Source organism: Beta vulgaris, chromosome 3 (genome assembly GCF_026745355.1).
Source record: "Beta vulgaris subsp. vulgaris cultivar EL10 chromosome 3, EL10.2, whole genome shotgun sequence".
Lineage (NCBI taxonomy): Eukaryota > Viridiplantae > Streptophyta > Magnoliopsida > Caryophyllales > Amaranthaceae > Beta > Beta vulgaris.
The window spans coordinates 15128117-15272295 of NC_079204.1; the positions used below are offsets into that span (position 1 = coordinate 15128117).

The window sequence follows — 144179 nt, forward strand, 5'->3', positions numbered from 1 at the left end:
CCTTATGTACAATTGAAATCCTAATTTATACCCTATAGCAAAATTTAAAACCACATAGTACAATCAAAGAACACAAGCAGTAAATTGAATTACATTAAAGCTAAAATAAGACATTATCATACCTTGTAATTGATGATTATAGGCTACCCTATCTTGCTGAATTGAAGAGCTTCTTCAACGTTGAAGGAGAAGGAAATTTAAAGAGTGGGGGTTGGTTATTAAGGGGAGGAAAAGATTGAGGGAGGGATTAAAAAAAATTGTTCTAAAAGAATTTCAACAATGTGTGCGTGGTTGAGGTGTAAAACACAACATTTGTGAGTCACTCGCAAGTTTCTACCAAGTCAAAGGCCGGAAATTTGACTTTTTCGCCGGAAATAGTATTTTTGGTACCTTTTAACAAAACTTTAATTTAGGTTGGTGTAACAGCCCGCACTTCCGAGCTGCTAACTAATCACAATTAAGATACACAAAACAGAATCAACACTTAACAAACCTCGAATTTGCATTTATTTACAGCGGAAACTAAACCTATAAAAACGATCCTGGATCTGTGGGTCAGGGGCCCACAATATAACAACTTGAAAATCAAATAACAGATTACGAATACTTTGAAACAAAACATCTAACTTTAACCTCAGCCCACCATTTCATAACATAAAACTCTTCTTCTTGATCAATAATCATATTCCACGACCTCGACATCAACCCTGCAAAATCACTAACAATGAACCCTGCCCCCACCAGGACAGGTTCGAAGAACAAAATCAGAAAAACTGAGTACACACACTGTCCAACCAGAAATTCATTTTAGTGGCTTAAAATATAGTTGTGCGGTTTATTACTCATCAAGTGGAACAATCCATACTTCAAAAATACTTAAAATCAAATAGTTAGAAATGTTTCTATCACGACTCCAGCAACCCTTAACTAGAAAGTCCAATAAAGAGTACTCATACATATACTACAGATAATAAGTTCCTTGCCATAAGGACAATGTTCAACAACAGTTGAAATACATAAGCTCATCCCAAAACCTCATTTTGGTGGCTTAAGACCATTCGTATACAATTCATGCTAGAATTCAGTATGCTTCACAAGTAAGGTACTTGCTTAAAAATTTCAGGATTACTATCCTTGCACAATCATATTAAAGTAAGAATTTTTATCATGAAGATCACCACTTAGATCATTCAAAAACCCTTTGGGTCGATAGCATTTAATTTCATTGGGTAAAGCGAACACGAATAGAGAGGGGTCCTTACACAAGGAGCCGACTGTCTCTAAGCTAATGGAGGTCGTCACCCCACCGTTTAAATATTTATGCTTGCAAGCCTTAACCAGGACATGTCCCATTTTTATTATCTGCTGGACTTCACCCACCCAGCGAGGGTTCGAAAGGAGATCACCCATCCTCCAAGGGTTGTTGTTCATACCGTACCTTATTTGGTATCGGCCTTTACCCACTTGTATCCATAGTTTATTTACATAAATAGTTTAAATGCACATTTATCAATACCACACGTGTTTCAAAGAACACATATTTATCCATGAAGAGGAAAAATAATCACCACTACTATGGTGTTGCTAATCATTGCAAGACTTGGATCTTCTTTTGAAATCTTTTGTTTTACGTCAACAATTTCACATATTAGTTACGTGTAAAGATATAAGGAAATAATCAATTCTTTACTCTTGTAAAAGTCGTATAGGCACTTAGTGTGCTCATTTAAACTTTACCAAAAGGGTTGAGTTAACAAGAACATTTGGAACTTTTGTCAAAATAATTACAGCAAAAATACTGAACTTAAAATGAACATAACTTCCTGCTCGGTACTTCGAATTAGGAATTTCCAAAACTTAACCTCAATAACTTTTGGATCATGACTATACAAAGGAACAATACCTGCTCCATAACACATATTGAGCATCTCGCTCCATAAATGTTGTTTACTTTCCCCATAAAACAATCGCTAAATCATAATGCTTATTTTCCCAATAAACAAAACTTATATCTTTCAAAACTTATTATACTCTTGTTCTTAATTCGTATCGCATACTCAATTCCAAAGTGTATCAACGACTTAAACCTCCGTCCGTAAATTAATATAAAACAAAACAAAGTTGAAATGTAATTAACATATCCAAAATACCTGAACCTCAATAATCTTATAATAACACAACTCGAATTCAAATAATCTCACTTACCTCAAATATTCCTTTCAAGGAAGTAATATACATAAAACGTATTCAAAATCAAATGTCTCTCCGCAGTCGAACTCCATAACATAATCAAAATGTAAAATATGTTTCTCAAAGACTCATAAGATAATTAACTATTATCGAGACCCAATTATAAGCTCGTGCGATTAATCTGTAATATTTTACTTGTAGACTATAAGGTATCCTCTAACATGATTTGGCAATTCCCTTCATCATAATAGTTTTTCTTTGTACCTGGACTTCCGTCTTTAACTTATAGCATCTAAACTATATCATTCCAAAATTCTCATGATATGAATTTTCCCCTTAAAGGTTTTCTTATTCCTACATGAACTTTCATTGCCAGAATATAACCTTATTACATTATCATAAATCACCACAATTACTATGGCAAGTCAAAATATCTCACTCCTTCCAATACTCAACTCGTTGTCCTCATCCTTCTTAAATTTATAATTCACAACCATACGTCCCCATGTATTTGTACTGAAAGCTCATATTAGCCTTAACACCATACGCTTAGTATTGTCATTATATAACTTTAATTACCATGCTCTCTATATCTAGATTTATATTTTTCTTTCCCAATATCCATTTACATAATCTATTTATCTTACTAAGAAAATTATACTTTAAACTTTCTTACTTAATCCAATTCCAGATATGACCTTTCATAACTTAAATACTGTAAGTTACACTTCTCTATTTCATATTCTTTTAAACCACCACCCATATCTTGATCCTTTATTTCTCTAATATGACCTTCACATTTCAGATCTTACTCCTCAATATTTAATATTTCGTCTCAAATACTTATTTTGGTTATAACATCTCTTGGACTCACAAAGCTATTGTAACCACTCTATTAACCCTTAGATTAATGTTGAACTTCCAAAATTCACTTCCAAATAATTAGATATCTAACTTGACTTTTATACATAACATTTTATACTCTTCCCACCTTCCCATTTCCTATTTTTACTTCTCCAATTAGAAAATAAGACTCCTAACTCTTTTGCACTCCTCATTGATACCCATAATAGAAGTTTTCCAAACTCAGTTATCACCTTCCCTCGACTTAGTCAACATAACTCAAATTTAGTGTCTGATACTTCCCAAAACCATCACTCCAGCCCTTTTATATCGATATCACTATTACAAAACTCATTTATTTAACTCTATGTTACAACTTTGAGTGTTTCTCATTCCCTATATGTATATACCTTCCAATATATATTTTATAGTCGTCTGATCTTTAAGAACCATATAATTTTTATATCGACAACTGACCCTTATTGACGTTGGCACTCCAAAACTTACACAATCACCCAACTCCACTTTCAAATAATAACTAACATTCTCAAACATAATATCTTCGATCTACTAATTTGTCCCACAACTACTTTGACATAACTTTCCAATATTACAAAACCCAAATTCCTCAAATAGTCCTTGTTGCTATCCTTCTATGACATAATGTAACCTTTTTTAATCTGAACTTATTCTCCTTATAATAATAGTTCATACTATTGTAGTTCATAGTTTACTACATGTATATTTTCGTACTCAAATAATAGTCCTCCAAAACTCATATTATAGCGTACTCTGAAATTACAACCACAACTCCAAACCCATATCTTCCAACCTCTAATGCATGTATTTCGAAATGGGTAATCAAACATCATAATTGATTTCTTAAAAATTCATACACGAAACTTGAACAAGAATTAATGTTACAAGATGTGATACCGAGGTTCTCAACAACTACAGGTATTATGTTCTTATAAAGTTTATACATTTATAACCATATATAAACGAACTCTTTTCTGAAATCATAATTGAGCTTCATAACCTTATCCATCCCCTAATATATAACTCATGAACTCATAGAATCAAACTTATAACTATTGAAAATATAGTGAAACTCTTATTTAGAACCAAATGTACATGCCTTATTCATATCACAAAACATGGTTCATCAAACAAATTTATACTATTGAGTCTCAAAACAACATAACTTATAGCCAATAGAACTTAACATGCGATTTAGTTCTACCTTTGTCTTAAAACTCATAAACATGTATTTCAGAAACCATATAGTACACAAATCACATTTTTAATACAACATAAGTTTAACTTATGAAAACATATCAAGATCAACTTATATAGTTTATATGATCAATCGAAATATCAATAATATATTTGAAAAGTGGAAGGACATGTGTGTACCTTGAAACAATTCCCAATAACTCAACATTCTGGATACCACTATAGCTCGAACTTCATAATTTATCTCCATATACATACTCCAACAACGACCTCAAAACAATAACAACAATCATTAACCATCCTCACAACAATTTAGATAAACAAATTGAATTACTCATACTTTCTAAGCTCTTCCATGAACTAACCACACAACCTTATATACGACCCATTCTACTAATCCAACTCACAACATCAATTCTATCTCTAATTAACATCATTCTGATTTCAGAGAGTATTATCAAAAACATAATTATAAAAATCAGTTTTTATAAACTTACTTAAGAGGCTTACTTCATATTAGAAGCTTCAATCCAATAAGAAAATAAAATATTCAATATTTAAGTTTAACAACTCTTATCATAACTATATTTGCTAATAAATAACAAAATTGAGAACCAAGTTTGTTTCCAAAATCAAATTATAAAATTCAATTGCACCACACTTGAATTGGAATCAAATGAGATGAGGAATTAAAAAAAAATTAGCTTATACCTTCATATGGAAAGGAATACCAACAATGGCAGCAACAAGGCAACAAGTTAGCAATGACAACATGGGAACGGCAAACAAGCCAACCACGACAGCAGCGCAACACAAGGTACAGCAGCAGTGCTGAACTTGTGTGAGGCGTAACTCCTAGTTCCGAACTCCGAATTGAGCGATTTTTGTGCCCAAATTCATTAGCTCGAGGTGATCTACAACTTTGATTCAGAAACAAAGAGCAAAATTGGATTGCATGTTATAGATAATTGAGGAAACAGATTGTCGGAATAAAAAGAGAGGAGAGAGAAAAGAAGATAGGAACACCAAACTTACAAAGACCATAACTCATAGCTCCGAACTCCAAATCAAGTGATTTTTGTGCCCAAATTCATTAGCTCGAAGTGATCTACAACTTTGATTCAGCAACAAAGAGCAAAATTGGATTGCATGTTGTAGATAATTGGGGCAACAGATTGTCGGAATAAAACAGAGGAGAGAGAAATGGAGGTAGCAACACCAAATTTGCAAAGACCATAACTCATAGCTCCGAACTCCAAATCAAGTGATTTTTGGGTCTAAGTTCAATAACTTTTCGAGATCTACAACTTCGATTCAATAAGTTTGGGCAAATTCCGACTCGAAAATGCAGAAATGGTACATGCACAGTACGGGGTATAAAATCAGAGGAGAGAGAAAATTATTGTTTGGGGTTTTATTTTGGTTTTGGGGTTTTTCCCAATTCTCAACCACTTGAGTTATTAAACTGAAATCTTGAAGAGAATAATTGATCTATAGGAAAAAATACACTTTGGCACTTGATTGAGAAGTCATAAAAAAAAGAGAGAGTGATGCTCTAGCATCTAGAGTAGATGACATGAGTGAGGAGAAATAAATTGTAATTAAAAATGGGTATCCCTTTATTTCAAAGCTTAAAATCGTTAACTCAATATCTTTATTTTATAAAATCCATACTAACTTATTTGTGCTTGGAACTTACTTTAGACGATAAATAATAATTCTCAAAGTAATTTCTTTACTAATATGAACATAGCGAACTTTGACTAAAGCGTGTCTGAAAATATAAGCTATTATACTTATCAAATCTCATTTATAAAGTCGTTATTAAACCTGCTTAAAATATAGGCTATTACAGTTGGTATATCCCCACAAAAAAAAAATAGTGAGGTATATCCCCACAAAATGTCCTATTACCCTGGTATATCCCCGCAAAAAAACTCTTAATACTCCCCTCAAAAAAAATTAATACTGATTTAGTTCTAATTAATTGCAGATGATTGAATATAAATAGTTATCTTATAAGAATTTTACCAGTGAATTTGTAATGCTTCAGAAATACATAACCATAATTGACAGCGGAAGCTTAAGCCTGTGGGTTATGGACTTGTGGCCTACTAATAAAATAATAGCCTAAAATGGCAATGCATTTATACAATTACTCATCATATAACCATATTCGTTTATCCATCATACAAAATATCATAAATGTTAGGAAAGCGTGTTGTAATGTTCGATTAATCCGGAACATATCAGTGAAATAATAATCAACGAGAAAAAGCAATAAAGAAGATAAGCAACATAACACGAGAATTTACGTGGTTCGGTCAAAATATACCTACGTCCACAAGTGGGGGATTCGAGCTTCTTCAATATGATGGAGAAAAACAAAGAGAATATTTACAAGGAGTCCTAAGAATACTAGAGGCTAAAAGTTGTGTGTCAAATAATGACTACCAAGAGGCCATGGTCCTTTTATAACATAAGAAACCCAAACAAACCCTAGAATATACTCCTCACAAAACCCTAGAAGAAATTGCACCTCCTGCGTCAAAATCCCCGTCTCCCGATCGGATCAGGCGACATATCCCCGATGGTTAGGTCATCAAATTCAAACCGACTGATGTCTCGGGCTCGATCGGGAGTTGTAAGCCCGATCATAATTCGCTAAGGGATCCTGATCGGGCGAAATTCCAGTTCAATAATGCTTCGTAAAACAGCCATAACTTTCTCATTTCTCAACGGAATTGGGCATATGACCTGTCATTGGAAATCTCTTTGAACAAGATATCGCCTCCAATTTGAATCACATAAAAACAATTTATTAATTGAGATATATGTGCATTCAAATTCAGTCGTATGCCATTTTTACAAGATTTCAAGTCACAAATAACAAATCTCCACCTTGACTTGAAATCGATCAATCAAGATAACTCCACTTGAACTGAAAACCAAGAAGAAAATGATCACCATAAACATATAACCTCCCCCTTAAAAAAAATTCCATGAGCCTACTCACTTTAGGCAATCAAGAACATACATCTTCTATAAATTGTGTACCGATGCGTCTTTGAACACAAAATAAACTCTGTACGCGAAACCATCACATGGCCTAGATTGCGATTATACAGTCACCAACGCCAAACATGCTTATTCAAATTGACCAAACTCTCTTGAAACACTTTTTCATCTCAACAACAAACTCAAGCAATTAAAGAAATAAATTACAACAATAATTTCTAAATTGCAATTGTACTTAACAAAACACAAAAGTACCAATAAATTTGAGATAAGAAATAGCATAACTAGAACAAAATCTAATGCATAACCAAGAACTATCATTGACTCCATAGCAAAATCCACACGGTTTCTCGTTTCACCAAAAGATCTCAAAGGGCACAAATCATGAAGCAATCGTAGAAATCACAACCCCAAAAACTTGTAACCCTAAAGTGCAAGATCATCATCAAGAACATCATTGGAGATATTAACGGATTGGTCCTCATTGGAGTTTTCCCCCATTTTTCTTCTTTAATTTCCAACACTCAGATTTGATATGACCCTTCACATTACAATAGTTACAGATTTTATCTTTGACATAATTCTTTCCACCATGAGCAACCAAAGCATTAGCTTGAGCAGAATTATTTGATTTATTAACCAACTTATTGTCAATTAAATCTCTCTGAGTTAAGGCATCCTTAACATCCTGCAAACTTAAATCATCTCTACCATACAATAAAGTATCTCAAAAATGCTAATACGAAGGCAGTAATGAACACAACAACCTAATACCATATCCTCATCATCGATCTCAATATTGATGTTTTACAAATACATAATAATAAAGAATAATTCATCTAACTGAGACTCAAGCGGTTTACTTTCTTCTAGACTGAGATCATGAGCTCTAGATTTGAGTAGTAGACGCTTGGTCACGCTCTTTATCATATAAAATGACTCCAACTTCAACCAATATCCTGCAGAAATCGTCTCATTGGCAACCTCTCTCAAAACATCATTAGAGAAACATAATTGAATTGCCGAAAGTGCCTTCAAATCGATCTCCTCTCATAATCATCGGTCATACCCGAAGGCTTTTTGGATGCACCTGCAAGAGCCTTGTGACAACCACTTTAAATCAAGATGGCTTTCATCTTCAATTGCCATAGGCCAAAATTTCCTTGCCTATCGAATTTCTCAATTTCAAATTTCATTGACATAATTGAATTAAACTCGTTCTATAAACACCTAAGATCTTAACAACCAAGCTCTGGATACCAGTTAGTTAGGAAAGGGTGTTGTAGTGTTTAATTACTGCGGAATAAATTAATGAAATGATAATAACAAGAAAAGCAATAAAGAAGATAAAGAAAAAAACACAAGAATTTACGTGGTTCGGTCAAATAGATCGACCTACGTCCCTAGGTGGGGGATTTGAGTTTCTTCACTATGATGGAGAAAAAACAGAGAGAATAATTACAAGGAATCCTAAGAATATTAGAGGCTAAAAGTTGTATGTCAGATAATGACTACCAGGGGGGTCCTTTTATAACATAAGAAACCCTAACAAGCCCTAGAATAAATCGCGCCTTCCGCGTCAAAATCCTCGTCGCCTGATCGGGTCGGGCGACATCCACTCGATCGAAAGGTCATCAAATTCAAACTGGCTGATGTCTCGATCCCGATCAGGCGTTGTAAGCCTGATCGTAGTTCGCTAAGGGCGCCTAATCGTGCGGATGCCGCCCGACTCGATCGGTAGAAATATCAGTTCGACAATGTTTCGTAAAACTGTCATAACTTTCTTGTTTCTCAGCGGAATTGGGCATATGACATGTCGTTAGAAAGATCTTTGAATAAGATATAACCTCCAATTTGGATCACCTCAAAATCATTTATGAATTGAAAGATATGTGCATTCAAAGTTAGTCGTATGTCATTCTCACAAGATTTCAAGTCACAAATAACACTAAACCTCCTAGAATCATACACAGTCTCCTCAATACATATTATTATAATAGTCATACTGTAACTGTTCTTCCATACATAAAACATAAAAAAAAACGTCATGAGTCGAGGCTCAATAGCATACTACCCTAACATCATAAAAGCACTTCATATCATTTTGTTAGCAAACAGGGATGAGAGAAATAGTAAAACAATTTCATAAACATAACCATTAAATCATAATCATAAAATATTACCATCATCATTTATCGTGTTGATCACCATATACCTTTTACTTTGGTAACTTGGCTAGTACAACAGAAAGGGACGTCTCCCAGTAACATATAAAAAGGCAGCAACAACATAGGTGACACTTACGACGCCAAGGGCGGTCACAACATAGGTGACAATTGCGGTGCCCACAGAAAGGCGATCACAAGAAAGGTGACACTTTCGGTGCCCAATCATTTACCAGAAAGGCCGTCACAACAAAGGTGACACTTGCGGTGCCCACGGGATATTGCCAAGAACCATCTTTCACTTAAACTTTATCATGTTTCGTTTCTAGGACGTATCATAATCACATTACATACTACTATACTAGTAACCGTAATCATGAAGCGTAATCTTAATCATAACGTAATCATCATCATTTTCATACATCAAAGTCGTCATACTTCATAACTAGCATTAAATGAATGTCCTTTACATATATAACCAAACATTTCATATCCCGCACACCATATAAAAATAGCATAAATACTTCGTAAAAGCATCATATATAACACAGTTGGAAGGGGAGTGTGGGTGCTAGTAGTAGACATTACCTGGATTCTTGCTTAGCAACTTTGATAACCGGGGAAAGACTAATTATATCCTCCTTTTCAATCTAGTCAAGAATAGTGATATTAATATATGCTTCATTACTTAGCTTCTGAGCGTAAATATAGTTAGAGCTTATTATAGTCATAAGGTGTGTCATACCGTCATTGTCTTGCTTATAATGTCATACTTGTTACTTTAAGTCATGAGAAGGTCCATTTATAGCCATTATTATCTAAGTTGTTATCAACTTATTAAAGTAACTCTTTAACTACTAAATGAAGCAACCTTTATTTCTATTTTTAGAATCATAGAACAATTATAATTACAATTCATATCAACATATAACCATTTCATAAGTACATTGCTATGTTTATAAACTATTATGTGAGTCCATAATTAATACCAATTAATCAGTTATTATTAATTAAATAAACTAAATAATTCTATTGCTAAAGTAGAATCATTAACATTACCATAATATTATTTAGTAACATTATACTAATAAGCAAATTAATTCAACATTATAAGTGAATAAGAGCATTAGTGAATCAATATTATTATATTTACAACTTACACTCAAATTATATAATTAGCCTAGTTTATTAGAATTCTTTAATGAATTAATCCATAAATCTATTTAAGTTTATAAGATTAACAAAGAGTATATATCATTAAATCATAACATTTTATAATGCAAATAACATTAACAAGTGAGATAATTTAGTTTATAGATTATTGGTCCATAGATTTATTAACAACATATTGTCAGGAGTCAACATGAAAGATTCATATAGTTTAAGTGATAAGGTTTAATATTAAAAGTTGATTTATTAGTAACTAGCAAGCAATTAGTCCAACATCATGAATAAACCCACACATCATTTCATTTTAGCCCAAAACCTAGCTTTTGTTCTAATAGAATTCTGTAAGACCCGAACTCATTTAACTAACATAAGTATTATTTGGGCTTGAATACAAAGAATAAAAATCAAAAAATGAGAAACGTTTATACCTCTGTATAACGTCCCATAATTTTATGAATTTTATAAATATACTTTAATGTATACTTATATATATTTTAGTATTTAAATAATTTATTTCTTGAAAGGTTGACTATTTGAAAGTCAAAGGAATTAATTAATGATTTAAATAAGTCAAATATTTTATTTAGTTATACTTTGAAATATATTTAAATAGCTTAAAACACATTTTGGTTTAGCAAAAAAGATTTTAAATTGGGTTAGACGAACCCAACTACTCAAATCAGCAACTATTAAATATTATTTTAGTCCAAACACCCTTTTTCTATGCCCAAAAAGGAGGAAACTATATAAACCTCCAAAACCCCAAAATTTTCCCACACACTTTATTTTCTCTCTCTTTCCTCCTCTTTCTTTCGGCCCTAACTCCTACCTCTCTTTCCTTCGACTCTCCTCCTCCCCGTTCGTCGGACCACCGCAGGCTGAACTGCCAACAGCAGCCAACGCTGCTCGTTCCCCTCGTGTCGCGCGTCCTTTCTCCTCTTCTTCTTTGGTTATTTTCTTCCTTCTCAAGTTATATTTAATTCAAAGTTTATATATTTAACAATTATTTTAATATATTTATATTTAAAGTTATAGTTTGATGATTTAAATATAAATCTAAGATTATGTAGTGTATATAATGAAGTAATTCAATTTTAGCTTTAGTGATTATGTTTAAATTAAGATTTTAAGTATCAAAGCATATATTTTTAGGGTTTTATAAGTTGAAAAATCATAGTAGTATAGTATAGTTTATGAAATTGAGTATTCTTATGATTTTAACTATGTTTGAATAGGTTTAAAAAGGATTTTATTATATTATAAGTTGCTGGAAATTTTGTAAGGAAGTCTATGATGGAGTTTTTATAATCAAAGTATGAGTTTTTAAGGTTCTTAACAACTAGTATGGTGATACTATATTAGGAGGTTTTAATAATTAAGTTTTAATGTTGAGAAATGTTTTTAATCACTTTTAAAGAGGATTTAAAGTATTTTAATATAGTTGATGGAGTATTGATTTGTGGTTATATTGGTTATTTTAGGCGGAGAATTCTCTTTAGGCGACTTTTAAACTTGTGAAAGTGGCATCTCGATTTGTCTACACAAGGTACGTACATATCTATGTGTTGGTTGGATTAGTATTGCATGTCCTAATTACACTAGTAGAATAATTGCTTATTGCTGCGGTGATATTGCTGCGGTTTTACCCATACGCAACAATATATCACGTAAAAAAACATAAAATATAAAATAAAGATATTGTTGCGGTTTCTACCTAAAACCGCAGCAATATGGTATCAACAGAAATTTTAAAAAAAAAAAATTGACTATTTGACCGAAATATTGCTGCGGTTTTTGTAAAGAACCGCAGCAATATATTAAAATAATATTTTAATATATTGCTGCGGTTCTTGTCAGAAACCGCAGCAATATCATTTAAAAAAAATATAAAAGACAACAATTAGGGTTTTTTTCCTCTCCCTCTCTCAAACCCACACAGCTCTCTTCTCAGCTCTCTTCTCTCAAACTCACGCAGCTCTCTTCTCTCTCTCTCAGCCTCTCAACCTTCTCTCTCTCTCTTCCCTCTCATTTCTCTTCTCTCTCTCTTCTCTCTCATCTCTCTTCTCACTTCTCTCTTCTTGGCTTTCTGGAGATTGTTCTTCGCACACCACCTACGACGTGCGCCACACCGCGAAGATCGCCGTCGCCGGTTTCTTTCTGGAGCCTCCGACGAAATCACAACCTCACACCCTCACACCGCGAAGATCGTTGTCGCCGCTTTCTTTCTAAGTAACAAGTCACAACCTCACAAGTCACACCGACGAAGCCGACGCGACCAGTGTGTTCGACGAAGCCTCCGACGAGTTCCTTCGGTTTTTTTTCGTTTTTGCTTTTTATTTCCTTTTTTCGTTTTTTTTTTTCATTTTTTAGATTTGTTGGTAGATTTTTTTAGATCTGATTTTCTTTTCATTTTTCTCGTCTTTCACCAAGCCGGCGCCATCGCCGTCGACCATACCGGCGTCGTCGTTGTTGTTGTTGTTGCTATGGAAAAATTACAGATCTTTTATTTAGATCTAATTTCGTATTTCATTGTTGTGGTCAGATTTTTTTAGTATTTCTGTATTTTTTTTAATTCCTCTTTTATTTATGTTATTGTTATGTAATTTTACATAATCGCTTGTTGTTGTTATGTAGCAGAAATTTTATGTTAGTTTATATAATTTTATAGTTTGTTTTTTCATGTTTTAGTTATTTTTTTTGGATTACAAGTTATCTACTCATTTGTTGTTGAGTATAAGATGTTATTTTATCTTGGATTAATGGCTTAGTTTTAATATTTCAAATTTGATTACAAAATACAAAAAAAAAAAAAATTTACTGTACTATGACCTATTGCTGCGGTTTTGGTCAAAAACCGCAGCAATATGCCTATTTTTTATTATTAACTACAACATATTGTTGCGGTTTTACCTAGATACCGCAGCAATATGCTTTGGACATCTGATATAAAATATATATATTGCTGCTGTTTTACTCAAAAACCGCAGCAATATGTTCAAATATTGCTGCGATTTAAAACCGCAACAATATATTAATTACCTATTGCTGCCCCTTTATTTGCTGCGCGGCCAAAATCGCCGTAATAGGCCACTTTTTGACCGCAGCAATAAGCATTTATTATAAGGATGAGATTTATGTAGTATATATCATGTATAGGGAACTAATTTTAGTTCATATGTGACTTATATTCAATTGGATTTCCATGTTTTATGCCTTTGTAGAAGCATGTTGATTTTGATGATTATATTTTGGTTGTATAGAATACTGATGCAAACATATGAGATTTGGAAACTTTATTTTATTAATTCACATGAATAATTAATATTTATGGTTGTATTGGATCATGATTGAATCATGTTGTTTTCTTTGGATTAATTAATTATTTTATGAGGACTGATGGTCTTATTTGATAGGTTGATTATTACACCTATGAAAGGTTGGTTGGTTGTTGACTTGGTTCAACAAATAAAGGAAGGTTATGGATTTAGTTTTGGAATTGATTTTGGATTGTTAAATTGATGATCACGCTATCTAATCCTAAGAAAAAAAATGGAATTCTATGATTTTTTGATGATTATTATTATTTGTCCTACTTGTGAGTCATAACAAGTAAATAAATTATTAATCATGCATGTAAAATGAAACATGTATAGCAATAGCTTTAGACTTGTCCACGTCTGAAGTGTTGGACAAGTATGAGTTGGAGTATATGGTTGTAGCCCATGGCTTTTCTTGGGAACGGATTAATCACTGTGTATTCTTATTTTAAAGGTTCCTCAATATCGTAGGTCAGAGGAGTACGGAGTCGCGCCCGTACTTCGTCTTCTAGATTGAATACTGTTTTTGGTTTAGACAACTTATTCTATTGACTATTTCATCTAATTAATTAACTTATTAGTTGTGTAGTTTAGTTCAGTAAAAGTAGTCTGCGATGTTATTATATTATTATTTATTCCTGCTTAATATTTATTAATATCATATTAGGTTTATTTATCTATTTACTATGTAATACTCAATTTTGTTGATTACGTGCTTTGTGTGTATATGTTGATCATGGCTATGCCTTATTGATCCAGTGATGACCCAATTGGTGAGAAGTCTCTCAGGATCAATAGAGCATCGTCGTTTATAGGTTTGAAGGTGGTGCATCACGGGTTCGGAGATATGGAGAACTTGTGTTGACGTTCCATTTTACAATTGACTTTATATTTTCCATAGTTGACTTTGACTATTGTGGTTGACTTTTACACTTGAAGTTGACTTTTGACTTTATGCTGGTTTGACTTTTGGAATTGACTTTTTGGTTGACTAACTTTCATTTTCAAAGTTTATTTATTATTATTTCAGTTGTAAAATTCTGAATAAGTCAGATTTATATTGAAAATAGAGGATTGTCTGGGTATTACACTTGTTACTTGAGCAAGAGAGAAACTCACGACAACGAAGGGTGAACAGAGCTCCAGCAGTGGCGGAGGAACAACGACAGCAGTGCATTACCGCAGAAGGCTGACGGTGTTCGTTGGTGGAGCAGCCAACAAGGGTGGCAGGGCTCGACTAGCTCTGGCGAGGCTGGGTAGTGGCGCGAGCACTGACGTTCTTAGACATCAGGTCGGTGGCGACATTGGCGGCGTTCGTCAGGTCTTGGTGCAGCAGCGTGGCCCAGCAGCTAGCAGAACGAAACTAAGGAAGCACAAAGAATTGCGTCGTGGTGGAACTGCGGAGTTCATCGTGGGTTTATGGCTGTCGAGACTGGTGGGCGCATATGGTGGTGGCACTGTGGTGATGCTAAGAAGAGGGGAAGAAAAATTGTGTGTTTTGTTGTGATGCTGCTATGAATTCCATGGCTATTTCTAGAAGAAATTAGGGGAACAAAATGGAGGTGGGATGATGGTGATTGGGAACAAAATTCTGCATCTATACTAATATATTAAAAAGCGTGCGTAAACCTCTGATGCACGGACACTTCAGTTTGGTAGACGTTTTGCGTGTCAAAAACGTTTTGCGTGTCAAAACACAAGAAAACGTTTTTGACACTCATGGACACCCTATCTAATATTTCTCCTTCTGCTGGCCGGCTGCAAGCCTGCAACTATTGTCATCAACTATACAGTTCATCTTGTACTATAGTCTATACTGAATCAATGTATTTATATGCTACTATTCCATATCCATTATATATATTAGTAATTCAAAAGGTCTAAGACAATTGAAATTTGATTAGAATATAAAGCTAAAGCAGTACAAATAAAATGTAGATTATTAAGTAACTAGAATTACTAATGGAGATTGTTTAAAGTTTTCCCAAAACGTTTCCCCGACGTTTCCTCACTTTTAGAATTCGCGTTTCCCCGTGTCCCCGTCCCTAGGGAGTTTTAGTTCATGTGATCCATGTACAATGGAAAAAATTAGAAATTGCATAGTATAGGTTTTGATCCCGTGACCTCAAGTTCATGTACTAAAGTTTTAACCACTAGATCAAGTTGTATTTAGTGATATCATATCAAAGTACAATATCTATAAATGAAAATTTTCTTACCCGGGGCATAGCCCGGGCCTAATAACTAGTTGTAGACTTAAAAGGTTGTGTGTTGGCATTTTGGGGGCTGAGAGAAAGCTAATGGAAATTTGGCATGTTTGCCACGAGAGAGGAAGGACTAAGGAGTAAGGTCAAGTTTTTGATTTTAATAATATTTTCCTCATTTTCCTTTTATTTAATAAATCATAAAATTATCCATTGTTAACTTAATTCGCATATCCCACACTAATGCGAATATCCCGCTCAAAGTCTGGTTAATTGATTGGTTTAATTACTTTAGGAATGAGGATAGAATAGAGGGTACAAGACTCCCAATTTTTATCGCAACATTATGGGGTATATGGTATACGAGGAATGACAAAGTTTTCAAACTAATTCCCACCAATTTAGAAGAAGCCTTGAGTCAACATACCAGATACCACGTTCCTTCACCAAGATATGCAAGGCCAACACTCCTCTACTCGGGACCTCCTCTACCCCTTGATTATGTGGTCGTGAACCTAGGTATTCACAAGCGCGGCACATCATATATCAATATTATCATTGATGGCTCATGGGCAGTGGGAGACTCATTACACAACTTGGATAGCAACGGCGCATGACCAAAAAGTTAGCGTAGGGAGAGGAAAATGTATTCATGCACAATCGACCCTCGCTACTGAAGCGCAAGCGTGCCTCCAAGCTATTCAATGCACCATGGGGCAAGGATATAACAACATTTTCATTTCACACCGGCTCACAATTTCTAGTTCACTGCCTACGAGCCATTCAACTATAGAAATTCTCTATCCACTGGACAATATTAGATATTCGAACGTTTGCTACCACATCGCACTGGTGTTGCATCACTAAAGTTGCGTGAAAACAAGATGGACAAACACATGATCTTGCAACCTTTGTTCGCACCAATCGTATCCCTTTCTTCAACATTTAGTATTTTTCGTTTTTCTGATGTCAAAAAAAAATATATGGCATTATTATGCATTTGCATGAATCCTAAATTTTGTTGATTCTTGTGATGCATTATTATGTTTGTTTATAAATCTATTAACATGAATTCCATTATATGCATGTATGATTGAATTCTAGATTTTTTGTCAAAACACCTCCCGTGCAATTTGTTTCCGTGAATATTTGTAAATCTGAAATTTGTTTAGTTTCGTACATATAATGAAATTCTTAACCTTTTTTTAAAAAATTCAATTGTTTATTATATGTATCTGCATGATACTTACGTTTTCACACAAACTAGTAATTTAAAATCTAATATACAAACCTCAAACATTAACCTGGAAGAGTTAGGAGATTGCTACCTTAGAAACTATTAGTATACTCCTTTCGTTTCTTTTTAGTTAACTCACTTTACTTTCATGAAGAATCAAGGAAAAAACACAAAAGTAATAAAATATGAGAGATAAACTGAAAACAATGGAAAGAAACTAAAAGGTGGATTAAAATGTTAAAAAGTGGATGACATAGGTGGAAAAAGAGGAAAAAACAAAAAGGCAACGATGTATACATTTTTTTTTTTCAAAAAAAACAGACCAAAAAGAAAAGTGTGTAGATTAAAAAGAAACGAAAGGATTATCATCTAACCATAAGAAAGAAGCAAAGAAACATTATCTTTTTCGAAAGGACATTAATTGAATTTTTTTTTTATATAATTGTATTAAAAGAATAGGAGTACAAACTACAAATTGATGAAAACAAAACTGTGCTATCAAATTATTTGCCGTCCTGATAAACTGACTTGTAGATGAAACTCTTAGAGCCACGTCATCTGTGATCCATCTGTGTACACCTCGAATGTCTTCAAATCATCAACTATTACAAGAACAAATTTACAACAATCAGAATAGGATGAAGCCATCAAAAAATAACACATGAACCCCTACATGAAAATATTGCTAAGAACATCAATCATTTACACAGCAACAGACAACAATATCAAAGTCTATATCCCAAAGGAAGGGGTCGCCGCCTCGCCGGTGTTAATCAAGCGTATATTTCGGATCATCGACCACATAGCAACAACATAAACAGGAAAAATACAGTGGTGCATTAACTAGGTCAAATATTAACCCAACAGGAGACCTTAACAGAAGGTACTATTAGATGTTGCTCGTTACCATGAACCTTACAGGTGGAGAACTTTTGATAAACTACAAGGCTCGAGACAAATACATCTTGGTAGTCAGTGGATGAACCAGACAAAGAAAGCTTAACACTTGGATGAGAGGAGAGCAAATGTGAAACTGAAGAAAAGAGGAAAGGAAATAGAAACAAAGAATCTAAGAAAAGGAGGTGATGGATGGGGTTATGCTAGTTGATCTGAAGGGATGAACAAGCTCAACTATAGAACAAAATTATGATATTGATATTAAACACTTGCAGACGACTCTGCCATTTTCTAACAAGTTCCAACCTGTACACCTCATGCTTGGAAGACAGGCTTGTAACCAGCAAATTCTAAAGAATGCAGATCTTAACACATATTATACAGAAACACTACATATTATCACCAGATCACCCATAAATTCAGAATATACCATGAATAAAACTTCCATCCAGAACCTGACCTCTTACTTCGTTATGCTTAATACTTATTTCAAAAAACATTACTCTTAGCAAAGTGATATTCAGAAAAAGGAGTGACATCCTGGCACAAACAGCTAGCAATAAACAAGAGAAATCAGACTCGCCATGCTATATAATATTATCAGATCTCCATGGTCCTATTTTTCGATTTTAAGCCACAGATTCACAAGTTTTTGATTGTTTTCAATGATCCTGATAACAAGAGCTTCGAAATCAATGACCATATCAAGATTGCAGAGAACACTGAGGATGATTTTCAACGGACAAGACTGTCGCAGGCAACTGGGAGAGAAGTCGCCAATCAGAAATTAATTCGAAGTAAACAGAATCCTATCTGACACCCTGAATCATGACTGCCATCAATACTTCAATAGTAATCAAATTCACATAGAAAACTAGGTAATACCAGAAAGTCACGCTTCAATTGACCACAAATACACATTTCATGAAAGCATCAAATACAATAGACCAGCCAATTGTTCGCAGCTTTCCTATCTTATACCACTGATCACATAAGAGTATGATTGAAGAAAACAGATAGGAATATGATTTGTCAAGTTAATGTACACTTCAGATCTTTTTAATGTTGACTTTTCATAGCTAATCAAGTGGTAGAAAGAACACAGCAAAAGGAAGAAAAACTAAACGATAACAACAAAAGGTAGCTTTTGAGAAAAAAACAAAACGCCTCCTCTCTCCTTTTTCTCTCTTCTCTCTCCTCTCTCACAAAACCCTAATTTTCAACCTAGGGGATACCACCACCCCTTTTGGGCGGTGGTAAGCCCCTTTTCTCGTTTTATTACTAGCTTTTTAGGTTTATGTTTCTAATAAATCCGAGTCTCTCTCTAATGGAGAGTTTTTCTACCCATATATTGGGTTTTATCTCTCTCCATGTGAGATTTTAGAGAATTTGTTTTTGGGTTTTTGTGTATTTCAAGACGTTGATTTGTTGATCGAAATTTGTGCGGAGTTGCGACAAATGTCAAGACTTCGTTTACAATCACTTGAATTGAATCCGGTTCTACTTCAAAACTACAAAAAAATGGACAGACCCCCTTGCAGAAGGCTGCATCAGACAGCAATGTGAAAGACAAGGGTTTTCAGAAGTGTTAGATCTATTCAACGATCGTGGTTTTATCATATTAGAATTGTATTTATTTCATTTGATATGTATTTGTTTAGTTTTGAATTTTATTGTAGATGTCGTATGATTTTGAATCAATGAATTAATGTTAATTTCAAAAAAAAAAAAAAAAAAACGATAACAACAATGTTTTAGATACAAAATTCACCTCCCACCTTTTGAGAGATAACTGCCTCTTGTATGGATCATTCAATAGCAATCCTGCTTAAAGTAACTTTTAATTGTCTCTTCACACAATATTATATTAACAGGTAACACCTACAACCCTACAAACAAGAACACCGCATTCCATGCACAGAGATAACAGAAAATAGTGTATACTGCAATACAACATGTATCCCATTGATAGGCAGATGCTCCAGCTGAACAAAATTGCATAAGATACCAGATATCTGGTAAGTAAAGGAAACAGATAGACGTCCTCACCAACAGGCCTATGAGATCAATAATTAGCCGATCTTAGCCTCATGTTCATTAATCCATTATAGAAAACTGGGTTACAGACAATTATCATGAGATTGTAGCATTTGCTAGAAGTACAGCTATCCATAATAGTTTTGAGCCACACATATTTAAGATATGACCTTATAAAAAGTTATGAATCCTTAAATGGGAGCAGAAGATAGGAAGAAAGATCACTTACCTCATCAGAGAGAAGGCATTTGTTGCACTAAACACCACAGGATGAGCCATTAGATGATACAAAGACCTCAAATTATAGAAGAAAAGAATCACAAAAAGATCTACAAGCAGCAAGGATTCAAATGTGATGGCTCAGCCTTCCTAGGTGATTGCTCATCATCAAGTTAATTAGTCTTTCTGAGGTGACGGATCGTTGTATTTTATCATCTGTTTCAGAAAGGAACCAATTGTTAAAGACAATTTGTGTGCGTGTGTACAAGTATGAGAAAGTACAAGAAGAGAAGCAGAAGAATTTGTCATAGATAAGAGCCCGTTTGGGTTTGGATTGAAGAGAAAGTAAAGCAATTAAATGAATTTTCCATCTCTAATTTTATAAATTACATGAGATTTTATAGGATCATAGGAGAGGAAAGAAAGTGATGGAAAAAGCTCATAAATTTTCCACTTTCCTCCCAAAAACAGAGGAATGAAAGCAACAGAGGAATGAAAGCAAAAAAAAAAAAAAAAAAAAAAAAAAAACTATCATATTCTAGCCCATATTTTTCTTAATTTCCTTTTCTATTAGCCAGTCAAACATTGGATTCCACAAGACAGTAAGCCACCATCTAGTCAGCAGTGCTGACTTGGTGAATACGTGTGAATTGAAGGGGAAGTAGTTCCGCTTCATGAAGAAGCTGTAATGTTCAAAGTCTCACAAGACTACAATCTTGAGGTATCACTTCCTGAAGAGCTCATGAGCTGAGAGAACAACAGCTTAAGGGTGCTTCCCATGCACTCAGGTGTAACTCAGTTGTAGAATAAAATTCCAGAATTAAACAATTCTAGGGTGATCGATGCAGATGAATGTCTAGGAACTACTGGAAATGAACCAGGAAGCTGTTTCATCAATTTACTAATTGGACTTGAATGAACCTCGAGACATGTAAAAAAGCTTCCTAAACTTCTTGGGTGTTGGCGTAATTTGCGATTGTAAGTTTTTTTATTTTAAGGGGATTGAAGTATTGAACTTAACTTACTTGGCTTGGCTAGTTGACGAGGGGATTGAAGTATTGAACTTAACTTACTTGGCTTGGCTAGTTGACGTGCTTTTGGCCTCCTTACTCCTAAATCAACTAGGTAAAAATGCTGACATGCAGTCAGTTCTGCTAAATTAGAAGTACAGATCCCTTGCAACTTATGAGACAGTTGTTGGCGCAGTAATTTAAGTTTAAACACTCAAGACTAACAGAATTGAGAAAACACCTTGTAGAAATATTTTTTCCGGAGCTTGATCGCTGTCCGTATGCATCTTTTGACTCTTATCTTCAGCACATTATCATTAAATATCTGCCAAGTTATGAATAGCCATGGTCTTATATCAATATCAATTTAATTTTCACGGACTTCAAATAAATATAGTAATGAAAACACATGAACTGAGCACACTGTGAAACTAAAAATCTTGAAAGATAATCAGCAAGGTAAGAACTCCCTCATCCAACCTGCCCCCAAAATGAAGACAACGTCAAATTGTCGTCAAAACATAATGTAGTCCTGAAGATTCCAAGAAAACACAAGTCCTTATAGAGATAGTAATGGTGAATAAGTGGTGATTCAACTACGACGCCAGACATTTTGATCAGATATTCTGCAAAGATCTTTCCAAGGTAATAAAGAATAGTCCAACTAAGTAGTGCAAACTAATTCTTAAGACAGAAAACAAAATTCACAAGCCAATATTGAAATATGGTGCCATTAGTTACAAACTTACAATAAATCATAGTCTTTGAACACAAACAAAAGAATAAACAGCTGAGTCATTGATACTCTAGCACAATTTAGTTGAGCAAACATAAGAGTACCAAAACTTGCTTAAGCAGGGCAATTTTCAATGTATATTTATAAAACCTCCACAAAGGACAAAAAAGAAAGCAATAACAATTCATTCGAAGAACCAATGATAATATTAAGGTGATCCCTGTCTATAATGATATAACCTTGTGCTTCATTTTTTCCCAAAATGCTTCATTTTTTCCCAAAATCAACAGCTTGTCTGTCTTTTACTTCAACCTTTCTTTGAAAAATAAGTAAGAATGTCCTAAGTTCACCTTCACTTGCATATACATAGCCAGATCTATAAAGAATAAAACTCCCCCATATCATGAATTCAGAGCTTCCACACAAAAAATTTGGAAGCTAAACTTGCGAACTTTTACCTATTTGAAAAGATTACACCTAGATATATATTGACTTCGTACTACTTACAAAATTCTAATAGAAAAGATCAAAAAAAGGGAAAAAACTCCCTTTGGAAGTAATCTTCATTCAACTTAGCGAGGATCAAGTTTTAGCTGCTCAATAAAGCAAAATATTCTAATTCAAGAGTAAAATAATCAGACTATAGAAGTATAGATACTCACGTAATAGTGAACAATAACGAATCCAAGAGTTGAGACTTAACATGTAACATGCATGAACATTATCTTGCAAAAACTACATAACAGAAGAAAAGGCAGGCAAGATCAACCTTGATCAAATCATCAATTGAATGGGTTACTTTGATGATCTTGTGCCGGTTCAAGATCAAAATTGCTGCCACACAAAACACAGGTAGGTCATCTTCCCTGTTTCTTGTTGCTGAGAACGCTGTGCGTACATTTGTGCGATCATTCTTAGACCATAAGGTCTTAGTTAAGCCACAAAATGAATGATTAGCCGTTAATGACTTCATCACAGCCTCATCAGAGTTGGCATGTTCAATATTTGAATTTTTTGTTTGTGAGCCACCCTTTGAACTGCTCTCGTCTGTCCCCTTCCTTTCCTCTCCAGTTTCAGTGCCCACATCATTTGGGAGTTGTAACACCAATGGTTCAAGACAATTTTGTCCCGTATTCCAAGCAAGGGATTCATCAAAGTCAGCAGCCCACATCATCTGCATTCATGGCATTTTAAAATGACAAGGAAACATGTAACTTACACCTAAGTTTCTAGCTTCAGGACAACAGAGTGAAATATATGTGCGCTTAAGATTTCACTAAAAAAAATCACTATAATGGGATGCTTGATAATTAAATTAAAGAAAAAAAGTTCGCACCAAGATACATCCAACTCCATAAAAAGTAAATTGCACAGCTCTAACTGCAGAGTGAATTCTTATTAAGCCAAACTAAAGCATCTATTGCTATGCTAGACCATATATAGAAAGGTCTATCCTCCGTCGTTCTGCTTATATTTACTTCTATTTCTTTTTCAAACTTTACCAGAAATTTGAAATGGAAAGGACGTATGTGTAGACATACAGGTGGTCCTCAGAAACAGAAATAATATCTTATTCATATAAGCCTAATTGACGAGACTTTCCTTGGAACCTCTTCCCTTGTAATTAATATACAACTTCAAATACTAACTCCTATTCCATAATTCTTCCTAAGATGTCTGAGACACGGGTCCCAAAAAGCTCATTCTTTGGTTGCAAGTGCATAAGACAAATCCCTTTCTTATATGACTGCAGAAGACAGCCCAAGCCTAACTCTTTTAATTCCTGTCAATGACAAATCATAGAATACTAGCAGCGGACATCGATGAAGATGTATAAGCATTGATACTGTTGCAGATGCCCAGATATATAATAACTCTTGAAAAAAACCATACAACCATGGCAGTCAACATACAGATAGTAGATTAGCCATAATCATCAATTACAAGTTAACATTTATATTCAAGATCAATCACCAACTGCAGAAGGATGCACAATGTCGGTGGTGAGGTCAATGAACCCCCCTCCCCCCCTAAATTTCGAGCTTCTTGTTGAAACTTTTCTAATAACACTTGAAATTTTAGAACAACTTTCTTATATAATTGACCACTTGAACGGTTGAACCCAATATAAATATATTAAAATCATTTTTGCCCCCACAAAATGTTTGTTCTGGATCTGCCATTGACTGCATACTTGAGGTCATCTTATTAAACCTAAAGAACTCATCAAGGCGCAAAGAGCGATGTGGATCAACTGAAAGCACAGATTTCTATAATGGCCACTGCCTATCAAATTTACTCTCATATTACAAGGAGAATATAAACTTAAAAGATGGCAGATTCATGAATTTACATATCGAGTCTCCTGTAACTAATCAAATACATGGATATAACAATTTCTGTACTAAGTCAGGAGTTTAAGAGAGCAAACCTCCCACATACAAAGGGCTTCACTAAATGATAATTCTCTCCGAAAAAGTACGAGAAGCATCCGAAAGGCAAAGTGAAGGCTTTCAGCACCTATCTGAGACAAGTGTGAAAACATTTCTCTGTCAGTCAATTTTAAGATATGCCAGAGAGTTTGCAGCTGCTTCATTACTCCAGTTTGTCCTTCCATTCGAAAATTTTCTCTCTGAAAACATGCAGCAAACAGAACTTAGACATATGATATGCCAATAGATAAGCCAAAAGAGAGAGTAAAGACTAGAAGTCAGACCGTTCTTCGGAGAAGCATCTCGAAACACCAAAATGCATCCGCATCATTCTCGAAAAGAACCACAAATGGAGACAGTAAGTCACTCATTCCTGAACCGAAGATAAACATCAAACACGTCAAACTTTTAAAATCTAAGAAAAAAAATGCATTTATAACTGTTGCTTAAATTTCTCAACCAAAGGTCTTAAAAATGAGTATCAGCAAATATATAATCAAGGAAAACCCATAACCTTGGCAATATCCTGTCTCAGGATCAACCCATGCATAAACAGCAAGAATATCTGACATCCTGGCCAAATTTTTTGGATCCTCATAGAACTCGAGATGACTGTCAGTTCTAACCACATCAACCACTGGCAACGAATATGCTCCATTGGTTAATTAAAAAGTAAAAAGAAAGAGCACTTCAAGAAACAGATGAAAAGAAAGCTTTTCATTACCTATCCGATGCAGAGTCCAGAGCCATTCAGATACCTTATCTTCACTAGGTTCACCTCCTTGGAAATGGCTTGAATACAATTCTGCAGTTTCTGGCACATCAGATATTCTCAATTTGCTCAGTACTTTATTTTTGTACTTTTGTATATCATGTCGCAACACTTGTCCATGAGGTCTATCACAGTGGCCATCAGCCATCTCAATTTCGGAACTGATAGAATGTCGAACACTATCAGATTGTGAACCATTTGATTCATTAACTAATTCATCATTATTATCAATCTGAAAACTGTGCATGCTCTCTTTGCCAACTCTGAGTTTGCATTGATCAGAATTCCCATCAACATGTGATTCACTTTCATTACTCTTCTCAAATAAATCCGTAACAGGCAAGGCAGGAAAATCATAATAATCGTCAACTGGATATTGAGTTTCATGTGCTTGCTTCCTAGGTCCCAAGGAACTGCAGTTGAATTTCACAGGACTAGGCATAAGACAAGATGAGTCGTAAGCGGCGCTATCAATGCTTTCTCTCACACTGACAATGTCAGAAGAATCACTAGAGCTTTCCCTTTGGCATGTATATGTTGTATCTGTACAGTTATTATTCCTATCACAGTAATCGTTAAGTTTGTTAGTATCATCTCCGGAAGCTTGTCTCCCTTCAGATTTCGCTTCTCTTCTCACATCATCTTTAGAATATGCCCTCACATCCATAATTTTTGAACCCACAACATAAGCAAGTGAGCCTGTTCCTATGCTTGAATGCATCTTTTGACATTGTCTCACGAGTTCCTCATATCTCTCCCTACATGACAGATGACATTAACCACAGCAGGCCAAGAATTAATTTTTCCTATGATATAAGAGAGTTGATAGCAATTAAAGTGTGACCGATTAAACTTCTAAATAATTCCTGAAATCTGGATATTGGTCATAACATATCTTTCACTTTTCCTTCCAAAAAATTGGAAGAAAAAATTTCGTCATTATATGATAAACTAAGAGAGCGGCAATTTTCACTCTATTCGACGCATATATCATGGATATTCCTATTAAGTTCCACCAGGCCACCACATATACCAATTGCAGTGACATTTTCTTCAGAGACTATTCATGGCTTGATAAGCAGTAAACACACACTATATCTCCGGATAACCATATAACCAATTAATACATCACAAAAACCAAACGCTTCGACACTATATGACATGTACATAAGATTATCAAACAGCTATCTTGGGCTTGAAGAGCAAAACTGGATCTGAAAGAAGCATTTCAGAGTATACAATATACAACAACCTAGAAGTATGTGTTTATCTAGAAACCAGACCAAAACTATATCGCAATAGGTTATTGGATCATCTACTCTTACTCAAGTTTTGCACCCACAGATCTGCATGAGTCAAGCAATACAAGGATAAAGTGGTGTTTATGAAAGTACTTCCAATAGGTTCATTTCTTGATCTAAGTTCTGAGGATAGGTCCTAAAACAGAATTCAAGAAGCTAATAGCCAGGCTAAAAGTTTAACTTGAACAAAGCAAATAAATCCTACAAGCTTATTTGCTTCTTTAGGAGCTTGGGAAAAAAATTGCTCTTATAAAATAGAGGACAAGGGAGTAAACAACTATGATTAATGGAATAAGGATGACTAAAATATCAAATATTGTGCCAGTATGCCAACAAACCGGCAAGAGCGATTTGAGAAGCTTCTTCACACAAGATACAACAAGTGGGCAGAACAATCTGATTTTTACCTGAAACAAGTGCTTTGCTCACAGTAAGAGAAGCATCTTGAGATCTCGTTTCTTAGACAGAAGATTTTCGTGGTTACACAACGAAATAACTATCCTTATCCCCGAAGGACACCAATATTATGATCAGCCATATATGCCTAGCATACACTCGTCTTATCCTGGCCCAAAAGCTCCAGGCCCTAGGATTGGATCATTGGCTTATTAATAGGGTATCAACTATCAAGTTAACAGCAGCATAAAACAAAATTGACAACCATCATTATCTCATCTGTAAGTTGCAAGTATTATTTACTCCAGACAAACAAAAGGTTACCCGGAACGGAGGAGGGTGTACCACATACTAAGAAAAGATTTTCCACATCATAGATAGACCTACTCAGCGAGTCGGGGCCAGGGCAGGCGAGCGGGCTTGATAAAACATAATAGTGGGTCAAGAGTCATCTGATATGCTGACCTGCCCAACACAGCTTTTTTTTCCTTGTAAATCTCAAAACATCAAAATCATGTTTGATGACGAGAATGTGTGCTGGCCACAGATTCTTCAATTACATCAAAATATACAAGTATCAGTAGAAGAATTCAAGGAGAGAGAAAGATAGACATTCCCGAAGAATATAAATATCAATCAAAGAATCATGATCATTATCCTCCTCATCTTCATAATCGTATTCATCATCGCATGTCCTCTTCTTCATCATCATCCTTTCTCCAAATGCGTTGATGACCCTAGCGTTACGATGGGTTTGGATGACTAGCTATATACGATGACGGTTCAAGAGAGAAGGTAAGAGAGAAAAATACAAGGAGAAAGTAAATAATTCAAAGGAAGACGAGACAGTGATGAAAATGGATTGTAAAGATTGTACACCTATGAGTTTTCAGCTTGAGTTGAAATTTTGATGCATTTTAGATGGTTAGGTTAAGGGAGAGAGATACACTGAAGGGATGGCCACGAAAAATACATATATGGCTGACCCTTCAAAGCCTCGCCCCAACACAAAAAGGGCCTGTCCCATTTACAAGGTGTTCCATGTCTAACTTTGGTTCTTACCGGGCCGCATCAGGGTTACTAACGAGGCTCCACCCCATTAAACAGCTTTAGATAGCTCGTTATCCACACAAACACACACAGCACACAATATAAATTGGATATATTTACTAAATCAAAACATATTCCGAAACATCCTGGATTGTACTTAAAAGACTATGCACTCCCACAGAATAATGCGGAAGTAATCAATCAGAAGAAATAACACATACTAGTAAAGGTGAAAAGGTGCGAACCTTCTGGCTGCTCTCACCAGTTTACGGTAGTCACTGGTACTACTCAATGCATAACAACCAAGAAGAAATTCCCATACTTCTGGCCTTATAGATGGATCCACACCCTACAATGAAAGCCAATATGGTTAACCATTTTGGAACTTAATGTCCTAAACAATAACAAAAGATAAGAACATTATGAGTACAGTAACGTGTATGAGGTGAGTGTACAAAAAGCTCGCATGAGACCCACACTTAGCAACACAACTCGGTGAAAAATTAGTGACAAATGACCCTTAGCATAAGTTATAACTATTGTCAAACATTTCTTCCACTTTATAATGTTTGACTTTCCTTTGTGACAAACCCATGACCTTCGAGAGGAATTTTCCCCTAGATTTCTTTATCAAAAAATTCAGACGCACAAACAAATTACTCCCTCTGCCCTTTATAACCTAGTTTATTAAGCTAATTTTTCATTGTTTATTCATGCCCCCCAATTTATTTACTTTTTGTGGACCATAGACCATTAATTACTCAATTAAAATTTATCTTATTATGTTCAAACGAGTTTGAACCCAAATAGCTCAAAATCTGGATCCACCACTGCTAAGAAGCCTGCACATAAGACTTCGCTAAGTGCCATGAAAGAGCAGTAAATTCAACAGTAGATATACGTAAAACAAATTTAACTTTGTTTTCAAGGAAAGAGCTCATAGAGCTAGTTACAGAACCTCAAACTCTCACAAGAAACAAATACACAATCATAATCTAATGTGCAGAATTGGAGCAAAAAATCTTCTATTTTACAAATATAGATCTGTTGATGTTTATGATTTCTTGTAAAAACTAAGTATGTCTCCATTAAAAAAAGGTCTGATTTATGATTTTGAATTATTAACAATAAACTGAATAAAAAAAAAGGGAGAATGTGTATCACATACTAAGTCTGTCCCAGTAAGACTATCCCAAATGACAAAACAAGTATCTAATGAGAAAAGTCAGAGAGAAATAAGAATGACTCTAATCTTCTTAAATCTTTTGTCCACCTCTTTCTAGGTCAGTCCTTCAACGTAGTCCCCTTCCAAAAATTAATGTCCAAAACTTAGCAAAATTCCTAAGTTGCCCCTAATTGACAGATGAGTCCACATAAATTTAGAGCTTCCATTCACTTAAGTACTAGTAAGAGTATATTTCAAATTTAATGATTATTGATTATATCGCAATGCAAATCATATATTGATGTGTCCCACTTAAAAGCAAGACATTCCATTAAGAAAAAAATCTTGAGGATGGCAGGAATGTTGGGATTTGCACCTTAAATGCAGAAAATGTGAAGCAGACCAAACCAGAAAGTAGAACAGTCATCAGACGAATTAAAGAAGAGGGAGTATAAATATGAAACAATTTCCATAACTATAGAATGCCAATACAGTCATTGCCATACTAAATGGAAGTCAACCTAAATATGGACAAGTTCGGCAGCAATAAAACCCACCCCTAAGATCATCGACTTCAGCGCTTTCTGAAAGCCTAAAACCTTCCCATCACTATCAAATACTCCCTGCCACTTTTCTGGCTTAAGCATTTTGTTTACCTGCAATGTCAGAGAAACAGAAAGAGTGTACACTGTCATTCTTCAGTTAAAAAAAAAAGTATCAAAACATCAACCAGCAAGGAATCCGCAATTTCAGGAGAGCAAAAAGATATCCATTTACTAGTTACTACCTCCGTCCTTTATTAGTTTACCCACTTTGACTTACAACACTATTCATCTTTATTACTTTGACCGTCATTTGTACTTTATATGTAAGGAAAATATAATAATGTGTGATATTGTTTGATTCGTCTCAATATATAGTTTTGGAATATTAAATTTTTATAATTTTTACAAATACATAATGAGAGATATTATTACTCAAAGTTTTACATCGATAAATGTGAAAAGTCAAAAGGGGTAAACTAATAAAGGACGGAGGGAGTATATTCCTATACTACAGTAATATACACAATTCTCCTTTTGGAAATAGCATTTAAAATCTCTCCCCTATATTTAAGGAGCACGTGAGACACTCGGAGTATGACACGCACAACTGTATGCTACTATAGCAGGTGAAACTATACATGTCATAGGCTTGCTTGTCATTTATTTACTTCTTCAAGATGAAATTGATAAAAGAAAAAATATTAACAAACTCTAGGAACAAGGTTAATGATCTACTATAATCTACATTGAATTATACATACCCATCTCCACTTTAAGATAGAAATATGATACGATCATGCAACGCACTTTATATGGAGTTTAAAATATACATGAGACGCTAACTTCCGTTGTTCTTCCTTCATTCTTTCTCTTCTTTTCCATGGTGAATGCTATACTAAACATGTAAAAACATGCACGTAGTCTTCCGCATAAGAATAGACATCAAACCACACCAAAAACAACAATAACAACATCCTAGTATGAGTCCTACTCCTACCAATGGTGAGGTCCATGAATGTCTAGATGTATGCAGCCATAGCCCTACCCTAAAATAGGGGAGTGGTTGTCCCGATAGAAGACTAGAAGTCCAAATAGCAAGAGATGACAAACATAGAATCCAACCTTTTTGAATATTTTATAAGGAAATAGCTGGAAAAGCCTTAAAGGCATGTGACCAGAGAAAAATTACTATATAATGATATTAACCTAGAAATTTAACAGTAATAGATTATGTCAAACATCTTCAACAATAAAGTCCATAACATACTCATAGAAGCAGAATGCCACATAAAAGCTGTAAAGAAAACAGAACCACACAGAAAAGAAATCATAAAGAAGTAAAAACCTTATAGCAAAATGAAATTTATGGGAGGAATATATGCAGCGCTGTAATTTACATTTTATGAGAAAAAATTGCCATAAAAACTAGCAAATCGGTTAATAATTCTCTAACAAGGACACGAATGCTTTGAAATGCCATGGCATGGTAACATAGATCTGATTCCAGAACATCCCATAGGCAGCAGCATCATGGGAAGTTGGGAAAATGCTGATGGAAAGGCATGGAAGCTCGGTTTTGAAAAAAAGGGGTACATAGCTTAACAAGATTCACAAGTTACTTTAAAGTCAACCTCTCTGGTGCATGATTTTAATTTAAAGGTTTCATTGCGCTTAAAGGGGAACAAACAATACTCCATGCGTGATAATTAGAGATAAAAATGGTCAAAGTTTACATTAGCAAGCATAGTACTCAAACTGTATAGCTTTGAAGGAAATAGAGGTAGTAACTCTTAAAAGTGCCTTACAGCTACCACAACCTTGATAGGCGATTGATGAAGACACGGGTCCCCGATGTCGCAAACCATAGAACCCATTCTCTGAAGATTTGAACCTGGCTTTCCACAACCCCATTGCTTGTCAAAATCAACAGACATTACCTAATTTACACTCTCACCTCCTCTCCACCTACAAGTTAACAAGATTACACAGATACAACTCAATCAGATAAATTAGCAACACAACTGTCACTACAAATATATTATCATGAAAAAAGGTGACCATAAAATCTGAAAAATATAGCCAAATATAGACATCTGATGCCAACTATACAATTCCAACCAAAATTAATCTTAGAAACAAACACAAGTTTTGGTAACTCTTCTTTAATCAAACTAAACTCAACCAAAATAGAGAATTACACACAAAAAAATCATTAATACCCAACACAATCAACTCTGTTAATCATCAAATTATGAAGTTGTTATCAAAACAGTCAAAAATTAACAGTTTATCTATAAATTACCCTCAATTCTACCCAATTTCTTAAAAAAATCCCATTTTATTATAAATCAGATAAAAACAAAGATAACCCAGAAAAAAAAATGACACAAAAAGTTGGATTTTGGGTTTTAGAAGAACAACATTGCACATTACAGTTTTTTGACCAGATCATGTGAATCAATCTAAATAAGAAATTATAAGGAAAAATTAAATAAGATTGAGAAAAGAGAAGAATGTAGGAGAAGAGAAATGACCTGAGAAGAGAGGGCGAAAATTGAGAGGAGAGTTGTGAGGAAAATCGGAGATCGGTTGACGAACTCAGTCTCCATCTACACCTACACCCACACCCTTCTCTCTTTCTCTCTCCTAACACCTGAAATTTTTTATTTTTTTAATGTCTTATTATTATTTTGAAGGGAAATTTATTTGTTAAATTGTGATATGTAGTATGAAATGGTTGACAAAAGAGGAATGTTCATGTTTTGTGAATAATGGTAGATCATGTAGTTTAGCTTAGCCTAGGGGGTTTAGGTGTTTTAGCTTGTTTTGGCAAATGCAAATTTAAATTTAACACGAAATTGGTAGATGAGTTAATAGGGGTATATTTTCTTTGATATGAGAAATTTGACTTTGTATTATTGTATAGTACTATATAGTAGTAATGTATTTGTGTGGTTGTATCATGAATTGCGTAATGGAGTAATTAGCATTATTATGAGGTGTTAATTTGAAATTAATGTTGGAAATAGATTTAATTTGTGTAATTGCATGATTCATAATAAGTTTACTTTTTTTTAGTTGTTTTGGGTTAATTTTTATGAACTTTGATGATTGATGTATTATTTGAGATCGTCAACTTAATATGGAAGAATATTATATGGGAATTCACTATTCTCGAACTCCAATAAATGGTAGACAATATTATAAACCTATTATACTGTGTTTTTTTTATTAAAGTGTTGTCTTTCTACATTTTGGGCTATTAGGATTGAGGTCCTCCCTTAGATCAAAGAAGAGGGTGGATTTGTTCAACATAGTCTAATTATAGGATCATAAGATACCATATAGTGTCTTTCAAAAAAAAAAAAAAAGATACCATATAGTGGAGAACATAAGATGGTTTAACCAATTAAAGGCTTTAACTTGTTAGTCAAGGTTTTGCCTCATGATTTAAAGGTCGTGAAAATAAACTCTATTAGGGGGTCTTTAACCAACAGGTTGGTTGGTCTTTGTTAGTCTTTGAGTTTTTGTCATTCTCTCTCATTTCCTCCTTCTTACACCTCACATCCCACGAAACTCCCACCAACTCATCTGTTTTTCCTCACAATCGATGGGTTATTTAGTCTTACTTGATTTTAGATTCTCTCTCCTACTTTTATTATACCCCACTATATACTTTCTCCTACAATGTGTATTTTTATAGTGAAAGTATTGGGTCAGACCGTCTGACGTATTGTTTACTGTCAGACGGGTTGAGCCCAATACATCTTCTCTCTGCTTCACTTTTTAGGTCACATTCTTTCTCCTCTTTCTTCTTCTTCTCTGGATTTTCATATAATCCTTCAAATCTGCCATAATCAATCTTCAAGGATTTGTTCAATCATTCATCGGCGACGACGACGACGACGACGACAAAAATGGAAGTTCATGTGGATGATGAAGAGGACGATAAAATTGTAATAGAAAGAGAGCATATGTTTGATAAAGTGGTGACACCAAGTGACGTAGGGAAGTTGATTGGTAATACCAAAGCAGCATGCGGAGAAGTATTTTCCTTTGGATTCGAGTAATAATGAGAAAGGTTTGCTTCTTAATTTTGAAGATCGGACAGGGAAGCCATGGAGGTTTCGATATTCGTATTTAACATTTGTTTTGCAATCCTCACTAGAAGAATATTCAACATCTGTTTTGCAATCCTCACTACAACCATAATCAAAAACTAGCTAAGAGGAATGAAGAAGAAGGAGAAAGTGAGAGAAAGCAGAGGTTAGTGTTTTGTTTTTCAGTTGGACGTTGTTTTGTTTCAGTTGGACTTTGTTTTCTTTCAGTTGGACTTTGTGTTCTTTCAGTTGGACTTTGTTTTCTTTCAGTTGGACTTTGTTTTCTTTCAGTTGGACTAACTGAAACAAAATGAAGACTACCTGAAGAAAAATGAAGACTATCTGAAAAAGAATAAAGACCAACTGAAACCCAAGTAAGTCTAACTGAAGCACAAAAACCAACTGAAAAAAAAGAAGACTAACTGAAAAAAAAAAAAGACTAACTGAAACAAAATGAAGACTACCTGAAAAAAAATGAAGACTACCTGAAAAAGAATAAAGACCAACTGAAACCCAAGTAAGTCTAACTGAAGCACAAAAACCAACTGAAAAAAAAGAAGACTAACTGAAAAAAAAAAAGACTAACTGAAACAAAATGAAGACTACCTGAAAAAAAATGAAGACTACCTGAAAAAGATAACTGAAACCCAAGTAAGTCTAACTGAAGCACAAAAACCAACTGAAAAACAAAGAAGACTAACTGAAAAACAAAGAAGACTAACTGAAAACAAAATGAAGACTACCTGAAAAAATATGAAGACTACCTAAAAAAAATGAAGACTACCTAAAAAAAATGAAGACTACCTGAAAAAAAATTGGAACCACCTGAAAGTCGTCCGACCAAGATTATGGTCGGACGAGTCCGACACAATACATTCTCATTTTTATATGCAGTAAATGATTTAAATTAATAAAAGCTAATTAGATTACGTTAAACTAAATTACATCAAAAGCTAATTAGCTTACGTCAAATTAAATTAGCGTATGCTAATTAGCTTATATTAAATTAAATTTTGAGGATTTTGTGGGTGGTATACTGGTTTGATTATTTTAGGAGTATGAATAATTAGGATTATAAGTAATTTTAGGTAGGAGAGAGTAATTAAAAAAAAAAATAGGTTGGGAAGAAGTGTAGTAAAATATAAATTATTGCAATTTTTTTTAAAAAAATTATTAGTTTATTTTCTTGTATTAACGTTACAATTTTTTATAACGTTGAAATATAGAACTTTAAAATCAGCACAAATATTGCTGAAGAAGCATGGTAAAATCTGCACCAAAATCCACGTGGAAGCTCGCTACTTGGTGTTTAGTGGGTCACTGACATCAAAAGTAGCTTTGGGCCAACTACTTTAATGAAGCAGCTGGAGTGCATCGTTTTGTGCTCACCTTGCTTCTCTCTTTCTCCATTTTGTTCAATGCCCAGCATTTTACATGTTTAAAATATAAAAAAAAATCAATTATCCAGCTTCCTTTACCACGCGAGGAAAAACTATTGGTCCGGCAAAATTGACCCATACCCGTTGACCCGACCCGAAACCCATCTTTCACCTGAAAATAACGACCCGAGCATGACTCGAAACCCGAAATAACCCGACCCGAATTAAAATAGATCTGAATATGACCCGAACCCGAATCTACCCAAACCCGAATCTGCCCGCGCACGGAATTGACCCGATATTGATGAACACAACCCAAACCCGACCCAAAAAGTTGTCATATTAGTTAATTTTTAAACAAATTTAAGGAAAATATTGTCATGAAATATTATATATAATTTTGCCATTGTCCACTAATTATTTAGTTTGTTTTCATTACTCTTATATGTGTTTTATTTATTTGTGAGATTGAAAACCCGATCTAACTCGACCCGATCTAACTCGACCTGTTGTAACCCGACCCGCTCACCCGACATGACCCGAAATCTCATGGACCCGATATTAACACGTACCCGAACAAAAAGTTGACCTGATTATGGCCCGACTTGTTTGACCCGTTTGTCACGTCTTACCCCAAGGGCCAATTTCCCCAATAGCAAAACCAAGTAAAGTTAGCTTTACTATTTTCCAAACCAACTAAAAACCCACCCATTGTACATGCTCTTAGGATGAGAGTTTCCTTGGAGCATCTACAATGTCATGATTTAGTTGGTATTAAAATAGGAAGACCAAGCTTTAAATAGTTTGGAAAAATTGACAAGAAAAATCCAAACTATGACCGTTCCACTCAAAATAATCTCAACTACGAGTTATTCGAGAATAATCCAAACTATTGGGAGTACTTTTTCAAAGTAATCCAAACTTTTAATCATATATAATATTAAAGCAAGAAAAAATTGTCCTACGTGGCAAGACCTCAACCTTCCTCTATTCTCCTTCACCCTCAACTTTTCGACTTAATGCTTGCTTATGCCACGTGGCATTGCTGAAAATAATTTTAACAATAATCAATTAATTCCTCCAATTGTGTAACAATGAAGGAAATAATATCAACTACAATAACTAAAGGAATCAATCAACCAATTATCAATTAAGGAAACAAATCAAATATTATCTTTTTTTTTAAAACGAAAATCATATACTCCCTCCGTTTAGTTTTAATCTACTCACTTTCCTTTTTAGACCGTTTCAATTTAATCTACACACTTTCACTTTATCTATTTTAAGTAACTTGTCCCATCCAACCCTTTTCTCTTTCTCCACCCAAATAGGGCTCCTCCATTCATTTTAACCCAAATTACCCCCACCTACCAACCACTTTACAGCCACATAATTCCTCTTAATTACCCACTCCTTTTAATTACCCACCCACTTTACAGCTATATTCCTCATTCTCTCTCTTCCCCTCCATTCATTTACACCTAAAGGCTAACGTGTCTCACTCCTCTATTTCACTCTTCATCAATACAACCCCCCATTCTCTCTCTTCCCCTCCATTCATTTACTTTCTCTCTCTTTTCTAGATCTCTGGTTAAATTTAATCTCTTTTTCTGTTGGTTTTTCTTCATCCCACAAAATTAAATATTGTGTCTCTGTTGGTTTATCTTGTGAAACGAAAATTTAGGGTTTTTTTTCAAGCAAAATTCTACTGAATTCTCAGTGTTGAATTGTGGATTTAAGTCTTAATTCTGGATTTTTTTTTTCGAATTATGGAGCGATCTTCCATATTCAAGCGAAAATGGAGGGGCAAGTTTTGTAGATCTAAGTTATCTACTCCTGCTTCATTTGAAATGTCGAAGGAAAATGATTATTCAGAATCTTTTGCACCTGATACGGAGGATCCGTATGATTCTGGTCCATATTTTGCTCCTGATTCAGAGGATTCTTATGATCTTTGTGAAATCATCGCTCCTACTCAGAGTATTAAGGAACCTGAACATTCAAGTAAAAAAAAGCGCAAAAGAAACAGATTAGACGAAGATGAACTGCGAGAGGAAGTGAATTTCTCATCCATGTCTGCAAAAGAGTTTATTTTTCAACTCTTAAAAATCAGAATTCCTCGTCTGAAACGACGTCATATGAGCTAAGTTTTATGTTTATTTTTTTTATGAGCTAAGTTTTATGTTTATTTTTTTATTTCAGTTGCCTTGCATAGTTGCATGTGGTGTTGTGTGTGGATTATGTGGTTATATGCCTCGCATGTGTTGGTGGCTTGCATCTTCAGTTGTGTATGGATTATGTGGTGCTCTTTTTGGTAAAAAAGATATCAGTTGTGTATGGATTATGTAGTGATTTATTGGTAAAAAAGATATCGGTTGGCTTACATCTTACTATGGGTGGATGAATTATCAGTTGGCTTGCATGTGTTAATGTGGAAAAAGAAAATATAAAACACCCTAAGTATTGTTCCATCTTCTCTGTACACACTGATTTCATCAATTCCATGTTAAAACATGAATTATTCAATTATCTTAAGTTTAGGTTATCTGCCTCTTAAAGTATGAGTATATTCACTTGGTTCAGGTGTTTTGTTTAAGAGAGATGGATTAAGGGTGTTCGGGTCTGATTAGATTCATCATCAATTCCATGTTTTAGAAGATGATGATAAGTGAACTACAAAAAGGGAATGAAAAAAAACAGAAGTGAGATGTACTTAATGTGTTACAGGTTTTTTCGTTGAATTACAGTGTCCCCACTCCCCTTAATTTTTTTGTTAATAAAGTTGCCCACATGGGCTGGTTATTTCTCTTTCTTACTTTTTGGTTTTCTCTTTCCTACTTTTTACACTTCTCTCTCCTCCTTTTCCCCTTGCTGTCAGCAAACAATGCCTTTATCTTGGTTCTCCCCCAAAGCACACTGTGTAGATTAAAACTAAACGGAGGGAGTACTTTTTCAAAGTAATCCAAACTTTTAATCATATATAATATTAAAGCAAGAAAAAATTGTCCTACGTGGCAAGACCTCAACCTTCCTCTATTCTCCTTCACCCTCAACTTTTCGACTTAATGCTTGCTTATGCCACGTGGCATTGCTAAAATAATTTTAACAATAATCAATTAATTCCTCCAATTGTGTAACAATGAAGGAAATAATATCAACTACAATAACTAAAGGAATCAATCAACCAATTATCAATTAAGGAAACAAATCAAATATTATCTTTTTTTTTAAAACGAAAATCATATATTATCTTAGCGGTCATTCTTATTATTTTCACAAAAACCAGTTATGGAATTATTTTCAAGCTAAATACCAATTTTGAGGAGAGAGAAAATATACAATGAAAAAGATGACGAATTGATATAACAACTTTAAGTTTTTCACTAATACAAGATACTCAAAAAGTCAAAATATGAAATTTCAAATATAAAACAAATATTAGCTAAGTACAAGCCAATGGTGCGTTGGTATAACAACTTTAAGTTTTTCATCACACCTATCAAACTTATATAATATAATTAATTTAAAAATTACCTAATTTCAAGCCAATGGGTACATTGGTCTAATAAGTTTTTTTTTAATATTATTCACTTTTGGTAATGAATACCACAACATTATCATGAGATGCTAGCCCCTTCAAGAAAATATGCAAATGTAATAATAATAGTAATGCAAGTTTATTTTATTACCAAACAAGAAATAAAAAGATGATTTTGTTGAAAAAAAATATCACACACCATGATTATGACTAGAGATTACGTATAACAAAAACAATAATAACTCAAATATTCAATTTTTAGTCCCAAAGTGGTTTAGGTAAGCTAATATGATAATCATAAAAAAATCATATCCATGACCAATACATACTAAAAGTATTTTTTAAAAAAAACAAAGTTAAAGTGAGAGAGGTAAAATAAGAGTTCATCTATATATATGTTCAAGAAATTGAATTAGGTAAAAAAAAATGAAAACCAATATATAAGCATCTGTCTACTTTAACTAATTTTGACATAACTATGATAATAAAGTTTGGAAAATTTAGATAAGATTAAACAAATTTAGATATAATAATTAAGTGTTTTTCAGACAACTTAAGGGAGAATTAAGAAAATGTCAGACAAGATAAGTTGTTTAAAGATAAAAATGGATATTTTTCTCACTACTAAAAAGTTAAGGTCAAGAGTACATTAAAACATTAATCTATGGCAATTCTCTCTCCAATTTATTGGATATATATTAATATATTATTCTATTATTGCGACTAAGAAGGTTGACAACCTTAGGCTTAGGGACTAGGGTCACTCAAATATTTTTCCACATTCTTACATTCAAATGAAACAAACGATATAAGTACATACACTTATGAACTTACGCTTGATACTAATATCATTTTTAAAGAAAATTCACACACTTTGAATTTGGCCCATTCTATAAAAATTATAAAATAAAAGAGTAGGAGAGAGAGTGAAAACATGACACATGTGCTTAAATTATAAAATAAAGCTTTCTTTAATTTTTATAATAGTTTGCGAATTATTTTGCAAGTTTTATGAAATATCCCAAAAAAAATATGTTGCGTGTATTAAGAAACTAAGAATAGTAATTATTTTTCTTCAATATAATCCAATATTCTTTAACTAATTATTCTTGCAAAAAAAAAAACTAATATAACTGTTCATAAATTTAACATCCTAAACTCAAATTATATATGAAAGTATGAGTGAATCATGAAGTAGTTGACATTATAGGATATCAATAATTATTTCTTATATGCATGATTAAATATAGTTTCCTTGCTAAAATAGATATTTCTCACTTATTCATCATTAAAGTTAAGCAGCGCCATGATTTTCTTATATAATTAATATTGTATAATACTCATTCAGTTAGATGAAATGGGGAATGATGTAAGAAAATATATCATCAAAATTGTGGTCATTTTAGGGAACTACAAGTAAAATAATTATCTTATAATTTTATATAAAAGTAATGTTACAATTTTTAAACCATAAATCGTGTGGACGATATTAGACTGGAAAGAGAGATATCTAATGAGCATTGCGACACTAATTTAGAAGGTGAATCAACAAGATGAGTTAATTGTCAAGCTTATATGTAAAAAAAAGGGGGATTTATAAGTATTCAAGTTTAATTGGTTTATAATAGAGTGAAACTGTTTTGAAAAGATCAAATAAAGTTATTGAATTGGAAAAGTTTTAATTTATTTAACTTTTTTTGGTTTTTTTTTTTCTTTGATGTAGAAGATAATATTCAAATGTACATCTTATAAAGAACCTATAAAACACACATATATTATACAAGTAGTGCGTATTTATATTTGTTTACATTTTCTAAATTAGTCTTAATGAATATTAAAACTTTAGTTCGCTTAATATATTCGAAAATTGGTTTTAGGAAGAAATTAATGAATAAGGGTTAATTGTGGACCATTGAAGTCATTGAGGTAGTCTTTGGGAGGTGAAAAGTAAATTGAGAAACCCTGTATTATACTCATTCCGTCAGATGGAATGGGAAATAAGGTATGATACAATATATCATCGAAATTGTGATCTTTCAAGTAGCAACGGGGAATAAGGTATTTAGGAAAAAAGTAGAGTGGGGAAACCCTGTATAATACTCATTCCACCAGATGAAATGGGGAATAAAGTATGATACAATATATCATCGAAATTGTGGTCATTTTAGGTAGCAACGTGGAATAAGGTATTTATACCCCGTATGGTACTCATTCCGTCAGATGGAACAAATTTCCTCTGAGGTTTCAAAAAAGGCAATTTTAGTTGGTCGTGTGTCAAAAGTCAAGGACAACCCCTATCGCATGGTGGGTTTGTATCTCCCGATACCAGTTCTCAGTCATGGCCAATTTTATGTAGCCATTTCTCAGTCATTGGTAAAAATTGCCTAATAGTACTCCTATATCAGAAAGATAATGGGAAGTCTAATACTTTAAGGCCATTTCGAGGAAAAAATGAAGATGTAATGTAGAGAGAGTTTCTGAGACGATTGACCCCCCCACTGGTTACTGGGATGAAAACCAAGTTCGTGCAAATTTTCTCCCTGTTGAGGCGGTTGAGATCCTTAACCTTTACCATCTCAACCCTTAGATGATGGCTTTCTATGGGGCTACACCAAAATTGGTATGTTCTACTAAATAAGACCATCACTTTATTAATTTTTTTAAGAATTCCCATACAGTTGTTGGCGATTCTATTGTATCGAAAGTGTGGAAGAAAATCTGGAATTCCAATCTTCCTCCTAAGGTGTTGTTGGCTTTACTTATGATGATATAATTGCTTCGACATATTATACTTCCTCCGTTCTTTTTCTACTGCAGCAATTGGGTTTTCACGCTTGCCAATGCTCAATTTTTACTATTAATATCTTTATTTATTATTTAGTAAAATTATACACATTTGATATTTTGAAAGTATATATCAAGACGAATCTAACAATACCCCACATGACTATATTTGTCTTTACATAAAAATAACAATATATAGTGAAGGGTATGATAGTGCATGAATAGTGTAAAAATCTCATTGTTATATTAGACTACGAACAGATGAAGTAGCTTCCTAAAACATTTTGTTTTGCTCTAAAAAGAAGTCTTCCAAAATATAGAATATCATGTATCTGTTAAACAACTTTATAATTAATATAAATGTGTATTTCTCTTAAACACAAAGTTTTTGATCAAGTAGACGTAAATAATCGTTTATATGTTTTCAATGTAGCAGATATATAAACATTTTTATTGTATTAAAGTTCCCGTGCATTATGCACGGGTCCAAAACCTAGTTATCCTATATATAATAGACCAAAAAGGATAATTAAAAGGAAGAAAAATAAAAGTTTGGATTATTTTGGGAAGGTACCCCAAATAGTTTGGATTATTCCAGAATAACCCAAAGTTGGGATTATTTTGAGCGGAACGGTCATAGTTGGGATTATTTCTGTCAATTTTTCCAAATAGTTTTACCATTGTGAAAACCTAATCTAACTTTCAGGTAGTCTGGATTGCAAGACCAACAACACCTCGGATGGCGTGCGTCGTGCGATATGCAAATCACTAGGTGGCACTTGTCACGCAAAACTGAGCAATTTTTTTTTAAAAAAATTGATGTCTAATGTCAAACGGCACAATTGAAGGGTAAAAAGGATGAGAATATATCTGCAGAGGCCATAGTTCAAGAGTTTCGTGATGAACCTGTTCCACAACCAAACCAAAATGACTTGGTCAATGAAGTTGGGGACGACGTGGACATTGAGGGCATGATTCAAGCGTTATATGATGATGAACCTGTACCAATTATGACCCGACCCGTTTGACCCGTTTGCCAAGGGCCAATTTTCCCAATAGAAAAACCAAGTAAAGCTAGCTTTAATATTTTCCAAACCAACTAAAAACCCACCCATTGTACATGCTCTTAGGATGAGATTTTCCTTGGAGCATCTACAATGGCATGATTTTAGTTGGTATTAAGATAGGAAGCCCAAGTTTTTAATAGTTTGGAAAAATTGACAAGAAAAATCCAAACTACGACCGTCGTTCCACTCAAAATAATCCCAATTATGAGTTATTCGAGAATAATCCAAACTATTGGGAGTACTTTTTCAAAATAATCCAAACTTTTAATTATCCTATATATAATAGACCAAAAAGGATCATTAAAGGAAGAAAAATAAAAGTTTGGATTATTTTGGGAAGGTACCCCAAATAGTTTGGATTATTCCAGAATAACCCAAAGTTGGGTTTATTTTGAGCGGAACGGTCATAGTTGAGATTATTTCTGTCAATTTTTCCAAATAGTTTTGCCATTGTGAAAACCTAGTCTAACTTTGAGGTAGTCTGGATTGCAAGACCAACAACACCTCGGATGGCGTGCGTCGTGCAATATGCAAATCACTAGGTGGCACGTGTCACGCAAAACTGAGCAATTTTTTTTAAAAAAATTGATGTCTAATGTCAAACGGCACAATTGAAGGGTAAAAAGGATGAGAATATATCTGCAGAGGCCATAGTTCAAGAGTTTCGTGATGAACCTGTTCCACAACCAAACCAAAATGAATTGGTGAATGAAGTTGGGTTAGTCTTACTTGGTTTTATATTCTCTCTCCTATTTTTATTATACCCCACTATATACTTTCTCCTACAATGTGTATTTTTATATGCAGTAAATGATTTAAATTAATAAAAGCTAATTAGATTACGTTAAATTAAATTACATTAAAAACTAATTAGCTAATTAGCTTACGTCAGATTAAATTAGCATATGCTAATTAGCTTATATTAAATTAAATTTTGAGGATTTTATGGGTGGTTTACTGGTTTGGATTATTTTAGGAGTATGAATAATTAGGATTATAAGTAATTTTAGGTAGGAGAGAGTAATTAGAAAAAAAAAATAGGTTGGGAAGAAGTGTAGTAAAATATATGAAATTATTGAAATTTTTTTAAAAAAAATATTAGTTGATTTTCTTGTATTAACGTTACAATTTTTTGTAACATTGAAATATAGAAGTTTAAAATCAGCACAAATATTGCTGAAGAAGCATGGTAAATTTGCACCCAAATCCACGTGGAAGCTCGCTACTTGGTGTTTAGTGGGTCACTGACATCAAAAGTAGCTTTGGGCCAGCTACTTTAATGAAGCAGCTGGAGTGCAGCGTTTTGTGCTCACCTTGCTTCTCTCTTTCTCCATTTTGTTCAATGCCTAGCATTTTACTCCCTCTGTTTTTTTTTATCATTCTCACTTTTCTGTGCGCGTCTTCCAATGCACGTTTTAAAATTCAAATATCTTTCATTATATATTAGTAAAAATTATGACGATTGAATATTAATAAAGTACTAATTGAGACGAATCAAACAAGATCCCACATGACTATGTTTTTTCTTATAAATTGAGAGCATTTGCGAAGATTCTCTCTAATCATGAATAGTGTCAAGATTCCAAGTGAGAAAGATAAAAAAAAAAACAGATTAAGTACATGTTTAAAATATAAAAAAAAAAATCAATTGTCCAGCTTCCTTTACCACGCAGGGAAAAACTATTGGTCCTTTGCACTCCATCCGAGGTGTGTACGGTCTGGAAATCCAGACCAACCAACCCCAAGGGCCAATTTCCCCAATAGCAAAACCAAGTAAAGCTAACTTTACTATTTTTCAAACCAACTAAAAACCCACCCATTGTACATGTTCTTAGGATGAAATTTTTCTTGGAGCATCTACAATAGCATGATTTTAGTTGGTATTTAAATAGGAAGACCAAGCTTTAAATAGTTTTACCATTGTGAAAACCTAGTCTAACTTTGGGGTAGTCTAGATTGTCAAACCAACAACACCTCGGATGACGTGCGTTGTGCGATATGCAAATCACTAGGTGGCACGTGTCACGCAAAACGAGCAGTTTTTTTTTAAAAAAAAATTGATGTCTAATGTCAAACGGCACAATTGAAGGCCAAAAAGAAAGAGAATATATGTGCAACCACGCGTTTTGCTTCTTTGAGTTGATAAAAAAAGGAAGGGGATGTCAGTCATTACTATCACACAAATAAAATAGATCCGCGTGGCTCTTATTTGTTGCAGCTAATTGCAGATTTTTTTTTCCTCTTTCATTTACAATGGTTATTTTAAAGGCAAATTTTTGCAAAGGTAATAAAACAATTAGTTTATAATTTAACCAAAAAAATTGCAGCAACAACTCTAAAATATTTTCACCTATAAATTAAGCACAAATTTGATATATTTTACCACACTTCTTCCCAACCTGTTTTTTCTTCCTAATTTAACCACAAAAAAAAAAATACAACAACAGCTATAAAATATTTTTACTTATAAATTAAGCATAAATTTGATATATTTTAGCATACTTCTTCCCAATTCGTTTTTCTTCCTAATCACTTTCTCCAACCCAAATTTAGTTGTATTCTTTTTACGTGATTTAATTAGCATAATTTAATTTAATTACCATATATTATTTTAATATATTTTAATTAGCATAATGACTTATTAAAAAACGTTAGTTAAATTAAATAACAAATTATTAAATTGAGAATTTGATTCTAATAATCCAACCTTTTGGTCGTTCGCTTAAATTAATTCTACCTTTTAATTAATTTTTAATAATCCAACCGTTTAGCACGATCCGCTCATATTGAGCCGTGACCTGTTGAAACATGTTGTTGACCATTGGAATAGGTTAATTGAACACGGGTCCTGTTCTAATTCGTTCTAATCTAATTAATCAATTTTAATTAAAATATTTAAAATAAATAATCATCAATCGCACCACATCACCCCCACCCAACAACACCCCTACCCCCCACCACTGCCAGCACTCCCACCCCACCCCCACCCCCACCCCCACCACTGCCACCATTGCCACCCCGTGCCAACAACCCCATTTTGCCCCCTTCTTTAGGTTTGTAAATCATAGACTATTATTGTAGAACAACTCAAATTCACCAAAACAACTTTAATTTTTGATCAAACCTTAATATTTCCATCACAAAATAACAAAACTTAATCCAACTATAGTATTCATATTGGAATTTATACAAAAAATTCATTCAACATTTCAACCAAATAAATAGAGGTGTGAGAAGAAGGAAAGGTAGCAGCTGAGGTAGAACCGATCGAGAAGAGAAAGTTAAGAGGAGGAGTAATATCGGCTGCCATAATTACCGATGATGTCGAACAATAACACTGCCAGTTTCAGGCAGCAACATCAACAACAACAGTCATGTCACCCATCGACCCATTAGATGCGTGACTAAACTCGAGGAAGGAGTCGAAGTCCAAGCGCGATCAGGGGTGGGGGATGGACATTGGTCGCAGGGGGTTGGAAAAATTGTTCGTAGAGGTGGGAATTAGGGTCGCACGATCGCATGGGTAGAGGATGAGCGTCACAACCTTTCAGGCAGAGGGGGGGTGGTGCTCACATGGGGTGGCATCGTGCTTGCAGGGGGTGGAGGAGTGGTTAGGCGTTGGTGAGCGGTGAGAGGTGGTGAATGGGAGGAAGAAAGTGAGGGAGGTAAGAGAAAGATTAGATTAGGAAATAGAAAAATAGGAAAACAAAAACAAATGAAAATAAAAATAAAAATTAAAAAAATTAATTTTACGGCTCAATATGAGCGGATCTTGCTCAAAGGTCGGATTAATGAAAATAATCAAAAGGTGAGATTAATTTGTGCGAACGGCCGAAAGGTTGGATTATTATAATTAATTTTTCCTTATTAAAATGCATAAATATAAATGCATATATCACTAATTAAAATATGAATACAAATTATCTAGTACGGTCCATATAGAAATAATTAAAATTGGTAGGAAATAGATTATATGATGGGCTATAGCAAAAGTAATAGAAACAAAATAGAAAAAACCAATTAAAGCTAGCCCACGCATTGTGAGAAAAAAAAAAGAAGATAAGTTGGGGGAATTTAGTGGAATGTGAAGTGTAGGAAGGAGGAGAGGAGAGGAGAGAGAAAGGAAAAATGGTAAGACCAACTAAAGCTAGCCAAGCCATTGCTTATGTTATTATCATCCCCTCACTTTCAATGAGTCTGATATGTAAGGCTAGCTATTAAATCGCGAGAGGTGTAATAAGATCCTTCTTCTTACCTACCAAAACAATATAATGGGAAAAAGGAGGGTGGATCGAAATGGTAAAGTTGGATTATAGGATCGTATAATCTATATTTTATTATCAATGACTAGATACATATGTAAAATTATTATTTTTGGCCCCCTCTAAAATATATATCTGGTTCCTCCATTGGGTAGAACAAGTTCTAAGCCCAATCCATTTGCTTCTACCCTCCCAGGCCCAACTTCACAGATAGGCTCAAAAGCAAACCCCACTAAAATCAAAGGGCAGGAAAAACTGAACCCAAAAAAACAGCACCAAACCCAACCAAGGAAAAGACAAACTTCTAAGTCCACCCCAACTAAACAACATGTCACACAAACCCAGCCCACGGAAGAACCTACTAACTCCCAAGGCACCACCTTCACCGAGCCCAATGAAACCCAACCAACCAACTCATTGCACCCAAACCCAACCTAGCCCACATAAACCTAGCCCATACAAACCACCCAAACCCAGCCCACATAAACCCAGCTTACTCAACCCACCTAAACCACATAATCACATCAAAACCCTAGAAATAGAAGAGTCCAAAAGGCAACAGCTAATAGGGAGGTACCTTCCAACCATCACAAAGACAACAACACAGACAACCCTCCCCTCGCCAAACTGTAGAAGAAGAAGCAAGGGTGATGAAGATAATGTGCATGAGGAGGGTTTTTTTCCTGATTTAGATGATGATGTTGAAGAAGAGAGTTATCTGCACAGGGCTTACAGGAATGGGAAGTTGTTCACTGACAATCATTTGGTCAGATAGAGCTACATCAATGACATCTGTTCTTGGACAAGGAACATATGGTGCAAGTAGTTAGGGACTTCTCTGTATAGGTAGGGGGTTGATTGGGTGAGGTTGAAGGTTGATGCAAAGAGGTACACTGTGATCTGTGCAAATGAAGATTGTGGTTGGAGACTGCATGCCTCTGCCTTGCCTAATAACTAACATGGGCTATTAAGTCTCTAAGTGAGCCTCATTTTTGTCATAGACTTGAACATAACCCAATGGCTGGTGTTAAGTGGCTTACGGGGAAAATAGTGGATCGGGTGAGGGCTAATTTTGAAGTTTCATGTCAGTCACTTGTTGATTTGGTGTTGGAGAAATTTGGGGTAATTGTGCACAAGTCTACTATGTATAAGGCTAGGACTGAAGTTGTTAAACAAATTCAAGAAACACATGACGAATCTTATGATCAGTTGCCCCATTATGTATGTATCATTAAGGAGAAAAACCCTAATGTCTTTGCCTTCATCAGTTGGATTAATGAAGGACCTGCTACTCCACTAACATTCAAGAGGATTTATGTTAGTTTTGATGCTATGTTCATGGGTTTATGAAAGGGTGTAGACCACTAATTAACATTGATGGTTGCCATTTGAAAGGGAGCTTCAATAGTTGCTTACTATCTGCAATAGCCCTAGATGAAAATCGACAGATATTTCCATTAGCATATTCAGTGGTTTGTAAGGAGAGTTCAGATAATTGGTACTACTTCTTTAGGAGTTTAAGGCTAACCTTGGCAACAGCAGACAAGGATAATTAGACGTTTATGAGTGACAAAATGAAGGTACTGCACTTTCCATTAATTTCCTAAGAGTTTTTTCAACTTCTTTGCTTGTTTACAATATCCTAATCTGTTGCTCAATTAATCAGGGGGTTGAAGCTTCATTGAAAGCAATACTTTTGTAATTAAGTGACTGGTCCCCACCCATTGACAATATTTTATGATGCAGGGAAAGTATAGTGGACCATATTTTGAGGCCTTCTGGCAAGCTACTGATGCCTACAATAGATGGGTCTCTAACAGGGTAATGACGAAGATCAAGAAGCGTGATGTTGAAGCTTATGAGTATCTTATGAAAATATCATTGAATGTGTGGGCCAAACACAAATTTGACACCACCCTTTGCTTTGATGATAATACCAACAACTTCACATAATCATTTAATACCACCTTGGGCCTTGATAGAGTTAGACCTATCATGGGATTGCTAGAAGGTATGACTACCTAACTTTTACTTTTTTTTATATATTTTTTTGCTTTCAGCCTTGAACTAACACCCATTATTTGCCTTGTATTGCAACCATTAGAAGAAGTTGCATGGTTAGAATAGCAACAAGGCATGCATTGTAACACCACGAATCACTAGTAGAAAAACGTTGATTTGCATCGGACCTGGGACCCCTATTTGCGTCGGACTTGGGTCCTACGGCACAGGTCTCGACGCAGATGACTTATTAACGATCTGCGTCGTATGCAGAAACGACGCATATATTTTAGCTATTTGTGTCGCACGTTGTATACGGTGCGACGCAAATTGCTCTTCACAGTCCACAAACTACACACTACAAGCGGAATTTGCGTCGCACATTGCACAGAGTGCGACGCAAATCAGGTAATTTTATTATAAAAAAAATAGAACCTGCGTCGCACAGTATTGAGTGTGCGACCCAAATTGGTAATTTTATTTTAGAAAGAATACACGAATGGATGCATTAATCTGAATCATGAATACAAGAAATACAAGAACAAAAGGATGCATTAATCTGAATCAGGTAATATTATTACAAAAAAATACACGCACGATAATTTTACATACAAACAAGAAATACAAGAACAAAACCATGAATGCATTAATCTGAATCGAAACAACGAAAGAAGTACAAGAATGAAATGAGCGAGGAACGCAAATTTGAATAGAAATTACAAGAAAACACAGGAAATGAGTCTGTTTTCTACTAGTGCTCGTTGCTCTGTTTCGTGAGCTACCAAACCGCATCTGTTCGTGGCTGTTGTCGCTACTGTTGTTGTGGGCGTTGCTGCTGCCGCTCTGTTTCAATCTTCCTCCTCATGCTGCTTGTGTTTTTTAAACAAAAAAAACGAAAAAAATGAAAAATGAAAAAGAAACGAAAGGTCATCAGTAGAAAGTTTTAATTTTTAGATCTAAAAATGAAAAAATGAATTTTCAGATCTGAAAATTAAAATCGAAAATCGTAAACAAATCAGCAAACGAATGGCGATTTCTATTATAAAACCCTAAAAAAATCGTACCTGTGTAGTCGCCGAAAAAAAAGCCAAATCGAGTAGTTGGAATCAATTTCTTCAATGGCGATTTCGAGTGTTTACCAAAAAAATCGAGTAGTTGTGCTCCATTATTATTTACCTTGGTTGTGTTCTTCAATAGCGATTTTAATGGCGCCGTCATCTTGTTGGGAGAGAGAGAGAATTGCGTGTGAGAATCTCAATGGTGATTTTGGGGTTTAGAGGAGAGGAGGAGAGACGCTGAGTTGAGAGAGAGAGAGAGAGAGAGACGAGAGGGAGAGGCGCTGAGTTGAGAGAGAGAGAGAGAGAGGCGCTGCGTTGAGAGGGAGAGAGAGAGGCGCTGAGTTCATGAGAGAAGAGAAGGAGGCGCTGAGACAGTGGGAATGTGAGGGAGAGTTTAAAAATTTTAGGGTTAGGGGCCCAAGTAATTTGCGTCGGATGGGCCTAGAGGTCCGACGCGATTTAGTCTTTTGCAACACATCTTAAAGACGTGCGACGCATATTGGTCTCCGTTTCTCCACACTACAACGCAATAATATGCGTTGCACCACAGCAACATGCGACGCACAAAGACAATATGCGTCGCACACACAGAGGGTGCGACGCAGATTGCTCGTATACCTGATATGTTTGTTGATGTTTGCGTCGTACACTGTGTTGCGTGCGACGCAAATAGGGTTTTTGCGTCATTTCCGTTTCAGTGCGACGCACATCAGGGGATGCAAATCGTCGTTTTTCTACTAGTGAATTTTCGCTAATAATTTCTTCAATTTATTTTCCTTTAATTATTATTTTCCGTTAAAATTAGAATATTTTACTCCTTAAAAATATTATATCTTATACTATTTGTTTTCTAACTTTTTAAAATGTTATATCTATATAATTTATTTTATTAGAATTATATATTTTATAGTATTTAAATTTGTGCGTTTGAGCTACATTTTTCACCTTATCGATTATTGTCGCGTTTTGACGGTTTATGTAACGAAAAGTGGGCTGACAACCCTTGATGTTGAGGTGGTCGAAATTCAATGGAAAAGAAGAGGAGCTGAAGAGTTTAATTTGATTTTTGTAACATTTGTAACTCCCTTATATTATGAATCTTTTTGTAACCCCCTCTTCTTTACTCCCTTTTGACCCACCTTTGGAGCTGATTCTAAACAGCCAGAAACTTTGACTTCATCCGTCCATTGAAGGAAAAAAAAAGGAAGAAGAGAGAAATCATACCTTATTCTTCACACAAAACCCTTCATTCTTCCTTCATTTTCTTGCACTAAAATATATGTCCTTCTCCATTCTTAATCCTAAGTTGCTAAGTACGATTTTGAGTTGCTAGGAGGCAAGCTTTCAAAGCACGTTCCCGCGCAAGAGGAAGAACGGTAGTTGGTTGGCACTTGGAGTCACACCTCCAGTTGGCCCAGGTAACTAATGGTGTTCCTAGAGCGAATAGTATTTCTATAGGAACTATGATTGTTTTTAATAGTTAAGTGGGTTAGTATCATGCTAGGAGTTTGGGTAGGAAAAATTATGTGCTTAAGTGTGTAGTTTTCTTGCCAAATTCATGATATTCTTGTTTGATAATCATAATTATAATCAGGACCGTCTCATAAAATTAGGGGTCCTGTGCTAAAATAAAATTATAAAGATTAAATATTTTGGTAAATAGAAGGAGCCAGAAGAGTTATAAATGAGCCTTTTTGAAGAATAGGAAAAGAAGAAGAAAACCACCAAATAGAAATTAATCTCTTTATATTTATAATTAGATTTAGTTTTTTTTTTCTTTGGACGGACAACTAGCATAATTGGACTCTTATTTTTCGGGGGCTCTGTGCAGTTGCTCACCCTGCACATGGCCTTAGCCACCTCTGATTATAACTACCTTGTTTTTTTTTTTTGCTATGCTCATATTTGTATAGTTCTATTTTCATGATTAACAGGAGTTATGATGTTTGTATAACCTTGTTTCTAAGCCTGTTTTACGTGAAGTATATAACTGTATAAGGTGTGTTAAAGGTAGATCGTTGTGAGTTATGTTGGTGAAGTTCAGAAGTCTTTGTAGTTGGCGTTGGAGCTCACTATTGTTGGTGCTAAGTAATTGTTGTCTCTTGTTATTAGTGGGTTGTTGTTTTATCTTTTGCTCTTCCTTATTTGCTTGCTAGTTTTGAGATGATGTTTTTTTTTGTTTTGTTTTGTTTCATCAGTGATATAGTATCATGAGTGTAATGCTTGGTAGGGCAGGTGGATGGCAAAAATCATGTGTTTGTGATGTGTTTAAATAAATTTCTAGTTTTACTATTAAATGATTTCATGATTTTCTTAGTAGTAATTTCATGATCATTTTTTTATTGTCGCCGCTTCCTATGGCTAGCTTCTTACGTGTTGTTCTTTGTGAGCTATGTGAGGATATTATTATGTATGATCAGGTGGTGCTCATGTTCGATGCTTTAGTATCCATGTTATGTACTTGAGTTTATATCTATATTTTTTTTTTTTTTTTTTTTTTTTTTGATAAGGAAAAGAGACTTAGGAAGACCCCTTAATCAGGAGGCCACCCTAAAACATCCTTGCGGACGCACATGGAAAGATCAAAATCATAAGGCGGGTAGAAAAGCTGCAGACCATCCAAACCATGACCCCTGCTAGCCAAAAGATCCGCAACTTTGTTAGCTTCCCTAAAGCAATGATGTACCTGAAAGGACCCAAACAAGGGGAGATTAGTCCTAATATCAAGCACAATATTATTAATTTCCCAAGGAATTTTCCATATTTTTCTTATAGCGTTAATGACAGCTAAATTATCACCCTCGATAATCAAGTTAGATATATTAAGGGATAAAGCTGCCGAGATACCCTCCTTTAGGGCCCAAGCCTCAGCTTGAAGAACCGAAGCACTATAACCAAGGGACTTAGACCCTGCAAGCATTACCTCACCACCAGCATTCCTAATAACAAAACCCAGAGCTGTTGAATTGGAAGAAAGCTTAGAACCGACAAAGTTTAACTTAAAGAAATTCTGGGGAGGGGGGGACCAGAAAGAATCAGGGCCAGTCCTAGCAGAACGCCTTCTATCCATGGGGCAGTGGGAAATAGAAGGGGAAGGGTGCCGAGTGTCCGAAGTGAGAGCTTTGGACCAATCCAAAAAAATTTTAGCAATAATGGCACTTGCTTTACGAGATGAAACCACCTCATTATTAAAAATAAGCTTATTCCTGAAAAACCAAATAAACCACCACACAAAGGAGAATTTAGCCACTTCACTTTTACAAGATAAAGACAGACAAGCTTCTAAAGCAGAACGAAAGGAAGACAAATCAATGGACGCTAGACAAATATGAGGCACAGGCCAATCAAAGGAAGCTTTAAGATGGGAAAAGACATCTAACGTGAAAGGACACGCAAAACAAAGATGACCAATAGATTCACTGGCATTTGAACAGAAAACACACTGCTGGGGAAGGAAAACATGACTTCTCTCAAGTCTGACTTTTGTCGGGAGACCATCATTACAAGCCTTCCACAGGAAATTTTTAATTTTTGGAGGAATAATAAGATTCCAAATCCATTTATACTCGACATTGTCCATCTTAGTACTGATCAGACCTTGAGCCAACAGGGCTCCACTTTTAACAGAATATTCACCATCCGCAGTAAGACCCCAAACCAAGGCATCCTGTTGGGGAGAAGAAGGCAAATAAATAGAGGAAATATGGGAAACTATATTAGGGGGAACCAAAGACAACAGTAGTTGAGTATTCCAGTTGCCATTGGCTGTTAAGCAGTCTTTAACCAGGAAATTAGCAGTCTCTGGAGTTGGGGTAATAATAGAGTCCAAAGGGTATTGGAAAGCCCAATTGTCTGACCAAAATCTAACACAAGAACCATCACCAATCTGCCATCGTAAATGAGTTTATATCTATATGACTATATGTTTGATTAAGTTAGTTTTAGTATTATAAATGTGGTTATGTTATATTTGGCATGTATGATGAACTATTATGGCTATGGTTATGGCTATGGTTATGCTTACATAGTGATTTAGTTTTCTTTTCAAAGTGGTTGGGGTAAATTGTGTTTTCGAGATAATAATAATAATATTATTATTATTTGAGAAGAATGTTATTTTGAATTGAAATTCTTGGGTTGAGATCCTAGATTTCTACTGATTTGGTGTAAGGCCTTAAGAGCGTCCGTGTAATTTGATGATTGAGTATTATTTTATTATTATTGTTTGAGAGCAAGATTATCAGGAGGGACGTAATCCCGAGGTGAAGAACATGCAAACCATAGGGCGTAATCCTAGGTATACCTTGGTTTTGTTGTCGTCCGAGAGGTCGGTGGGGACGTAATCCTACACCGCATCGGGAGTATGGCCATTCTTAGACACAGGTAGTAGGGAACGTAACCCATAGGCTCTCTGGAGGTTGTCTGACATTACCATAGGAAGTGGGTTGTCCACTAGCGTTCAACTCTCTCTCTCAAACTAATTATATTTTTTTTTATTACTTTAAACTTTGATGGTTTATGGTATTGATACTTGAGTTAAGATATACTTCCTCCATTTCTAAATAAGTGCAACATTTGCATAGTGTTTACTATTCACAGTTTAAACTTTAATTAGCTTTGGTGATTTACATTATAGGAAAAACATAGTCATGTGTGATCTTGTTAGATTCGTCTGAATGTGAATTTTTTTAATATCAACTTTTTATAATTTTTACTTATTGATAATTGAAGATAGTAATGATTAAAATAATGCATTGGCAAACGTGAAAACAAGAAGTGTTGCACTTATTTAGAAACGGAGGAAGTATAAGTTATTTATCCATGTTGTTTATTTTGTTAGCTTTACTCTATTTATATTAAGCATGTTGTTTTGTCTTTGTTTGAGTGTTATATTTGATTATTTGGAGTGTGCTATTGAGATGTTTTTGTATAACTTGATTATTAAGGCTTTTATAACTCTTATACGGATCCTAATTGGGCTGGGAGAGCTGTTAGTTACTCCCCACTGATTGTGGATGTTGTTGTTATATTTTGTAGGTAAAGATGAAGAGTATCCCTTTTTGGTTGTGGGTTGTGAGATAAAGACTTATTAGGCTCAAGACATCTTTTTATTTCTTATTTTTGTTAGTTTGGGTTCATGAGCTTGTTTTGCCTCCTTTTGGATTCTTTTGTTTTAAATTGATTTGGAATTTGAATTTCAAGTTTGATTAGTAATTTAGTATATTATGAACGATAGAGTGACATATCCGTCTTGACGATATTTCCGCTATCGTCTTTTCTTTAATAAAATCTCAACATCTTTTCTATTTTGTCTTATCAAAGGACGGAGTGTTACAGGCAACATATGAAGATTGGTTAGGACATGAACTAACACCCTATGCCAAGGAGCACTAAGGAAAACCTCAAAGGATTCTAGAGGCTGCTAGTTGCATATGTCTAGCAAAGGAAAGTGGGAGGTTGTTGAGGGCAAGACATCATTCCCTTTGGATATGAATGTCATCTCTTGTATGTGTGGAAGGTGGCAAATGAAAGGGATACCTTGCAATAGGGGTGAGCAGAAATTTCGAGTACCCAGACCCGATCCCGGCATGGACTTGTTGGGTCCAGACCCGATCCCGGCATGGACTCGTCGGGTCCAGACCCGATCCATCTGGGTCCAATCCAAAAAATGGACCCGATTGCCTCCGGTTCCAATTCTGGTTAGAATTTTGTCGGACTCGGTACCCGTGGGTACCCGGTTTGACCGGTTCCGGCTCTATGTACCCAATTGGAGCGGGTCTGGGTCCGGGTACCCGATACTTAGAATTAGTTTTTATTTCATATACTCGTATAAAATTAGTAATAGGATAATAGTTGTTAAGTAAAAAGTTAGTACTTAGTAGGCCTTTAGGCCCATTTAATTTTTTATAGCTCAATTGCCCCATCTTAGTATGTTGTTAAACTTACAACTGGTACCCAGTTCTGGAACTGGTACCCACCGGTTCCGAGTCCAAAAATTCAGGACCCCGTTGGACCAATTTCAATTCCAGTTTTTAATACCCACTGCGCCCGGGTCTGGATCCGGGACTATGAAATTCTACCGGGTACCCGATTGTACTCACCCCTACCTTGCAAGCATGCTCGTAGGGTTTTAACAGCAACATGCTCAATCTTTCTCCATTTGTCTCCCATTACTACACATCCGCCATGTACAAGACAACTTATCAGTTGAATATTGCACCCATGCCTAATCCCTCCCAATGGGTACCTATAGAAGTCCCTATTATTGCACCACCTAGGGTGAAAAGGATTGTTGGCAGACCACCTAGAAATAGAAAGAGGCAGCTTGATGAGCAAAGGAAGGGGAAGAGTTCTGTCACCATCAGGTGTACAAAGTGCAATGAGCTTGGACATAACAAGAGGAGTTGCATGGGAGGCTTGACTGCAGCTCAGGAGAGAGCAGTAGGTCGTGGAATAAAGAGGAAGAGTGCAGGTGTGGAGGAGGGTGTCTCCACACAACCTACTACTGAGAGTGAAGGCGGCAACAAAAGAAAGGGAAGAAAACCCAAGAAGGCAAAGTAAACAATTGCAAGCTCTTCACAACCAACTTAATCTTCTGTTTTGGTCCTTTCATTAGAAAATTAAGGCGTTTTTTGGATGATGAAACATGTAATTAACAACTTTGGGCAGTTTTTTGGATTACTTGTGATGTGTATTTAATAGTATTTATCAAATTAGGGCATTTTTTTTGGATACAAACAATGTTATCTAATTAATAGTATCAATTGAAGGCACTTTGTGAAGATATAACATTGAAAAATTTGCACAAAATTGCAAGATAAAGATTGTTCTTTTATTCATTTCATTGATAGCAAGAATACATACATCTTAATCTATTACATCTGAATCAAACAAACAACCCCACCCAAGTGAAAACAGCAGTCCTGCATCTTAATTAACACACTAATAATCACAATAAACAACCCCCAACCCATTAACCTAATGAAAAAAGTCATCTCATCAATCTTCTTCTGAAATCATACAAGGTCTTCATGACTTTGTCTTCACCACATTCACCCAATCCCCCCCCCCCCCAATTTTGTTAAACCCCCTTTAAATACTTTTGGTGTCACCAAAAACAGTGGTTGTCACAATGTACACACTTGCAGTATAATTTGTAATGGTTGACTCTGAATTCAGAATCGCGAAGTTCCATCTTCTTCCTGCACTTGTTGTATCTTCTTGCTTCATACACAAGATAATCTACAATTTCACCAACAATTTCAGAAGAGGACGACATTTTAGGGTTCTTAATTTTTTCTGGAACAGAGCAAAGAAGAGAGAGGAAGAGAGAATTGGGAAAATTAACATTAGATTAGGTTTAAATTGGTTGAAGATGGAGAACAAACCTATTTGAGCACTATCTATACAAATATATTAAAAGGTGTGCGAAAACAAGAACCTGTGCCACGTGGCGCTCTCTCTAGGGAGTTTTAGTTCATGTAATTCATGTACAATAAAAAAATATAGAAATTGCATAGTATATAATTTGATCTCAAGATTTCAAGTACATATACTAAAGTTCTTTTTTCGAAAGGACATATACTAAAGTTCTAACCACTAGGTTAAGTTGTATTTAGTGTTATTATCATAAATTATTATATTAATAAATGAAATTTTTTCTTGCCCGGGCTATAAGTTGTATTTAGTGTTATTATCATAAATTATTATATTAATAAATGAAATTTTTTCTTACATGGAGCATAGTCTGGGCCGAATAACTAGTTTAAAAACCTAAAATGATTATATCGCACCTTTAATGCAAACCACTTAACGTTTGTTAACCTGCCAACTCAAACATAAACCTCAAGAATATTTGAGGAATCTTCAGATGTGAAAAGTAATTTGAAAATTATATCAATATCAGGACTACCGAGGAAATTTCCCTAATCTCTATTATATAAGCCAAGGGAGGAGGTGTTGTGTCCTCTTTTGAAGTGACTAAAATACCCTTAATAATCTAATTAATGGAATGAAAAAAATTACAAAAATAAATCATTTAAAAATTCTCATTCCAACTTGCCATTTAAAACAAGTTTAAAATGGTATATGCATCAAATACTTCAATCAAAAATTAAATGGACAAAATATTTATACCTCATAAAAAAAGATGGCATACATAAAGTGCACATGAAAAGTCTGAACATTCACATCCTTTGATATTCTTTAATTCAGTTAAACCAACTCATTATTTTTGTTTTTTCAGTTCAATATTCATTCACAAAAAATTAATGTTAACAATCACTCACAACCTTTTTATTTTTTTACATTAGCGAATTAATATATCTAAATTCATCTAACTGTTGAATTTTTCACATTTAAGTTTAATCATAAATAAAGTACGAATGAAGTATCTAATGGAATAACAAATTTTGAAATTAACGCACGCATCGCGTGCATATGAAGGCTAGTTTATTTTAATAGCAGGTGTGGTCTAATTTTGACGCGTATCTTCACCAGTGACAACGTAAATTAATTTGAAACATAATTTTGACGGTCTTTATTACTCATATTCGCAGCCATATCAATCATTATTGCCTCCTTTCAGAAAAGAAAAAAAATTCATTATAATAAAAGTATGAATGATATGATGCAGAAGTAGCTGCTATTTTTTTTCTCTCTCTCTCTCTCTTTCTCTTTCTCTTTCTCGGCGCCTTCTCTGCAATCATCTAGGGAGTCGCGAATGTCGACGACACCCCAACAAGGAGGTATATTTCCTTTCTCTCAATCTCAAATTATCAATTAATCAATTCTAGGGATTTCACGAATGATTTCCGATTGATTTCTAATTGCCTGTATAAAAGTTAATACAATTGTTTGGATAATCTAGGGTTTTTTCGTGTTTATCTTGTTTTTTGCTTGAATTGAGCTTCGTATTGAGGAATTCTGCCCATCTTTGATTACATAAGTTGATTAATTTAGCTATTTAATATGGTTTCGGCTATGCTCTTTTTCCTTTTTTTTTTCCAAATATTAGTGGTTTTGGTAGTAGGATTGAAAACTTAGTATGTTAAATATCCCCGTCGGTGTTGAATTTGAAGGTGAAGAAAAGAGGGGGAAAAAAGAAATTGAATAAACCATGAATTATGCGGCATAAATATGTAGGTGTGAATGGATTTGGGGCTTTTACAAAGATTTGGAGCACCGTGTGCTGATATGGGAATTTAATCAATGGAGATGATCATGTGAACACGTTCTTATCGTCAAGGTTGCGGGTTGACTCTTGGAGTGAGTGATTGACCATTAAATTATCTGCCAAACTGCCTGTTCATGGAGGATGGGTAGGGATTGATAGAATTATGGGAAGAGTTTTTTTCGAGTTGAAGTATTTTCACTGATGAGGCATACATTATTTTCTTTGTGCAGCTAGTGGTCCTCCACCGAAACCTTGGGAAAGATCTGGATCTTCATCTGGTCCAGCACCATTTAGACCCCCTTCATCTGGTGCCACAAGTGATGTTGTGGAAGCTTCTGGGACCGCGAAACCTGGAGAGATTGTGTCCACTTCCAATCGAAATACTGCTGTTAACGTAAATGCTGCTGGCAGACCTCTCCCGACAAGACCTTGGGAGAACAATTACGGAACCAGTACTTATGGAGGTAGTTCTTCTGTTTGTTTTTTTTTTTATTTGGGTTGGGGGGGGGGTGGTTTCTGGTTTGCTGATGCTTATTTATCAGAGGAACAGCTTTTTTAGCATTGGATTGTTGATGTTTCTTTGCTACTATGGACTTATCTGAAATTGATCTTCGCAGGAGTGAATTCTGGCTTGGGATATAACTCTGGATATGGATCAGGGATGTATAATTCATTTGGTGGTGGCTACGGTGGGATGAGCGGGGGTACGTATGGTAGTAGCATGTACAGAGGGGGATTAGGAGGGGGATTGGGAGGGGGATATGGCGGTGGAATGTATGGAGGTGGAATGTATGGAGGGGGAATGTATGGAGGGGGAATGGGAGGAACCATGGGTGGCTATGGAATGGGCATGGGTGGTCCTCTTGGACCTCAGGATCCCAATAATCCTCCGCCATCTCCGCCTGGATTTTGGATCTCTTTTCTTCGTGTGGTAAGTATAAACTCTATTATCTTAACATCTTTGTCATTCCGATCCTGTTCCTTAGCATGTAATTTGTAGGATTCTTGATGATTGAAGGCCAAGTTATACAGCTTGTATTAGAGACTTAGTCTTTTGGTTATAATAATGTGGTTAAATGGTGAAGATATGTCATTCATGGAAGCCATTTAGGTTTTATCTGTTTGTTAAGTTACTCTAGTTTTTGTTTCTCCTTCTCTATTGTCTGATGTGTGGATACAGGCCCAAGAGGAAGCTGCGATGTTTAAATTATGGCGTAAACAAAGAATTTTACTACCTTTGAAATGTTACAGTTTTAAATTATATCATCCTGTTGCCTTGTTGGCTGCACTGCTGAAACTTGTGGCAATTTGGTGAGATTTAAATGATGGAAAGATTGATAGACTTGAAATATTTTATACCTTTTCGGGCTGATTAGGACTTGGGATTTGGTGGTCTGAACAACTTGGGGAAAATAGAGCACGCAATGATTGTGAAAGTTCTTTGGCATTAAATGCAAGTTAGTCCGGAATTAGGGTTGGCTGTTCTCAATGAATGCTTTATTCATATAAAGGTTTGTCAATAGGAGTTCCGGTTACAATTATACTCATATACCATGCTCATGAATGATGGTGAGGTCAAAATCCAAATTTGAGCAGTCAGTCAGTCACTGTCAAAGTTTTCTTGTGTGTTTTTCTGTTCGTGCTTGTAAAGTATATTTTTTTGTCTCCTTATTCTGGTTTCTTTGCCCCCTTTGTTGTCTCATTGTTGCGTAAATCACTGTCACAAATCCTCATATATGGTTCGCTGGTTCCTCATGAACAAATCAGCTAGAACTTGCTTCTCTCTCTTGCTTAAATCAGTGGGAATCACCAACCTATGCTGACAAAGCTGTCCACAATCAACTTGTGACCAATCATGATTCATGATATATTTTTCTGGTCCACATACTGCAATACACCATTCATATCCTTAAAAATACTGTCTCGAACGAATTTAAAGTGAACCCAAGACATTTCTACCATCTACAATATTTAAACAATATTAGGTAAATCTTTGGTGGATTGGTCTAAATTGTTACTTTATGCAATATCAATCCATAGTAAAGGATTTACTTCAAATAATGTAGAAATAAGTCAAATAACTTAAACTAAATTAATTCTTATGTAAAGATGGAATTTTTGTACTCAATACAAATAACACAGAGTTAAAAAATAAAATGTCTTGTCTGCCCATTTTTAAGCTTCCAGTAAAGTTAGATCTTCCCTTCTCAAAGCAAGCTACCTTCTCTATTGTAGTTTTTCATCAAACAAGGAAAATTCTCTATTGTCTGATTTGCCAGTGGATTGTCAGGTGTTTTCAATAGCTGCACTTGCCCAAAATTGTACGAGTTGATTTGTGCACCTCTTTATTGTTGGTTGCAATTTTGTTCATGGTTGAAATAAGGAGATGAAAGAAATAGGATATGGGTGTGTTGTTAGGTGGGATGGGTTAATTGGGTTATTTGATTCTATATCTTCTTCTTTTTCTCCTTTAACAAAAGGAATCTGAAAAAAAAGAGTGAACTTCACCATCTAGAAATAAATTAAGTCCATTGTATGGAACAAGTGCCTAATGAAAATTATTGGTGTTCATTTCAATGGTTGGGATTATTAGTGTTTGATGGCCCATAGTTGGCTTTCTTCCCTTTTCTGTAATATGTTTGTAGATGGCGTGGCGGTATGGGTAATCCGTGAACCTCATGAATAAGCTTATTTTTGGTTCCGTTGTGTGTTCCATAGGATGGATCCTCGATAAGATTTTTGTTAAAAGTAGTAATAAGAAGTACGAACACTGGCGGATGCAGAGGGGCCATTGGGGGTACTGCAGTAACCCCGAAGTAAAGGAAATTTTTTCGAAAATTAAAACCTAAGAAAGAAGCTGGAACTGGGAGAAAGAAAACATGCTCATCTCCTTAGTAATTGCAAGCTGGAACTAGGAGAAAGAAGAGAGAGAAAGAAGAGTTGGGTCTTTTCACCCCTTTTAGGGGGTTTACATGTCATGTAGATGTAGGAAAAGCAAATAAATTTATCTTGTTTAATGATGTCTTAGCTCATCATCACCCACAAAAGCAAAAGGATAGAATTAAAATCCGGTTAGATCATCAAATCCCTAATACTCTCTTGGTTATTAATTTGACTTCAAATGGACTATTTATTATTGGTTATTAATTTGATTTCAAATGAACTATTTATCAGACAATAATTAGCTTATTTGTTTATTGGGTATAGAAAATGACACATGGATAAAAAAAGAAAAGGACAACAAACCCGATCTTCGACAATTTGTGTAATTTTACTTATTTTTTTTCATATTTTGAGATTTATGACGTTAAATATTGAACAATGTTTTGGATTGTAATATTTATGACGTCTAATATCGAGACCAAGGTTTATTTAAGTAATCACAGTGCCCCCCTCCTGGATCTGCCACTGAGTACGAAGTAATGTTACCTATATTAATGCTTAGTATCATGGTATGTATCTTTCAACTTTTACATGTTCCTTGGAAAACTGTTACCACTTACCAGTTACCACACATTTTCCACTTCATGCATGAACTATGATGTGTTATGAGGCTGGACATATCCACCCTGTTAACTTGCATATGGTTTATTTTCTTGTACTTATGTTTGTATTCTAGTTGGATACTTCCTGTGTGTGTGTGTGTGAGCAATGAGCATAACATGCCTGTAATTATGAGAAACATAGTAATAGTTTTGTACTAAAAAGTATAGAAGTTATGCACTTGTAATACTACCTCCGTTTCTTAATAAGTGCAACACTTTCCTTATTTGGAATAGTAACTATAAGTGCAACCAAGCTCAAAATGGTAAAAAGAAGTTAAAGCGAGAGTGGACCACAATTTTTTTGTTTGATCACTTGAATTACTCTACTTTATTGTGGTCCCAATTTTCTCTCTCTACATTCTTGGTATTGTCCCACGTTCTCTATGTTGCACTTATTAAGAAACGGAGGAAGTATTTCTTTCCCAAAGATTACTAGAGTCAAATAACTTCAATTTTTTTCCCTGGGTTGCTGGACTGGCTTTTCAATAACCTTCACAAATCACATCCTCAGAAGCATTCACTAATGCTCAAGTTGTCAAGTCTTTGATCCATGTGTCGGCCATACTTTTTGTGCTTGTGATTGTTGCTTAGAATGTATCTTTGTTTGTGATGCTGTGCTCTAATACCCCCTAATTTAGGGGTGTTCTTTTCGGATAATCTGATCCGATTTGAAATTTCGTATACCGAAAATTTCAAATTAGGTGAAATGTGATCTGAAAACAATCTGATATCCGGATCGGGTAATCGGATACCCGATCTGTTTTTTCTTTAATTTTCATTCCTCTCTAAACCAACTTTTGTAGCCACTTTTCCCATTATTTAGTTCTCCATTTTTTATGCCAACAAAACTTCAAACAAAAAACCCTTAATTTTCCCACTACAACCGGAACATATATCAACAAAAACAAACGGAAACCCAAACCTAATACCAAGGATGAAAATTGTGAGGAAGATGGTGATGTAGCAGGGAAAGTTCCAATCCAAAGGTTAATGTTGTGAATTTATAATTTAATATCTAATTGGTGGTTCTTATGGTGACGGGTGGCGCGGCTGGTAGTGGCCGGTGACTGGTGCTTGACAAGAGGAAGAATGAAGAGGGCTTCGAAGAGGCTGGTGGTGGTGCGCAACAATTGCAAAGAGGGCTGGTGGTGGCACGCGAAGAGGAAGGACTGGTGGTGGCCGACTCGACGTCGCCATGAAGATTCTAGCTCAGATTGGAGAAGAGGAAGGGCAGAGAGGGCAGGGGATGGGGACTGCAAGTCTGCAACTAGGGTTTGGACTTTGGACGTTTGGTTGAGATTTTAGCCCTAGGTTTTTTTTCAAAAAGTTCCAGATATTTCTTTGAAAAAATCTGGTGTATCAAAAAATTCTGATATTCGGATATCTGAAGTAATCTTTTTATCCGTATCCAATCCGATTTTTTTGGATGTTCGATCTGAATATTCCGAAATTTAAAAAATCGTATTGGATATCAGAATTTCCGCATTGGATCCACCAGATCGAATTGGATTTTTTAACATCCCTACCTGTATGTTACTTAGACTTGGCTACAAGTGTCCACTCAGATTGGGGGTGTGGGTATCAGACTCGCGCATTTTGTACAAAATGTCAAACTTTCTCCCAAGACAACACGACATGAGTCCATCATGGGTACATGAGGAAATTAGAAGAGTTGGAGTAACATAGTTTACATGTAGTGTCATGTAACATCTAGGCTCTATGGGATTGCCAATTATTTTTAATTATATGCTTTTTGTGTGACAAGAAGACGGTCCAAGTTCAGTTACAGGAGCTCATAAATTGACATAGTGGACTCTTTGGTTGCTTTTCATATGGGGTAGGGCAACAAACCATTTACGTACAATTAGAGGTTGACAGTCTGATAGTGAACCCTCAATCATAGTGAGATTATTTTGCAGTTTATTATTCGCTGCTTTCTCCTTTTCCAGCATCATGTAGAGTTCCCTGTCATCGACAGAAAGACATAGTTGGAGTTTTCTATCTTTCCGTGATCGCTGCAGGGCTCAATACAATGCCTTGAGGCATTAGGAGTGCTTGCCTTGAAGCCCGATTATTCTCTCTTCCTCCTGTATCTGTCATGTTAGTTTCTTCCACTGTGTAGCATAGTCCGGCTATCTTCTTTCCCACTTACCATCCTGAAAATAACATGTTAATTGAAACAAATTTGAATACCAACCAGTTAGGAAGGCATCCTGAGTAGGTATATGTTCACTGTCATTGTTGAAACAATGAAACCTGGTGGGTCGACATCATTATTCATTACTCCTTATTACATGGGCACCTTTTCCATGTCTCTCTATCTCTCTCCTATCACATGGGTCTCCTAATATACCATGCACCCCCTCATGTTGCAACCGAAAAAGGAAGATATAGATGCTTGGTTGAAAGTTGGAACTCTTTGCTTTTAAGAAATGAGATCCAATTGCTAATCCTTTTGCTTATGTGCATTATTTCATCCGATCCGCAACTGATGGCACCTTTTTGTATGTGGTTGGTGAAAACACTTTTTCTGATGACACAATCTCAGTCAGATGCTGGAATGTGCATCAGTGCATGTATAGAGGATATGATGCTTTTTCTATGAGCAATGCTGATACAAATTTTGTAAAGGATGTGGAGGAAGGGTGACCTGCTGTTGAAGCTTCATATGATTTCAAGTTCTCCTTCTTTGTGTAAATTTTTCGTTGTCATCATTACGTGTGCTTACTTTATACACCTCAAAATTCACGTGCCGAAGAATAGCAAATCTTGTGAAGTTTATCTGAAATTTGAATTACACAAGTATTTAAAGACATTTCTTTCAGTTAAGCAGTATAATTATCATTTTACTTTGTGCAAAAAGCATAAACGTGATGCTATTTGATTTTGTGTGCTTTAGTATTTGTATTTGTTGCACTTGGCCAATGAAACATTGGCGGCAAAATGCTCTAACAATGAGAATTTTCATATGCTGTTACTGATTATCTTTATTTCTATGTACATCTCACTAGATGGAAGGAGTGGTAAATTTTTTCGGGCGGATATCACTTCTTGTGGATCAGAACACACAGGCTGTTCATTTTTTCATGTCTGCATTGTTACAGGTATCCATCTTATTTTAATGCTTGAACCTTTGTTCTTATCATGATCTTCCTTGTTATTATTACATGAGTAAAGTTTGATGCATTTGACATAATGGACCAAAATTTAAAGAGGAAAGAATATCTATTTTATTGGTATATGTTTACATGATTAAGTGCTCAAATTTGGTCTGTCATGTACATGTCTACACCTACCATACTAATAATCTAGTGTTTTGTCTATTCGAGTAGGGAGAAACTTTTTACTTCACCCGAAAAATAAAGGGTAGTGGCAAGAATAACGGATCAGTACATATTTTTCTGGTGTATAGAGAGCCACATAAGGCAGTAATATAGGCAGGATTTGATTCGAGGTCTTGGAGTATCATCCCCACAAGACTTTTTACCAACTAGGCTATCTAAATTTAGAGTTGGAATTCTGGAAGTTCGGTGCCTTATTGCACTCCTTTCTGTCTCTTAACTCGAAAAGTGCTTTGACTTTGTGAGCGCACTATCATATTTCTGACTGTTGAAGTTATCCTTTCCCTGTTATTCCCCATACTACTAGAACTAAGTAGAATTTTGCATCAAAATCTTAATGATCAAGTCAATCTTATGATTCTGCTGCATATGATTTTTTTTTCTTTATCTTTTTTATTAATGAGGCATAACACTGTCTGATGCAGCTCTTTGATCGAGGAGGTATGTTATATGGTGAATTGGCTAGATTTGTCTTTAGAATATTGGGGTTAGGAAGAAAGTCCAAGAAGATTGCCCCTACAGGCCCAAATGGCCTTCCATTGCCGCAGAACGACCAAAAGTTTTTAGAGGGACCGAAAGCTGCGCCTGCTGGTGCTTGGGATAATGTATGGGGAAATGATGCAAGCAGATAATTCAACTATTTTTGTGCACTGTGATCGCAAGCTGAACTCTGCAGGACGCTAGGGGGTAAAAAGAACCCCTCTCCTATGGTTAGTGAAGGGAATTTGAGTCAAGTTTCGGAGCCGTTCTTTCTGCAAATCTGTACGTTATGTATCATAGTTTGTATTTTTAAAAATATAATTTCTATGTGATATGATGTATTGCTGATTGCACAGAACCAAATGTTCTGGAACTGCTATATGTTACAAATTGGATCGCACTGTTATACCATGGTGCTCATTATCAAGCGTGGTTTGATGTATAAAGTTGTGTTCTTGGTATAAAATAAAATAATGTTCCTGAATAATCAGAACTCAGAAGCCTCCCTTTAACATGTCTTTTTACCTTTTAATTACGCTAATATGTTTGATTGATTCTAGACTGAATTACTAGTGTATTTTACTCACTACCTTTTATATCAACTAAGCTCCTGTTGACATTTCGAACTTACCGACCATAATGTTCTGAAAGCATATAATTACAAAATAAGAAAATTATAGAGTAAGATAACATAGGATCCTAATTTACCGACCATAATGTTGTTACACCTTGATATAGCTGTTCTATTATATCCATTAAGAGGATCAAGTTGTTTCACTTTATATAGCAAAAAAGTTACTTTATCGTTACTTTTTGAGTGATTCTTTCTACAGATCTTTTCAGCTCCCCAAACAGATTTGCATTGATATTCAAAATTACATAATGATTGTTTCCGTCAAAAGCAAAAAGAAGATAAAAATAAAAAGAATTGCGCTTATAGTTCTTTCTACCTCTTTTTTTTTTTTTTTAACATGTTATACTTTTGAAAATTGCTTTAGGATTAAGTAAAAATAAGGGTGGGGGATCAGAGTGAATGGGCACCACTAGTAAGCAACCACCACCAAATGGTTCACCAGTGACTAGTGAGACATCGCTGTGATCATTGCAACCAATTAACACCACCAATCCAACACTGTACACCATCAATTCGACCACCACAACCAATTAACACCACCGCACCCCCCCCCTTCCCTGGCTGAACGCGCACCAAGCTTGACTAGCTTAACTCACCCATCTACACACTCGAGTCATCAAGCTTGACGATTTAGGATCTGCTGAAGACGCAACCCAGATTTTTGCCCAAATTTATCGCCCAAATTTCAAACTACACGGGAATCGAAGGGGGTGGGGGGATGGGATGCTGGATTCGAAGGGGGTGGGGAAGGGGTTGTGGGGTTCAAAGGGGATGGGGGTATGGGCCGGGGGTGGTGAGAGGGAGGGTTTGCGTGGGCAAGGGTGGGGGAAGGGGGTTGTTGCAGTGGTGGGGAGGGGGTTGTGGGGGTAGGAGAAGGGGGTTGGGTTGTAAAAATGGTAAGAAGAATTCCTCTGGGCTGCCCTGGCACAAGGCCCCCACTCAGAGGCCCATTACAAGTCAGACACACCCTTCCCCCTTTTAAATCCCAAGCAAATGCTTGATTTAGGAATTGAATCCTAAATCTTGCTAGGGAAGATGAGAAAGCCTAACACTAGAGTCAACTCCAATGTCAATTTTAATGGAGACGTATAATATACTTAAAAGATTAGAAAGACCATAACTCTAATTATTTTTGCAAAGTTGGTAAGAAATCATTTTGCCCATTTTCTACGAAGTTGATGGCCCAGCTACAGTGGTTTTTTTTTGTACTTGTATTTCTACTTTATTATGTGAAAGCATCCCATTCAAGAGCGTTTGATTCTTATAGGAACAATTTTATCATATACCAGAATTAGTTTTTGCTCATTACTCATTTGAAACCTCCAAATGTGTGAAATTTACGTAATAGGAAGAGCTCCAAATGAACAAAAACAAATTAAGTATATGTCATGCACATGGTACATCCGAATCTACAATAAATGTATCCGAAAGTACAATTAGGTCATATTTTTTTGCACATTGCTCATTTAAAACCTCCAAATGTTCATGAAATTGCACAATAAGGGCTCCAAATTTTATTTTTATATTGATAAGATGAATGACCCTACTAAGTTGACATCTCACACAGGTATAACCAATTAGGTTTGTAGGTCGAACTCCTTAGAGAGGGAGGGGAAGATGTAAGGAAAACTTCACCTCAAAAAGACCCTAGTGGAATTTGATCCCATGAAATTAAAATCATGAAGCCAAATTTTTACCATTAGGCCAAACCTTGCTTGGTAAAAAAAAAGCTCCAAATAAACAAAAAATAACCTTAGATATATAATATGCACATGATAGGTCTAAATGTACAATAAATTCACTCGAAAGTAAAATTATTAAAATTTGATACAATTAGGTCCTATTAAGGTGACAATCCAGAAAAATAAAGTTGACAAGTCTAATCATCACTCAAGAGTTGATTTTTTAAATTAGTTCAAGTTAATTCAAAGTTTGATCAATTTCACATCTATTAATGACTAAAATTTTACGCAAAACCATTCATATGGATATGAGTACTAATTATAATGTAGGTCAAAATTAAATCATCTCACATTGGGTACAAATCAATCAATATAAAAGTTGTACACGTCATTTTTCCAAGTCTAGTGCTCATCAACAATCATCCTATATGAAGGTGAGCCCCAATGTTAAAGGGCACAAAGTGGGACACTTCTACTACCTTTGTCCTCGATCAAAAAAAGAATTCCTCAAATTTCACATTTGCTAGTAGTACTCCTTCCGTTTTTATTTATTTACTACATTTTTCAAAAAGAGTTGCTTTTTTTTATTTGCTACATTTCCTTATTAGGAAACTTAGCCCACCAAAAAGTAATACTCCCCCATCCCAAAAAAAAGTTTTCATTTCTATTTTGGGAGTCAAATTTTAAAAATTTTGACCAAATATTCTTACTAATGTATACAAAAAAAACATATTCATGAGGAGTCTTGTTAGATTCGTCTCAATGTGTAAATTCGTCATATCAACTTTTTATATTTTTTACTAAAAAGAAATAGAAGATATCGTAGGTCAAAGTTACGTCTTGAAAACTGTACAAAATGAAATGAAAACTATATTTTGGAACAGGAGTAGTATTATATTTGTTTCCCCTCTTCTTCCACCAAAAAATACTACTCTTTTCCCTTTTTCCATCCTACTTAATGCTAAAAGGGTCAAAAAGTACATAAAAAAAAAAAAAAGGACATCTCTTAAATTCTTGTGTAAACCAAAATGTAGCAAATATATAAAAACGGAGGGAGTAGTTGCTATGTCACAGTCACAGTCACAATCACAATCATGTGTAATTTTACATAACCCACGACTAGAAAAGTAGCATCCCAACCACCTAAGAAAAGATCAAATTTGTGATTGAAATGAAGGCCAATTCACTTTCTGATTGAATTCTTTAAGGACACTTTGTCCCTCTAAAACATTCTTCTCACACCCTTACCAGCTAATAGCTTGTTGGTGCTCTTTTTCTTTTTCATTCCATTATTAATTCTCTCATCTCACCTACTGCAAACTAGACAAGTCTAACCACAGCTGGTCAAAGGGCCCTAAATTATAATCATACACAAGATAAAAGCATAACCCACAAAAAAAGAAGAAAACAACAGCTACTACTATACATGAAGAAGTATTCTCTAACAATATACATGAAATCCTACCCACAAACTACATTTCACAGATGCCTCTCAACCACACCCAACTCAGTCTACACTCCTTCCCTTCCTTCCGTGACAAAATATACTCAGTACAAAATTGCACTGACTACAAAAACTCGAAAAATGGGTATAATGAGTTCCCATCCACCGCGAAGATACCCTGCAAAGTTAACAGTAGCACACGCATGTCAGCCGATGGCTTGCAAAGTCTAAGGGTGTGTTCTATCTGCGGATTGAACACATTGGAACTTCTGTTATTTAATCTGAACTTACATATAAACTTGATAAAATTAAACCAAGTTGACCTGAACACTACCTAACTGAGAAGATACTCTGAATAAAAAAAATATTGAATGGCTTTGTTCTGATTACCCACCCAACTCAGTCTTCATTCCCATCACCCAAAAAGAACTAGATCAGGCATAGAAGAGGAGGTGGGGGGAGGTTCCACGATAACTCAGAAAATGCCAGGCAGCAATGGGTTCAAGATGGGTAGCACATAAGCAACAAATGGGAGCCACAATTGAACTTGAGACAAAGAAACAAGACGAGGTATCTATGCAGATCATATTTCAAAAGTTCCAGGAAATTATGGACTTCTTCTACAAAAAAAACTATTTTATTTTATTCCAGATCTAAATTTAAGTCCACAGAACAGTAATATATGCAGTTTGGTTAAATTGAGGCTTCAACAAGTGAAAACACATTATTTCCCAGTCCCAGTAATTATGTATGATATATCGACTTGTTCCATTTAATATAGTTGGATAATCCCAAACCTATGGCTAAAAACTACACATGACTAATTCACTACTCATTAAAACGAAAGGCTTAACAAGATTAAACCCCAAGATCTGATCAATAACGCTCAACCAAAATCATTGCAGTTTTGCATGAGCCTATAATTGTACTCCAACCGCCTCATATCCATTAGCTTTTTCAAAATGTATACTTCACTAATATATATAACGAACATTATCCCACTTGATAGATTTTTAGCAATGCAAAATTTCAAATTATAAACAAAATGTAATATTTTAGATGAAAAGCGTGTCACTGGAGATAAATGGTCCAAGATGTGTCTCGAAGACAATGGAAAAGCAAATGGCTAAAGTATTGTAAGGCGGAGAAAGTGTACTGCAGTATGCAATTACATAGGATTACATAATTGCACGAAGTTATTAGTTGCAGTGCTCTTTGGATGAGTATATAGTTTGGTTTTGTTTCACTGATTGGTAGAGCTACACAAAGCAAAACTTTGAGCATCTTACGTATATGCACGTCATCAAAGAATTCATGTCATCAATCATCATTCTGTGTAAGCCCATAATTTTCATGCTGGAACTTGCACAAGACATTCCATATACAGCCTTTTGCAACTTTTATGGCAAGAACAGATCAATTAAGTTATGTATATTCTCCAAAAGACACTTCAGGTTTGTACTTCCTCTTAGACAAGGGTACAACCAGCAAGCCGATTTAACAGACAAAATAGTATTTATTAGTTTAGTAGGGCCTTGAACATAACTTGTAAGGTTGGTCTAGTAACCAGCAAAACAAGAAAAGAAAATGTTACACAGTAAGATGCAGTATAAATGATACTATAGACATACCATGATTTCCTGAATTCTTTGACGTTGGTAGCGCAGGTAATGACATTTCTGCATAGGCAGGATAAATTAAATTAGGTGAAGGTTTTCATTGTTACACACTAGTTGCCAGCGCAAGAGGGGTATTCACAAGACACGAGACAGGGACTTTAAGAAATGTGGACATCTAATGTTAGATCCACAATTTCCAGATTATACATCCCAAATTATCCTGAAATGATAAGGTATAATTTAATTTGCCTCTTCAAATTCATGACTCAGGCCAAGTAGATGATTTTGTGAAAATCACAATATTCATGTCATTATGGCAAGTTTTGGCTGAAATTTTGGTAGATCCTTTGCCCAGATACCCTTTGATAACCACTGAAGAAAATATGAACACAAATCTCACACCAGAAAGCAAGGAGGGAGGTAAGAACTATGACAATAATCGTTCTTCACCCATATTCAGGTTAACAAATAAAATTACAAACAAAAATAGATCTAGAAGGAACTTTTGTCTCAGTTACCTGGAGCGCACAAGGAAAAGGATGACATAGAAGATGATGAAGGCCAGGGAGCTCCAATATTGTCATTTAAGTCACAGGTGAAACTATAACCTGTTGCATTGTCAAACACCACATCTGCTGGCTGACTTCGAAGTAGACAACCTGCATTGATCAGAACGATGAGATTCAGGCATATAATATGCTCATTAACCATTAAGGAACCCCAAAAAAAAAAGAGGCTATGCTAAAGCAAAAAAGAACAGCTTTCTAAACAAGAAAAGAATGCTTAAGGTTAAATGATCCATATATCAGCCAATGAAAGTTCATTGAGAAAGTTCATAGGCGCCTTATTTATTAATCATTACAGCACACAGAGCTCAAAGAGACAGATGTACACACCTTGCTGTCCATATGCTGTCACTGTGTCCCAGAAAGGATTCATGCGGGGAACAAACAGAAAGTCAGAATGATGATACAGAAACAACAAAATTACATAAACCAAGAAATACTTCTCTTTGTACCTTGGAGAGAAAAATCTTTTAAATCCACATCACAAAGTTCATAAAGATCTGTCATAACACCAGCTTTCTGTAACATTGATGCAAATATGGTTGAACAAATTATTGCTTGCTTATTTGTGATCAACATTTGCTTCTGAATGCCACCAATATAGCTATTTAATGAGCTACAGCAAGAGGGACTTGGAGCAGCTGTGTTACGGCATTGCTTAACTAGCTCTGATGGATGTCTGAACTCCAGCGGACAAACTGCAAATAGAGATTACTAATTAGCAAGTGGGCAACATTATAACAGTGATTATTTATAGACGATGAATAATCAATCCCACAAGAAGATATGGCTCTGGAAGGAACTATACCCCTTTAAGTCGACAAATTAAGATCATTATATTCAAATATCTAAAGTCCAAACTAGAAATAATGATCTTGCAGACCAGCAAAATTGCTCATAATTATCCATTAAGTTTATAGCATGGAATCCAAATGAATATATGTTTCCATCCAAATCTGCTGCCAGTTGGACAGCAGACATCATTAAAAATCTCATTTTCAATCTATTGCATCTGCAAGTACCAGAAAGACTTGTGCATCTATAGCTCTATAGCGACATTGGGAAGAGCTAAACCACAGCGGACATGGTACGGTTTGCTATTCTAAATTAACACACGGAGAGAATAAGAACGTTATCTAATAGTATCTGCAAAAACTAAATAGCTGATACAGCTGATGATTCATATCAATAGGTTACACGAGGTTATCTTGTTAATCTTGTGAACTGAGATCATATAGCACAAGCAATATCAGAGATGCTATATAATAGACAGATGGACTAGCAGCTTTATCACAATGATTCATCTTTCAGCCAACATAACGTTATAAGTTGTCCTATGTCAAGCAAGCAAGCTGCAAGCTGTAAGCAGATGCTTGGAATCCTAACAAAATATAGTTGAAACATGAACAAGGAGGGAAAATGGGATGAAAGAAGCATTCAGAAGTGCAATTATTTATCTGCAAACATCACTATGTTAGTTCTTATCCCTACCAAGCAGAATGTAAAATTCCCAACTACGGGAATTGATCGCTAGCTCATCACTCGGGTAATACCAATCCTTGTCTTCACTCCTTTAAATATGAGAGAGCTGCAGCAGATGGATCTTCCTAACACAAAACAGGTTCAGGACAGCACCTTCAGTCCCCTAGACAACTAGACCTGTAATCCCTTTGACTCATCAATTAATATGATCTTATCTTTCAAAACCGTAAATCATAGTCCATGTTTCGTAACAAAGCTCTTAACCATGTAACCTTGTGCACTAATCTCGCTCATTCCTCATGTCTGTAACCTTCCACCTTCTTCTTAATCCTCAAGTATGTGATGTTGCATATTCATCTTGCTCTGTCTCAACTCTCAAGAATTAACCTTACAGATTCTTCTTGCTCAGTCCTCAGATATGTGATGTTCTGTGTTCATCTTGCTCATTCTCAAGTATTAACCTTCCACATTCTACTTGCCCAATCCTCAAGCATGCAACCTTCCACATTCATGGTGCTCAGTGCTTATGTATCTCAAGCTTAAAATTCAAACTTTCACAATGACAACAATGTTCAGCAAAAAAAAAATTAACAGTACTAATGACTAAAATTTTACCCAATGAAGGCTGATATGCAAAACATGTACAAAAGAGTAGGCCAGACTAATATACAGACAAGAGAACAGGTAGAAGCCAAGTAAAATCCCAAAGGACAGCCATGAAGAAATTTTGCTCAGGAGTACCTTGATGAAAAGCTATGAAAACAACAAAAGGAGACCCATTCACCCATCTAGTTAAAGCACATTATAGCCAATATGAGCAAAACAACGCATCAAGCAGTTTGCAGATACTCCAGTTAAGGCTTCGGAATAAGCTTAATGAGTCACTAATACAAGCACCAAACTTTGTACCTTTGTTGACTTTACAGCTAGATAATATCCTGAATGCAGTATTTGCAGCATCTGCTGGCAGCTTCCTTGAAAGCCATGAAAAGACAACCCCTTTACAATCATTCAGTGTGTCGATATTTATAGCCCCACCTATATCTTTGCCATCACCAGCTGTTAGTTGTCCTGAAAGCTGAAGAGCAGCATCTGCGATTGCAGACTGACAAACAGGTCTGCAGCACTCCTTTAGAAGGTCAACAGTACTACAGGAATCTAACAACAGACTCGTGTTCACAACTTTTTCAAATGAACCTACATCTTTCACAGGACAGGATCCCCCAGTAATATTTGATGGTTTGACAGAACAGAGTTGTGGTATTGAACTATTTGCCCCTTTGCTGGCAAGAATGCTAATGATATCTGAAAAACAATCATCGGCAACGGCATCTTGAAAAACTAATCTATCAGAAATTGTGCTGTGGTATCCCCGGAAAATATGAAGCAGGCTAGCAAATTGTGGACAACATATAACATTTCCAACAAAAGAGGCCAAAGGTTGAGAACAGTCTAGAGCAGTTCTCTCAATGACATCTGATATGGCAGAGAAGTTTACAGGACATTTCCCAGTTAATAATGGCTTGTATATCATTGGAAATCTAGGATACAGTGGAGGAGCAGAATCATTCGGGACTGGATAATGTGGAATAACAGAAGGCGAGATCTGGATAGGTTCAAACAGCCCTGTATCCGGTGACTTAGAAAGTTGATGATAAGAAGGAAGATGATATTGTTCAGCTAGCACTTTCAAATACACCACATCTTCGAAAGTGGAGAACCAAATAGTAAATAAGAGAAACCTCTGGCACAATGTACCTGCAACCACAAAAAAAATAAAAATTGCACTGATTAACTAATGAATGTCTGAGTTGGAGCAAGATGGCTACAAATTTGGGAACATTAATACACAACGCTATGACAAAATAAGAGACAAAGAGACATGCATACTTAGGCCTACAAATAATAAATGCAAAATGTGGCAACTTAACGACACCAATTAAACCTGCTGGAATCAGGAACACAACCAGCAGCTAGCGAACATTGTCTCACAAACTCATCTAGTGTTTTCACATAGGAACCCAGACTTTCAACTTCAAATTAACATTACAATAGCCATCTTAGATAATTGGTCTCCAAAACTGTCTTACAAACTCATCAAGCACCAAATACTTAAAGCGAGCCATTAACTACAGGCTACAACAATTATAGAAAGATAAACAAGAAGACTATGAAGCTGAGGTAAACACTTATATCATCAGTACCAAGTTAGAAACTATTCACTTCAGTAGATTGAATGGAAGCAAATGTATCATGAACAACACCGGATAAAGACAAAACAACTACAGCACAATTGTGAAATCACTTTACCCTTTAGTCGACCCACCGTCCTTCTACAGTCCATGGTGCCACTAACCATTAGGCAACATCGAGATTCTCAAGAAGTCACCTCAAGACACGATTGTCAGCCGTCCAATGACTACACCAAGCCATAAAACAAAGCCTGTCCAAAGTAGAACAATAAGGTTTTCCTTTGCCACAAAAACAAAATCCAAATTACACAAGAACTCAAATTATCCGTACTTGGCTGCTCAATTATCAATCAAGAAATCAACTTCCAAAGAGACTGCCAACAACAAATCTGACATGAACTTGGCAAAAAAAAAAATTATAAATCAAATTTATACTTCTACCAAAAAACAAAAAATCACTACTTCAGCTCAAGAATCCAGTGAATAGATTTACAAAAACTGAAAAATTCGACCATTTTCCCAAAATTAACGATTTAATTCAACTAACTAACGAAAGAAAAAACAAATCTAATTCAAATCTTACATATTCCAAACTGCCTAAGCTCTTATCTCTTCAACAACAAAAACAGACAATGAAAAAATCATAAAAACCCAGAAAAAATCATCACTTGGGAAGCATCCAAGTAACTAAAAAAGTTCTAAAAATAAATAAATAAACTGCAAAATTATATAGAACATAGAGAAACATACCTCAAACAAGTAAAGGTAACAAACCCAGAAAAAGGGGATAATAAATGTGTATGATGATATTTGACGGCTGATTCCACAAGATTCCTCTGTCAATGTAACTTTTTTTTTCTTTTTTGTAAAGGGGAATTCTTTAATTTTAGGGTTTTAAGCAAATCAAAGAAAACAATGAAAACACCCAGAAAATAAAAAATGCCCAATATGATTCCTTGAATTTGTAAGCAACCCAAAGTTTAAATTTTGACAAAACCCAGAAGTGGAAATTTAAAAGATTAATTGCAAGATGAACCCTAGAAAAAAAACACAATAATAATTGGCGGGTAAGAGAGAGAAAGTATATATTTTTCCAGTAATAGAGTAGATGAGTACTCTATGTTGCAGGAAAAGACAGTGACTTTTTCTCTCACTAGAGAAAGATTGAGGAGAGAGAAAGGTAACTTTCCTCTTTTAGAGAAGGGTATGTGTAGAAATGCAAGTGCCCAAAATATTTGCTCTATACTATAAGCTTTATTTAGTAGGGCAAAGTTTTGATTTTAGTTGTGTTTTTCTGGGTTTTTGGAGGTTGGATTTGTTGTTAAAGAGAAGTGGTAATGAAGATGTATGAAGTGAACCATTGGATTCTGGCAAATGTTGTCTAAATTTTACTGCTTGTGGGGCCCTTTCATAGAAATATAATTTGCTGTCTTTACCAGCGTGTTACATCATGTGATGTTGGATTATTATACTTCTAAACTGCTTTTTGCCCGGCCATTCTTCATGCTAATTTGGATATATATAAATGTCAATTAATGGTTGAGTGTAGTATTCTGACTGTTTTTAATTAATTGCAACATTGGTTATGAACTCTCTTTTATTTATTGTGTCTAGGGTTATGTTTTGGATTATCCGATAGTAATTCAAAAATGAAGACAGAAAAATAAAAAATATGATAGTTAAGACGTAATTTTGATTCCAATGTTGTGACTAATTTGATAGTGATTGAGTAAATATTCTACATTAGTCTTTATTGTTTTTGAATGTGAATATTTAGTGTTCTTCTATTATTATTTTTTTGATGTGAAATCCATAAGAATCAAATCTAATCAAATTAGTGCTTTTTTAATATGCTGAGGAAAGACATTGTGCAAACTTTAACTTTCACATTTTCTTGGGTCTAAAGGCTAGAGCAGGTCAAGTGCTTGAGAGTAGGGGGAGGATAAGGGGAATTCTAACTCCCAAACACTATATTTGGCAAGATTTGAACCCAAAAGCTCAATAATCTAAAGTAATAATCTTGTCAAATGATCGAGTACTATTTGCTTCATCCACGTTATTATAATTATAGCTTTTTGCAATATTTCATGCGATGCTTCCAGATGCATGGTTTCAAACATCTAATATCTTTTATTATTAATAAGTAATAATTATAAAAACTTGATATTATAAAAATATACGTTGAGGCGAATATAATTAACAAGATAATCAAAGCATAATATGTGAATAGGAAATAATATATATAAATGGTACAACTATTTCTAAATGAAGAAAGTATATAGATATAATTGAATTATCATACTTAATTAAATAAGTGTTATTTCGTATTTCTTTCTAGCTTCATTTTTTATTAGGCTTTAATAAAAAAAATCTAACTCTATTTGTAATGGAATTACAACTTTTACCCTAACAAATAGTAGTATATCTACAATCCATCATTGAGAACTTCTTTTCACGAAAGAAAAAGAAAGACTTTTCAATCTCACTCCATGTGTTTCTATTAAATCTTCCTCCTATTTATATTAGGAAGCTTCCATTGTTTTGATTGGAATATTTTCTTGTATGACCTATACTCCATCCGTTTCCTAAAGATCTTCCCACTTATTGTTCCTACAGATACCAAGGAAAATCAAGTTGTGTGGGCATGGTGTGAGAAAAGTAGGAAAGAGAAAGGGGTTAAGAGAAATAAACAAATAAAAAGGGGTTAAAGTAGGAGAGAGAAAGGGAGTAAAATTGAATTAATAATGTAATGGTGGACCATATGATAGTGACATGAGAGGGTAAATAGGGAAATTTGTTTTGCCAAATAAGGAATAAAGCAAAAGAGGGAAGATCTTTTGGAAACACCCTTAAACGGAAAGAGGGAAGATCTTTAGGAAACGGAGGGAGTACACTTCTATTTTTTTTTTGGTCGGTGGTCTAAAGTAGACTGTGAGGTTGGTGACTTATCCCCTACTTTTTCTTCTTCTCCTTTTCTGAAGAATAATCCCCCTCGACTTCTCGAGCGGGTACCAATCTCATTTGGTCCCCCCTCCTCTCAACTTTTGCAAGCTAAAATTTGATGGTTCTAAACTTAGTAATAATGCTTCCTTAGGCTTTGTGATTAGAAATAGTGATGGAGAAGTTCTTTTAGCTGGTGCTAAGTTTTTGGATTCTCATATTTCTTTTATTCAAGCTAAGGCTTGGACTGTTAGTGAAGGCATTAATGGAGCCTCTTTCCTTAACATCTCCCATCTCATTGTTGAAGCCGATAATTTAGGGGTCATCAATTCTATGAAGAATGCTTGGCGTATTCCGTGAGATATATCTAATATTGTTAAAGATGCAGGTGTGGAGGCTCTCTGGTTCCATGTGTGCGAGTTTTGTCACTGCTTTCGCAAAGCTAACAAGGTTACTGATTTCATGGCTAGGAAGCCGCATGACTACCCTTCCCTGTTTCCTCCTGATTGTATGGATTTCTCCCTTATCATCCAAAAGGATATTTTAGATTGCCCCCCGTACTAGGGTTTTAGTTTAAGCTTGTTCTCTTTATCCAAAAAGAAATCTATTTTAATTTTCGGAGCTTTTTCATGTCCTTATAATTAATGAACTCAACTGGTTAATAATATAATTAAATCATTGGGCCATAAATATGGATTTGGTTATTTTACAAGTACTTTAAGGCTTTTTCCTAAGTCATCCTTCATTTGGTTGATTTTGGCGATGCTATAGTTGAAGCGTCAAAATGCCATGGAGGGAACTAGGGGGGACATATTAGGCGTCTCTATGTGAATACTAAATATGAGTCGCACCCATCATAAGGAGAAAAAGAGTCCAGTTTATAAGACTAAGGAAGTTTCGCCTTAAAAACATATGGCAATAAGGAAACTGGCCCTAAGCCTTATAAAGTGAACTCATTTATCTTTTTCTATCAATGTGGAACACTCACGTGTATTGTAAGCTATACATTATCGCAAATTAGATCCTACACTGAGGTGTAGGATGAGCATCCTACACCTTGCCCATGTGGCTGGCTTTTGGCAGTATTTTTGAAAGTGGGGCAGCTCTTTCTCTCTCATCACTTGAAATAATTTTTTTAATGTACAAATGCATATGGTTTGGTGTACAATAATATATGAGAATACATTTGAGGATTTTCAGTGATCAAAACAATGACCATCAGTGTACATTGTGATTTTATTGAATTTCGGTATGAGACTGTAATTGTACATTGAATTTCATTAGTGAACAAACATCAAACACACCAGTGTACAAAGATTGCAAATTACTCACTTGATATCAACTTCAGGAATTGGGTTACTTTCAGCTAAGGAGCTGTCATTGTACATTTTAATTTTGTTAATGAACAACCACGAAGCCAAGAATGTACAAGGAGGTTGAGTGTGGAAAAGAGAGAAGTGGTGAACAGTATATGAGGGGAAATGATGGCGGTTGGCATCAAATTAGTTATTAAATGGTGAACAGTAACTGTCAAATAAGTTACTTTTTGAATTTTCGACATGTACACTGGATGTAATGGGAATGTACATTAGCTGTCAAATCAATTACTTTTTTGCATGTTGAATGGTGCGTTTCATTCTTCTTGCCTTGCGTTTTGGAGTTGGTGTAGGATGCTTATCCTACACCTTGGTCCAGGATCTACTAATTGATACATTATAGCTTAAACATTGCCTCTCACATGTGAGATGTTTTTTTTGACGTGGCTCATAGTAAATTACCGGTCCCAGTTGTGGGCTTGACTCTAATGCCATGTTAGAGAACCAACTCCAACCAAAAAACTTAAGTTGATGTTTAGAGTATTAGGAATAATTTTATATTCTATCAAATCAAAATCGTGTATTGACAAACATAAAAGTCAAAATTATGCAATTAATAAAATACAGAGAAGTGTATTTTGTCGAAGTTATGTGTTGAATTTTGCTATAAGACAGACTATAACCTGTATAGAATTATTCCTCATTCTAACAAGTTAAGCATTTCAAATTATAAGATCTGGATCCAATATTATGAAACATATGAAATAAAATATTTGACAATTTAAAAAGAAAATCTAAAACAATTGATTCAATCATAAACTTTCATAAATCCAACAAAATTTTTTACAATGGCTACGCCTACAATGAACTATTAGTTATATAATTTAAACTATTTATTTTTGATCTTAGATCCACACTATTCATTAAGTTTGCTTTTATAATAAACTTGTTTAAATTTATATATGAAAAATTGTACATATATACATTGGCTTTATAATCCATAAATCTTTGTTAATAGTGATAAGAAAAGAACAATAATACTCCAAAAGGAAGAAGATAACTAAGGAACCGACCTTCAATGACATTTTGTTTTCATTTTTTTTTGTTGATACTAGCCTTTTATCCATTTTTCTATGTTTTCCGCAGGACCTTCACCCGGAAGACAGAATCAAAGGTAGACAACAGTCAGTTGTTAAAATATTATTACAAATCAAATTTCTTACTTCAGTTACCTTAAGAGGCTCATTTAGGCCTCTAATGTTCCAAGTACAGATAGCCATCATGGAACTGGAGGGATAAGGGTCCCGCCCCTATTATTTTCATAAGGATCGAACCATGGGAACGAATCTACAGGGATATCACCTTCTTTGGCCAGATTTTCCAATTCACAATTACAGTTCCCTCCGCCCTTACGCCTAAGAAATAACTTCTTTTAGGTGGAAAAGCTACATTTCTTTCCAACAACATCCCTTCGTATTGTCACAACTGTGATATAATATGTCTATACCTTACTCGGTTCAACCTTTTCTTTCATTCATCAATAGGGCTCTACTTGCTTACTTTTCCGAGTCGGGCAAGGGAATTGGAAGTTCCATAATGTTGTTTGTGGATTTTTATTAAGGTCTAATTAAATTAATGGGGAAGAATAGTCTATGAAAAATAAAGAGTTAAATATTTCAGTAGGTATAGTGGCTAAGGGTGTGCAAAGGGTAGCGTTGAATCGGATCGGAACGGACCGAGGATTCCGGTCCACTGAAAATCAGGATTTCGGATTTTTGGTCCGATCCAAACCTAGAAAATTCCGGTCCGGACCGGTGGACCTGAATTTATGTTTTTTTTAGTAAAAAAATAATTTAAAGGTTAAAAAAGAATTCAAAGTTATAAAGTTTAAAAGGTAAAAACCGACTCTTTATTAACTTTAAGATTATTGTTGTTAGAATTAATAAAATTTAATGTATCTATTTTATAAATATGTATAAATTTAAATAAAAAAGATTTTTTTAAATGCAGATTCCTCCAAAGAAAATTCAAATTTCGGTTCACCGGTATTCATCCCTAGCTACAATTTTATTGTAGCCATTGAACGATCATACTTCATAAATCTACCATATTACTTTATAGGTATTAACTTATAGTCATATATAGTCATATATTTAAAATTGTGAATTGTCCGAGCCCAAAAACTAATTTCGACACTAAAATCTGATAGATTTTTATGAGAGGGTGGCAAAATTGAAAATGGCTAATACTTTAACAGGCAAAAATAACATAAAAAGCCATAAATAGAAGAAAGGCACATGAAGATGGTCGTTACTTGTTACAGAGAAGTGTAACAATGAGGAACACTGCCAACAACATCAACAACGACCCAGCTGATCCTGATGATGATGCCATTGCCAACAAAGACCCTGTTGCCACTCTCGATTCTCGCTTCAACCAAACCCTCAAAAGTGTTCAAGGGTACTTTTTTCTCCTTATTCCTATCTTCTTCTTCTTCTTCCATCTCTAAGATTAAGTTAAAGTTTACAATACCCATCTGTTTAAGAGATTTGATCTCCTTCCATAATCACCTAATTTTTCAATATTTGCATAAATTTTGAGTATTTTATTAGATAATTTGATGGACCATTTGTGAAATGTTCTCAGATCTTTCTGATTATGTTACTTTTTAGAAAAATTCTTGATTTATTAGAAATTTCGTTGAGAATCAACTGCAGCTTTATTATAGTTTTAATGTGATTGTTTCCCATTGTTAATCAAATCTTTCATAGATGAAGCATCATTTATTGCCTTATTGGGACTATCTAAAAGAGAGTGTATAATGTCAAAGTTCTTAACTTTTGATCTTAACGGTTTATGTTCAGAGTTTAAGTAATTGTATAGGTAGGATTAATCAATTGGATTTCTGGGTTTCTCCCAGAAATCCACATTTGTGATGTTTCATAATCCAAAATGTTTAATTAGAATCCATCATACTATGCCTCGTGAAATTTGAGTTGCTCAATCTTGAAAGTTTTTTCTTTTGAACATTGAATGTGAGGAAGAATTGAACTAGCTTGCATATGGGTCATCTTCAGCTACACAGATAGTTAGTCCAAATAATTGATGTTTTATATTGATCCTCTAGGAGATAGCTCCTTCATCTTGTCGAAAAATTAAAATGGTGTTATAGTTATGATGTAGGTTTCTCCATTCTCAATTGAAATGTACATTGATAATATGTTTGCAGAGTGATAGCGAGGTCAAATATGACTGATATGTTTTATTTGCATTAAGATGCATATCCCTACTTGATTGAAACTCAGACTTCATTTCTGTTTGCAAAATAGTACTATGCTGGTATAGTACTTTGCCTTATACTGCTATTTGTTTTGCCCTAGAACTGGAATGATGAGGCTCGCTACGTTTAACTTTAGTATATAAAGACATAGTGTAGAAAGTAAGATTTTTCAAATATTTCTACTGCTTTCATGCTGTGCTTTGTCTCTTACTTCTATATGTTTTGAAAAAAATAGGATGCTCAAAGGACGCAGTTTTCCTGGTAAAGTTTTGCTGAGCCGTCGAACAGAACCTTTTGATACCTCTAGCATACATGGATCTCCTCGAGAATACACTAGGAGTTTCTCTCAGAATGATGCTGGACCAAGTGAAAAGGAAGATAACTCTGTAGAGGCAAGATGAACGGGACTTTTTAATTTCTTCTATTTGTTTCTGGTTTATGGTGTTATTGAACAAATTTTCCAACTTTGGATTCTGGATGCAGGAACGGTCTCCAAGCACAGATGATAGTGTCTCCAATGCTTCTCTAAGTAAGTCAAAATCTTCAGTACCTCCCATCAGTACTTCCAGAGAGTCTCAGAAGACTCTGTTAAGTGCAAGAGCTACAGATTCAGCAAGGGTCATGAAGTTCAAGAAGGAACTTTCGGCTCCAACAGTTACTTTAGGTACTAGAATTTGTACTTGTGTGTTCATGCTAGTTTGTCAGCTTATACCGGACAAAGTACACAGCTGTATACATTATTTAGATATGCACCTCAAAGCGGTTATCCTTTGACATAATGTTTAACTCCCCATATAGACGGTGTCATTCAAGTCCTCGTCTGGATAGGATGCTGTCTAGGATTGTAGACACAACTTCATGTTTTTACTGTTGGAGGGAGTGTCTATAATAAACGGTCTCTGCACGGGTTCCCTCTGAAACAGCCCAGATGTATAGGGCTACATATGCAGTATTTCTGCTTCTGGTTACATCAATTAATTGCTTTGAGAAAAAGTGAATACATTGTTAAATACCTTAGTTTTGAGTTTGTTGGGTTATACGTGATTCATTATGCTCTTGTTACCTCATTGTAGGCTAATGTTTTGTCAAGGTAGAAAATATTATTACGAGTTGAATGATGTCTGTCTGCTCCTCCTTATCTCACTGAGGATTTTTTTTACTCTTGTTGCTTGACATTGTGGTCATTGTTACTTTAAAGACTTAGTAGTCATTTAATCGTCTTATTATGCGTTGCCTTCTTTAGATAATGTTTTTGTGTCTAATGAAAGCTCTTTTTTGACTCGAATTTTTATTTTTGTTTATGGAGGCTACTTTATGATGCAGCTCCACCTAGCTGCTTATATATACTCTGAGTTTAGTAACGGGCTGTAATATGTAATTAGTACAATTTAGAAAATGTACTTTTGGAGGGATATATGACTTTCATTCTGCTGGATATCATCTTTGCATAAATCAAACATACCGTCTTTCGAAATTCACACATTTTAGATGGATGATATGGGAGATACTGCTTAGCATGGTTCAGGTCATTGATGTTCTGAATTTGTTTGGTGAGGGATCGATTGTTATGATATGGTGATATCTGAATATGAAGTAGAGTATATTAAGTAATAATTTGGGTGCTGCATGTTTCTTAGTTTACCTGAAATACGAATGCCTCACTACAATTTTGTGCATTTCCTTGTGTTTCCATCTATGATCTGTTTATTGTATTAACTTCTGCATTAAGGAACACTTCATAGCTCTTTGTTGCGGTACTCAGTTGGTATTTCAAGTATACATGTGAAGTATTAACTCGTAAAGTTTTCATCTAAAAATCTGTTCCCATCCTGCAGAAAAACTACGGGAGCTAGCTTGGAGTGGTGTGCCATCTGAAATGCGCCCTGTTGTCTGGAGACTTCTTCTGGTAAGATAATACTTGTAAGATTCTGTGTTTGTGGCTCATATCTTCACATGTATGCCCCACAATATTTTTCTTCTTACCAGCTTTTAGTAATGACAAAATAGTGAAGTTTTATGTTTGCATAAAGATCACATGGAGTGACTGTTTTACTGTTCATCTGGGTGTGGGTAAAGCTGGTGGATACACTGGGTACTTTGAAGAGCTGGGTTGTAAGTTGGAATACTTGCTGGGTTTTCCTGTAAGAAAAAAGCTCTCTCTGAGGACAAGAAATAGCAATAGTTATCTTTGCTTCATTTGTATAAATGTTTTTCATAGTTTTATTTTCTTCATTGACAAATGGACATGTTTATGCTCCCTGGTTGCCAACAGAGCCTTTATGTGTGTTTTTTTGTTCACCCTTTGTAAGTCCATTTGGAGCTTAACTGCTTAAGTATCAATAAATATAAGAGAAACAGTTATTAACTTTTATCTGGGCTCTCTGCCTAGTCATTGTGTGTCAATGCTATTATCCGTATCGCTGTACGGCGTATACTGACTTGCAAGCCAAATACACACAATCCAATTTCTGTGATGGGTAATGGGGTATGGCACATCAGAACTTCGACTGAAGTATTTACTAGTTTCTTACTGGAGGTAGATTTCAATTAACTTACACTGTGACATAAGTGACATTTAAGAAACTTTTTTTAAAAAAATCCTTGCATGTGACAAGCATTCAAAACTATTCAATGCCATTGTGTGCTCGATTGTAGTGAACCATGCTTTTGATGCTATCTATGACATCATGCATACTTTATGTATTTATAGGCTTTCTGAAGTAGCAGATATAATCTAATGACTTGATTTTGTTTAAGGGGCAAGTGCTTAGCTGCATTCCTGAAATCTGATATCTTTACTCTTAGGTTTCTGCCTAACTGCATATTTATTTAGTTGCAGAGTGAAGTATTTTTATTGTTTATAAGTTTGAACATGAACTGACAACAGGGATATGCACCACCTAATTCAGATAGAAGGGAAGGAGTTTTGAGAAGGAAGCGGATTGAGTATCTTGATTGTGTGGCACAGTATTACGACATTCCTGATACTGAACGTTCTGATGATGAAATCAACATGCTTCGCCAGGTGTGTTATGCTAAAGAAGTAGTCTGTGTTTCATTTCATGTGCTTGCTGGAATCAGAGTTATTATGATTTCTTATGGCCTCTCTTTGTTTACTTAATAGATTGCAGTTGACTGTCCCAGAACTGTACCTGATGTAACTTTCTTTCAGCAACCTGCTGTCCAGAAATCCTTAGAGCGGATACTCTACACATGGTCTGTAGTAATTTCTGTTTTTGCTATATCATCTATTTACTTAGCAAGGTCGTCCATTGAGTCTACAGCTTTGCAATATATTCTGTCTATGTGACCAGTTTTAAGGGGAGACTACATTAGTGTTAGATTTATTTCTGACTTGTTTATACAGATATCATTAAATACTAAAAACTCATCATCAATCTGCGTTACTGTTCTTGGTTGCCACTTGCCACTATGTTTTTTAATGAATATTTTTCTGTATTCTTATGCTCATTTCAGTTTGTTATTTTGTGTCACCAGGGCCATCCGGCATCCTGCTAGTGGATATGTACAAGGAATAAACGATCTTGTGACACCATTTCTGGTTGTATTCTTGTCCGAACACTTGGAAGGAAGCATTGATACTTGGTCAAGTTTGGATCTCTCTGAGGATAAAATTACTAACGTCGAGGCTGATTGCTATTGGTGCCTCTCGAAATTGCTTGATGGTATGCAAGACCATTACACATTTGCGCAACCAGGAATCCAGAGACTTGTTTTTAAATTGAGAGAATTGGTTCGGAGGATTGATGGTATGTCCTAGGTGTTGACCCCTCTATTATTGTACCATATTTGTCTTTCTCGTTATAATGATATAAAAGTTTGGCTTTGCATCTTCAAGTTAGTAAATTTGTCGTCTGAGGCCATTAGCCACTATAAAATAGTGGTTTCCGTGTTAATGCGGTATATGGTGGTTGGCAAAGTAGAGTTTATGGTTGAAGTTATAACCCTTTTGGTAGGCGGTAATAAATGCCGATAATAGTAGTGTTGTTTGGTAAAAAAAAAACTAACCTTTATGTTCACAATAATGAGAGTTACTCCCCAAACTTTCTGCATAAATTTGTATTATCATCCATTACCACTTTAGACATGGTATTGATTGGAATGGAATTTTGTGAAAAAAAAAAACTACATGTTTGGGGATGAGATATCATTAGTAAGGTATATGTAGAGGATCTTCCTTGCGAGCTACATATGCTTTCATTGCCATTACCATTACCATCATGTAGTATTACCTACCAAATGGGAGGTTAGTGTTAGGGGTAGTATCTACCAAAGGCTAATGGAAATAACTTTCTGACGTTAGACCTAAGAGGAAGTGTTATTTTTATGTTGTGCTCATTCACTAATTTAACTGACCCCCCCCCCCCCCTCTCTCCCAACCTTTTTGACATACCACCAAGGCACCAACAGCTAACAGCTGACCAATAAGGGAAGAGCTAAGTTCGGGAATATGTACCTTAATGATTTAAGCAATTACTTATGCATTTTTTAAGATTTGCATTTTCATATTGGTATTCGACTGATTAATGCAGGCACAAGATTTTGTTCCCATGTTTTTATAATATTTTGATCTGTTGTCTGCAACCTCAATGTTCAAAGGTCTTATGAGGTCTCTTTGAGTTTCTGTTGGGAAGATCTGCACAAAAAGGAAACTAGGATAACAAGGGGCCTGTTTTCCATGGATATTGTTAACCTTGTTCTTTTGCTTGATATCATTGTTGCTAATTCTTGGTCAAAAGGTGAATGGAAGTCTTTCATAAAAATTTCTGTGGTTTTCATCTGGTAATATCAGTTGTGTTACAGAGCATGTTTCACCAGTTTTTGGTTTTTCCTTCGTGGAGGGGGCTGACTTGTGAGGGAACGCTTTTATGTAAAGTGGGCATTGTTCGAGTTCTAGCACTAGTAGAACATTCATTAATATTTCATATCTCTCTCCATATTCCAAATTTTGTCTGATTCAGTTTTGTACTTTGATAAATATCGAACCAGAACCTGTTTCAAGACATATGGAGGAGCACGGTCTTGAGTTCCTTCAGTTTGCATTTCGGTGGTTCAATTGTCTTCTAATACGGGAGGTTCGTTTGTTATACTCTGCATTTACTTATACTTTCTTTTCTTCAACACAAATGCTTCCTGGTAAACAAATAAAAACATAACCATACAGCTGCACACTTACAACCTAACAAGTAAATCAACCTCCTCAAATTTATAATCTTAACCTTGACAATGTCCTAATTTTCTAGTGTCAATGTGTGGAATGCTCATCCTGTTAGATCCCATGCCCTTGTTTTTTTTTTTTTTTTTTTTTTTTGTGAACTAAACAGAATCCTTATCTTGCTAGATCCCGTTCACCCTTGTGACCCGCCTTTGGGATACATATCTTGCGGAAGGTGATGCACTGCCCGATTTTCTTGTGTATATAACAGCCAGTTTTCTTTTGACTGTAAGTTGGCTTTCTTATTATCTTCCTAACTTTATTAATATATTGGTTTAATCTATTATACATGCATAGAGTATGACACAGACTCTTGTCTCTTGAATGTTGTCCATGTACCTTGCAGTGGTCGGATAAGATCCACAAGCTTGATTTTCAGGAGATGGTCATGTTCCTTCAGCACCTCCCAACTCTAAATTGGGCAGATCAAGAATTGGAGATGGTGCTTTCAAGAGCATATATGTGGCATACTATGTTCAACAGTTCTCCGAGCCACTTAGCTAGCTAGTAAATGCTGCAAAAAAGTTTCTTTTAACATGTTTAGTCTTGTATGTTCCGTAATGTATTCGTCTAGTATTAAGTCTCTTATCGTTTCACTGTTGATAATGTTGCCTTGTACCATTTGTGTTGATTACTTGGTTCTTCATGACATAAAGAGTCAAATAGGGTTTTGTATTGGCTGCAGTCGTAATATGTTGTAACCGAAACATTTTTCATAAATTCGCGGTGCTTCGCTTTTTCAGTATTTGTAAAAGTAGTAATTCAATGGCAGTTGAGAGTTTGATATGTGCAATACAAAGGAGAGCAGGCGCTTCACTAATGTTATTATCCCTTAGCCGACTTCTCTTAGTTTAGTTTTTCTTTTTTTGACATCGAAGGATATATACAAGAATTGAAAATCTATGAATTTAAAACTTAAATTCAAAGAACACTTAACATGCTAACCCTTAACCAACATTCACCTAATGTATCCTACACCATTGTGCTAACAGGAGCGCCTGCCTTACCTGTGCACGGGAAACCTTCAGAACCTGGCATGTAGTGAAAGAGCTAGCTAGATCCCTAATTTGTGTAATAGTCTAGCGGACGGAGATATCCCTATTATTTTCCGAGCATAGAAGATGGACTAAGGTAGTAGAGTTTGTGAGGATCACAACCTCCCTGTGACCTACAACACTAGCCCATGTGATCACTTTAAGGCAAGCGATAGACTTTGCAACAAGTTCCGAAGAGGCATAGCAAAAATGGCCTTGCTGTCTTTGGCTTGTATCTGTTTGTGAGCTAGTCACCCAGGTTATGCCACTTGAAGTTTTAACCTTAGTTTAGTTCTTGTGATGTTCATTAGTGGTTGTTTGCTTGAAAATTGATATTAAGAAGTTTATTGTGAAACAAAAGGAAATAGAAAGATTTTATCTGAGAGCAAAGTTTTATCTGATAATTCTTATGCGTTTATCCATTGCATATGGGTACTTATAATACCTAACTCTAAAAAATTCAGGTGCATACTGCATAGGGGAATAACTCAACAGGATTAATTATATTTTAATTCTCTATTTTTAATGGGTAGTCTACCTAGTGGGTAGATGTAGCAATCTCCGGAAAAAAACTTTATCTACTCACTAGGTAAGCTACCCACTAGAGATAAACATTAATAATTACTGGAGTCCAACTCAACACAATTAATTATATTTTAATTTTATATGTTTAATGTAGTCTACTCAATAGGTAGATATAACAATCTACATAAAATAGGTGGTGAAAAAATCAACTAACCATTAATGCTTGTACATGTGTTTCACATGCATGACATTCACTTTTTAACTCTTAACAAAGTTATATTTCTAAGAGAATTATTTTTTCATGTAGTATTTCCTAAATTTTTGATTAAAAAAGATTTTACTTCCAATAGGTAAGTAATTCTTTTTTTTTTTTGCTAAGAAGTGAAACTTCCTAGGAATTGAAATTTTCTTATATTTCAGTCTACCAATTAAATCAACATTCTTCCACTTCTAAAAATTTCTATTTTCATCCATGTTTGCTATTAGAGGAAACTACCTCAAAGTTACTTTGGTAAGAATAAAGCTACTTCCTTGAAAGAACAATTTAGGTCTTGGTTTCTCACTGGTGAAAATGTAGAAAAAACCATATACATAAAGTTTCATATATCTAAATGTGAAATAGGAAAGTTACAAGATCCACCTCAAAGTGAAGTTACATAAATGTCCTACAAACTGATGTTTTAAGCATTTAGATATCTACATCGAACGATTAAGATATTTAGCCATTCTCGACATCGAGCAATCTGTATGTCTGGAACAATGTAGAAACATGAACAAACAAGCCACTTTCGTCGAGCTGAAGTTAAAAGGGATACAAAATTACAGCTGAAAAAAAATCATATGCCAATGGGCTCTCTTGCATATTTCCTTTCTACTTCTTCAAGGAACTTTTCAGGTTCATCCACATATTCTTCAAAGTCTCTCTTCACCGAGGCTGCAAGTTCTTCTTCTCCAGCCTTCTCCAGATTTCTTACCATAATCATTAACGTTAACTTATCTGGCGTACAACCAGAAGCTTTCATCTCGTTGTAGGTTTCCATTGCTTTTCCTACCTTATCAACTTGAAAATAAACACCAATCAATTCAGTATATGCTCGTACATCAGGTTGTAAACCCTCTTTCTTCAGTTCATCAAAAAGCTCTTCAGCCTTGTCAATCAGCTTGTTCTTTCCCAGCAGTAGAATCATGTCGTAGTATAGGGACACATTTGGTGAATACCACGACTCCTTTTTCACAAAATCGAACACCTAGAGCCCTGAATTAATTTCAGATGAGATACACAACAGCAAATTGTAGAAATTTTAACATAAGTACACTGAGGATGCGGATTGAATAATAACGATGATGTGCTTCATTCGATTATGAAAGAGATGCAAAAGGGTAGGAACATGAAATTGATACAGAAAGGAAAAAAGGATGGTCATCAAATGCCAGTTCGCAAATATCTTCATTCTCCTAACGAAGATATGCTATGGATTTGATGTGCAACCATCACATTGATGATCGCCCACATCACCATGTTTCTCCCCAATAATAAACTATAGAACATTGTAAAAGCAAAGAGCTTACACAATGATGAAGACAGTAATGAATTACATTATCTCAAACTCACCATGAGGCAAACTACATCTCAAATGGACATCCTTTACTGTTTCCTAAATATAACAGAACGAACCAACTGATAACAAACTTAAAGCATCCACAGAGTAGTTCTTATAAATGCAAACTTTGAATATGGGATCTAAAGATGAGATAAGACATATTGAACGAGTGATGCATCCTTCCCTCAGAAAAGCTAACTCACTCATTCCTATGCACTACAATAAAGTGTCTACCATACACCAATTCTCTAAGTATGCAACAGAGCAGGAGCATGAAATTAACATAGAACGATGGATAGGGGCAATCATCGTGCTAATTCTAAAAGTATATTCTTTCAGCTAGTTAAGATATGCTATATTGCTATCCATTTCATGTTCATCACATGGATAATCGCCAACAACACCAAGTTTTGGTCGCCAAATAAAACCAACACGACTTTGTTAAAGCAAAGAATTTACACAATGATGAAGACTGTTGTATGGGTATAACCCAAGTGTATTAGCGGCCACACCAGAAGCATCCGCGAGCACGGTAGAGGACGCGAGCACATTAAAGCTATCTACAGCTTCACCAAAGTCAGTTCAACCCCTATGGCCGGTAACGTTGGCAGACGCCTAACAGGACAAAAGCAGGGGAATCTTCCCACCTGTCAAGTGCGTCACAGCCCTACACGTGTTGAAGGATTACATGCCTTGTCAGAGGAATATTACTTCTATAAATACCCCTCTAGTACTATTCTGCAGGTACATTCTCTCTCATACTGGAAATAGCTTATCTCTCTCTCTAGTTTCTCTCTCTAAATCCCAGTGGGACCATTACTGACTTGAGTATCGGGGGGGTTTCCTCGGAACCACCTCGAGGGCAGGTTACGTTTGCGTGTTGTGCAGCTACCCAGTAAGGACGTCACCTCATACCTTTAGCGGACTCTACTGAGGACGTTAACCGTTTCTATACCGGAACAATTGTAATGACTGAGAGTATCTCAAACTCGAACATAAAGCAAACTCAATCTCAAATGGACATTCTTCAATAGAATGTTCTTCATTTTGTAGGTTCTTCAATAGAATCTCAAAGCAAATTCAATCATGAAAATTCATGGTTTAACTTTTGTCTAATAGAAGCACTATAAGTAGCTGTATAATACTCCCTCCGTTTCTTTCTAATTTACTCACTTGATTATGGTAGAGAACCAAGGAAGAAGTCAAAAAATGAAAGAGAAACTGAAAATTGTGAGATAGAAACTTCAAAAGGTAGAGATAGAAATGATAAGGTGGATTATTATATGAAAAAGTGGAGCACAAGGTTGAAAAAAAGAAGAGAAAGTAGATACAACATATTATCAAAAATAGATCAAGCAATATCGTGTAGATTATAAAGATTCAAATAAAAAGTAAAGTGTATAGATTAAAAACAAATTAGTTCTTTATTTTACTATTGTTTTCAGCTAGTTCAACATTACCACTTAATTCTAATACAAAATCATTACACCATAAGAGAGAAACCCACATAGATAACAATTGAAAGCACAAACACCCACATCTTAGTAAATTGTAAAATCAAAATTCTCACATAAAGCAGACCAATTTAACTACCAAATTAATCACTAGTTTTAATAACATTATTTCCAACAAAATAACAAGAACATAACCAATCAACTACAATACAACAAGTCAATTCAACCTACTCAACAAATAAACCTAAAAATTAAAACTTCAACTAGAGAAAAAAAAGAGAAAAGGATGACCTTAAGAGCTAAATCCAACTCATTTTGTCTCTGAAGTTCAGTCAAAGTATCCAACAAATCAGCCTTCAAAAGGCGTGCAATTTTAGTGTCAAAAACTTGCTGTAATTTGGCGGGAGATTTGGCAAGTTTAAGAGACTGAACTGCTTGAATTGCTTCAGTTGACAAAAAACTTGACCTCCACAAAGGTTTTTTAGGTCCCATTTTTCTGAGCCCACAAGTTATAGTTGTTGTTCTTCGTCTAAAAGTAGAGGAACCCATATGTAAAATTACAGGATAGAGTGTGTGGTTGTGAATTGAAGTTTGTTTTTGAGGGATTTGAGAGATGCCCAGTTGGGTGAGTTGGAGTTTGAGACTGCACATTTCATTGACTGTGTCTGTGAGTGAAGAATGAAGACTGAGGAAGGAGAGGTGCGAAAGTGAAGAGATGAGATGGAAATATTTTTGGTAGTTTTTCGGGGGCTGGTGAAAGTTGTAAACGATTTGTGAAAATAACTAAAATAGATGAAACATTTCTATCAAAAAGATGTCAAATTTATTTATTTTAGAGCGGAGGATAATATATATAGAATCATAAATATAAAAAACTTTGGAATATCTATATTTATTAATTTTCTATTAAGAAAATCAAGCCCCTGGTTTGTCAACAGTATGGACAATGTATGCAAATTGTCGAGAGGTGGATACTAAAGAGATGAGAGAGGACAAGTGGGAAAACTGGGGCAATGGTTATTGTGACAAACTTAGTTGTGTACGAGTATTTCATGGAAAATAATCACTTATGCAATACGTAGTACTATTTTTTTAAATTGCGTTTAGCATTAGAGGTAAGAGCCAAAAAACACCAAAGAGGTGGTCGAGAGAGCTCTTCAAAGAGGTACAACAAAGAGTCATTCAAAGCCAAACACCATACAAAAGAAAAGAAAACCAACCTTAAATTAAAAAACTTACAATCATGTCAAAAAATCTAAACTCCTAGATGCTCCTTGTTTGGCCAAATGATGAATTATCGAGTTTCCGTCCCTTCCACGATATACGATTGAAAATTTAGGCCAACTCCTCGTGGTACCTTTGATAAAGTTCATTTCAAAATCAAGGTTCGATGGGCCTCCATTATTGTTACTGCACCATTCACACGATATTAGTGGAGTTGGATTACACCAACACACAATAACAAAGAACCTAATATCAGAGACATTTTAATTGCTTTGAAGATAGCAAAAACTTCAGCCTCATTGATTTCTTTGAAAAGTATCGGACAAGAGAGCATACCCATATATAAAAGTGCCTTCTCGAATTCTAAGGACCCTTTCCTACACCCACTTTCTTCTCCTCCAACTATAATGATGCATTTGTGTTCTATTTCAATGAACCATATGTAGGAGTAGGACACAATGTCTCAGCTCATTATTCTTTCTACTCACTTAAGATTTTTTTTCCCATTTTAGAATGTCAAATACCACCCCAATCTGAGAAGAACTAAATCATGTATATCGTAGCCCCCCCTAAAAATTCTCTTACTTCTTTCAATAATGACCAAATTATCACTAACAAAGAAGAAAACTATACCTTCTTAAAGTTTACCCCTTGCACCATATTACGCCACATCAGATACAATTCCTTAACCGAGTTTGGTTGAACCTCTTTTTCACCCCAACAACTCTAACCACCGATACAAGATACTCCACGCAAAGTCACAATGCAGTAGAAGGTGATCACAAGACTCCATCAACTTGGAGCACATAACACATGTTCCTTGAGAATTTTGCAGAACCTATTCTTATTGATCAATCTTTTATATTATGAGTAGAAGGCAACCACGAAAAGAACTCGATCATACAGGGGACTAAACCTTTTTCATAGACCCTTGAGGATCCTTTAAGGGTGTGTTCTCTTCACCTAAACTTATTGATCTGAACTGAACTTATTAGACCTGATTGGACCTAAATGAACCTTATTGGACCTGATTGAAACTTATCGACCTGATTGAAATTTATTAGACCTTATTGGACCTGATATGAAACTTATTACATATGAGTGGAAAATCATAAAAATTTGATATTATTAGTGTACTCATTGAGACACTCAAATAAGACACCACATGAATATATTTTTTTTTCCTTTTATATTGAATTTTTTTTAAAAGATTATATGTAATTCTAAATATTATCAAAATTTCAAGTAAAAATATCAACAAATATCGACGAGAGTACTTTTTTTCATATATTTTAAGATAATACTCCCCGTCCCATAATATAATGCTTGTTTATTTTTTACACGGTATCCAAGACGTAACTTTGACCTTTAATATCTTTAACTCCATAATAATAAAATAAAATATAAAAAGTTGATATTATGAAACTACACAATGAGACGAATCTAAAAAAGATTTCACATGAATATGTTTTTTTATATATACAAATGAAAATATTCGGTCAAAAATTTTAAAGTTTGACTCACCAAAAATGAAGTACACAGTAGACACTATATTATGAGACGGAATGAACTGACGTTGGTGAGCCAACTCATTGATCCGATTTCTCACGAATGGCGCTATGATGTTGTTGATGAATATTTCAATGAGCGGGGTGGGAAATGTATCCTTGGTATTCCTGATGTGTTGACTTGGGCCTTAACAAAAGATGGAAAGTACTCGGTTAAAACGGCCTATATGCTTGGCAAAGGGTGCAATCTCGACAACTTTCACACCGCCTGGGTCGAAATATGGAAACTTGAGGTGAGTCCTAAGGTACGCCATTTTTTGTGGAAACTCTGCACTAATATCTTACCTACTTGAGCTTTGTTGGTCCAACGCCACCTCCTTGAATCTGCGGATTTCCCTTGGGGCTGTGGTGAACAAGAAACAGCCCACCATGCCATATTTAAATGTCCACGCTTCGAGAAGATTTGGGTGGACAGTGGCTGTGAAAGCCTACGTGATGACAGTGGGTGTGCCACGATGTGTGAGTTAATCGAGAAATGGAAACAAATGGATGTCAAGATGAAGGTGAAGGGAGTTTTTTAATGTGGTGCATTTGGGGTGAAAGGAATAACAGAATTTTCAATGATAAATTTACTCCAAACCGGGTATTGTTGAATTGAACTGAAAGACTTGTAGAAGAGTTTGGGAAATATTCTGTAGCTATCTATCGTCGGCAAGTCTCGGTACTCCCTAGTCCTCGGGTTTGGCGTCCTCCTCCACAAGCTTGTTGGAAAATAAATGTTGACGCGTCGCTGGAAGTGGAAGGATGGGTTGGGCTTGGTGTTATAGCTCGGGATCATCTTGGTGGTGTTCGCTTTGCTGCTTTTCGCCGGGTCTGAGCCTACTGGACCCCAGAAATTATTGAAGCCAAAGCCATTGATATGGGTGTGCGACTTGGGAGAAGGTTTGGGCTCGAGAATGTGGTGGTGGAATCAGATTGCCTCAATGTCATCGCTAGACTGCAAAAGACATCCCTCTACCTTTCTGATCTGGATAATGTGTTGTTCTCTATTTTCTCTTCTAGCTCTCATTTTCTTCCTTAGTTTGGTCTCATGTGAAGAGAGAAGGCAATTATGTAGCTCATCATTTAGCTAAGCTAGTTCCTTTTGGAGTTGAACAAATCTGGGAGAACCATGCTCCTCGTGAGGTGGCTCCTTATATTCTTATGGACGATTTGTCCCATGATTAATCTAGCTTATGCTTTTCCCCTAAAAAAAAAAATATATATTATGAGACGGAGAGACCGAAAGAGCATTACATTTATAATCAAATATACTATCAACTAATCTATACGACTATACAAATATATTAAAAGGCGTGCGAAAACAAGAAACTGTGCCACGTGGCACTCTCCCTAAGGAATTCTAGTTCATGTAATCCATGTACAATAAAAAAATTAATAAATTGCATAGTATAGAATTTGATCTCGAGACCTCAAGTACATATACTAAAATTTTAATCACTAGGTTAAGTTGTATTTAGTTTTGTTATCCTAAAATATTATATTAATAAATGAAATTTTTTCTTACTCAGGGCATAGGCGCATAGCCCATTAGCTCGAGCCTAATAATTAGTTGTAGAATGTAACCACTGCATCGTTTATACTTTATACCGGCCAAAGGCTATGAACCGGACATTTCCCGGACCCACCATTTATCCTATCCATCCAAACTCCAAAGCAGTAGTAAACTAGTAACTAGTAAACATCCTGTACAACACAGAAGAGAGTAAGAGACTCTTGAGTCAAAAATGGGGATATCACCATCAAAACGAGTACGCCACCATTTCCGCACCACCCCAGAATTCACCTCATCCTGCAACACCATCTTCTCCGATCTCCAATCTCTAACTCAACAAACTTCCCACAACAACATCTTCGCCTACCAACTCTCCGACGCTTCCATCCGCCTCCACACCTCCCTCCTAAATTCTCTCTCCTCCCCTATCCTCAAAACGTGGTGTCCTTCACCTCCCTCACGCGCGCAAGTCGACGGCGCGTACCGATCACTTCGAAAGAGTTTTTCGGCGGAAGGAACGCTGAGTTCCGACGAGTTTCGAGAGTTTGCTGTAGTTTTGTTCGCCGATGCTGTTGTTTCGAATGCGTCGAGAATTGTGGCGAGTAGGGTTTGTGTTGGAGTTGCGGGGATTGGTGGAGTTGGAATGGTGGCCAGAGTTGGGGGTGGTTTGATTGGATCTGTTATTGGTGTTTATGCTCTTGGGGTTGCTACTTCTGTTTATGTTAGCTTGGGTTAGGTTAGAGTATCATTTCCAATATTTCTTCAATAATGTTTATTTTTGTGCTAATTATAATGTGTATATTTCTGTAACTAATTTTATTTTTGAACAATTGTATATTTAGCTTTTATCACAAATTCATAATGGTATATTTAGTGACATTGTATTGCTCGTTAATTTTTGTCTATTGTTTTCAGTATATGAACTTTTAATTAAGCATAAACTTTTAGTAGTTGGAAATAGGTATTGGTTGCATAGGAATTTTTTATCATACATCGAGTGTACTATGCAAAGCTCGTTTTTGTTCATTGCTTATTCGTAACCTCCAAATAAACAATATAATAGGTAAATTCTAAATGAACAAATGAGCAAAAAATAGTTTAGATGTACCACGTCCACGTGTATGGTACACGCGGGTGTATATCATATGACATTTAAAGTAAGAAATCAAGATTCAAGACCTCTTATTCAAACTAGATGGGGTGACAAGTAACGGTCCAAGCTCCAATAGTTCTACATACCAAAAGATCACTTATCTTAGCTATTCAGGATAAGCAGTGCAATTGTGAATTTTCCAGAAAAAACAAAGATACATTTTCACAGGAAGAGAATCCTCAGGAATATCATTTCCAGAACCACCAAAATATCCTTCATCACATCAGATTAGGCCTCGTTTGGTTCACATGGGAAGTAATTTCCCATGGGAATTTACATTTCATGGGAAATTATTTCCCTTGTTAATTTCCTAGGAATTAGACAAAATTGTTTGGTTGACACCATAGGAAATTGCATTTCCTAGGAAATTACTCACCAAGGGGGGGCTTGGTGAGTGATTTCCCATGTTTCATGGGAAATTCTATTTCCCTTGGAATTTGTATTTCCTATGCTTCTCCCATTTCCCTCCAACCAAACACAACACCCATAATGCATTTCCTAGGAATTTCTATTTCCAAGGGAAATAACTTCCAACCAAACAACACCTCAGAAACTAAACACACTCAGCCACTCCAATTAAGAAGGAAAATATCAGGAAGGACACAATTACAGAGGTTAAACTTGTGTATCCCTGGGGAATATTATACATCCTTGATACAACTCTATCCTCATAAGATATTCTGAAGCTAGAACAAGTTAGGACAAATCAGCTCCAATTATAGCACGCGCAGAAAAAATTTCCGGAAATACAGATCATAGGCAGACCAAAAAATTTCAGCATTTCTACAGATGCAAAAAGTGACAAGAATTCACATTCTATAATGGAAATATGCACAGCCAATTCAATAATAAGCTGAATTTATACAATTGCGGATATGTAACAAGAGGAATAATTAATTTGAAGTAAAAAAGAGCTATCAACTCTGTTGGCTCCCCACTTCCAGGTGCGGAAATAGGTAGAACAGGAAGAATAAGTAGGTGAGTTCATGAGCTATGCAGTTATTATTCGTCTATCTCCAGACCTGGTATGTACTCCAAGCTCACGTCAAAGACAACGGGACTACTTGGGGCAACACGAGGCCTTCCTGGAGCTGAGGTCAGCCCTTTTGGAAATGCCAACTGCTCAACAGAAGTAAAAACAAAGGAATGAGTTTTCGTACATCAATGCACCAATTGCAGCTAAGATTATAAGATTATGAGCCAGAAATGACCAGTTTCAGGGCTTAGTTATTGCTTTTTTATATAAAAAAAAAGACAGGAATAGGTAAGCTGGACTTGGGCCGAGCCTCATTATTATTAACATATGAATGGTGAGTAGATAAGCCACCAATACCACAAAATATCTGAACCAGGCGGGAAAAAAAGAGAAAAGTGTAGTAAAATGCTCACCGATCCTGGAATGTAAAGTCGCCGTTTACCACCAGCTTTCATACTAAGGAGTCCTTCATCAAGTCCCTTAATGACCTATTTTAGCAGTTGATTGAAACTAATTGTTAGATCAGTAGCATCATGATGAAAGGAGGTTGACTACTCCAATATTTAAGCTGAAAAACAGAACTAACAGAATTGATTTATCCAAAATTGGAATTTCACTCACTCATACAGACTTGCTTTTGTTCAGTATCCTAACACAATTATCAAATACTACCTATGGAATTGCCATTGCATAAATTTGGAATCATCTGAAGAATATCAGGTATTTACCTGGCCAGAGCCAACTCGAAAGATGTAAAGCTGTTTCTTCTCAAGTGAGCTGCAGCAACAGCAACAGGTTTGGCAGTGAAAATCTTGTACACAGTGCTTTAAAGCTAGAAGGAAGAAGTAACAGAAAAATTCCTAAAGAGATGTGCAGTACCAGAAGTACTCATTCAACTTATTAATAGGCCAGCACATAAGTTGGCAAAAAGGCATTATCACTTATTCTATTATCTGATGCTATGTGACAGGCCAGCATATAAGTTGGTGTTTTAGAAAGGAGCATGAGATAATCGTTCAACTATAAGATGAATGTACAATCAATGAAGATGAATCAACCAAAATGGGAATGATACCACTTAATTAACAGGGTTTAATAACATTTGTCATTACCTGTCAAAAATCTGTCCAGAAGGAACCATTGCAACATAGTTTGCAGCAACCTGCGATCAAACAGGCCATATGAAACTACCAAGAATAGGTCTGTAAAAGCAAATTCATATCACCTGTGAATAGCTTGGTGTAAGGATTTTCAAAGATATTTCACTCTAATCTCACACCGAATGTTCGTCATGTTGGCTTAAAATGATGTAGATTACGTAGGGATATATATCTGCTAAATGCACAAATTTATGCTCAAATAATTTTATTTATTAATTGTTGGACTAAAATCTTCGCAGGTAAAAAAAAAAGATGAGAGAAATATCTTACTCTCTTCTTAACTTGTCTGATCAAGCATTTATGTATACCTGAAAGCCAATTGGTGGACTTGGACCTTCACCGACCTTGATGTCTTTGTACTGCAACCCAGATTCAGTGGTCACCATGGGTACCTTCAACAATAGAGGAAACTCTGAACCACTTCAAGAAATATAAAGGAATGTCTATAGCAAAATCTTCTTTTAAATGTAAATTAAACCTTGCCCTAACAGGCTCACCCCCCCCCCCCCAAAAAAAAAAAAAGAAGGGGAGATGATCTAAGTTATGTCAGTCCAGCAGATAGATTATCAGCTAGATCAAGAACACACTTAAATAAAAACGTCATTGTATCTCATATATACTCTCTTGTCTTGCTCCAAAACCTTGTGGCTTTAGTATCAACATCAGAACATACGATCCAACAGGAACAGAGCTCTAAAACTTGGGAAGTCCAAACGGCCATACCCCTTTGTAACCACTTCAATGTTAGAGCATAACAATATCAATTGCAAGATTACATGAAGTAGGAAATTTTATTGCTTCACTATCCAATCTCAATCCAATCATTGAATGTGTATCTGAGCTCTGAAACTTCTTAATATAAAAAAGCATGCAACTGAGTGACCAACACTCCATGATGCTCTCTTGCTCAGATTCAAGCATGTAGATGATCATAATGATCCTAACATCTCTTTATGGATATTGTGTTCTAAATAATCCCAGAAGGGAATGGCTCATGGAGAAAATAGTTCTGCAAGACACTTCAACTTAGGAGGATACAAGAAAATAGGGAATGTTGTTTTTAAGGCTTCATTTACTCCAAATGAGTCTTTCACAAGTAAGTTGGCGAATTCTTTAATGGATTGGCTTCATCAAGTCAGAATGACATTTGCAGTGTAAGAGGCTCATCCATCCCCACACGGATAATGGATTCCATATACTTGTAGGCTTATAACACACATGGAAAGTGGCTGCTGTAATAGCCACAGCCCCACAGGTATGATTCAGGTGGTAAGGATTCACAACCATTTCTACTAACTATGATGGTTATCCGGAATTTGGGACATACGATGTGAGGGTAAAAGTAAATTCAATAATGCTATTGGGTACCTAGAGCCGCAGTTCAAACTTTGTTGCTATTGTTATCTAAGAGCAATCAAGTAATCAAGTTACTTAATATGGGTCACTTTTAGGTAAGTTCATGACTTCATACAAGGGTAAAATTCCATTATGGTGTTTGCAACTAGCAAGCACTTGCTGATGTATAGTGGTCCGTGGAAAGAGTTGGCTTTGAGCAGTGTATGTCCTGAGATCTCAAGACATCAGAATACAACAATTTTTTTTTATCATGCATACTTTACATGATTCATGAAGTCTCAAGCGTCCTTAATGTTTAGGATTCATCCATGTTATTTGGGCAAGCAATATTAAGTAATCAAGTTATCTAAGAGCAATCAAGTAATCAAGTGAAATGATGATGACAAATTCTTGTTGAAAAGAAAGAACAAGACATCAACAAGGACTATGCTTGGTTAAGAGTTAAGACTTCACGTAGCTGATGACAAATTCTACCAGACTACTGCTGTCAAAAATTCAGGATTGCATTCATAATGCATCAAGTGAAATGATGATGTTACATCGTTCATCAACTGGGTGCTCAATGACACCAACAATATATGCATGAACAGATATCTTCCATATAGCTACAACATATGTCAACGTGAGCAGACAATCAAATCTTCAAAATTTTATTAGAATGGGCAAGCAATCTCACCTACATTTTCAAGCTCCTTCTCACATGCATCATCACATATTCTAGGCTTTTCTTCTGGAGGCAAGCCTGCAGCACTAGTCTCTTGAGAGTCTATACTGAGACAAGAAAGTCCAAGAAGCAGCCCCATAACATTCCTGCGCTTAAATAGATTCAATCTTGGGCCTTCAATATATGACAATTCAGGAGCATGTCTCATATTTGAACATCGAATAATAAGCCTTTGTGCATTTTGTTTCGCCTTATTATGAAGATTCGTTGAAACACTTAAAGCTGAAAAACAGTACAAATAAGTGAGAATAGCTGTTTTTTCAAACAAAAGCACATGAATTTTTCAAGCTGGTTAAACAACCCCCCCCCCCCCCCCCCCTCCCTGAAAAAGGTAAAATTTTAACCCACAAGCTTCCACACTTTTTCAAAGCAGATTCAACTAGAAAAATGGCCAGTTCCTACTATGCTATAAACACTATAGTGCTTATAACAGTATTTGGTAGTATATAATCTGAAAAAAATAGTATACAGAAACCACATATAATTAACAATTACAAGCTATATCAAGACCAAAATATTTAGGATTTCAATATACCACTTTTCCATTTAATATACCACTTTCTTGAAATAGTATACAGCTCATTTTGTTGTTATCACCAATATTTGCCCATGTTTCCTATGAACTGGGCAAAACTAGCTTCAATTAGCAGAATGCAGTTGATTAGATTTAATTATACGCACATAGAAGATCAATAGCTATAGCAATCCAAATTATTCGAGATGAGAGGATGACCAATGTTAATGAACAATGAATTTAGCTAGTTCCAAAATGGTCTTCGATAATGTGAATCGGAAGCCTAGTAATCTCAGCATTATATCTAGATAGAGGAACCGTATATGCAGCTCTATGGGCTTACAATAAGAATTAAATACATTTCGTTAAATGATACTTCATATTATTCAGGGGTAACAATCATTTCCCTAAATGAACTTCATCTTACTTTAGGAATTTACGACATAATCATGCCTGATGCCCCCATTGGTGTTAATTTGAACTGAAATAATAAGAAAATGGGCAAATGGGTATTGTAAGTTTGTAATCCCTATTCCCTAACCCCCTTTCCTCTTCTTGTAAGTGATTCTAAAGGATCAAAAACCATAAAAATAACAAAAAAACCTGAATCTAATTACTGCAGGAAAAATGTTGGTCATGTTCCAAATTTGCATAGCACCTTAATTGCATGGTTCAAATCAAAAACAGCATTTAATTTTAAACTAATGAAGAGCAAGAATTAACATAGTAAATGAGGAAATGGGAGGTTTTACATGACATACTGAATAAAAAAGCGAATTAAACAGCACCAATTAATGTCATCCACAATGCTAAAATCTACATATGGGATTCCATATACCCACATCCAAAAGGGAAATGAAAAATCAAAAGAAAAGAAAAAAGATGGTAATTTGACAGTCATTTACACAAATTAATGAAGAAAGAAGAAGGGTGGTGGAGAGAGAAGGGTTTACCGAGAGGTGAAAGTAGTGAGGAAGCAGCCATTGTTGTCATGGTTCAAGCTTCTGTAAGGTAATCCTTTGTAGTTGTATCTGTAATTGGATAATGCTTCTTTAGTCTTGACTCTTCAGGTTGAGAAAGACGTAATTACCCAAAGCCTTGTTAGTGGCTTAGTGCGGTCGAGACTCGAGTTTTTTCGCCAGATATTGTCAAAAGGCGTTTTAATTTCCTATACTAGAATTTTTTGCACGCGATGCGTGCTTGAATTTGTTTCGAAACGGAAGCTCGATTTTCTTTGGTATAAGAGTCAAAATTTGAACATTAGACATACGAAGTATAATTATTTTTAGTTGCAAAATTTGATTGGTTTAGTTTATGTCACTTAAATCTCTCACCATTCTTTTTGTTTTTTTTTACTTTTCAAAGTTAAATTCTATGAACAAAATAGAAATTTTATTGAATTTATTTATTATTTCTAATATTATAATTTTTTAGTTGATTTTTGAATTAAGTACAACACTTGATAAATCGTAAAGAAAGTGGACACTTTGATTTCAAGTCAATTTTTTCATATGTTGTAGTTTGTAAGTGAATTTTTAAGTTTTTGTAAAGTTTCCTCATTTAGTGATTTGCATAACGTAAATTATGTAATTTTATGATTTTAGTTGACTTGTGAGTGATTGTTATAATTATATTATTGGTATTTTTGCTTGAAGCCCCTTTGATTTGTAAGTGAATTTGTAATTTAGAATGGAAAGGGGGTAACATAGTCTCTTCATTCGGGGACACCATAGATCCCCCTTCCCTTATATAATAGAGATATGTTGTAGTTTAATTCTTGAATGATATTTTACATAAACCTTTTTACCTTGATAATTAATCGCTATTATATAATAGCAAAAGATAGGTCCAAATATACGTAAAAGTTTCATCATATATAGAAAACACTTAAAAAAGTAAATAATTTTTTTCCTTGTCTTACTTTTAAATTCTGATTTCACTACAAATACACCTCTATTTTTTTATCATGACCCACCATTAATTGTGAATGGTTCTTGAGAATAATGATACTATGTAAGTAAATTTTTGTAAATGTTTTTGTATGTATTGACGTTCTAGGTTATTAGTTTTAGTTTGTATGTTTATTTTAAGTTTTAATAAAGTTTCCTGAATATTTGAGTGATTTGCGTAATTTTTATAACGTGATTTTCTCGATTGTATGAGTGATTTGTAAAGTTTCTTCTTTTAAGTGATTTGTGAGTGAGTGTTGTAAATTAATTTTCGATAGTTTTCTTTGAGTGCCGATTTTGATTTTCACATTCCTTTCGTAATTTAGAAAGGGAAGGGGGGTAAAATAGGCATTTCAAAAGAGGACACCATTGCTCCCCCTTCCCTTATATATATACTAATCTTTTGTGCACGCGATGCGTGCGATGATATTTTTAAGCCTAATTATTACTAAGTAGTTATGTTGGTTAGGAGATTGCTCTTTTATGACAAACTTGCATTCTTGTGTCATCTCTTTGAGCAAGATATCGGAAAATACAGATTTGTGTTTATAGGTAATTTTTGTGAGTATGTAATTGTGAATTGTTATTGAGAACAATGATTTGTAAGTGAATTTTGTGAATGTTTTTGTATGTATTGACGTCCTAGTATATTAGTTTTAGTTTGTAAGTTAATTTTTAGTTTTTGTAATGTTTCCTGATCATTTGAGTGATTTGCGTGATTTTTACAACGTGATTTTCTCAATTCTATGAGTGATTTGTAAAGTTTCCTCGTATAAGTGATTTTTGAGTGATTGTTGAAAATTGATTTCCGTTGGCTTGTTTGAATCCCCATTTTGGTATTGAGATTCCTTTTGTAATTTAGAAAGGGAAGGGGGTAAAATAGTCAGTTCAAAAGAGGACATCATAGCTCCCCCCTTCCCTTATGTAATAGAGATATGCCGAAGTTAAAATTGATTTCCTACCCATACCATTCACATATGACAGTACTAGTTATATATGCACGCGATGCGTGCGTCATCAATCTTATGTAGGTATATATAAATTGACATGTTTTTTTTTTATCTAAAATTATTTTGATAGTGATGTAAATTATTGAGGTTCTTTTATAAATGTTATTATCTTTTTAAATTAAAAGTGAATGATTTTTAACCTAGTTTAATACCGTCATTGTAAAATTTGGTCGATGATTTAATAATTTTCTTTTCAGCGACTTTAGTATATTTCTTTAACAATTATAGATGTTAATAAAACATATTGTTTGAACTTTGTAAATATGAAATATTATGTTATCACGATATGTTGCTAACTTTTTTTGGTTAAAGATTCTAATTGATTTCGTGAATTGATTGTGTCAATCTAGTTTGCCAAGTTATTAATGGTATTGCATATTCCATTTTTTGACCTACTCATATGGCAAGTTTCATTGATTCTCATTTTTTAATTTTTTATAAAAAGAAAAATATTATTTTAAATTATTAAAGAGTATTTTAGTCACTTCAAAAGAGGACACCACACCTCCTCCCTTGGCTTATATAATAAAGATAGTTGGAATTAATTTCCTACATACCATCCACGTAAGACAATATGTTATAATTTTTCTTTAATTTTTGGCAAAAACAAACCGCTAATAGTGTAAGCGGTTAATGATAAAACAAACTGCTACTTAAAGTAACGGTCAACAAGAGGAAACATATATGTACAAATTTCTAAAACTGGTGTAGCAGTTCCTATTGGTGACCTGTTGACACTACAAAAAATTGCTTATATAGCAACGGAAAAAAATATGTTGAGAAATTTAGTGAACGAAAATAATATGTTTCTAATGAGAAATGGAAACTTAGCAATGGAAAATAATATGTTTCTAATTAGAAACGAAAATTTTAGGGTCCCTTGCTAAAATAATTATAGTTGTTGCTATATGCAGTTGTTCAGTTATGGTAGCTATATAACTGCTATCTTGAGTAGCGATTTATGTGAGCCACACACCTAGTGATAAAAATACTACTATATCTCCTCATGATCATACAATATCATCAACTCCCAGTTAATTATGTCTATATTATCTTTTGTAATATTTTGTAATCTTCTACTACTTTTAGCTAGTATCTTCTTAGTATCAGTGTATTCTTTGTATATATACTATTGCTCTACTTAGATCCTAGCTCTAGCTTTATGTTGTATAAATAGCTTTGACCTTAGTGAATAATATCAAGCATTGTCTTATACTTTACATGGTATCCTGAGCAAAAGATCCATCTTTTTTTCCCCCACTAGCTATCCTATCTTCCCCATGGCAGGAGCCGAAAACCACATACCCAATGCCCATGAACCTTCCAAACCATTTATTCTCCTCAACTTTAACAACTGTATTAAACTCACTCCTCTCAACCATCTCTCATGAAAAACCCAAATTCATTCCATACTATTTGGTTATGACCTTTTAAAATATGTTGATGGCACCTACAAAGCCCCACCCGAAACCGTGACCACCGACTCTACCACTACTCCCAACCCCGCCTATCTTAGTTGGCAACGTCAAGACAAACTCATTATAGGTGCTCTTGTTGGCACTCTATCTCCCACCATTGCCCCTCTTATCATCCAAGCCACTACCTCTCATGAAGCTTGGACCACTTTAGCCACTACTTATGCCAACCCTTCCCGAGGTCATCTTCTTCCAATCAAAAATCGTCTTGACTCCATCACCAAAACTACTCAAAGTATGGAGGAATACATGTAAGCTATCAAGGTTTGTATTTCCCAACTTATTCTTATGGGCAAACCTATGGATCATGAGGACATCATTGCCAAAATTCTCAAAGGACTCGATCAAGACTCCTACAAACCCATCATTGACGCTGTTCGTGCTCGTGACACTCCTATCACTTTTGAAGCCCTCCATGAACATCTCATTAACCATGAATTTGAACTCTCTCGCACCACCACTCCTCCCACCTTTCCGGCAACCTTCCATGCAGCTCACCCGCCCCACACTTTCTCGTCACCACTTCACACCTCTCCACCCACGGCTCTTCTCCCTCGCCTACCACAACACCGTGCGCCCATCCAACCCCTTCAAAGGACGATGCCAATGGTGTCGCTACATTGGTCATGTTGTTTCCCAATGTCCCTCCTTCAAACAACTCTTTCCTCACATTGTCTTCCCCTCTCGCACACCACCTTCTCTCTCCACCACCAAACCCAACTCCACCTACTCAAGCAAACACCGCCAGTGCCTCTCACTCCGCATCTCCTTCATGGCTTATGGACAGTGGCGCCACCCACCACATCACCAATGATGTCAATAACCTTTCCCTCCATGCTCCATATGATGGATGTGATGACCTTATAATAGGAGATGGCTCCTCACTTCCCATCTCTAACATTGGTTCATTCTCTCTCTCTCTCTTCCCTCTCATACTTTTAAGTTTACTAATGTCCTTCATATTCCTTCTATAACTCGTAATATTTTATCTACTTCTCAATTTTGCAAAGATAATAATGCTTACGTTGTTTTCTTACACTCCTCTTTCTGTGTTAAGGACATCTCAACGAACCACACTCTCCTCCACGACACTCTTAAGGATGGCATCTATGAATGGCGCCCTCCTCCGTCTCTCTACACTACCATTGTAACACCATCCTTCCATTGGCATCATCGGCTTGGTCATCCCTCACTCAATGTTCTTAAAACCATTAGTAGTCAATTTTCTTTACCTATGTCTTCACTTTCTAGTTCTCCTTGTAATGCTTGCAATATTAATAAAAGTCACAAACTCCCCTTCTCCCAATCCTCTCTCACTACCACCGCCCCTCTAGAACTCGTTTTCTCGGATGTTTGGACTGCTCCCATTCTCTCTTATGATCACTATAAATACTATGTTATTTTCGTTGACCATTATACCAAATATGGTTCTACCCCCTTAAACGCAAATCCGACACCGCTTCGACCTTTCATCGCTTCCGTACCCTTGTTGATTTTTTTTCAATAAACCCATTCTACAACTTTACTCTAATAATGGTGGTGAATACCTCAAACTTACTCCCAATTTACTTAACAATGGCATCTCTCATCTCACATCTCCCCCTCACACTCCTGAACATAATGGCTATGTCGAACGTCGTCAACACCGTCACATAGCCGAAATCGGGCTTACTCTTCTCTCACACGCTCATCTCCCTCTCTCTTTTGGGCCCCATGCCTTCACCACGGCCACTTATCTCATCAACCACCTTCCTACTCCCACTCTTCAAAACAAATCCCCTTATCAACTCCTCTTCAATACCGACCCTAACTATACCAAATTACGGAGCTTTGGTTGTTTATGCTACCCTTGGCTTCGTCCCTACACCTTTCACAAAATGGAACCTCGCTCCACACCGTGTATTTTTGTTGGTTACTCCTCCACCAAAAGTGCCTACTTAGACCCCTCCACTCTTAAAATCTATACTTCCCGTCATGTTAAATTTATGAAACTCAATTCCCTTTTCACCATCTTTGCTCGACTTCCTCCTCTCCTACTGACATTACTGCCGACCAATGGTGTACTCTCACTCTCTCTCTCGTCTCCCCCCAACAACCCCTCCCCACACCATCTCCTGCCACACACCCACCCCCCCCCCCAATAGTCCCCTTCCTACCTCTTCTGCCTCCTCACATACCTCCTCCCCCACTTGTGTTTCTCCTACTTCCTCTATTACCTATACCACTACCGCAAACTCTACTCCCTCACCTCCACCTCCACCCCTCCTCCCACACGTACCATAACCACGCGTCTCACCAATAACATAACCAAACCCAAACCCAACCCCAAATACGCTCATCTCACTACTCTCACCCCTCCCCCTCTTACTCTCACCACGGCCAAACAAGCTCTCAAACACCCGCAATGGGCTGCAACTATGCTCGCCGAATATACGGCCCTCATTAAAAATGATACTTGGACTCTCGTCCCCTCTCATCCCTCTTACAACATTGTTGGTTGTAAGTGGGTTTTTCGCCTCAAATACAATTCTGATGGCTCTCTTAAACAACACAAAGCTCGCCTAGTTTCCAAAGGTTTCCATCAACGCCCTGGCATCGGCTACTCTGAAACTTTCAGTCCCGTCATTCGTCCTACCATAGTTCGCCTCATCTTATCTCTTGCCATTAGTTATGGTTGGTCCCTCCGCCAACTTGATATTAACAACGCCTTTCTCCAAGGTACCCTCACCGAAACCGTTTATATGGCTCAACCTCCTGGTTATGTGGATCCAACTCACCCCACTCGCGTTTGTAAACTCACCAAAGCTATCTACAGCCTCAAACAAGCACCTCGTGCTTGGTACATAGAGCTCAAAACTTTTCTCCTTTCCTATGGCAAGTTCAGGGGATTTTATTTGTTTTTTTAAAAGCAAAACCCTGCTACTTTTATATTTTGTACTTGGGTCCTTGTTAGAAAGCAATTGGCCTCTAACTGATAGAGGTTTATCACTCGGGGGTGCCACAATTTAATCCACCTCCGTGGCTAGTAAAAGGACACAGGTCAAAATAATAAAAAGAATTTATTGTGAATGTGTTGTTGAAAGTCAAAGAAAAAGCAAATATTACATGTAATGGGGGTTGTCATTTTTGACCAATGAGCAGTGTGCACCCAATTAGGTGCACCTTCTGCATACATTGTGGTAGTTACCAAGGCAAACAATCATTTTCTTACGCAACATCTAAAAAGGTTGTCCAAAGCTCCATAAGATCATAATTATAAGATAACTAGTTTTCCACCCGTGCAAAAATGCACGGGAAGTTTATTTTTTTGATTTAATTTTTTATATCAAATAAGAATGTGTATATATTATGTTATACATGGTAAACACTGCAAGTTTACATGTAGATTTATTGAAGAGGAAACACGAAAAAACCCTTTTATCTCAACGAAGTGAATGAACATCACAATGAATTATTAAATGACAATAATAATAAGAGTATTTTAAAAACATTTTGAACCACGTCTTTGTACTATACATTTGTGGTAACATTTGAGTTTTCACGTTCTTTATCAGCTATTAATGTTTTTCAACCCTTTTTGCTAATAACTCTTGATATGACAATATATATTTAAAATTATATAATACGTCCCTTGAAATCATGGTGTATCTATATTTATATAAATATGTAATGAAATAGTATAAACATAAAAGTAGAGCAGGCAACCAGCAAGTTGGGCTGGCAATCAGTTCAAGTTTGGTTGGATTTGCTTTCGGGTTTACTACACATTTAATAAACAGGTTGAAATACTCAACCCTGACCCGACCTATTTGATAAGGAATTACCCGTTGAACCCATTTAATCATAATTAGTATTATACAAAAATTAATTATTTTCTTAAAAGTATATATGAGAGAGTTCACTGTTGAAAGTATGCATGTTTAATATTTCTTATAACAATTGTGACCAATTTTAGCAATATATACTTTTTTAACCAAATTTTAGATTTACCAATATATTTTTCGAGAATTTTCTACATATATGTAAGTTAATAAAGTCAAAGCATGTCAATTTCGAGTCGAAAATGTCAACCTCAACCTACCTGTTTAATCAATGGGTTAGAAAATCGTCAAATTCCAACCTAACCTGCTTATTTTGGGTTAGGTTCTGGGTCGTATTTCGTATTGAGTTAGCTTTTGCAAACCCTACATAAAGTAGTGACATTATAATTTACACTGTATAGTAAATGTAAATTAACAAAAAATTAAAGAGAAAATACATTTTTCAATTTAGTTTATTAAAAAAATAACATGTAACTCATCTTATCAAATAGACAATAAATTTCATGTATATTGTAATATATAATTTATATATATGTAATGTATAAATTTTTCTTCTAATATATACCTAAGAAATGAATATAGAAATATCAGTTATTAATGTTCATCAAACCCTTTTTGCTAATAACTCTTGATATGACAATATATATTTAAAATTATATAATACGTCCTTTAAATCATGGTTAATATATTTATATAAATATGTAATGAAATAGTATAAACATAAAAGTAGAGTAGGAACCAAGTTGGGCTGGCAATCAGTTCAGGTTTGGTTGGATTTGCGTTCGGGTTTACTAAACATTTAATAAACAGGTTGAAATACTCAACCCTGACCCGACCTATTTGATAAACGAATTACCCGTTTAACCCATTTAATCATAATTATTATTATACAAAAATTTCATGTATGATATAATGATATATTGAATATATAAATGAATATATATTGTAATGTATAATTTTTCTTCTAATATATACCTAAGAAATGAATATAAATATCCTACACGATATTATGATCTTGTAATGAGAATCGTATAAATTAAAATGGGTTTAACCTTAAACAAAATAACTAAATGGGCTTGTTATCTAAAATGATATAATATTGTATTAAGAATAGTCTAAAATTGGCTTACAACCCGTGCGATGCACTATACTGAAATATAAATTATCTATAATAATCAGTATTATTATTATATATCCACATAAATGATTAAATGGTACTAAGTTAATAGCACATACATTGCTTAGGTTAATTTAATTAACTTTGAGTAACATTTAGTGGTCAAACTTGTTCAAACTCGCTTTAAGCTCACATAAATTTTCTTACAATGAATCTAATTGTTTATATCAATATTGTTACATATTAAAAAAATATCTATTCCCCTAGATAGCATGTTTCATTTGCGGGTCAGCAAAATATGTGCTGATAATTAATATTAATAACATATATCTAAGAAAAAATATGAAAACCCAAAATATTTCAATTTAGAAATTGAATATTTTGTGATATTTACATTAGAATCATGAAGTGATCATACACAACTAAATATTGAAATAATTTAAGAAAGATATAAATGAGAAATAAAAGATTAGATGGCTTTTAAAATTTGTTACTATTGACTTGCGAAATAATTTACATCTTGACTATTTGAGAAATAATTTATATTAAGATTATCTGGACCCGTGCATAATGCACATGGATTTTTTTTAGTTCTCAAATAGTTTTTTTTAATTCCAAAATTATTGGAATGACTACATTTAAAATTGAAAGATTATAAATTGTAAATTTATATTTCATGATATTATCTTTTCATTAGAGCTGTCAAAATTAAAGTTGATCCAATATGATAACCCGTCTGGAATCTAACCTGAAAATTTCGGATTTGGGTTAAAATTTTCAACCTGAAAAAAAAGATGGGTCAACCCAACACCGACCAGAAAAAATAATGGGTTAGGTTCAGGTTGAATTTTTGAACCTCAAAACAATCCGAATAATCTGACTTGAAGTGGGTCAAATTCAAGGCAGCCAACCTATGTTTATCTAACTTTATTAGACCAAACTCGTTTCTTGAATATTCTAAATTTGATTAAGTTGGCATTTGAATTCAAGACTCACTCAATATGTTGAATTACTGCAATGATTAAATTTAAAATCAGGTCATTTTGGGTTGGTTTCGGGTGAACCTGAAATTGAAAAGGTCGGGTTCAAATTCTAATTTTCGACCTGAAATCAGATCGAATCAAGTCAAGTTTGTTAGGGGTAAGTAACCCGAAATAGAAATCAGGTGAACTTGAAATTAATCCAACTCGAACTTATTGCTACCCCTACATTATTAATATAGACAAATGACACGTAAAGATAATTATTGTACACTACAATAATATCTAATAATAACGTACTCTACTGGAGTAATAATTAAGCAAGATAAAAAGTTATGAAAATTATCAATCCCGCAACTCCAAAATAAATTGTCTACATTATAAATCAAAATCTACGACTACGGGTAAGTTACATAAATGGTAATGTAAAATGGTAAGTTATATCAATATTAACATTGTTTATTATTAGTTAGCAACTATGCCGGAATTATACACAACTAATATGATTGTAAAGTACTTCCATTTGCTGAGTGAAACTTACAAATTTATAAGATTGTAATTGATTCATTTTACACGTGGCACTAAGAAAATGAGAATAAGTATAATGATGACATGTGGCGAAATGAGTAATAGCTTGACACATAGGCAAATTTTTCTAGCTTTATATATACTAGAGTTTTTTGCACGCGATGCGTGCTTGAATTTTTTTCGAAACATAAACTCGATTTTCTTTGCCATAAGAGTCAAAATTTGAACATTAGACATATGAAGTATAATTGTTTTTAGTTGCAAAATTTGATTGATTTAGTTTCTGTCACTTAAGTCTCTCAGCATTATTTTTGTCTTTTTTTTTTTACTTTTCAAAGTTAAATTCTATGAACAAAATAGAAATTTTATTGAATTTATTTATGATTTCTAATATTATATAATTTTTAGTTGATTTTTGAATTAAATACAGTACTAACTTCTAAATTCTAAACACTATAAAAAAGTAAATAATTAACTTCTAAATTCTGATTTCACTACAAATACACCTCTATTTTTTATCATGATCCACCATTAATTGTGAATGTTCTTGAGAATAGTGATTTGTAAGTAGATTTTTGTAAATGTTTTTGTATGTATTGGCGTTCTAGGTTATTAGTTTTAGTTTGTATGTTAATTTTAAGTTTTAATAAAGTTTCCCGATTATCTGAGTGATTTGCGTGATTATTATAATGTGATTTTCTCAATTGTATGAGTGATTTGTAAAGTTTTCTTCTTTTAAGTGATTTGTGAGTGAGTGTTGTAAATTAATTTTTGGTAGTTTTCTTTGAGTGCCGATTTTGATTTTGACATTCCTTTTGTAATTTAGAAAGGAAAGGGGGGTAAAATAGGCATTTCAAAAGAGGACACCATTGCTCCCCCTTCCCTTATATAATAGAGATATATATAGATATAGATAAGACTATACCTAGGAATTAGGATAGTAGATCTTCTCTAGTTCTTATCGCCCATTTTTTATCTTAAGAATTGAGAATATTCATCAATTATAATTCCGTTCCTTCAATTACATAAAACCTTCCTTTTTAATATAATAGAATAATTTTGAATCTATTAAAAAACAAAGTGCTATCATGAACCAAAACTCAACTTTCATAGTAACCCCAACCATTAAATTAGTGAATCTTAATTAGTTATAAAAATTCAAAGGAAAACTAAAATCAAGATTCTAAATGGTACAATCAAATCGAAAGGACTTGAAAAGGCTATGTTATATATTGAAAAGACATTGTGTTTCATTTAATATATGAAAAAATTATCTGAATCACAATAAAGAAAAGCCTTATATAATTAAATACTCATATACCTCTCTATTCAAAAGTCTCCCCCCCAAAATATTACAATACTTTATGAAAAAAATGTAAATGTAATCTCCAAATATTAAAATGTCACTTTCACTCTTTTTTATAGGTACATATCTTTTACGAGGCAATTTTCAAGGGAGAAGGAAGGTCCCATTTAGTTCTCTTACTTTCATATCTATCCCCCAATTTATCCAATTACTACAGCGATGAGCCTAATACAGGATAAACCATAAAAGAAAATACCTAGTAAATCGATCATAAGAATGCCGACTACAATACCTATTACCCAAAGAGTAATCCTTTCAGTAATATCAGCTACCCCACTTCCCTCTACATTTCATCAAGTGTCTTGCTAGAGACATAAACAATCATGGATAATTTAAGTTTTAACCATGTTGATGATCCTAAATTATTGCTTGATAGAGAATCATAGTATAGATCTACCAACAAATCATAAAATGTATGGTTCTTACATATGATTTCTTTATTTATTATTGATTCAGAAGTCATTCGTGAAATCATGCACCTTTGACGGCCCTAATTATAAATAAAAAAGAGGTACAGTTGATTCAATCTAACCTATTGATCGTGAAATAAACAACCTGCACACACTCCCTTTTCGAAAAAGATCAATACACCAAGCACTATACTGAAATTTATTAGATATGTTGCTAAAATATTGGTATTAAATCTGAAATTCTTGACGGATGGCCAATGACCCAAGAAAACAAGAATCAATTACATTTTTAATATGATCTCCTCTTATAGATAAACTCCATTGTATTATTCAATTATTTGCTCCTTCTAAATAGAAAAAAAATTTCGAAATGATTTTTTTTAATTGAGATTAAAAAATTCCCAATAAGAGTAATACTTAACTTATTGGAATCGAATTACTACCTAGGTACTGGGTTTTATGTGAATTGTGAAATACCCCCATTGTTGCAGCACATCTCCTTCGAATTAAGAAGGGGAATGAAAGGAAGAAAGCGAGTGGGCAACCCAAATTCTTCATCCTCAAATAAGTCCTTCATGTAGATTATTTTTTCAACAAATTAAGTAATTGTGTAGAAGCGATATTTTACTATAATGAGAAAAAGCAACATGCAAGTCCTAGAAAAGAAATATATGAGAAATACATATTTCTTTTCTTTTTCTTGGATTAAACAAAAGGATTTGCAAATAAAAACGCTAACGCTACAACCAATCCATAAATTGTTAAAGCTTTCATAAAAGCTAAACTAAGTATCATATTTTTCCCTCTGCTTCGGGCTGTCTCGCAATACCTTCTACAGCTTGTCCCGCAGCAGTACCTTGACCAACTCCAGGTCCAATAGAAGCAAGCCCTACAGCCAATTTAGCAGCAATAACGGAGGCGCCATCAAATCATAGTAGGAAAAGGCCGGAGGGAAACATATACGCAATTTAAATGTTCAACAATTTCCTATCCTAGGGAGAAGCAAGCCAAAGCGTAGATTATGCACTAGGGTGCACAATGCTCATTGTGCACCCAAAAAGAACATACTATTTATATAAAAAAAATACCAACTTTTCTACTTTAAAATAAAACACATGACTTAAAATTAAAGAACATGTAAATCTATATTTATAAAAGAACATAAGTTATAATGAAAAGAACATTTTTTTTTGTTTTTTGAATTGTAAAATTAATTCATTAATAAAAAGTCATATGACATCTACATAAGCAATCAAATCAAACAAATACATAAGTTGAATCAAACAAAAATTTCCTTCATAAAAACTACGATCGTCAAACAAATCTTGCAACGTGGAACATCTCCCGCTTATATCGCTGGAAAATACAGCCTTGTTGGAGAGACAATCTAACGATCCCTTGTAGTAGTGAGGATGATTTCCGTCGGATTCATCTGATCGTATTCGAAAAATTGATAACCTTTGTGATCCCGCATAATTCTTCACCAACAAAATAATTTCACGGCAATCCATTAGATCTAGTATCCCGGATTGTAACCTGTAGAAATTCCCCCTCTAAAAGAGGAGAAAAACCCTGTCTTTCGAAGGAGGTCGAAAAATCTTGTCTTTCGAAGGAGATCGAAAAACCTTTTCTTACGAAGGAGATCGAAAACCCTTTCTTTCGAGGGAGAAATCGTTATTGGAAACCTAAAAACAAATAAAAAAACAAAGGTGGGGGCTTTCCAACGGGATGGAACCCCCTCTAAAAATCAACAATGGAGGCTAGGGTTTTTGAAAGTAGAGAGGGGAGAGAGAAAAATATTAGGTCTCGATATGAAAAGAACATAATTTATAATAAAAAGAACATATAGTAAATGAACATCTACCATAAGGTAAAATAACATCTACTCTTAAAGTAAAATAATATATACCTTTTAAATTTAAATTTGAAAAAGATATCTTTAGTTGCAAAATTTAAGGAAACAGATAACAACAATTTTTTAAAATTATAGACTCTAAAAACAATAAAACGATGTAGTTTAAAAAAAGGTACACCATACTCTACATACACTTGGATATAGATACTTATTTGTGAAAACAAACCAAATTAAACCAAACACCCTCCCCTGCCCACGCCCCACGAGAATCGGACCCCGCCAGGTCACTCCTGGGGGAAGATGGCACTTAATTGCCTCCACTTAGTAGTGTCAATTCAGTTAACCAGTTCAGTTCTGGTTCAAACCAAACAGTTCAGTTGACTTCAGTTCAGTTAATTCAGTTCATTTTTTCGATCTTAACCGATTCAGTTTAAACTTTTTCGGTTTCAGTTTCAATCCATACAGTTAATTCAATTTTCAGTTAAGTTCAGTTCAGTTTACAGTTGTCTTTTGGTTTGACCCATACAGTTTTGGTTTAAACAGTTGACTTTTTACGGATTACTATCAGTTAAACAGTTATTTTCAGTTCGGATTCAGTTAATTTCAGTTTCTTAAGGAAACCGCATTGACTCGGGTAAAACTTGATATCGATTATGCCGTGTACATATTTTCACTTCGGGTCTCACTTCGGGTCAAGTCATTATTCATTGCAGGAAATTCCAACTCAATTGGACTTTTCTCACATGCATAGATTAAACTTGTCGAATACAACGATAGCACCAAGAGACGTATCTATATTTGTCTACGAAAGCGCATTTTGAAGTTGCCATATTTTATGTAAATTTATTTTATTAAAGGTTCAACATTCGGTTGATATTGAGAATTTCAGTTTCAAATTCTTCATTATTCTATAGTTTTCCAATGTGTAACTATCAATGATGAATTGGTGATTGGTTGTGGTCAAAGATTCAGATAATTATTGATAATGATGAATTAGTTTATAAATCAAGTTAATGTAAGTGGTTAATCATTATATCTTCCAATGTATAATGAAATCTGAAACAAAAAAACAATGACTTAAATAATCCAAGTATTTATTATTGTCTTTATGTGAAATGCATTTTGAAACAAAAACATATGATTGAACTAATATGTAGTTGTTGGGTTAGATGGACGATGTATCAATATAAGTCATTAAGTTGATTCAATATAGCTATATTCTATTTAAACTAGTCATATTTGATTTCAACTGATTTTGAAACTAAAAAAATCTAATTGAAGTAGAATAAGTTGTTGCCAGATGAGATTAATGAACAGACCATTGTAAGTCGATAAACTAATTTAAGATAACAATCATTTATTTAAGTTTAAGAGTCTGTAAGTTAAATTCATTTCATAACTAAAACATCTAATTCAATTGATGCAAGTTGTAACGGGATGAGATATAAGAAATGTATCATCAACCAGTGACTTATAATATAAACATAAATTATAAGAAGTTACTATCAACTCAATGAAATTTATATATAAGTTATATCGTTACATAATAAGTTCGCTTAAATTGATATAATCTAACTATTACATAATTGGGTGACAGTTGTATATGTAACACTATAAGAAGTATAGCTTGATAAGCAAAAGTATATGTATCCTATAACACATCAATATAATTATATTGTTATACTATAATTCACATAAATGACTATAATCAAAACATTAATTAAGCAAACAATAGTTGTTTAAGTAATCCAAATATGTTTCAAAAATAATGAACGTATATCAATATAGCTAGTATAACATTTACTAGTTAGCATTTGTGCTCATTACATTATAAGGATTGAAGATAATTTTTCAAGTATAAATTTATATGATTGGTTTATTTGTTTTATGATATGAATCTTTGTTATTCCTAATTAATTTATTATACAACCCAAAAGAGGGCTTATTAGTTATTACAATAACCTTATATCTTAAAAATCATTAATACTAATTAAATTTTGAAAGTTTCTAATTTCTTTTAATTTCTAGTAATACTACTAATTTCTAAAGTTAGTAAACTAATAATATTAGAACTAGAAATTAGAATACTCAAATCATAATAATATCAAAATACAATACTAGTTTATTAGTAGTTTAGGCTAAAATTTTTTTTGAGGGAAAAACCATTGATTTTATAAAGATGAAAATCCAACCATTGATTAAGTTAGCAATCCATGTGATTGACCACTCTCAATTCTCATTGGTCAAAATATAATGTCAAAGATTATGAATTAAGACCATTGATTTGAAAAGATCAAAATCCAACCATTGAACTACATCCCTTTCTAACCCTAAACCCTCCCCTTCCCTCCTATCATCATTCCTCAGTAATAGCCTCCCTCACTCTCACTTCTCCCTCTCTGAGATTTCCTTCCTCAGCCTTACTCGTACTCCTCCCTCCCTCTCATGGTAGATCTCCTTCAACTTTCTCTCTCACGCACCTCTCTTCGCCACCGACGTTCAAGCTTCGCGGTCGTTCAAGCACGCAACGTCTCTTCTTCTCTCTTTCACGCGAACGTTCAAGCTTATCGTTCGTTTGTTCGATATCAATGGCTTCAGATTTAGTTTCCAGATCTCGCCGGTCGGTCTTCATTCTCTCATCATCTCGCCGGTCTTCATTGTCTATTTTTTTTTGAGGGGAAATTTTGTCTATTTTTAATTTAGTTTGTTCATTGTTGTAAATCATTTCTTAATTTAGCTTGTTTATATATTATTTTTTAGATTTTTAATTGTCGAAATCTTCAACAAGGCTGAATGTTGTTTTAGATTTTTGATTTAGCTTGTCAATATACATTATTTTCGCAATTCGTTTATTAATTTAGCTTATTTAAATATTAGTTTTTAGATTTTTAATTCGTATAATATTATTTTTTTGCGTTGAATAATTCAGAATTTTGTAATTCATTTTTCTTGTTTTTATTAATTTATTTTTTCGTTTACTGTCTTTTTCTTCTTATTTTTGTTAATTTATTTGTTTATTTACTGTCTTTTTCTTATTTTTATATTCTTATTAATTTAACTGTATTATGATATTGCATGTAGAATCTCTTGCTTTTTCAGAAATGATAAAGATTTGGTGGTGTTTGTTAATTGAACAAGATTTGCATAAAACCAGTAGTTAACAAGTACTTGATTAAGCGATTTAAAATCGCTGGTTTGGGATCTAGAAATAGTTTTGTAAGTTGATGTTATCTTAGGTTTAATAAGTTTAATAAAAAAATCAAAGTAAAAATAATTGACTTGTAAATTCAAGTACAATTTGATGTAGATAACAATAAATTAATTTGGTTACTAAACAGCTTTGGTTAGTCAAGTTCAATTTTTGATTAAAATTTGTCAAGTTTCAACTCAATTTTTGTTCAATTTAATTTTAGTAAAAATAATTTACATGTTGACGTTGTGACTTTAATAATATACATCAATAGATGTAAAATTAAAACAAGAGAATAATGTACAAAAATAATTCAAAAATAAATGAAAATAAAAATATAAACAAATACATGATATTGAAAGTGTAACCCACAAATAGTCAAATTAAATGTAATTTAATTTTTAATTTTTTATTTAATTAATTATTAATTGTAAGCAATTTTATAAATTAACATATTTAAATTATTTTGTAGATATAAAAAAAATTGAATTTTAATAATATCTTGTTGATTGGCGGTGGGTTCGGGTTGAGAGCAGGTCTGTCTGAACAGGTCAGGATATAATCTTGTCGGGTGCCGGTTAGGTCTGGGTAATCCCAGGCCAGGTTTCGGTCAGGTCTAAGGACTGACCCTCACAGGTCGAACCAGGTTCAAGTCAGGTCAGAATCAGGTTGACCCATCGGTCAGATCTGATTCTGACACCACTAACTGACCCTCACAGTAGTCACAGGTCGAACCAGGTTCAAGTCAGGTCAGGTCAGAATCAGGTTGATCCAGCGGTCAGATCTGTTTCTGACACCACTATTTACGACCAAACCTTATGCAGTTCGGTTAAAAACAGTTTGATTCAGTTCAGTTAAAAACAGTTTTATTCAGTTTGATTCAGTTCAGTTAACAACAGTTTGATTCAGTTCAGTTAAAAACAGTTTCATTCAGTTTGATTCAGTTCAGTTAAAAACAGTTTGAAACATTTTTCAGTTAAATTCAGTTCATTTTCAGTTCAGTTCAGTTCAGTTTAAATCGGTTTTTCGTCCAGTTAATTTCAGTTTGGTATGTTTTCGGTTGAGTTTCAGTTCAGTTTCAGTTCAGTTAATTGCAGTTTACTTTAATCTGATTGACTTATCGGTTTTTAACTTTTCAGTTATGGGTCAATTCAGTTCAGTTTATTCAGTTCAGTTGATCAACCGTTTGCAGTTTAACCATCAGTTTTCAACCAAACTGACAGCACTACCTCCACTGCATGAGGCAAGACGGGATTCTCGGAGTGTCACTCTCACTTGTAAAGAATATAATTGCCAAAAAATCGGGCCAAACTTTGAATATGTAAATGCCACCTACTTAGTTAGTAGTTACTTTGACTTTTCTTTCAAGTCTATTCAAGCACAAGATATGGTTGAAAAATATAAGATCAAAAGTCAAAAATTCAATTGTCGTACAAGAGTCTAACACATGATGACATGATCAAGACTCAAGAGCATGGTATTACTTTGAAAACCATATCTTATATTCCAACAATATACCGTGAGTCTCCTTTTACTTTTAGTACTTAATATTTTTCGTGCATTCGGATTTAGAATTCATAACTAGTAGAAACTTCGTAGAATCCGGCTAAAATGTAGACTATATATCCTTAAGTAGTTAAGTTATGTACATTCAAATAAAGCTCAACCTAAACGGGCATAGCATACACTATATATAGGCGATAACATTACCTCAGTTCCTACTACAAACCTCACAAAACACAAGCCAAATACATTGATCAACATTAAGAAAGAAATTGTTGAAATTTAAAGGTGAGCAAGGCCGAAAATGAGAATTCAAAAACTTAACATCATCTTGTTGATCACTGTTGTGGTTTTTCATGTACTCTCAATGCTTTGTTCAGTAAGCGCGGCGAGGCCGCTAATGGATGATATTGGTTCTAGCACTAATGGTATATCATTGTACCATTCTACTGTGTATGATAGCACGAAGATGAAGCTGTCATTCTGGCTTCAAAAATTGTCTTCTGGACCAAGTGATGGTGGTGCTGGTCACTAAGATATGTGACATTATTCTCAAGATGTGGATGGTGGAGGATCATGGTCTATAAAACAGGACATTACTACATTAGTCATGTTTGCAAATAGACTATTTCAATGTACAAACTATTGTTTTATTTGTTTATTTATTAGAAGTACATGATGATGTGATGAACAAAAAATTGAAATGAAAGGGTATATTAAAGTTATTATCATATGATGCATGACTCGTGTATTTGGAATCATTCCTGCTAATTATTATTTATTATGTACCTTTTCTATTCTAAAGAATCCAATAATGGACTACCTCCAATAAAGAAGCAGGAGCGAGGTAAATATGGGCAAAAATAATGAGATCATGTACAATTTTCTTAATAAGATCCGTCATTTGTAGTTCAAAGAATAATAGAAGTATAAGATTCGTATTTACAACTGGCTAATTGCGACTATTGTCAAAAGTTTAAACAACAAAACTTTGATGATTTCATGTTCTCATTGTTCCTTCCCTTACACTTTTACTACTAATCCAAAGGTTTTCTTTTGTCTAATTTTCAAACAATTAAAAATAGATAAATTTTGAGGCTTTTATATTTTTAGTGGGCCCTATTCCAGCGCCGATTACATGGATCAAGAACCACGGATGGATTTTGATTCTAAATTCAAACTATATACTCCATTAAAGAAAGTTCAAATCGACGCAATCAAACTTAGCTATTACAAATTTACAATTCCCTTTCAAAGAAAAAGGAAAAAAAACTTATGTCATACAACCTAGATCTTGGCTGTTTCTTTTACTATAGATGCATACAAGTCCTACTAAAAGTAAATATCTTTCTGTTTTCAAATAAAATATAACGCTTTTATTTTTGTGGTTAAATGTCACAATTTGACAATATATATTGTTAAATTTATCTAAATATGAAAATTCGAAATTTTCAAATCTTACAAATTTAATATACATACATAAAATAAAAAATTGTCAAAGATATATATTAGTCATTAGATATTATAAAATTTAGTCTGTTGTATTTATCAAGATCGAAGGAATATATATGAAATCTCTATTATATATGTGAACTTTTGAGTACTTTGGTGTTTATCCTTTTTGACTAATATCCCTACTTGAAAAACAAAAAGTACAAAATACAATCCTTTAATTTGGAAACAAAGAAGGAAAAATCAGTCCCTACAAAACATGAACAACAGTTATAAACTGCATAGATAATAACTTCACATGCTTAACATATTAACGTGTATATATATGCTTATATGAACTTAGAGCTGGGCATGGGCCGGGCCGGCATGAGGGCCAACTCGGCACGGCAAGATTTGAGCCCGGCCCAGCACGAGTCCGCTATGAGCACGGCACGGCACGCCGACACGAATGGTGGGCCGTGGGCCATGCGTGCACAACATTCTAAAAGTTTGGCACGAACCCGGCACGAGCACAACGGGCCGGCCCACAAGTTCGCATGCACGCTTATTTTGGTTAAAATTTCATAATATTTAAAATTTGTATAAAGCACGATGGCACGGCATGAGCCGGCCCGGCACAGCACGTGGATCAGGTCGTGCATGGGCCTCAGATTTCACTACTTGGCACGAGCCCGGCACGACACGAACATTTCTTGGCCCGTTTTGGCACGGCACATTGTGGCACGAGGCACGCGGGCTTGGCACGTGGGCCATCCCGGCACGGCCCATGCCCACCTCTATATGAACTCATAATAGTCCACCATTAGTCTAAAAAATCACTTAACTGTTTCAAAATTTGCTTTACACGATCTGGACTTGTATTAAGTATTTGAGTCCAAAGGGACATTGAAAATCCAAATGTTGAAAATATTTTGCCTTAGTCATCTTAACGAAATTCAAGGATTGGAGCTCCGATTAATATTTATATTATATTGGTGAAATCTATATTACAGTTTGATTTGTACTAGTATTAGAAGTATGAATCAAATCTCTGACTAAAAAGTTAAAATCTGCGTACGTAGTTGATGACGTTGTGTTTCTTCATCCTGTTACAACTTACCAGCAGGGGAAATTCAAAACTAATTTCAACATAATAAGTTTCAACGATTATATTTTTAAGTATCAGGATGAACCATGTGCTCCACGTCTGCAATTACAAACAAAAAGAATTTGTTAGAATTTTGGAAGATTTTATGTGACATGATTATGATCAGACTGGATAATAACGTCTAATAAGGCACGTTAATGACATTTTTTTCCTGATAATTACTTGTTGAGGGAAAATTTGGAGGATTTTATGTCACAACTGACATAGTGACATGTCGTTTCTTTCTCCGTTATATCGCCCCCTTCTTTTCTCCAAGACTATGTGAAGATTTGATGATCGCCATAACCTTTAGCTGAATCAAACTTAAAGCGTGTTCTTTTCACCTTAATAAATTAAGTTTCAGGTCCAATAAGTTCAGATAAGTTTCAATCAGCTCTAATCAGGGTAATAAGTTCCAATCAGGTATAATAAGGTCCAATAAGTTCCAATCAGGTGCAATAAGTTCCAATCAGATCTAATAAGGTCCAATAAGTTCCAATTGCTAAAAGCTAATAAGGTCTAATAAGTTTCAATCAGATCCAATAAGATCTAATAAGTTTCAATCGGGTCAATAAGTTTCAATCGGGTCCAATAAGTTCCAATAAGGTTCAATCAGGTCCAATAAGTTGAATCAGGTCTAATAAGTTCAATTCAGGTCCAATAAGTTCAATTCAAGTCCAATAAGTTCAGTTCAGATAAGTTCAGGTCCAATAAGGTGAAAAGAACGCACCTTTATTTCTCCGTTAAGAATATGAGTTAGTTTTTCGTGGATTGGAACTATCAATGTGATACAATGATCTTTTTTCTTCATATAGTAGCCTTTTACAATCTAATGTTACATTAATGATAATCTACCATGTTTTTAACATAGTAACTTTTCTTCTCACAGTCATCCTTTATTACATTCTATAACTACCCCTCTTTTATATATATTGCTTTTAACATAGTGACTATTTTTTTTCTTCATAAATTACATATGTGAACATTAGGTCCACGCTTAATTTAGTGTGGACCAAGTCGATATAAATTTATTTTTTACTAAGAATATAAATATTGTTCTTTCCTCGTATACCTAAAAAAATACACACAATAAGTCAAAACTAATTATTTTAGACCTGAAAAAATAGACAATTCAAGATGATTAACATTTTACGGAAGACAAACGACTCTAATATCAAGAGCGAGGGAGTATATATGAAATTTCTATTATATATGAGGACTTTTGAGTATTTTAGTGTTTACCCTTTTGGACCAATATCCCTATTTAAAAAACAAAAAGTACAAAATGCAATCTTTTAATTTGAAAACAAAATAGGAAAAATCAGTCCCTATAAAACTTGCACAACAATTACAAACTATATAGATAATAACTTTACACGCTTGACGTATTAACGTGTATATAAGCCTCGTATGTGCTTATATGAACTCATAATAGTCCACCATTAGACTAAAAAATCACTTAAGTAACTGTTTCAAAAGTTGCTTTACACGATCTGGACTTGTATTAAGTATTTGAGTCCAAATGGACATTGAAAATCCAAATGTTAATATTTTAGTCATCAAAACGATATTAAAGGATTGAAGCTCCGATTAATAGTACTACTATATTATAGTGGTGAAATCTATATTATAGTTCGATTTGTACTAGTTAACTAGTATTAGAAGTATGAATCAAATCTCTGACTAAAAAGTTAAAAATCTGCGTACGTAGTTGATGACGTTGTGTTTCTTTATCCTGTTACAAGCAGTGAAAATTCTAAACTTATTTCAACATTATAAGTTTCAACGATTATCTTTTTAATTAGTATCAGGTTGAACCATGTCCATGTCTGCAATTACAAACAAAAAGAATTTGTTAGAATTTTGGAGGATTTTATGTGACATGATTATGATCAGATAGGATAATAATGTCTAATAAGGCACGTTAATGACATTTTTTTCTTCTGATAATTACTTGTTGACTAATAATTTGGAGGATTTTATGTCACAACAGACATAGTGACATGTCGTTTCTTTCGGATTTTGCTAAATTACGTCCTAAAATTTTCTAGTAATGTCCTAAATATAGTATTTTTATACTATATTTGTATATTCTTCTCTTTCACCCTTATCTTTCCCATTTCCTTACCACCACTGTTAGAGCTGCCACTGCCACCACCACCATCACAATAAGGAGGTTGCCGGCGCCACCATCACAAGAACGTCGCCGGCACCACCATCACTAACGCTTGAGATTTTCACCATCACCATCACCACCTTCTACCATCACCTTCACGCCATCACCACCCCTCCTCTCTCCCTCTCCTCAAATCACTTAAAAATACCAAAAAGGCAAAAATGGTGGCTGCAAATTCTGGAATATATTTTCAGATTTTTAAACTCGAAAAAATGAAGGCTTCAAAATTCAGAAATCAACGCAGGGGAATCACCCTCTTCAACCCATCTTCACACCCCAAAATCGAGATTTTCACCATCAGCATCCCACCTTCACGCCATCACCGAGATTTTCACCATCACCATATAGCGTTTTTTAAAAAAAAAGAAAGAGGGAGGCGTCCGCGATGGACGCCTCCCTTTTTTTTTTCAAAAAAAAATTCAGAAAAAGGGAGGCGTCCACCATGGACGCCCCACCACCGTTGGAGGCATCCATGGCAAGCGCCTCACCATATGGTGGAGCGCCTGCCATGGATGCCTCCACCGATGGTGGAGCGTCCATGGTAGACGCCCCACCACCGTTGGAGGCATCCATGGCACGCGCCTCACCATATGGTGGAGCGCCTGCCATGGACGCCTCCGCCGATGGTGGAGCGTCCATGGTAGACGCCCCACCACCGTTGGAGGCATCCATGGCAAGCGCCTCACCATATGGTAGAGCGCCTGCCATGGACGCCTCCACCGATGGTGGAGCGTCCATGGTAGACACCTCCTTTTTTTTAAAAAAAAAATTCTTTTCACCATCGATGAAGAAACAGAGAAGAGGAGGGTGGGGTTACAGCGGTGGTGGTGCGGCGACAGTGTGTCGGTGGTGCGACGCCAACAGTGGTGCAACAACAATAGTGCGGCGGCGGTGGTGTGTTCTACCGGTGTCCAATGGTGATGTGGGAGAAAAGGGAAGGAAAGGATAGGAAAGTGAATGTAGAAGGGGGAACATCTGAAAATGAAAAAATACGTATATTATACGTATTTAGGACGTTAGTAGGAAATTCTAGGGCGTCGTTTAACAAATGAGTTTCTTTCTACGTGAGATTGCCCCTTCTTTTCTCCAAGACTATGTGAAGATTTGTTGATCGCCATAACCTTTAGCTGAATCATTTGCTAAACAACGCCCTAGAATTTCCTTGTAACGCCCTAAATTCGATATTTTTATACCGTATTTATATATAATTGTATTTTGTCTCTCTATATGGTATAAAAATACTGTATTTAGGGCGTTACTAGGAAATTCTAGGGCGTTGTTTAGCAAAACCCATTAAATATGAGTTAGTTTTGTGTGGATGGGAATCATTAATGTGATATAATGATTCTTTTTTTCATATAGTAATCTTTTATAATCTAATGTTACATTAATCTACCATGATTTTAACATAGTAACTTTTCTTCTCGCATAGTCACCCTTTACAATCTATAACTACTCCTCTTATATATATATATATATATATATTGCTTTTTGACATTGTAATTTTTTTTATTGCTTTTTAACATAGTATTTCTTTTTTCATAAATCACATATATGAAAATTCGGTCGACCCTTAATTTAGTATGGACCAAATTGATATAAATTTCGTATTTGGAGTAGCAAACACTTGGCATACCAAGGAAGATTACAGCTAATCAACTCAGTGTTGATTAGTTTGCATGTGTACTGGGCTCAGGTGTTTCATTTGCCTAAGAGTGTTCTAAAGGAAGTAAATAGTATCTGTAGAGCTTATTTGTGGTCAGGAGAATATTATAGTGGTAAAGCTGGGTATGTGGCTTGGCCTCAGGTTTGTGTACCAAAATATGCTGGTGGACTAGGTTTGAGGAACATCCAGGTCTGGAATACTGCAGCCCTTGGGAGATATGTGTGGGCCTGTGCAAACAAGAAGGACAGTTTATGGTTGAAATGGGTAAATGAATTGTATGTAAAAGATGAGCATTGGTGGGAGTATGTACCTAAAGCAGGGAGTAGTTGGTATTGGAGGAAGATTTGTGAGGTGAAAGAATGCATCAAAGATAAAATTAGGGAAGCTGAAATATTGCAAATGGCAGATTATTCTGTTAAACAAATTTATAATACACTGTGTGGCACCTTGGAGAGGGTCAATTGGGATTCCCTGGTTTGGAATAGAATGACTATACCCAAGCACAGGTTCTTCATGTGGCTGACCATGAAGAACAAAATGCAGACAACAGCAAGACTGTTCACAATTGGTGTAAGCAGAGATCCCATGTGCCAGATATGTGGGTTAGCTGAGGAGACACAAGATCATCTATTTTTCAACTGTGTATATAGCTGTGAAGTGTTGAAAACAATCAAAAGATGGCTGATGTGGAATACAACCAGAACCAATGTTCTAGATATATACAGGTACATAAAAAGAAGCAGAATGTCTAGAATGTGGAAGCAAACTAGCTACGCTGTCCTTGTTGCAAGTGTGTACCAGATTTGGAGTGTCAGAAATGATGCGTTTTGGTCACAGATGGTTGTTAAGGTAGATAAAAGTGTGTATAGAATCCAAAGGAATGTAATAGACAGAGTGTATAGTGTTTTGCCTAAGAAATGTTCAAGGAAGGATAGAGATTGGTTGAGGCAGTTAAGTTTGGTGATTTGTAATTAGAGCCACTGTTGGTGGTTCTGTATGAGGTTGATGAATGAAATGAAATTACTTATTGAGCTAAAAAAAAAAAAAATTGATATAAATTTATTTTTTTTACTAAGAATATAAATATTCTTCTTTCCTCGTATACCTAAAAAAATACTCCCTCCGTCTCATAATATAGTGACTATTTCATTTTTGGTGGGTCAAACTTTAAAATCTTTGACCGACTATTCTCATTTGTATATATAAAAAAACATATTCATGTAGGATCTTGTTAGGTTCGTCTCAATGTATAGTTTCATAATATCAACTTTTTATATTTTTTATTAATACGCAATTGAAGATATTAAAGGTCAAAGTTACGTCTTGAACACTGTATAAATAATAAACAAGCAATATATATGAGACGGAGGGTGTACACGCAATCAAGTCAAAACTATTTTTTTAGACTTGAAAAAATAGACAATTTATGATGATTAATACTTTACGGAAGACAAACGACTCTAATATCACGTGACCAATCACAATTAGTATCTGCTTGGCTCTTGGTAATTAGATAACTTTTAAATGATTTAGCAATTTCAAAGCAACACGTTTATGTAACAATAACTTACCCATTGGTCACAAATGGTCGACGGGACACCCATAACACATAAGGTTGGAGAAAGTCCGGTCACATACAAGAGTGAATTCCCATCTCCTAAAATCAATCAATATCATTATGAATATATGTTATCGATATATGTGGGCAAGCATTGACTCATTGTAGTTTTAGTTTAGGCACATGCATGTTGCCACCCTTTCAAACCCTGACATGGTGACATATCATTTTTGATATTATAGGTCTATTTTTTTTTAAAACAAAGAATAGTCATATATATTAGATAATTATCTTATAAACATTGTTCCAAACTTGTCAAACACTAAAGTTCCTTCCATTATATACAAACAAAACCATATAAAAAAAACAGCACTAAAAGAGTTAAGACTACATCTTGAGTATTCAGCCATCCAAAGTGTATCACGATCAACCTCCTAAGCTCCCTGAACCTGTGATAAATTCTATATGATAGCCCCTAATTATTAGGTTTTCTACATGGTGAATATTATTAAATTTTTTAATACTTGGTAGTCCCGAACTTTTACGTTTTCTACGTGGTAGCACTTCTTAAGTGAATTTCGTGAAGTTGTCATTAGTTTTGACATTTATTAATCTGACATGCAAATCGAGACTTTTTTCGACGCCCAAAATGAGTATTTTTGATCATTTTTTGACAATGAAAAGGGGCAATTTTGCCCTAAAAGCCTCGATTAAAGGTCGAAATTGTCGGAAAATGATCAGGAATACTCGTTTTGGGTGCCGAAAAAGTCTCAATTTACACGGTAGACTAATAAAATGTCAAAACTAACGACAACTTAACGAAATTCACTTAAGAGTTCTACCATGTAGAAAACCAGGCCCGGTCCTGATCTTTTTGGGGCCGTAGGCAAAATAATAGATTGGGGCCCCTTTAAAAAATACAATTTATAATAGAACGAAATAAAAACATTTTATAATAGTTCGATGAAATAAACCCGTTGTTTAAGCGAATACAAATTTGCGAATAAATTTACCAAAAGAAAATTGTTCAAACAACTCATATGATCATCGAGTACATGATAATAAAATATCATAAAAAAAGGATTTTTCATTTGGTTGATCTGAATTTTCATGAATTACAATTCTAACAATAAATCTGTCATTAGCACCTTGGTGTGATTTTATTAATTCTTCAGCAATTGTTCTTTTTTTTCTTTTTTCACTCCCAGATAAGTGTTTTTTAGGCAACATTATAATTTGCAAATAAAATAAATCAAACCAGAAATTCAGAATGAGAATACTCAAATCATATTATAAAGGATAGAGATGGAATAACAACACCTAGAACAAGTGAATTGCTAAGAGAATCCGGCAGCGGCAGGCACGACGACGCAAATTGTAGCAGTAGGAATTGCGATGAAGCGATGGGCTCCGGCAGGCTTACCCACGACCACCGACGGCAGGAGGCAGGGCAATCCGACAATTAAGTTACCCCAACAAAGCACTCGAAACTCAAGTAAATCAGAATCCAAAAAATTACCAAAAACCTTACTCAAATTCTTAATTTCATAATATCTAAATAATTTCACTTGATTGAGACTAAATCTAATGAGTATTGCATTATAGAAATGCAATTTTTCCTATTTAAATTGGAGAAAAAAATTCTTGTTGCCATATTTAAGGAAAATTTAACAACTAATTTTTTGGGAAATATGGAAATTTCAAAGAGTTTAATGGAGGTTTGAGAAATTTTTGGAAATTAAAAGAGATTTTAATGTGGATCTTGGAAAAAGAGAGAAAGAAGGAGTGATTGAATGGAGATTTGAAGAACTGAAGAAGAGGAGTAGAAGACGAGGAGTCAAAGATTTTGAGAATTGAGATTTTCTTTCTCAGTTTATTGAAGTACCGAGTACGCGTGTGAGCACTGAGAAGGCCAGTTTTTAATTTTTTTTCCTTGTTCTATTTTAAAAGTTAGAGGATTGGGCCCCTTTTAACCTTGGGCCCTTGGCCTTTGCCCCTTCAAACACCCCTCAGGACCGAGCCTGTAGAAAACCTAAAAGTTCGAGGATACCAAGTATAAAAAAATCTAAGAAGTGCTATCATGCAGAAAACCTAAAAGTTAGAGGCTACTATGTAGCATTGACCAAAAAAAGAATCAATACGTACATCAATTGAGAGCACAAAAACATTACTCTATATTTCCTTCATTTTTGGAGTTCTACCATTTTCTCTTTGCATCTTTGCCAACGATCTTGGACAAGTATAAGTAAGAATTATAAAAAGTTGATATGATAAAAATAAAAATACTGAGAAGGATCCAATGAGATATCATATGACTATATTTTTCTTTATGTATAAATAATACAAGATGATCAAAGTAGAATTTATAGATAATGTCAAAATCAAAAATATTAGAACTAAACAAAATGAAGTATATTTTATCTATAAAAGGTATTATTCTATAAATTTGAGCAGCCATTTACAATAATATTGGTGTGCAACTACACATCAATTTATATATAATTAGATAAACATTGTCACCGACTTACAACATTTAATTTCTATTTTATGTCAACTCTTGAGAGCTTTGGTGTCCACCCTTTTTTACCAATATACGCCTAACTTATAAAATACCTACAATTTTATTAATTATTAGGCTTTTTTGAAAAATAAAAAAGAAAAACTGAATGTGTTAAAGAGAGGGTGGACGAATTATAATGAAATGTAACAACTCCACTAACTCAATTTCACCAATTTTTCGAAAACAAAAAAATTCTGCAAACAACCAACCGTTCTTTTGCTCTTCTCCCCTTCCATAACGTGCAAAATTTCTCTTTCATAATCTGCATAATTTCTTATTGTTTGAGGTTATTAGATAATATATTCACATACATCATGTGTATATAAAACTAGTTATAATATATGTGAACCTGTTGAGTGCTGAGTAGTGGGTTGTAAATAGTAAGGATAAAAGTAAATTCCAAATGAAAAAAGAGATATTAGGAAGGAAAACGGTGGCCTGGCGAATCAAACGAAGATAAGGGAAACAAAAGATCTGGACAACTTAGGAGTCAAACATTATTGAGTCAAAGATTATGAAGGACTTGTAGTTGTAGCTATAGTCACGGAATTAGCAGTGAGAGTTTTGATCAATCTGAGCACCAAGTTTAGGAATAGGAATTTATTAGTAGTTCAAAGAAAAAAAAAACATAGAATATTCCGAGTTATCATGTGCTTTACATGTAAACATCCTTAAGGAAAGAAAATGCCACGAAAGAGCATAATTCTCATAGCTTTGAATATGACTCCAAATATTGAGAGAGGTTTTAGTTATCACATCCTCTTAATTTCTTCTCACATATTCGGAATGCGTTCATTTCAGCTTCAAATTTTAGTAAAGTCCACTTTATTGTATAATTAAGGTGAACGATTCCAATTAGATTCAATAAAATCTAATTATACATAAGTTATACAGATGCAAAAGCGCATTATAAGTATTTTTAGTGTCAAATAAAAACTGCCACTTGCGAACATCTCTTAGTTCAAGATGCTGAACAACAAAGTTTGATTTTGGACAAACACCATTATTATGGAATTCGGGGGTGCTAACTCAACAGTAGAGTACTCGGCTAATAGGAGCCATGGGCTCATTGTAACTTGTAAGAGTTAAAAGAGGATAGTGTAGCGGATGTTGTCTACTTTAATCGTGATGATAATAATAATAACAATAATAATAACAATAATAATGATAAAACTAACATAACTAGATAATTAATTATCATTAACAGTGTTCTTTTTTGTTCTTGTTCTTTTGATTGCGAAAACTAATTTGTCTAAAAACCTTTTAGGTTGCTTTATTTAACTGAATCAAGAAAAAAAAAGAGTAGCATGAAAAATTTTCAGCCTCCCGTGATAACGGGGAGGAGCGATAAACACTATCAGCTAAGCCTGGCTGCTATCAGGGATAATATTGTGATTTATAAATCTGTATTTCTATATTAAAGGCACTATAACCCAATCCCTATATTGTTGTTTTTTTGAGACACTTGTTATTTAGGAATCAACCCCCTATTTGTTTCTTCAAAAATCTTACCTTTTTTTTTTCAAAAAGCAAAATGGTGATTTCTGCAGACAAAAAGTAAAAGTTGCATCGATTAGCGTATTTTGCCAATTTTTCACCCAAATAAGTGCAACTGGACATTTATAAGAACCCATTACTCGTGTGTTTCAAACACTGATTATTTATGAATCAACTCTTATCTATATGTTTGAAACACTTTTTATAAATAAATACCTGTTTGTATGTATTGATATGCTGAAATGACAAAATTACTTCCTAATACTAGCCAGAACTAGTGGAAAAATGAAGAAGGGTTGCGCTAAAAAAGGCATGTAGGGCTGCGCTTTTTGACAGCAGCCCTTTCAGTAGCAGCCCTTCACTTTTTAAGTAGGGCTGCGCTAGAAAAGCGCAACCCTTAAGCTAGAAGGGCTGCGCTAGTTAGGAAAAAGCGCAGCCCTTCTGAGCTAGAAGGGCTGCGCTTTTTCCTAACTAGCGCAGCCCTTCCTACCAAAAAAAAAAAAAAATTTTTTTTTTTTACATTTTTTTACTCATAAACTCACATTTTCTGAAATTAAACAGAAGAGAAACGAAACGAAAATACTAAACCCAAAACAATAAAAAGAATGAAACGAAAATGAAAAAAAGGAACAAAAACTAATATACAAAGAGAAGTATACAAGAACATTAATCAAAACAAAGATGAAAATACAAGAACATTAATCAAAACAAAGATGAAAATACAAGAACATTAATCAAAACAAAGATGAAAATACAAGAAATTATATACAAAGAGAAGTATACAAGAACATTAATCAAAATAAACAAAGAGAAGTATACAAGAACATTAATCAAAACAAAGAGAAGTATACAAGAACATTAATCAAAATATATAAACAAAGAGAAGTATACAAGAACATTATAGATCTGAAAATACAAGAACTACCTCCAAACATTAACCTAATAATGTTTAAATACATAAAACAAAACCCTAATACATAATTTAAGGGAAAAAAAAAATTTCGGAAAAACTTAAAATGGCTATTTGGAGGCTTAAACGAACTCGGATGGCTTAAAAAGTCTAAACGTCACGGCATAGCGGTGAGTTTGACTCGTTGGCCCGTTTCACTTCCGAAAAGGTATCATAATAGGCAATCGGACTCCGTCGCCATGTTTAGTGCAAATCATTTCAAGGTTTTTGTCGCAAATGTTTATGGGAGTTTTTGAGAGAGAAGAGAGGATGGGAGAGAAGAGAGGATGAGAGAAAGAAGGAAAGGAATAATGAGGGACGTGAGAGAGGAGAGAGAATGAGGGATAATATATTTGACGAATCCCCGCTCAATATTTCAAAGCCCGCGATTTCGAAATTTCAAATCTTTTCAGGAAGGGCTGCGCTTTTTTTAAAAAGCGCAGCCCTACATAGCAGAAGGGCTGCGCTTTTTAAAAAAGCACAGCCCTTCTTACCTACAGAAGGGCTGCGCTTTTTTAAAAAAGCGCAGCCCTTCTGCTTAGTAGGGCTGCGCTTTTTTAAAAAAGCGCAGCCCTTCACTAGTAGGGCTGCGTTTTTACGAAAAGCGCAGCCCTTCCTGCACAGCCCTTTCTGTTTTTTCCCCTAGTGCAGGCTGAGTACTAGCTAGTCAACAATATTTTTATCATCTCTCCATAATGAGAGTCTCTTAATGTTTTTATCATCTCTCCATAATGAGAAAGCCTTGGTAACCAACTGTTTGAGTCCAAAAAAGACTCAAACACTCAAAAAGTTACACAATGGTACCATTATAACCTGGTATTGGTATCAAATTGTTATCAGGATTGGTACCAAGCAACCTTACTTTGGTATCAAAATTTTCGGACAATGGTACCAATCTAATCTAGCATTGGTACCAAACAACACGCGCGTGAAATTTTTAAGGCTTAAAATGACCAAATTGCCCCCGTTTGAGTCCCCTAAGAGACTCAAACGGTTGGTTGCCTAGACAAACTCCTCCATAATTGGGAAAAAAATGTCAAAAGTGTTCCGTAATTACCGCGTGAATGAGCTCATCTTTTAGCTTTAGATTTTGGCTCACCTACCCATCCGTACATGTAGCAGAGAATACATGCATAAATAACATAGAATTGACTAGTTCCAAAATAAATAATGCTTGTTCAACAAGTAATTAGAATAAAACCATTTTATTCAAGTCAAACCATTTTGCAGCAGTGCACACAAAATTCTACTGCCAATTCAACTATATATATCAATATATGCAAAAACTAAATTGAACAAAACTACAGCAAAAGATAAGAGTTCCCAAAGAGAAACACCAACAAAAAAAGAAAGATACAAAATAATGGAGAAGTGCATGGGAAGATCAAGAATATTTTTGATAGCAACTTTGGTGTTGTTCATAGCCTTGTCAGGCGTAACTTCATCAGTTGGTGCAACAAGGTTGCTACCAGAAGACTTGAGTAACCTTGCTAGCAACAATCATGTTCAATTCTACGCCACCACGAAATTTACCATGTTTCATTGGCTTCAGCGACTAGCATCCGGACCTAGTGACGGTGGTGGTCATTGATATGTAGTTTGCTTTGACTAAATGCAGAATTTGATCTCAGTATGGTAGAAGCTATTCAAGCTAAGCTGGCTTCTTTTACCTTCTACAAACTATATTAATTTTCTTTTCTTCCTTTAAAGGAAGAATATTAGATTGGCCAATTTTTTATTTATTCTTTTGTTATCTGTTCGTGTCAATATACACAAAGAAAGGTACTTGTACAAATAATGTATGTATATGGCTTGCTTTTGAGTCGTGTAAGTTATAAAATCTTTTATTCAAATGAATTTTCTAAGTTTTAGTGTTTATTAGTAGAATTCACTCCCTCTGTTTCATACCTTTTGTTGAAAATAAGAGTTATCCTCATGTAACTACTTAGCTAAGATAGATATTATACGATAATATACGTTTGTTATTATCTTCTACTGCTTATTATCTCTTCCTTATTAGTTGGTAGAATATTCCTAAAGTGTAGATACCTTTCTATCTTTTGTAACAAACTCATAGGTTGTATCTCTATTACTGCTGCACTATATAAACGTTCCTGTACATCAATAATATAATTAATCTTCCTTCATCTTCTACATGGTATCACAACAAAGATCGATACTCTAGTTTTTTTTTTGCCATGGCACACGACTCCCACTCCCTCTCTAACTCCACTGAACCTTCCAAACCCCTCACCATTATGAACGTTCAAAAACTTACCTCCTCCAACTATATCATTTGGAAGGCTCAACTCGAGGCTCTTCTTATTGGTTATGATCTCCATCAATTTATTGATGGCTCATCTAACCCTCCCCCTACCAAAACCACCACTGACGATGGTCAATCCATCCTCAACCCCGCCCATGTTACATGGGTTTGCCAAGACAAACTCCTTTTTGGTGCTCTGGCTGGTACTCTCACTCCATCTCTTGGCCCCGTCATCTCCCGTGCCAACACATCTAAAGAAGCTTGGGACATTCTTGGCCATACCTATGCTAAACCTTCCCATGGTCATATCCAACAACTTAAATCCCAAATCAAAAACCTCACCAAAGGCCCTAGTTCCATTGAGGACTACATGCACAAAATTCACCGAATTGTTGATGAACTTGCCCTCCTTGGTGCTCCCCTTGACCCGGAAGACATCACCGAACACATTCTCGATGGTCTCCCTGAAGACTACAAACCCATTGTTGACGCCGTCCAACACCGCGACGTCCTCATTTCCTTTGATGCGCTCAACGAAAAACTTATTCGTCACGAGCTTAAACTCGAAAAACAAGCTGCCCGCATAGCCTCTTTCCTCCCATGGCCAATCCCACCAACACCCGCCCCACCTACGCTCGCCCACCCCCTCCTCATCTCCCTCCAAACCTGCTACCTTCCCCTCGCCAAACCAGAACCCACACATTCCCTTTAAGGGACGCTGCCAGTGGTGTAATGTCCAAGGACATACACTCACTTACTGCCACTAGTAGAATAAATGCTTATTGCTGCGGTCAAAAAGTGACATATTGCTGCGGTTTTGGCCGCGCAGCAATTAAGGGCGCAACAATAGGTAATTAAGATATTGCTGCGGTTTAAAACCGCAGCAATATTTGAACATATTGCTGCGGTTTCTTGCGAAAACCGCAGCAATATGTTTTTTTTAATATTAAAAATACAGGTATATTGCTGCGGTTTTCTTCCCAAAACCGCAGCAATAGGTGCAGCAGGTTAAAAAAAAAAATTTTTTTCATTGCTCAAGCATAAATTTTTGGTAATTATAATATGAACATTTTAAATTCAAGGAGACTAATGCAATACATTAATAACACAAAAGTAATTCCCAAATGCCATATATTCAACAACAATAATAATATATTACAAATTAAATATACAAAATATATAAAAAAAAAGACATCATAAAAAATTTTAAAAACGTAAAAGAAAATACAAAAGTCCAGAAAACTAATAAAGAAAATTAAAAATTAAAGAAAAAGGAAAAATATCATTAGATCTTGAAAAGGGACGGACGAACGACGAAATCGAAAGTTGGGGGAGACGAACGAAGTTGGGGCGGACAACTTGGTGGAGACGAAGTGGTGCGGACGAAATTAGGGCGAACAACTTGGTGAAGACGATCTGTTGCGGACGAAGACGGTGCGAATGACGATCTTAGCGACTCGAGAAGAACGCGACGGTGCGAACGACTTGGTGGAGACGATCTTAGCGACTCGAGAAGAACGCCTTGAGACGGTGCAAATGACTGATGATAGGTGATGACTCGAGAAAATCACCGGTCATGAGTGGAGAAGATGTCGAAGGGCGTGTGATGTCGCCGGATCAAAGATGTCGCCGGATAGAAGATGTTGTGAGGCGAGAGGAGAGAGGTTAGAGGAGAGAGAAGAGAGGCAGCTTGAAAGAGGAAGGAGAAAGGCAGCGTGATAGAGGAAGGAGAGAATGAAAAACCCTAGCTTGTGTGAGGGTGAGAGGCGCACAAATAAAGCCCAGCATATTTAAATATTATTTAAGGATATATTGCTGCGGTTTTGTAAAAAACCGCAGCAATATATTAAAATAATATTTTTTATTATTATTTTAATATATTGCTGCGGTTTTTGCCGGAAACCGCAGCAATATGTTTAGTTAAATGGTAAAAAAAAATTCACAATAGTTCCGTTGAATCTATATTGCTGCGGTTTTCGGTCAAAACCGCAGCAATATGGTAATTTTATATTTTTTCTTATCTTTTTACGCGATATATTGCTGCGTATGGGTAAAATCGCAGCAATATCACCGCAACAAATAGCAATTATTCTACTAGTGTGCCCCACCTTCAAGGCTCTTCACCCCTCCATTCGCCCACCTCCACGCCCTTCTCGCTTTCCCGACGCCACCCCACAAGCAAACACTGCTACGGTTCACGCCCCACCTTCCTCCTCATGGTTACTCGATAGTGGCGCCTCTCATCGCGTCACCTCTGACCTAGCTAATCTCTCTTTGCACTACCCCTATGACGGCACAGATGAAATAGTCCTTGACGATGGCTCTGGTCTTGCCATAACTCATACTGGTTCCACTCTTCTCTCCACTTCTACTCACTCCTTTACTCTTAATAATGTTCTATGTGTTCCTTCGATCCACAAAAATATTATCTCTATCTTCCAATTTTGTTTAGATAATAATGCGTATATTGAGTTCTCATCCACTTTTTTCTATGTCAAGGATCAAGTGACAGAGGAACCACTTCTAACCGGCCCAACTAAGGACGGAGTCTACCAATGGCCTAGTCTTCCTTTTTCATTTATCTTGGCACTATTTTTGATTATAAAGAAATATTTAAAGTTTTCTTAGTATGTAAGTGTTTCAAATATGAAACTTACGAGTAGGGATCTTTGAGTAGATTTGAAGGTGTTGTGGCTCACAACAAGAATGTCACGCTTTTCCATCCGCCAAAATCAGACGCTAAAAAAGCGGGATCGGACGCTAAAAGGCTGATGCAAAACCCCTAGTCGCTAGTTCGTCGTTTAGCGTCCGCTAGCGTCCGAAATTTCAAAATTAGCGCCCGTCTTTAGAATCGGACGCTAATTAGCATCCGTGTTTAGACTCGGACGCTAATGTCCAAGTATCAGACGGTAATTCCATCCCTGCTAATTCCAATATTCATGTACTTCTATTTTGTTTTTTATGACCTTAAAAGTCTGCTAATGTCAGATACTTTGTTCAGACAACATTTATTTTGTTTGATTTTTTTTATTTTTTTTGTTAATATTAGTAATTGATTTTTTTCAATCTTTCAATAATATTAAGTAACTAATTTATTTAATAAATAACCAACAATAGTGTTATTTGTCTTAATCCAACAGATTTTAAAGGAAAAACTAATTATTATTAATTGCAATAAGAGTAATTACAACAATTATTAATACAGTTTTAAATCAATTACAAAAATTACAATATAAATAGAAATAAACATCAAAATTTGTGATAAATTACAGAATTAATTTAATCAATAAAGTAACTGAAAAATCTCTCTTCAATCTTTGCTTCTTCCATCTTTCCAATCTGGTAAAAAAAAAAGAAACAGTGTCATAAATCTTATAAATCAAAAATAAAAACAAAAATCATATACAAAAACATTGAAAAAGCATTCAGAAATAAAAAATATAATAAATCATAAATAAAAAATCATATACTTGTGTAAATCATACAAAAAATCATAAATCATACAAAAATCATAAATCAAAAATAATAAAAAAAATTCATACTAGCACATTCCACCCGACCAACCCAAGCCCCGCAAGGCCGCAACCCTAACCAGCTACCCCTGAAACCCATAACCCTATAACCCAAATCTCCGAACCCATACCCCGAGCAAATAACCCATATCCCCATAACCACCATCCTATAACCCTGAAAACCATACCTCGAAAGCCCAACTCGTAACCCTCAAAAAAAACCCCACAAAATACCCACCAAAAGCCCAGCCCAGCATAACCCCAACCCCCTTACCCTAACCGCCGACACCCCAAAATCGCGAAACCCTCGCTGCCGCAACCAAAAAAACCCCAACCCTACCCGGTCAAAATCGGAATACCCAAAAACAAATGAAATGAACGAACTTATAGATCTAAAAACCTAAATTTTACCCACGAAAATGAAAACCAAAACCCACAAAGATGAAAATCAAGACCCACAAAGATGAAAATCAAAACCCATAAAGCCGAAAATTAAAACCAAGAAAAATGAAAATAACCAAAAAAAAAACGAAAATCACCTGGCGTTTGGGTTTAAAGGATGAGTTTGAGAAGCGTTTCAGAGAGTTTGGGGTCAGAAGATTGAAGAGAGAGAGAGAGGGTGAAACTTAGAATTTAGAGAATTAGAGAGAGAGTGAGAGAGAGAGAAGGCCTGAAGCCGCGTTTGAGGAACAGAGAGAGTGACAAGGGAAACAAATATATATATCAAGGGATTAACGACCCACTTGTTTGTTTGAACAGATTTGACGACCTTTTTACCGTCCGTTTTATCGGACGGTAAAAATAAAAAAGCGGACGATAAATGTTTATTATATATTTTTTAAATTTTAATGCTTTTACCGTCTGTATATCAGACGGTAAACTTAAGGAGCAGATGGTAATTAGTATCTGTTAACATAGGCGGACGGTAAATTAGTAAAAACGGACGGTATTTACCGTCGGACAGCTAGCGGACGCTAAATTCGATTTTATCGTCTGTTTTTTAGGCGGACGTTAAAATTCAGACGCTAAAAGCGCGGATTCTTGTTGTGCAGGGTGCCGAATGTCCAAACTCGGATACATGTCCTGCAAAATAAGAGTTAAGACTATCCCAGAAATGTTTCTGAGATTGCTGCTCCGACGCTCAAGTTAGAAAGTCAAGTTTAGTAAGAGAAGCTAGCTAGAGAGGGAGAGTCAATATATGATCTATTTATTACCTTCATAAATAGGATCTAGTCCTTATCTTTATTATATAAGCCAAGGGAGGAGGTGTGGTGTCTCTTTTGAAGTGACTAAAATACTCTTTAATAATTTAAAATAATATTTTCTTTTTATAAAAAATTGAAAAATGATAATTAATAAAACTTGCCATATGAATGGAATATGCAATACCATTAATAACTTGAAAAACTAGATTGACACAATCAATTCACAAAATCAATTAGAATCTTCAACCAAAAATAGTTAGCAACATATCGTGATAAAATAATATTTCAGATTTACAAAGTTCAAACAATATGATTTATTAACATCTATAATTGTTAAAGAACTATCGTAAAGTCACTGAAAAGAAAATTATTAAATCATCGACCAAATTTTACAGTGATGGTATCGAACAGTTAAAAATCATCCACCTTTAATTTAAAAAGATAATAACATCTACAAAAGAACCTCAATAATTTACATCACTATTATAATAATTTTAGATAAAAAAAACATGTCCATTTGTATATAACTACATAATATTGGTGATGCACGCATCGCGTGCATATGCAACTAGTCATAATGATTGGAGGGGATGACATCATAGAAGATGCGCGGACCCTTGGGCAAATGGGATGGCATGTTGTGGTCATTGGGTTGTATGAATCCCCAAGGGTAAAAATAGTAATTAAATCTTGGCTTGGGGTCCATTGACCTCTTGGGCCTAAACATTATTAGCCCCACGCAAAATAGGGTATTCTCGGAGTTGTGTATTGTGCGAAATTATCAGCTTGTGGCTCCCACCTCCCAAAAGGTTAGAGACTCGAAGGGGGAGCTAGGTATGAATGTCCTCGAATGATTCTATCTTGACAACTTCAGAGGTCTTAGGGTTGATTCAACTCAAAAAACCTCGATCCGCTTGGGGACCTTTGAGCTGGAGATCGTGTCCATATGCTCGGGGGAGTTAGAGGAGGCTTGTGGTCCATGAGCCTATTTGTGTCACATTGCTCGAAGAAGAGTCCTTTGGCATCTTTAAGTTTTTTTCCTCAAAAGAGGTATATGTTCTCTTCGAGCTATCTTGTGACTGGGCTACCCACCATTATTTTTAGGGAGTGCAGAAGATCTCTTCAAGGGATTTTAGCTACAATGCAATGCTCACGACTGTTCG

General features: G+C 35.0%; 7 protein-coding genes across 9 annotated transcripts; 3 read left to right on the forward strand and 4 right to left on the reverse strand.

Annotated features, from left to right (window-relative positions):
• Nucleotides 1–17797: 17797 nt before the first annotated feature.
• Nucleotides 17798–32715, reverse strand: LOC104888863 (uncharacterized). 2 transcript variants are annotated; one of them, XM_010673972.4, is made up of 12 exons: nucleotides 32475–32715; nucleotides 31746–31905; nucleotides 29953–30051; nucleotides 28476–28579; nucleotides 25436–26241; nucleotides 25226–25348; nucleotides 24996–25084; nucleotides 24711–24911; nucleotides 23049–23453; nucleotides 21785–21868; nucleotides 20544–20749; nucleotides 17798–17982 (listed from the first exon to the last, which is right to left on the reverse strand). In XM_010673972.4, exons 2-11 carry the CDS (start codon nucleotides 31872–31874, stop codon nucleotides 20711–20713), a joined length of 2079 nt encoding a protein of 692 aa, XP_010672274.2. In that variant the 5' UTR covers nucleotides 31875–31905; nucleotides 32475–32715; the 3' UTR covers nucleotides 17798–17982; nucleotides 20544–20710. The 2 variants fall into 2 exon arrangements, with proteins under 2 accessions (XP_010672274.2, XP_010672278.2); XM_010673976.4 differs by having other exon boundaries at nucleotides 31758–31905; nucleotides 32475–32712.
• Nucleotides 32716–58711: 25996 nt separating this feature from the next.
• On the forward strand, nucleotides 58712–67157 carry LOC104888864 (peroxisomal membrane protein 13). Its single transcript, XM_010673979.4, has 5 exons — nucleotides 58712–58876; nucleotides 59535–59768; nucleotides 59922–60235; nucleotides 65861–65953; nucleotides 66616–67157. Exons 1-5 carry the CDS (start codon nucleotides 58852–58854, stop codon nucleotides 66820–66822), a joined length of 873 nt encoding a protein of 290 aa, XP_010672281.2. The 5' UTR covers nucleotides 58712–58851; the 3' UTR covers nucleotides 66823–67157.
• Nucleotides 67158–70384: 3227 nt separating this feature from the next.
• On the reverse strand, nucleotides 70385–77639 carry LOC104888865 (hypothetical protein). Its single transcript, XM_010673980.4, has 8 exons — nucleotides 77040–77639; nucleotides 76408–76540; nucleotides 75007–75855; nucleotides 73068–73313; nucleotides 72946–72966; nucleotides 72568–72708; nucleotides 72062–72109; nucleotides 70385–70608 (listed from the first exon to the last, which is right to left on the reverse strand). Exons 2-8 carry the CDS (start codon nucleotides 76454–76456, stop codon nucleotides 70535–70537), a joined length of 1428 nt encoding a protein of 475 aa, XP_010672282.2. The 5' UTR covers nucleotides 76457–76540; nucleotides 77040–77639; the 3' UTR covers nucleotides 70385–70534.
• Nucleotides 77640–82797: 5158 nt separating this feature from the next.
• Nucleotides 82798–89832, forward strand: LOC104888866 (uncharacterized). The gene is made up of 10 exons (XM_010673981.3): nucleotides 82798–83005; nucleotides 84061–84217; nucleotides 84309–84489; nucleotides 85661–85731; nucleotides 86713–86850; nucleotides 86950–87041; nucleotides 87324–87595; nucleotides 88836–88921; nucleotides 89188–89289; nucleotides 89408–89832. The coding sequence occupies exons 1-10, from the start codon at nucleotides 82881–82883 to the stop codon at nucleotides 89567–89569; spliced, it is 1386 nt and encodes a 461-aa protein (XP_010672283.2). The 5' UTR covers nucleotides 82798–82880; the 3' UTR covers nucleotides 89570–89832.
• A 1362-nt stretch (nucleotides 89833–91194) lies between these two features.
• Nucleotides 91195–94493, reverse strand: LOC104888867 (protein THYLAKOID ASSEMBLY 8-like, chloroplastic). 2 transcript variants are annotated; one of them, XM_010673983.4, is made up of 2 exons: nucleotides 93967–94493; nucleotides 91195–91867 (listed from the first exon to the last, which is right to left on the reverse strand). In XM_010673983.4, exons 1-2 carry the CDS (start codon nucleotides 94324–94326, stop codon nucleotides 91457–91459), a joined length of 771 nt encoding a protein of 256 aa, XP_010672285.2. In that variant the 5' UTR covers nucleotides 94327–94493; the 3' UTR covers nucleotides 91195–91456. The 2 variants fall into 2 exon arrangements, 1 of the variants encoding a protein (XP_010672285.2); XR_007272535.2 differs by having other exon boundaries at nucleotides 91722–91875; nucleotides 93967–94107.
• Nucleotides 94494–98194: 3701 nt separating this feature from the next.
• On the forward strand, nucleotides 98195–98698 carry LOC125495510 (uncharacterized). The gene has a single exon (XM_048640253.1). The coding sequence runs from the start codon at nucleotides 98195–98197 to the stop codon at nucleotides 98696–98698; it is 504 nt and encodes a 167-aa protein (XP_048496210.1).
• A 1216-nt stretch (nucleotides 98699–99914) lies between these two features.
• On the reverse strand, nucleotides 99915–104951 carry LOC104888868 (peptidyl-prolyl cis-trans isomerase FKBP16-3, chloroplastic). The gene is made up of 7 exons (XM_010673984.4): nucleotides 104799–104951; nucleotides 103288–103553; nucleotides 101560–101643; nucleotides 101204–101253; nucleotides 100820–100868; nucleotides 100505–100579; nucleotides 99915–100234 (listed from the first exon to the last, which is right to left on the reverse strand). The coding sequence occupies exons 1-7, from the start codon at nucleotides 104836–104838 to the stop codon at nucleotides 100118–100120; spliced, it is 681 nt and encodes a 226-aa protein (XP_010672286.2). The 5' UTR covers nucleotides 104839–104951; the 3' UTR covers nucleotides 99915–100117.
• Between the last annotated feature and the right edge of the window lie 39228 nt (nucleotides 104952–144179).

What these genes read in the sequence shown, in the direction of transcription:
- LOC104888865 (XM_010673980.4), bottom strand. Translation starts at nt 76,456, where the DNA reads ATGGTTAGTGGCACCATGGACTGTAGAAGGACGGTGGGTCGACTAAAG. An exon ending in AAAAGATTTTTCTCTCCAAG is followed by an intron (nt 72,967 to 73,067) that starts GTACAAAGAGAA and finishes TCTGGGACACAG; the next exon opens with TGACAGCATATGGACAGCAA. An exon ending in GACAGCATATGGACAGCAAG is followed by an intron (nt 72,709 to 72,945) that starts GTGTGTACATCT and finishes TGATCAATGCAG; the next exon opens with GTTGTCTACTTCGAAGTCAG.
- LOC104888867 (XM_010673983.4), bottom strand. Translation starts at nt 94,326, where the DNA reads ATGTGCAGTCTCAAACTCCAACTCACCCAACTGGGCATCTCTCAAATC. An exon ending in AGTTGGATTTAGCTCTTAAG is followed by an intron (nt 91,868 to 93,966) that starts GTCATCCTTTTC and finishes TCAGGGCTCTAG; the next exon opens with GTGTTCGATTTTGTGAAAAA.
- LOC104888863 (XM_010673972.4), bottom strand. Translation starts at nt 31,874, where the DNA reads ATGTCTGTTGATTTTGACAAGCAATGGGGTTGTGGAAAGCCAGGTTCA. An exon ending in CTGGACTCTGCATCGGATAG is followed by an intron (nt 25,349 to 25,435) that starts GTAATGAAAAGC and finishes ATTCGTTGCCAG; the next exon opens with TGGTTGATGTGGTTAGAACT. An exon ending in GGAAAAAATATTTCTACAAG is followed by an intron (nt 20,750 to 21,784) that starts GTGTTTTCTCAA and finishes TTTCTGAAACAG; the next exon opens with ATGATAAAATACAACGATCC.
- LOC125495510 (XM_048640253.1), top strand. Translation starts at nt 98,195, where the DNA reads ATGGGGATATCACCATCAAAACGAGTACGCCACCATTTCCGCACCACC.
- LOC104888864 (XM_010673979.4), top strand. Translation starts at nt 58,852, where the DNA reads ATGTCGACGACACCCCAACAAGGAG. An exon ending in GACGACACCCCAACAAGGAG is followed by an intron (nt 58,877 to 59,534) that starts GTATATTTCCTT and finishes TTCTTTGTGCAG; the next exon opens with CTAGTGGTCCTCCACCGAAA. An exon ending in GGATCTCTTTTCTTCGTGTG is followed by an intron (nt 60,236 to 65,860) that starts GTAAGTATAAAC and finishes ACATCTCACTAG; the next exon opens with ATGGAAGGAGTGGTAAATTT.
- LOC104888866 (XM_010673981.3), top strand. Translation starts at nt 82,881, where the DNA reads ATGAGGAACACTGCCAACAACATCAACAACGACCCAGCTGATCCTGAT. An exon ending in GGCTCCAACAGTTACTTTAG is followed by an intron (nt 84,490 to 85,660) that starts GTACTAGAATTT and finishes CCCATCCTGCAG; the next exon opens with AAAAACTACGGGAGCTAGCT. An exon ending in ATTGTCTTCTAATACGGGAG is followed by an intron (nt 88,922 to 89,187) that starts GTTCGTTTGTTA and finishes TTATCTTGCTAG; the next exon opens with ATCCCGTTCACCCTTGTGAC.
- LOC104888868 (XM_010673984.4), bottom strand. Translation starts at nt 104,838, where the DNA reads ATGACAACAATGGCTGCTTCCTCACTACTTTCACCTCTCG. An exon ending in GTGAGAAGGAGCTTGAAAAT is followed by an intron (nt 101,644 to 103,287) that starts GTAGGTGAGATT and finishes CTATTGTTGAAG; the next exon opens with GTACCCATGGTGACCACTGA. An exon ending in TTCGAGTTGGCTCTGGCCAG is followed by an intron (nt 100,580 to 100,819) that starts GTAAATACCTGA and finishes CTGCTAAAATAG; the next exon opens with GTCATTAAGGGACTTGATGA.